The sequence below is a fragment of the Hibiscus syriacus genome, unplaced genomic scaffold (assembly GCF_006381635.1).
Source record: "Hibiscus syriacus cultivar Baekdansim isolate YM2019G1 unplaced genomic scaffold, ASM638163v2 tig00016004_pilon, whole genome shotgun sequence".
Classification (NCBI taxonomy): Eukaryota; Viridiplantae; Streptophyta; class Magnoliopsida; order Malvales; family Malvaceae; genus Hibiscus; species Hibiscus syriacus.
The window spans coordinates 1,052,389-1,187,608 of NW_024062379.1; the positions used below are offsets into that span (position 1 = coordinate 1,052,389).

General features: G+C 33.9%; 7 protein-coding genes and 1 long non-coding RNA gene across 9 annotated transcripts; 5 read left to right on the forward strand and 3 right to left on the reverse strand.

The window, feature by feature from the left end:
• The first annotated feature begins 19,754 nt into the window (after positions 1–19,754).
• On the forward strand, positions 19,755–22,179 carry LOC120208171. Its single transcript, XM_039207511.1, has 5 exons — positions 19,755–20,257; positions 20,414–20,657; positions 20,702–20,818; positions 21,241–21,379; positions 21,461–22,179. Exons 1-5 carry the CDS (start codon positions 19,755–19,757, stop codon positions 22,177–22,179), a joined length of 1,722 nt encoding a protein of 573 aa, XP_039063442.1.
• A 26,477-nt stretch (positions 22,180–48,656) lies between these two features.
• LOC120208191 (glycine-rich protein A3-like) lies at positions 48,657–50,752 on the reverse strand. Its single transcript, XM_039207523.1, has 3 exons — positions 50,724–50,752; positions 49,223–49,544; positions 48,657–49,028 (listed from the first exon to the last, which is right to left on the reverse strand). Exons 2-3 carry the CDS (start codon positions 49,503–49,505, stop codon positions 48,784–48,786), a joined length of 528 nt encoding a protein of 175 aa, XP_039063454.1. The 5' UTR covers positions 49,506–49,544; positions 50,724–50,752; the 3' UTR covers positions 48,657–48,783.
• A 32,202-nt stretch (positions 50,753–82,954) lies between these two features.
• Positions 82,955–85,634, reverse strand: LOC120208192 (tRNA (guanine-N(7)-)-methyltransferase). 2 transcript variants are annotated; one of them, XM_039207525.1, is made up of 8 exons: positions 85,347–85,634; positions 85,214–85,225; positions 84,907–84,982; positions 83,942–84,021; positions 83,790–83,839; positions 83,632–83,716; positions 83,457–83,555; positions 82,955–83,235 (listed from the first exon to the last, which is right to left on the reverse strand). In XM_039207525.1, exons 1-8 carry the CDS (start codon positions 85,575–85,577, stop codon positions 83,002–83,004), a joined length of 867 nt encoding a protein of 288 aa, XP_039063456.1. In that variant the 5' UTR covers positions 85,578–85,634; the 3' UTR covers positions 82,955–83,001. The 2 variants fall into 2 exon arrangements, with proteins under 2 accessions (XP_039063456.1, XP_039063455.1); XM_039207524.1 differs by having other exon boundaries at positions 85,169–85,225.
• A 716-nt stretch (positions 85,635–86,350) lies between these two features.
• Positions 86,351–89,285, reverse strand: LOC120208172 (upstream activation factor subunit UAF30-like). Its single transcript, XM_039207512.1, has 3 exons — positions 89,244–89,285; positions 88,391–88,735; positions 86,351–86,662 (listed from the first exon to the last, which is right to left on the reverse strand). Exons 1-3 carry the CDS (start codon positions 89,283–89,285, stop codon positions 86,537–86,539), a joined length of 513 nt encoding a protein of 170 aa, XP_039063443.1. The 3' UTR covers positions 86,351–86,536.
• Positions 89,286–97,410: 8,125 nt separating this feature from the next.
• Positions 97,411–98,903, forward strand: LOC120208194 (F-box protein At5g07610-like). Its single transcript, XM_039207527.1, has one exon. It carries the CDS (start codon positions 97,477–97,479, stop codon positions 98,668–98,670), a length of 1,194 nt encoding a protein of 397 aa, XP_039063458.1. The 5' UTR covers positions 97,411–97,476; the 3' UTR covers positions 98,671–98,903.
• A 2,547-nt stretch (positions 98,904–101,450) lies between these two features.
• LOC120208196 lies at positions 101,451–101,978 on the forward strand. The gene is made up of 2 exons (XR_005524278.1): positions 101,451–101,821; positions 101,921–101,978. It is a non-coding gene; the product is annotated as an uncharacterized LOC120208196 (long non-coding RNA).
• Positions 101,979–102,012: 34 nt separating this feature from the next.
• Positions 102,013–105,174, forward strand: LOC120208173 (MLO-like protein 1). Its single transcript, XM_039207513.1, has 12 exons — positions 102,013–102,165; positions 102,460–102,576; positions 102,664–102,724; positions 103,062–103,165; positions 103,553–103,627; positions 103,733–103,821; positions 103,917–103,966; positions 104,094–104,134; positions 104,359–104,568; positions 104,662–104,729; positions 104,812–104,872; positions 104,953–105,174. Exons 1-12 carry the CDS (start codon positions 102,013–102,015, stop codon positions 105,172–105,174), a joined length of 1,251 nt encoding a protein of 416 aa, XP_039063444.1.
• A 6,051-nt stretch (positions 105,175–111,225) lies between these two features.
• On the forward strand, positions 111,226–117,432 carry LOC120208193 (UTP--glucose-1-phosphate uridylyltransferase-like). The gene is made up of 19 exons (XM_039207526.1): positions 111,226–111,984; positions 112,738–112,829; positions 112,953–113,043; positions 113,550–113,610; positions 113,688–113,765; positions 113,843–113,893; positions 114,120–114,172; positions 114,697–114,769; positions 114,898–114,955; positions 115,041–115,087; positions 115,160–115,225; positions 115,330–115,362; positions 115,562–115,599; positions 115,677–115,752; positions 115,850–115,933; positions 116,067–116,165; positions 116,256–116,360; positions 117,157–117,228; positions 117,314–117,432. Exons 1-19 carry the CDS (start codon positions 111,341–111,343, stop codon positions 117,338–117,340), a joined length of 1,848 nt encoding a protein of 615 aa, XP_039063457.1. The 5' UTR covers positions 111,226–111,340; the 3' UTR covers positions 117,341–117,432.
• The last annotated feature ends 17,788 nt before the right edge of the window (positions 117,433–135,220 follow it).

The following is a 135,220-nucleotide window of genomic DNA, read 5'->3' on the forward strand; positions in this document are numbered from 1 at the left end:
TGTGTCGTATTTATATGATCTTAGTGTTAAAAATTATTAAATAGAGAAGTCAAGAAAAAACGGAGAGAGCTCCATTGCATGTGCAAGCACGAGGGATATGGGGCCAATACTATGTTCACTTCACAAGAACGTGTGGTAGGTTGTTTGTTGTTGTTGTTGATAACTCTTGAAACAAAACCATAGACTTTCGTTAAGAAAAGGGAAAGAGGGAATTAAAACAATATGAGAATTGCCGATAATCAATTGATCTAATGAGATGCGGTATTAGGTCTCTTAAGTAAGATTAAGAGTTCGAATTATGGTATTTGCAAATAGAGTAAATTGGTTAGGATGGTCACTCTTGCTTCTACAGTATCTGATCCAGATTAATCGATTAATAAATTAGATATCATTATAAAAAAAAACATGAGGAATTAATAGTATTTATTCTCAAAGAGAGAGAAAGGGGAGAATTTGTAATATATTGACGTTTTTGACTTTGACTCAAGATTTTTTGTCCCGTTTCTTGATTTTTAAGATTCCTCTATTAAGAAAATGAAATTATTTTTTTAAAAAGACAAAAAGAAAAATGAAATTATTTTTTTAAAAAGACAAAAAGAAAAATGAAATTATTTCCCAATCCCTACGTCTTATATCTGCCAAGATTGTGGTAGTTGTACTTTCTTTTATGGTTTAATATCTATTTTGTCTCATATATTATAATAAAAAAATTATCTTAATCATCGATCTTAATATTATTTAATCAATTTAATTTTTTTACTTTCATTTTATTATTACATTAATCTTTTATTTTTTTAAGAGTACATGGTGATTATAAATTAATATTTATTTATAATTTTTTTAACAATTGATAACATAAAACATATTTTAAAGACGCAACTGATCGAACTTATAATCTCAAAGAAAAATAATATTCTCTTTAACCATTGTTATAAAGTAATATTTACGATTATAACCTACAATGTTACCCTTGTAATTAAGTTGGACTCAATTTAATTTTTAAAATAACATTTACAGTTACAATCGAAAATATTACCACAACTTATAACATTTTACGCTTCGAACCTAATTTAGAAATTGAGGTAATAATTTAAAAATGTTACATGAATATATAATTTTTCAGATTACAACCGAAACTGTTACCACAACTTATAAGATTTTCCACTCCCAATCTAATTTGTTACCATCGATATTTTGATAGACCCAATTTTCGTTACACGGTAATATTTTTCGGGTGCAATCGAATCTGTTACCACAAAATAACAATTTTCGCTTCTAACCTAATTTGTTACCTTCTATATTAATTTGGATCAAATTTATGCTACAAGGTAACATTTTTAGGTGCAACCAAAATTGTTACCATAAAGTATAACATTTTCCGCTCCCAACTTAATTTGTTACCATCGATATTAAGTTGAACCCAATTTATTAACTCGAATAATATTTTTAACTAAAATCAAATAATTTATAAATATATATAACATTTTAAGTTACAAAGCATAACATTTTGTATTCCAATACCATATGCCTTCTATCCCAATTACTATATACCGAATGATCATCCAATCCTTTCCTTTTGCCCATTGGCTATATTATTATCTTGAAAATTAACTTTCCCCGATCTAAGCTTCCTCACATAATAGTTCGCCATAATAACATTGGTTAATGATGTCCAATAAAAAAATATGATTTCGAATAAATATTTCATACCATTAAAGAAAAATATGATTGGTTAATGTCGACACCGTTTTTCGCCCGACGGGGAAAGAAAAATACTGACTCGGGGTTTTCTCTTTGAAAATCGTTTCGAAATGTGAGGAGTCGCCACCAATCATTTAAGGTGAGATTAGAACACCGTAAAAAACTGGGTGATTTTAATAAAATATTTTATTTTAATAAAATATCGAGTTTTGGGTCTACGAAAATCCAAAAATCAGGTTCGGGAGTCGGATACGCTTGGGGAAGGATTAGCACCCCCACAAGCACCCAAAAATTGGTACCTAGTTGATTACCCTATATTTAAAATCGGAAACTTTGAGTTCGATCTTTATTTAATTTAAAAATCATTAAGGATGCAAAGTTTGAAAAAGGTATTCGTTTATTGAGACCGATAGCATTCGCCCCCGAGCGTAAATGCGGGAGATCAGCTATTGTGCCTAATAACCGAATATTGCCTTATTTTTAAAAAACATGATGTAGTTTTGAAAAAGATGTTGACTTATTCAGGGAATTACCAGTAGTCACCCCCTGAGCACGATCGCGGGAGATATACTATTAATTCCTTAATAAGTGAACATTGCCTTAAGTTTTAAAAACAATACAATCAAGCAAAATTTTATTTAATCGTAATTATACTAAAAATAAATTAAGGCTTTTTCTAACCTACGGTGTCAAATTATGAAAATTAAGGAACCTAGAAACTTAAATCTAAATGTAAGTTCTAATATTAATACTTAATGCTATATATTAAAATAGATTAAATATTCACGTATTAGAAAGTTTCTTTTATAATTTTAAAATGATAGAATAATACCCTTAGTCAATTTATTTAGATTTGAGTCAAGTAATACTCTTGAGGATATCATATAAAAACTAATTAACTAATGTAATTATTTAAATATTAATAAGCACTTAAAAATCCTACAAAGTAAATACTAATCAAAAATTAAATAAATATAGTTTAACTAATATTAACAAATTATATATACATGCGTATTAAAAATAATAATAAAATTTAACTAAAAACATAAACACGAGATTTCAATGTACAAATTTAAAAAAAAAACTGATCATTCTTACTAAAAGGGCTAAATAATAATAAATAGAAATTTACTTCTTTAACTACAAAAATAATAACAATCTATGTAAAAAAAACTAATACGCTTCTTTAAATACTAAAACTAAAATAAAACTATGATTAATATAAAAGACTAAAAATATAATAAACCCAAATATACATAGGACTAAAAAAGACATGCGAAAGTTTAAAGGTTAAATGTCTAAAATAACAAAAATTTAATATAATAACAGTTAGGGACTGAAATTAAATGCACATAAAATAAAGAGACAAAATTATAAACATACAAACATTGATTTATGGACCAAGTTAAAATGCGCATGAGTTATAGGTTCTTATATACAATTTATCCTATTCAAATTAAGTTAAAACAAAATGTAAAATAACTTAAATGGTGCCTGGACATTTGAAACAAAACTGGAAATTTAAACAAATAAGGAACCGTTTTGTAAAAATGGTCATAAATATGGATGGCCTAAGGCTAATTTACCCCTAAAGTTGTAATATATAAGTACTACCTAAAATACTAAACATAACCTAATTTTAAACTACCCATATCAGCCGCACCTTATTTTCTTCTTCACTCCTTCATTCTTTTCACAATCGAGAGTTCTAACACTCTTCCTCTTCATGCTCATGTGGTGCTACCAAGAACCCCCACCGTCCAACACTCACCCAATCGAAACCTTTCACGCATAGCCAGAATTAACAACGACCATGGACACCAAAACCCAACTCAATCGGCTCAAACACCTTATTTATCTCTAAACAAAACTTTAACCCAAACTAAAATTTAAGACCCTCTCACACGCTCAACTCTGGAGATCGAAGACCAACTACTACCTAGCCAAGGAGACCACACATCTAAGGTTGATCGACACTCTCCCTCATTTTTACTGCTTTACTTTTGTTTTCAAAAAAAATGAAAATGGTTGCTGGAAAAATCAAATAGACGATGAAGAAACACCTTTAGTTTTCTGTAATCTGGAAAAAGAAAAAAAAACTCTTGTTCTTATTTGATCGAAAATCCACTACAATTGTTTCCTTCGTTTCTACTTGAAACCCCCCCTTTCATATTTTGATCGGTTTTATATAGACCGATTTCAACATAAAAAAAATACAAATTGATGGGTGATTTTGCGCCAATTTCTGCAGGGAACAAGGATGATGGGAGTAGGTGTGGTGGGTGAACTGTCTTTGACTTCTGATGCTGAAAAATAGTGATTACAGCTGCCCCTCTTTGCTCATTGTTGTGAAACGGGAATGGAGCAAAGATAATAAAGCACCATTTTTCATCTTGGTCTCTTCTTGTCACGCTGTAAACTCTTCACTAGTGAATGTCAATTCTTCTCCTTATGTGAAATCGTCGATTCTTTGCTACAAATGATGCCATCTTTGCTTCGTTCTATTGGTTGAGTCTTCATCTTTAGTTCTTCTGATTATGAGTTCTTCTCATCCTGGTCTTTCCACTAGAAATGTTGATCCCTCTAGAGAGGTGTTGCTGATTCAACTCCATATGTGATGAATCGAGCAAGAAGTTGAAGCTGATCCAACTCCTTCTCCTTCTGTGATGGAATCGAGCTAAAAGTTGGAACTGATCCAAATCCTTCTGTGATGGATTTGAGCGAAAATAAAAATGTCGATCCACCTCCTTCTGTGATGGAATCGAACGATATGTCGATGCTGATCTACCTCCTTCTGTGATAGAATCGAGCAAAAAGTTGACTCTGATCCAACTCCTTCTGCGATGGATTTGAGCGAAAATAAAAATGTCGATCCACCTCCTTTTGTGATGGAAATCGAACGATATGTCGATGCTAATCTACCTCCTTCTGTGATAGAATCGAGCAAAAAGTTGACGCTGATCCAACTCCTTCTCCTTCCGTGATAGAATCGAGCAAAAAGTTGAACAACCTCTTCATTACGAATTATGTATTGGAAATGTTGATTGGTTTATCTTCTCTTTGAAGATTTTAAAACCTGTAAAAGATTATTATGTGTCAGTAATTTGTGTTTGAAGTACCCGAAGGTATTGACCCAAAAGAACTCGAATTTTGCTGAGATCCACATTTTCAATTACTGAAAAGTGGACTAATTCTTTTCTGAAATCTTTTTCTTCACTATCCCAAGTGAAATAAATAAAAAAATATTTCGAGGGAAACTGTCTATAGAGAGATAAAACTTTGTTTCAAGAGAAACTATCTCAACGGAGAAAAAATTCATTTAGAGGGAAATGATCTCAAAGATTTGTGTTTCAAGAAAAATGTCTCAAGTGAGACAAAATTTTCTGTTTCGAGGGAAACTATCTCAAGTGACACAAAATCTTCTGTTTTGAGGGAAACTATCTCAAGCGAGATAAAATCTTCTGTTTCGAGGGAAACTATCTCAAGCGAGATAAAATCTTCTGTTTCGAGGGAAACTATCTCAAGTGAGACAAAATCTTCTGTTTCGAGGGAAACTATCTCAAGCAAGACAAAATCTTCTGTTTCGAGGGAAACTATCTCAAGCGAGACAAAAACTTCTGTTTCGAGGGAAACAATCTCAAGCGAGATAAAATCTTCTGTTTCGAGGGAAATTATCTCAAGCGAGACAAAATCTTCTGTTTCGAGGGAAACTATCTCAAGCGAGATAAAATCTTCTGTTTCGAGGAAAACTATCTCAAGCGAGATAAAATCTTCTGTTTCGAGGGAAACTATCTCAAGTGAGACAAAATCTTATGTTTCAAGGGAAACTATCTCAAGCGAGATAAAATCTTCTTTAAAAAAATCTTAAGTGAAGTGAAATATTTTCTTTCGAGTAAAAATTATCTCAAGCGAGACAAATCTTTTTAAGAAAAACAATCTCAAGTGAGATAAATCCTCTGCATTAAATGAGATTGTCTCAAGCGAGACAAAATTTGTTTCGAAATGTTGAATCTGAAGATGATTGTTCCCTCTTTTGAGAACGTCTCATTGTCTTGTAATCTCATCTTCCCCTGAAAGATTTGTAAAATGTATCTGGATGTAACTATCCTGATGATGGATGTTTGATGCAAAAATGCAAATTCATGTGTGTAATGCATGTTTTTCTTGATTAATAGCAGTGAAAAGGTGCTCATGCAATCTTGGTTCTCTTATTGATCTGTTCGTCTTCATTCTTCTCTCACACCAAGGTGTACCATCACATTTCTTTGTAAACATCTATTTTCTTGGCTCCCTAACATTCAAATTCTTTTCCCCAATTTCTAATTATGAGCTTCTAGGTCTGAAGGACCTCTGTCAATTTCTAGGCTAGACTCTCCATAAAGATTGTCCTGTTTAAAAATGTTTTCGTTCTTTTTATTTTCAAAATATGGAAAGTTTGTTTAAGAAAACGTCATTCTTTTAGGCTCACAATTGAAGCAAATCTCAGAATATGAGTTCAATAAATATCAAGAGAATCAACAGCTCTTTTAATCTTTCAAAGTTATACCTCTTTGCCAAGTATCAAAATTGATGGGTTGGTTTCAAGTTAGCTCTCTTAAGTTTCTAAGGTTTCAGTCATCGAAATGTCCTATCTTCTTCGGTCCTTGTGAACTTTACGAGATGCCCCTCTTCTTTTGCTTGGCATTTTAATCGGATGCGGACAAAATGACGCAACTAGCATAATCAATCACTAGACTTTCTAGAACACTTTTGTTTCAGCTCTCTGAAATCTTTCGTTTGTTCAAGCTTAATAGATTTCCTTTAACAAATATAGTGCAGAGACATCAGTCTAAACATAAAATTCATGCGTGCTTGTGTGAGGTTGACTATAACAAGTGTTCCCTGATTCCCTTAGTCCATTTTCATCGAAACTCATTATTAGATCAATTTGATTTAATTTGCCATTTTTGGCTAGCTTAATTCAGCTTTATTGTATATACCTTATATTTGCCCTTATTGGACTAGCTGAAGGGTTCGTCTCATCACAAGATCTTTGACTTGACAATTACAGTGGAGCAAACACCGAAATGCCGAGTATCCGAATAATGTCATGGTTCGAATGCAATCTATTCATAAAGCCAGGGCTTTTGAGTTACCTCTATAACCAATTGCTTTAGCAGAATAGCTCATCTTTATTATATAATATATATTAATATTTATTAGCCTTTCAAGTATTCAGATTTAGAATTTCTTAAGCTCATCGAGAAGAACCTGTTATAGTCTAGGTGTCCTTGATTGTCAGGAAATATCACATTTAGAGTTCAGTTCCCAAACAACTGACCTAAACTAAATTCATCTACTCCACCATTTCATTTGTTAAGACTAGTATCATCACTGAACGTCTTCAGCAGAAGTATAGTCTAGGTAGTTCTGCAATGTCATACACAAGAGATGCCCCATGTTGTCTGCTCCTATTCATACATGAATGTCAAGCCTTTAGTCGTTTTCTCATGAGAGAAGAAGGCTATAGTGGTCCCTGTAAGAGAAGGGTATGGGGTTCGAGTGTATCATCTGTGGTAAGGTCAAGGGTCTTTGTTTTATCAGTTTTCAATATTGTCAATTTATCAAAGATCTATAACTCTGATTCTTAAAAGAGCTTTTAATCCATTGGATATTTAAATAATTTCGAGTCTCAAAATTATTCTTTGTTCATAACCTCTGAAGGTAGTATTTTACTTAAAATGTTTGATTGTCAAGTGACTTACAAACTTTTTAACGAAAAGAGAAAGAAAATAAATTCAAACAAGACAATATGCGAGTGCATCAAAAGTTCGTAGTGGCTACAGTGATTTTTCTCGGTTTGCGTCAGAATGCTCTATCATCCTTTGAATGTCCATGCCCCTGAATCGATTAAGTGTTGAACCTTGTGCTTCAATGCCCCACAATTCTCAGTAGTATGCCCCGAGCTTCCCATGTGATAGCTATATACTGCATTAGCATCATGCCCCTCAGGAAATGGAGGTTCTTTCGGTTTAGACGTAACTGGAGCACGAGATTCTTCTCAACTAGTACTGGGAGCAGCTCTTCATATGTCATTGGAATTTCACCAATAGGGGTCTTCTCTCGGGTCATTTTATAAGGTTTATCCCTACGATTAACTGAATAAGAACTCACTGTATTGACATCAGCTCCTTTCTTAACGTCGGTATTGTGAGAGCCTCCTATCTTACCATTCCTAATGGCATTCTCGATTAATTCCCCGGAAATGACCAGTTCGGCAAAGTTCTTAGTAGCATTTCTTACCAGATGCCCCAGATATGGAGCCTTCAAGGTATTCACAAAGATAATTGTAGCCTCTTTCTCCAGCAATGGGGGTATTACTTGTGATGCCACATCACGCCATCTTTGGGCGTACTACCTGAAGGTTTCGTTGTGTCTCTTTTCCATGTTTTGCAACGTCCACCTGTCAGGTACCAGGTCAGTGACGTGACGATACTGCTCCAAAAATGCTCGTGCCAAGTCCCTCCATGATTTAATATGGGATCGAGTCAATTGATTGTTCCATTTGACCGCTGATCCAGTCAGACTATCTTGGAAGCAATGTATTAGAAGCTTCTCATTTTCAGTATAACCTGTCATTCTCCTGCAGAACATAGTGAGGTGGGCCGATGGGCAAGTGGTCCCGTTATATTTTTCGAAGTCTGGTGATTTAAACTTCGGGGGAAATATGAGGTCAGGAACCAAACTTAGATCCCTTGCATCACTCCCATAGAATTCATTGACCATCTCCTTGGATTTTACCATCTCTTATATATTTTTCACTCTTTGGACAATCTTTTCCCTTTCAGCTAATTCATTTAGGTCAGAAACCTCCATATTAGTACATCGTTCACATGGCTTCAGCCCAGACGAAGTAGGAAAATCAATGGGGAATGAAGCTCCGACCTGATATTGTGGGTTCTTGACTGTGAAACAGACTGGTGATTTGATTTCTTGTCGCGCAGAGGTGTTCTCTAGAATGTGAACATGTGTGAAACCCGGAGGATGTATGGGGTCTTCCATAGTGGTCTTTCCAGCAGTCAAACGTCCTCTAAACATTTTTTCCACCTTATTCAGTAGATCGAGATGAGAGTTTGTGATACTAGCTTCCATTTGTGTCAACTTGTTTCTCATTTCTTCTTGCATCTCTTTCTGTTCTCTCTCAATTTTGGCTAACTTAACCTCTATTTCTTCAAGCATTTTCTTTTGCATGCAGATGATAAGCGTTCTCACTACTAGTGTAAACCCAGATAACTGCGATCGGAAACCTTATCTTATTATCATTATTTTAATGAATGAACGGTTTAATGCATGGTTCGACAATGTATTGATGAATGCAAATGTCATGCAAAATGAATGTATGCAAAAGATAATGATCCCAAAATAACTGTTCCTAGAACAATTCTTAAAAAACCGACAATGTCTCGGTACACTGGGGAAGTGAAAATCTGATCCATCTGTAAGTTGCCTAGCTCCTGCAAGCATCTGGTATTGCATCGTCTTCAATGCTTCTACCTCACCTCTTTCTTTCAGAAGTCTTTTTTGAGCTGGTTCGTGATATTCAACTATTGGCTTTAGCGATGAACCTTCTTGAATTCAACTTATTACCTCAGTATGTATACGTCCGGCTCTTCTCCTTGGTAGGTAGACTCCATCTAGCTACTCGATCTAACGTGGAGCATCTTCAAAATCCTGTCGATCCCAGAGAAAGACATTGTTGTGGTATTGTTTTTCAAGAACCTTCTAAATGATCAGTTATTTAAGGATCAATACCTTTGAATGATATGTCATGTTCATGCAAAAATGCAATAAGAGTAGACAAAAGGAAACCAATGTTAGTAGAAACAAAAGAATCAAGTTAGTTGAAAAGATTAGTCCAAAGATGTAATCTTAGCAAAAATAAATAAATATGACTCAAAGTTGAGACTGAAAAAACAAACATACAATGAAAATTAATAATCCTAACCGCATGCGTTCTAGTTCTCCTAGGTATCCACATGGCTCTAGAGGGGAAGGCTTACTAAATTCTCTATATGAGGTTGGGTTCTAGCAAAGGTTCCCAAGCTATCTTTACAACCTGCTAAGGTTGCCCCCCGATTCTGGCCCGTTACAGACTTTGCGAATCAGGTTCAGCTCAGGGGATCACACCATTAAAAGCGTACCTCAGATCCGATATCCGGATAGGCAACTTAGGGTGCATTCTAGAGATACTTTATCAGACCCACACAAGGAAGCCCAATGCTCCTCGTGAGGTGTGACGTTTCTCCCTACTTAGGTAAACCAAGTTTGAGCTCGGGTTTAGAGCTATGATATGCAACAATCCTAAATATTCACAAAAATGTAAGCATTAACCAGAGTGAAATCTATTTTTTTTTCCTTTTTGAAATAACATAATGAACAGTAAATTAATACATGGTAACCAACTCGTGGCTCGACTCTCAATTTGTTTTAAAAACAAAAGTCCCCAACAGAGTCGCCAAGCTATCGACACCGTTTTTCGCCCGGGCGGGGAAAGACCGATACCGACTCGGGGGTTTTCTCTTTGAAAATCATTTCGAAATGTGAGGAGTCGCCACCAATCATTTAAGGTGAGATTGGAACACCGTAAAAAACTGGGTGATTTTAATAAAATATTTTATTTTAATAAAATACTGAGTTTTGGGGTCTACGAAAATCCAGAAATCAGGTTCGGGAGTCGGTTACGCGTGGGGAAGGATTAGCACCCCCACAAGCGCCCAAAAATTGGTACCTAGTTGATTACCCTATATTTAAAATAGAAAACTTTGAGTTCGATCTTTATTTAATTTAAAAATCATTAAGGATGCAAAGTTTGAAAAGGGTATTCGTTTATTGAGACCGATATCATTCTCCCCCGAGCGTAAATGCGGGAGATCAACTATTGTGCCTAATAACCGAATATTGCCTTATTTTTAGAAAACATGATGTAGTTTTGAAAAGGACGTTGACTTATTCAGGGAATTACCAGTAGTCACACCCTGAACACGATCGCGGGAGATGTACTATTAATTCCTTAATAAGTGAACATTGCCTTAAGTTTTAAAAACAATGCAATCAAACCAAATTTTATTTAATCCTAATTATACTAAAAATAAATTAAGGCTTTTCTAACCTACGGGGTCAAATTATGAAATTAAGGAACTAGTGACTTAATAGAAAGTTTCTTTTGATAATTTTAAAATGATAGAATAGTACCCTTAGTCAATCTATTTAGATTTGAGTCAAGTAATACTAATGAGGATATCATATAAAAACTAATTAACTAATGTAATTATTTAAATATTAATAAGCACTTAAAAATCCTACAAAGTAAATGCTAATCAAAAATTAAATAAATATAGTTTAACTAATATTAACAAATTATATATACATGCGTATTAAAAATAATAATAAAATTTAACTAAAAACATAAACACGAGATTTCAATGTACAAATTTAAAAAAAACTGATCATTCTTACTAAAAGGGCTAAATTATAATAAATAGAAATTTACTTCTTTAACTACAAAAATAATAACAATCTATGTAAAAAAAAACTAATACGCTTCTTTAAAAACTAAAACTAAAATAAAACTATGATTAATATAAAAGACTAAAAATATAATAAACCCAAATATACATAGAACTAAAAAAGACATGCGAAAGTTTAAAGGTTAAATGTCTAAAATAACAAACATTTAATATAATAACAGTTAGGGACTGAAATTAAATGCACATAAAATAAAGAGACAAAATTATAAACATACAAACATTGATTTATGGACCAAGTTAAAATGCGCATGAGTTATAGTTTCTTATATACAATTTATCCTATTCAAATTAAGTTAAAACAAAATGTAAAATAACTTAAATGGTGCCTGGCCATTTGAAACAAAACTGGAAATTTAAACAAATAAGGAACCGTTTTGTAAAAATGGTCATAAATATGGATGGCCTAAGGCTAATTTACCCCTAAAGTTGTAATATATAAGTACTACCCAAAATACTAAACATAACCTAATTTTAAACTACCCATATCAGCCGCACCTTATTTTCTTCTTCACTCCTTCATTCTTTTCACAACCGAGAGTTCTAACACTCTTCCTCTTCATGCTCATGTGGTGCTACCAAGAACCCCCACCGTCCAACACTCACCCAATCGAAACCTTTCACGCATAGCCAGAATTAACAAGGACCATGGACACCAAAACCCAACTCAATCGGCTCAAACACCTTATTTATCTCTAAACAAAACTTTAACCCAAACTAAAATTTGAGACCCTCTCACACGCTCAACTCTGGAGATCGAAGACCAACTACTACCTAGCCAAGGAGACCACACATCTAAGGTTGATCGACACTCTCCCTCATTTTTACTGCTTTACTTTTGTTTTCAAAAAAAATGAAAATGGTTGCTGGAAAAATCAAATAGACGATGAAGAAACACCTTTAGTTTTCTGTAATCTGGAAAAAGAAAAAAAAACTCTTGTTCTTATTTGATCGAAAATCCACTACAATTGTTTCCTTCGTTTCTGCTTGAAACCCCCTTTCATATTTTGATCGGGTTTATATAGACCGATTTCAACATAAAAAAAATACAAATTGATGGGTGATTTTGCGCCAATTTCTGCAGGGAACAAGGATGATGGGAGTAGGTGTGGTGGGTGAACTGCCTTTGACTTCTGATGCTGAAAAATAGTGATTACAGCACGGAAGGAGAAGGAGTTGGATCAGTGTCAACTTTTAGCTTGATTCTACCACAGAAGGAGGTAGATCATCATCGACATATCGTTCGATTTTATCACAGAAGGAGGTGGATCGACATTTTTATCTTCGCTCAAATCCATCGCAGAAAGAGTTGGATCAGCGTCAACTTTTTACTTGATTCTATCACAGAAGGAGGTTGATCAGCATCGACATATCGTTCGATTTCCATCACAGAAGGTGGTGGATCGACATTTTTATTTCGCTCAAATCCATCGCAGAAGGAGTTGGATCAGCGTCAATTTATTGCTCGATTCTATCACAGAATGAGGTAGATCAGCATCGACATCTCGTTCGATTCCATCAAAAAAGAAGGTGGATCGATATTTTTATTTCGCTCAAGCCATCGCGGAAAGATTTGAATCAGCGTCAATTTTTTGCTCGATTCTATCACAGAAGGAGGTAGATCAGCATCGACATCTCGTTCGATTTCCATCACAGAAGGAGGTGGATCGACATTTTTATTTTAGCTTAAATCCATCGCAGAAGGAGTTGGATTAGCGTTAACTTTTTGCTCGTTTCTATCACAGAATGAGGTAGATCAACACCAACATTTCACTCGATTCCATCACAGAAGGAGGTGGATCGACTTTTTTATTTTTTGCTCAAATCCATCACAGAAGGAGTTGGATCAGCATCAACTTTTTGCTCATTTCTATGACAAAAGGAGATAGATCAGCACCAACATTTCGCTCGATTTCATCACAGAAGGAGGTGGATCGACATTTTTATTTTCACTTAAATCCATCGCAGAAGGAGTTGGATCAGCGTCATTTTCTTGCTCGATTCATCACATATGGAGTTGAATCAGCAACACCTCTCTAGAGGGATCAGCAATTCCAGTGGAAAGACCAGGATGAGAAGACCCCATAATCAGAAGAACTGAAGATGAAGACTCAACCAATAGAACGAAGCAAAGATGACATCATTTGCAGCAAAGAATCGACAATTTCACAGAAGGAGAAGAATTGACATTCCCCAGTGAAGAGTTCACAGCGTGACAAGAAGAGACCAGGATGAAAAATGGTGCTTTATTATCTTTGCTCCATTCCCGTTTCACAATAATGAGCAAAGAGGGGCAGCCGTAATCAGTATTTTTCAGCATCAGAAGTCAAAGGCAGTTCACCCACCACACCTACTCCCATCATCCTTGTTCCCTGCAAAAATTGGCGTAAAATCACCCATCAATTTGTATTTTTTTATGTTGAAACCAGTCTATATAAACCCGATCAAAATATGAAAGAAGGGGGGGTTTCAAGCAGAAACGAAGGAAACAATTGTAGTGGATTTTCGATCAAATATGAACAAGAGTTTTTTTTCTTTTTCCAGATTACAGAAAACTAAAGGTGTTTCTTCATCGTCTATTTGATTTTTCCAGCAACCATTTTCATTTTTTTTTAAAACAAAAGTAAAGCAGTAAAAATAAGGGAGAGCGTCGATCTACCTTAGATGTGTGGTCTCCTCGGCTAGGTAGTAGTCGGTCTTCGATCTCCAGAGTTGAGCGTGTGAGATGGTCTCGAATTTTAGTTTGGGTTAAAGTTTTGTTTAGAGATAAATAAGGTGTTTGAGCCGATTGAGTTGGGTTTTGGTGTCCATGGTCGTTGTTAATTCTGGCTATGCGTGAAAGGTTTTGATTGGGTGAGTGTTGGACGGTGGGGGTTCTTGGTAGCACCACATGAGCATGAAGAGGAAGAGTGTTAGAACTCTCGGTTGTGAAAAGAATGAAGGAGTGAAGAAGAAAATAAGGTGCGGCTGATATGGGTAGTTTAAAATTAGGTTATGTTTATTATTTTAGGTAGTACTTATATATTACAACTTTAGGGGTAAATTAGCCTTAGGCCATCCATATTTATGACCATTTTTTCAAAACAGTTCCTTATTTGTTTAAATTTCTAGTTTTGTTTCAAATGTCCAGGCACCATTTAAGTTATTTTACATTTTGTTTTAACTTAATTTGAATAGGATAAATTGTATATAAGAACCTATAACTCATGCGCATTTTAACTTGGTCCATAAATCAATGTTTGTATGTTTATAATTTTGTCTCTTTATTTTATGTGCATTTAATTTCAGTCCCTAACTGTTATTATATTAAATTTTTGTTATTTTAGACATTTAACCTTTAAACTTTCGCATGTCTTTTTTAGTCCTATGTATATTTGGGTTTATTATATTTTTAGTCTTTTATATTAATCATAGTTTTATTTTAGTTTTAGTATTTAAAGAAGCGTATTAGTTTTTTTTTACATAGATTGTTATTATTTTTGTAGTTAAAGAACTAAATTTCTATTTATTATTATTTAGCCCTTTTAGTAAGAATGATCAGTTTTTTTTAAATTTGACATTGAAATCTCGTGTTTAGTTTTTAGTTAAATTTATTATTATTTTTAATACGCATGATATATAATTTGTTATATTAGTTAAAGAACTAAATTTCTATTTATTATTATTTAGCCCTTTTAGTAAGAATGATCAGTTTTTTTTAAATTTGTACATTGAAATCTCGTGTTTATGTTTTTAGTTAAATTTTATTATTATTTTTAATACGCATGTATATATAATTTGTTAATATTAGTTAAACTATATTTATTTAATTTTTGATTAGTATTAACTTTGTAGGATTTTTAAGTGCTTATTAATATTTAAATAATTACATTATTTAATTAGTTTTTATATGATATCCACATGAGTATTACTTGACTCAAATCTAAATAAATTGATTAAGGGTACTATTCTATCATTTTAAAATTATCAAAAGAAACTTTCTAATACGTGAATATTTAATCTATTTTAATATATAGCATTAAGTATTAATACTAGAACTTACATTTAGATTTAAGTCTCTAGGTTCCTTAATTTTCATAATTTGACACCGTAGGTTAGAAAAAGCCTTAATTTATTTTTAGTATAATTAGGATTAAATAAAATTTTGCTTGATTTCATTGTTTTTAAAACTTAAGGCAATGTTCACTTATTAAGGAATTAATAGTATATCTCCCGCGATCGTGCTCAGGGGGTGACTACTGGTAATTCCCTGATTAAGTCAACATCCTTTTCAAAACTACATCATGTTTTCTAAAAATAAGGCAATATTCAGTTATTAGGCACAATAGCTGATCTCCCGTATTTACGCTCGGGGGCGAATGCTATCGGTCTCAATAAACGAATACCCTTTTCAAACTTTGCATCCTTAATGATTTTTAAATTAAATAAAGATCGAACTCAAAGTTTCCAATTTTAAATATAGGGTAATCAACTAGGTACCAATTTTTGGGCGCTTGTGGGGGTGCTAATCCTTCCCCACGCGTAACCGACTCCTGAACCTAATTTTTGGATTTTCGTAGACCCCAAAACTTGATATTTTATTAAAATAAAATCTTTTATTAAAATCACCCAGTTTTTTACGGTGTTCCAATCTCACCTTAAATGATTGGTGGCGACTCCTCACATTTCGAAACGATTTTCAAAGAGAAAACCCCCGAGTCGATATCAGTCTTTCCCCGCCCGGGCGAAAAACGGTGTCGACAGTTAATAAATGTAAAACTATTATTTCTACTATCTTACTAAATGTGTCCATTATTGATTTTTTTAAAAAAAATTAAAAATTTAAACTTTAACAATGATTATTTTAAATATTTTAAACAAATAAATTTTATAAAATATATATTTAAAAATTACTTGATTTAAATTTTTTAGAATATATTTTTATCAATAAAAAATTTAAATAATAATGAATCAAAGTTAAAAAAATTTGACAAAAAGTCAACAATAGACATATTTAATGGAATAGAGAGAGTATTATTTTTAGGGTAAATTATGCATTCAGTATCTAAACTATTAATTTTGATCCGTTTTAGTACCTAAACTTTCATTTTTTTTCAAAATTATACATAAAGTTTAGTTTTTGTTTCATTTTTAGTACCGAAACTTAAGTGTTGAAAAAACTGAAAGTTTAGATACCAAAACACGTTTAGTACCTAAACATACTTAAGTTTTGATTATTATTTTTTGAAACTTTAGGTACTAAAACATACCAAAACTGATAGTTTAGACACCAAACGCGTTAAGTTTTAACGTCGACATACTAAAATGAAATAAAAATTAAATGTTAGGAACGATTTTGAAAAAATTAAAAGTTTAAATACTAAACGGTTAATTTACCCTTATTTTCATCAAGGAGGGGATGTTTCTCACGTTCAACAATCATCCTAAATGCACAATAAGAAGAATTTGTGAATTCCAATATCTTTATTGAGAATTAAAATATTATTTTCTTTTTCATTTTTATTACAAAACTGAGGTTGTCATTATATTTAAATTTATCTTTAAATTAATTATATCAATAAATACAATCAAACTGGTCGCTATGGTTAAAACTATTATTGAATAATATCGTACTCATGTGACGTGATGAATGTTTATAAGTTCATGTTACAATTAGTTGAGCTTAGCAATGATTTGATATCTAAACCCAACAATTGACTTGCTTTTCTTCACTAGTTTAAACCATACATTTATTTTTGTAATTATGCTGGCATCTTTTGCACAATTTCTTATTAGTGAATCTAAAAAAATATTATAAGTTATCGTAAATGAGGTGAGACATACCACGATGTATTCGAGATAAAGTTGGTCAAATTTCGGTCAATTCTTGAATTGAGTAGATTTGACTCGCGCTCGAACTCAACTCAAATTCTTAACAAGCCGAAACAAACTACTGAATATCCGACTCGAAAAGCTTGCGAGTAACTCGAAAAAAAACAATATATTGAATTTCTAATATTTTATAAATTAAATTATTATTAATATTAACATGTACAAATACTATTAAATTGAGGGATTAAAAAAAGGCAAATGAAGTTTCTCTGGGCGCACGTTAGCTGGACTAATGGGTCCTCAGTTTTTCCTCTTTGCCTCTGATTCTTTCTACGCATGGATTTTCGTAGTTGGTACTTGATTCATCCGTATGGATTCGACGCACTTGAGTCTCGATTGGAGGAATTTATTTGTGGGATCGAAGAATCAATCGCTCGATTTTCCCCCTGAGATCCAGGATGGAGCTGTCACGGTTAAACCTCCACTCGAGGTGATTGAGGAAAGCATTGCTGATTGGAATCATGCCCTAGTGGGACAGTTCATCAGCGCGGCTCCGAGTTTTGTTTCAATACAGCGTATCATTGATTCGATTTGGGGGAATTCTTCGCAGGTGATGGTTAGTTTAGCTGACCCTAACCTTTACATATTTTTATTTTTGGATGATAATCTGAGGGACTGGGTGCTTGAAAACGGCCGCTGGCATGTCCAGAACAAACATCTGGTTCTGAGGAGGTGGGAACCTGGTTTGCAGAAACTCAATTTTGGCCTAGTTTTAATGTCTATTTGGGTACAACTTTACAATATTCCACTCGAGCTTTTCTCTCAAAAGGGGCTAAGTTACATAGCTAGTGCGCTAGGAACCCCCCTTTATATGGATTCCATTATTGCTTCTCGTGAGAGGCTGGAATTTGTTAAACTTTGGGTGGAGATTGAAGTTGGTAGTATTCTTCCCGACTTTATTCATGTAATTCTTAAGGATGGGTCATCTATGAGAATTAAGGTGCATGTGCCATGGATGCCTCAGTCTTGTTCTAAGTGTAAAGTGTTCGGGCATCATGTCAATTAGTATACAGAGGTTAGGAAAACTTCTGTGAAGCCCAAATAAGTCCAAGTCTGGAGGAAGAAATAAGGCATCTATAATGGTGAGTCTGGAAGTAAGGAATCTCTGAATGTTAATGTTGATGCCCCTAATATAAAGATCACTAATGTTGTTGAGTCTCAAGGTTTTGATTCTATTCCTGACAGTTCCTTTGGGGGGACTCATCATTCGGATCTCCAGGTTGGTATTGCCATGGAGTCCTCTATTCATGATCTGCAGGAAACCAGTGAGGTTACCCAGATTGCTAGCCTGGGGACTGGCTCTATGCAAGTTGTTACTGTTGATAAGATCACTGTAAAGGATGATCATAATGTTGACTCTAGTGGACTTGTGAGCAGCTTGGGGGTTGAGGGAATGGGTATTAATGTTGTCAAGCCTAGTGATTTCCCTTCACTTCAGGATTCTCTGAAGAAGAAGACTAGGGGAAAGAAAAAAGAGGCTACTGGATCCTCTAGTAAGTCAGAAAACTTGGTGAATGGTCCTAGGAAGACTAGGGTTGCCTCTATGGCTATAGCCATGTTACTTAATGAGATAAAGGTAAAGAAAGATGGATCACCTGGATAAAGCTAAGTGTAATATGGTAAATTTGGGCACTAGTTATGATGTTCTTATCTCATCTTGATGATAGTGAGCTTTTGGAACGTTAGAGGGATTAATAACCCCCTAAAGCAGTTGAGAGTGTTTAAGAGGTTGGATTCTTGTGAAGTGGATGGTATTTGCCTTATGGAGTTTAGGATTAGAAGGGAAAATTCTGCCAAATTCTCTTCTACTCTTTCTGTTGACTGGAACTTGATTGATAATTATGATTGTGTAGATGGGGGTAGATTGTGAATTCTTTGGAAGAAGAAGCTGTCATTTCCTATTTTGAGAAGATGTGATCAGGTCATTTCAGTTATTGGTACTATTGATGGGTTTAGAATAGGAATAACTGATGTTTATGGAAGTAATAGTGGTGTTACTAGAAGAGGTCTTTCGGAGTATTTGAGGATTATTGAGAATGATCTTGGCTCATCCTCTTGGGTGATTGGTGGGGACTTCAACATTATTGCTAGAGTTGAGGAAAGTTCAGACTTTAAGGTTATAGGAGTTCACAACTCCTCTGACATGAAGGAGTTCTAAGACTGTTTAGAGGAGCTTGATTTAATGGACTATCCTTTCCTTGGGCCTATGTTCACGGTCAAACAGGCAGGAATTATCTTTTTTAGCTCGAAAGCTATATAGGGTTATGGTTAATCCTTAATAGTTGCTAGATTACCCCGAGTCTTTTATAGAATTCAAGGCACAAGGAGTCTCTGATCATTGACTTGGGTTATTATGGACACATAAGGGTGTTATGATCAATAAGCCTAGGCCTTTCAAGTTTTTTAATTTTTGGGCCTCACATGATAAATTCCTAAGTACAGTTAAAGATTCATGGCAATTGCACTGTGAAGGTTCTGACATACAAGTTCTGTTCAGTAAATTGAGAAGGCTTAAGCCTCTCTTAAAGGAGCTTAACAAGGAGTATTTTTCTGATATTACTGGCAGAGTGAATGGGAAAAGATCTGAACTGGAGCAAATTCAAATTTTTAATCTGACTCATGTTGAGTAGAGGAGTGTTGATGATGAGAAAAAGAATTCATGATGAGCTTGTGAACTTGGAAGTAGCTGAATATGAGTTCTATAGACAGAAGGCTAAGATGCATTGGTTAAATGAGGGGGATCTCAATATTAGATTCTTTCACCAGATGGTAGAATCTAATAAGAAAATGAATACCATTAGAGTAATTAAAGGAGAAGATGGTCAATATTATGACACTTTTGAGGGCATGGCTACTGAGTTAATGAGTTTTTTCACTAACCTGATTGGTGTTGAGGACCCTTTTGTCAAGAGCAGTTTTGTTGAGGATCTAAAAGGTATGCTAAACTATTCCCTGCTAGAAGGAGCTGCTGATTTTTTAATTAGAGAGGTAAGTGATATGGAGATTAAGGAGTCCAAGTTTAAGCAAGAAAATTACAAGAGCACAGACCCTGATGGGTATACCTCTGGGTTTTTCAAGGTTGACTGGGACATTATAGGTACTGGTTTTACTTCTGCTGTGAGGTATTTTTTCCATTCCTCTTGTTTACTGTCTGCATTCAATTCCACTTCCATAGTTTTGGTATCTAAATCCCTTAATGCATGCCTAGCTAAAGAATTCAGGCATATCTCTTGTTGTTCAGTAGTTTATAAAACTATCACAAGAATTCTTGTTAATAGACTTGCCCCTTTCTTCCCTGGCATGATATCACTTAGTCAGTTAGCCTTTTTCAAGGGTAGAAACATTGTTGATAACACCTTGCTAGCTCAGGAAATTGTTAAAGGCTACTCTAAGAAGAGCCTTTCACCTAGATGTGCAGTTAAAATTGATTTACAGAAGGCTTTTGACTCTGTTAGTTGGGAATTCTTGTTGAATGTACTTGCTACTATGGGGATCCCTGGTATTTTCTGTAATTGGATTAAGGTCTGCATTACTACTCATATGTTCTCTCTTTCTTTAAATGGTAGCTTGGTGGGTACTTTAAAGGAGCTAGGGGGATTATGCAAGGATATCCTTTATCTCCTAATCGATTTGTCATTGCCATGAATGTTCTGTCCACTCTCTTAGATGTCACTGCAAAACATGTATCTTTAAATTCCACCCTAAGTGTAGAAGAATATGTCTCACTCATCTTTTCTTTACGGATAATTTGCTTGTTTTTTGTCATGGCTCTTTGGATGCTGTGTTGGGAGTGAAAATCACTTTAGATAAGTTTTATGAGTTGTCTGGCCTTAAACTGAATGCTCAGAAGATAGAACTATATGCTTGTGGTTTGAATATGCTTGACCTAGAGCAGATCCGATTGGTTACTGGGTTTAGGTTGGGATAACTCCCTCTGAGGTATCGTAGGGTGCCTCTGGTGACCCGTAAGCTCACAGGTAAAGACTGTGAAGCTCTATTGACAAAGATTAAGGACAAGCTTAGGCATTGGTCTGACAAGAACCTGAGCTATGGTGGTAGCCTCCAATTGGTTAAAACTGTCTTGTTCAGCATCTTTAACTATTAGAGTAGGCAACTGGTTTTACCCAAGGGAATCATCAGGGATATTAAATGCCTTTGTATGTGTTTCTTCTGGAAGGGCAGTGATTCCCTAGCAAAAGGAGCTAGTGTGGGATGGAATCAAATCTGCTCCTTGAAGTCTGAGGGTGGGTTTGGTCTTAGAAGCCTAGTGGTCTGAAATAAAGCTTGTTGTCTGCTACTTGTAAAAAACATATTGGCTAATGAAGGCTCTCTTTGGATTGCCTGGATTATAGAGTATTGTCTCAAAACAACTAGCTTTTGGGATGTAGAGTGCAAAGCCCACTTTAGTTGGATCTTGAGCAAACTTTTGAGTATGCGAGAGGAGGATAGACGGTTATTCTTTCCTTGTGCCAACTGGAGCCTTATTAAAGGTAAATGGATTTGGGACAATATTCGGGATTATAGGGCGAAGGTAAACTGGCACAAGCTGATTTGGTTCCCTGCTCACATCCCCAAATTCTCTCTAATCTCGTGGATAGTCATTCTCGATAGGTTGCTTACCAAAGATAGGCTTGTCCGTTTTGGTTTGGCCATTGATAATGTTTGTGGTTTGTGTGGCCTTGGCATTGAATCTCGAGATCACTTCTTTGTTGAATGCTCTTTTGCAAAGGAAGTGTGGGATATTGTTCTAACTTCCTGTGATGTTTGTTATGACCTGAACAATTGCGATGATCTTTTTAATTGGTTGATTGCAAATTTGAAGAGCAAATCCCGCAGAGTGCGTATCCTAAAACTTGCTTGGACTGGCCTGCTGTATTCTATTTGGGAAGAGCGTAACCATAGGCTCTTTAGGGGCTCGTCTCGCTCGGTTGATGTAATTGTAAATAGTATTAAAGTGGATGTAAGAGTCAAGTTGTGTAGATATGGCATGTTTAGGCTTGATAATGTTAATAGGTGTTTATACTTGAATTGGGGTCTATCTTAGTGAGGTAACTTTGTTGGTTATAGCAGCTAGTCTGCATTCTTGGATGAAATATAACTTACTTATCCAAAAAAATACATGTAAGTTGTGTGTTTTTATATATATATATATATATATATATATATATATATATTATATATATAATATCATGCTTTCATGTACTTAAGATTTGAGTTTGAGTTTGAGCTTCAATCGAGTTAAGCCTGAGAATATTTCAAGTTTAAATTTTTTCAAGCTCGAGTCAAGCTTCAATTTTTTTATTTAGAGTCGAGCTAGAAAATTTTATGCTCACAAGCTTTCGAGTCAAGTTGAGATTCAATTTTTAATTTCAAGTTCGAGTTGAGCTCGACAATTTTAAACTCGTGATTATTCGAGTCGAGTCGAATTCAATTTTATACTTTTCAAATCGAATGGAGTTCAACACTACTCGAACTTAGCTCATTTATAGCCCTAACTAGGAGTGGAGCATAAAACCTATTTTAGGGTATCGGAATTGCATTTTAAGATTTTTGAGAATCAAAATATAATTATATTATCATATTGATTCATATGTTTAAAAAAATTCAAATCAAAAAGAAAATTTTCCATTTTAAGGAATCCAAGATCACAATTAAACATATGAAAATTCAAATAAATATAAAAATATAATTTTAAACTATAAAAAAATATTACTATTAAACATTCAAATATTTAATCGATGAAAAGAGATCTCAATATTTAATTTTATAAATATTTTACTACCAAAAGATCATAACGTATTTAAACATGTATTAGTATTAGATGCATTGATATTGAAAAAAATCAAAAATACTATTAATTTTAACAAAGAAAATTATATTAAGGAAATCATTTTTATAATGAATAGTTACAATATCTAATCTAAACCAATTAATTACTAAATTAAATATACATAGTTATAAAAATAAAAATATAAGTTTAAAACTACACATATTAATAAAAATATATGTCTACCAACAATCAGTTTGTCTAATGGGATGAGATACTATATCCCTCGAGTAAGGTCAGGAGTTGAATTATGAAGTTTGTGAATTGAGCAAATTGGGTTGGGAGGGTGGGTCACCTTCGTCTTTTTAATATCCGACCTGAATTAATCGATTAAGAGATCATATACCCATGGTTATACTAAAAAAAATAAAGATATATGCCTATTTTATTTTCAAAAAGTATAGAAAGGACAACCATGTTGAAACCAATATCAAGGTTGGGAAAATTATAATAAAATAACAAACAACAAATTTTGTCTCAAGTCACCCATGTGACATTTCCCCAACTACCATGTTCACTTGTCCAACAGGAAATTCAATAAACTCAAATACTATCATCAAAAGTGGATAAGGTGAATAACCATAAAATTGTGTAGACATTACACAATAAAGTGGATAAAATGAATTTTTTAATATTAAATTGAAAATCTCAGGTCATTTCTTTAATTTATTTTAGTACTTAATATCACTCTCACAGAAAATATTAATATATTTTGGTTATAATTATTTCCCATATATGTAAAAAAATTTGATAAATTTCATGTATATTATTCAAAAGAAATATAATTCTATTATAAGCAACAAAGAGTCAAAAGGCCCTTAACAATAAATTCTCCGAATATTGTAATGGTGAAGATTAACCATTGCCCCCTTAATCTAATTTGGATCAGTTCTTTAATAACAGAGAACACCAATAGCAACTCGAGCCTGATCTCTAAATTGTCTGTGATTCCTCTCTTTCCTGATGAAATATTTATGAGCATTCTAAGCAAGCTTAAAGATAGTGGCTAGAAGAGACTTTCCTTTAAGATTATGTATTGCCCAAGTCAGCTTCTCCTCCCATCGAAAAAAGGCCTTCTCTAGAGACCACACATTATCTCGATACTACCTCAAACTTTCCTCATAAAGTCATGTTCACACAACAAATGACCTCTAGTCTCCAAAGCATTATTGTAACCCCCTAGACCCGGCCTATGCATTTCGACTAAGTCTAGTGGATCACATACATGATTCTTAAAGACATTTTCTGAAACCGTTATCCAATCAATGTAAAACCACATTATTCATGACATGAAATTATAATAAATTATACTATTAAAACTCAACTCTTAAATATAAAACCAATCAGTAATAAATTAATTTAAAACATATCTTAAAAATCAAAACCACGATAAACTGAATAGTTTTAGCAAAAGTATCATAATTATAAAATCCAATACTTTAAAATAGATCCATGTCACCAGAATAAAGTTAACTTGCAAGTTTAAAATATTACAATCAGATATACTTCAAGAGATATGTTGATCCTCCAAGTGCTCGAACCGAGGTATCTAACCAACAATATCTGAAAGGGGAAAAATATTTTCGAAAGGTGAGCTAGGCTCAGTGTGTCCCAACATTACCATAAAATCACAATAGGTACATTAAACAAATTATAGTCCAGTAAATCTCACAAATTCGTAAAAGAGTTTAACTTTTGAAAATCATAGTTTAAACCCTTTTCTGGTACACCATCAGTAGTTCCCAAAATTATTTTTCATATAGCTTACTTTATGCACATAGCAAAAAGAAAGCCGACTTAAGGATAGGCTATGAAGCTTGTATCCTTAAGCCCAAGTCAATAAGTCCATATAGCTTACCCTAAGCACACAGCAAAGGAAAGCCGACCTAATGAAACATCTTGGGGCCCTCAAGAGTCACATTAGGCCCGTTTATTAGCTTGATCAGAGCTATACAATTTTAGTTCAATCCATCCCAAAATCAATATCCATATACCAGTCATCAAAGTCCATAAATCATCAACAATAAATCGGTGTACCAACATAATAAACCATATATTTCAATGTACCATATTTCAAAACATATAAAACCATTATGTAGTAAACAGGAACACACTTCGATAATGGGTTCAGATAGTAGATCTACTGATTGCTGGTTTCACCACGCTCTGTTACAGTTTTCGAACGGGTGAATACTGGTATACGTGGTTTAACTGATCTAGAAGAGCTGGGTCGAGCTGTCGAACGATCCGAAGAGTCTCTTGTACCTTCAAACAATAATAATTAATCAACTCCAAATCTTACTTAATTGTTCAAAGCTAAAATTCTTAAGTATATAAGCATTTTTTGGGTTTTACTATCATTTTGGGGAATTTCGAGTCTGAATTTGGCCAAACGGATTACGGAATCGGAATCAGGACGTCGAAAAATATAAAGTATAAATTTTCGAAAATTCAGATTCTTGGTCAAAGTCAAAGTCAACCACTTTGACCGTCAATTTGGAGGCCTTCAGGTTCGAATTTGACGAAACAGACTTCAGAAATTGATTCGGGACGTCGAAAACTATCAGAATAGGTATACTCGGAAAAGATTTATGGTCGTTTAAGGGTCGGTTAAAGCCATTTTAAGTTTTGGTCAAAGGAAGTCAACGGTCAACGGTCACGGTCAACGGTCGGGTCGGGTCGGTCGGGTTGGGTCAGACCGGTCAAATCGGTCAAAACTGGTCAAACCGGTTAGAACCGGTTGAAAACCGGTCAAACCGGTTTCCATCCCTCCACTCTCCCTGCGGCGACGCGTGTGGCGCGTGAGGCCTCCTCCGGGGGTCTAAAAATTCCGGAAAATTTTCTAAAAATTATTTTAAGCGGTTTCGAGATACTTACAAAGATCGGTTCAAATTTTTGAACGGCGGAGAGCTCGATTTCAACTCAGCTGAATCTTTGACTGCTCCACCTCCTCACGCGCCGCCGTCGACGGCGAACAAGGTTGACACCGGCGGACTCGAAACGACACAAGGAACACGATGGTGCAGGAGGTGTCGAAAATCGATCAACGATCGAAGATGAATTTAAGATTTTCCCGGCGGTGGTGCTAAAAAACGTTGATACTTTGACTCGAAATTCACAGCGTTTGGCAGCGTTTTACTAAAATTTGTTTATTAGCCTTTGTTCACTAGTCCAAGATGAACACGATGGTGGTTTCAATTTGACGATCGGATGTCGAACGGCGTCGGGATCAGACTTGCAAGAAGGGTGCGAGAGGAGGAATTTTGTTTACAAAAGTTTCTAATTTTAAAATCAGAAACGCAGTGCATGTATAAAACCACATAACCTGCCGACACTCTTTGGCTAAATTCAGGGCTTAGTCCCTGAATTTCCTTTAACTTCTAAAATGGCCTAAAATTTTGAAAACTTCCGATTAAATCCTCAAATTTTGCCAAATTACTTAATTAATAAAAAAATTCCAAATTTTATTCCGGGTTGTTACAATTCTCCCCCTCTACAAGCAATTTTGTCCTCGAAATTTACCTTATGAGAGTAGTTGAGGAAACTGAGCCTCCATTGACTCCAATGTCTCCCAAGTAGCTTCAGAGGGGCCTCGGTTACTCCATTGAACTTTTACCATTAGAATGCGCCTATTCCGAAGAACTCTCTCATCTCTTTCAAAGATCTGAATAGGCTCCTCCTCATATGACAAATCAGGTCTTAGCTCTACATTCTCAACCTGAATGATGTGATCTGGATCTAGACGGTATCGCCTCAACATTGATACATGAAAGACATCATGAATACGATTAAGCTGGGAAGGCAACTCAAGCTGATATGCAACAGGTCCTACCCTCTTCAAGATACTAAATGGTCCAATAAATCTTGGACTCAATTTACCCTTACGCCCGAATCTCAATACTTTCTTCCATGGAGATACCTTGAGAAAAACCTAATCTTGAATGTCAAACTGTATATCCTTCCTCCTTTGATCTGCATAAGATTTCTGCCTATCAAATGCCTCTTTCAGACGGTCACGGATCAATCTGACTGTGTCCTCTGTCTCCCGCACTAACTCATGTCCCAAAGTCTTCCTATCACGCAACTCAGTCCAACAAATCGGGGTGCGACACCTACGACCATAGAGTGCTTCATAGGGTGTAATACGAATGCTAGTCTGGTAACTGTTATTATAAGCGAATTCAGCCAAAGGCAAAAAGTTCTCCCAGCTACCATGAAAATCAATTACACAAACCCGTAAAATATCCTCCAGAATCTGAATTACTCTCTCAGATTGACCATCAGTTTGTGGGTGGAAGGAGGTACTATAATCCAATCTCGTACCCAAAGCCGTATGTAGCGCCTTCCAAAATCTCGAAGTAAATCTCGGATCTCGATCTGAAATGATAGATAACGGAACACCATGCAATCTAACAATCTCTGAAATATACAACCTTGCCAACTTGTCCAATGTATAATTTACCCGTACATGAATGAAGTGAGCTGACTTTGTAAGTCTGTCAACAATCACCCAAATTGAGTCCTTTTTCGAAGGAGTCATAGGTAAACCAGTAACAAAATCCATAGTAATACGCTCCCATTTCCATTCAGGAATCTTGATAGGTTGTAACAAACCTGATGAATGTTGATGTTCCGCCTTAACTTGCTGACAAGTCAAACACCTCGCCACAAAATTCGAGATGTCCTTCTTCATGCCAACCCAATGATACCTCTCTCTCAAATTTCGATACATCTTATCTCCACCGGGGTGCATAACATATGGACTACTATGAGCCTCCATAAGGATAGTCTGCCTCAACTCAGCATCATCCGGCACACAATACCGACCTTTGAAGCAAAAAACTTCATCCTGATCAAGGGCGTAATCTGAGCTTGTCCCTTGCTCTACTTGCTCAAAGATGGAAAGCAAGGAGCTATCAAGGGGCTGCTTAGCTTTGATCTCATCAACCAAGGTTGGCTTAACTTGTAATTCTGCTAACAGAGTGTCATCGTCATATAAATTCATCCTGGCCATTAAAGATCTCAACTCTGTTACTGTCTTTCGACTCAAAGCATCCGCTACAATATTAGCTTTAACAGGGTGATAATCAATCACGCAATCATAATCCTTTAGAAGATCTAGCCAGCATCGCTGTCTCAAATTAAGCTCCTTCTGGGTCAGAAGATACTTTAAACTCTTATGATCCGTGAAAATGTAACACTTTTCTCCATAAAGTTAGTGTCTCCAAATCTTCAAGGCAAAAATCACTACTGCTAACTCCAAATCATGAGTAGGATAATTACACTCATGCGGTCGTAGCTGACGGGATGCATAAGCCACCACCTTACCTTCCTGCATTAGAACACAGCCGAATCTTGAGTGTAACGCATCACTATACACTGTAAAATCCTTCCCGGACTCTGGTTGAATCAATACTGGTGCTTGAGTCAATATTGCCTTTAATTTCTCAAAGCTCTCCTATTGTGCCTCACCCCAGTCAAACGGCACATTCTTCCTTAACAACTTTGTCAAAGGAGAAGCAATGATCGAGAAGCCCTCAACAAAACGTCGATAATAACCAGCCAAGCCCAAGAAATTGCGGATTTCAGAGATATTCTTGGGTCGTTTCCAATTCACAATAGCCTCGATCTTGCTTGGATCGACCTGAATACCTCGCACAGAAATAATATGCCCCAGAAACGACACTTCTTGAAGCCAAAATTCACACTTGCTTAGTTTGGCATATAGACGATGCTCTCTCAAAGTCTGTAGAACGATTTTCAAATGCTTGTCATGCTCTGCCTCAGTACGAGAATAGATCATAATATCATCAATATAGACCACCACAAATTGATCCAAATATGGTCGAAACACCCGATTCATCAAATCCATGAAAGCTGCAGGAGCATTCATCAAACCAAAAGGCATCACTAAGAATTCATAGTGACCATATCTAGTGCGAATGGCCGTCTTGACAACATCAGATCCTTTAACTTTCAATTGATAATAACCCGAACGAAGATCAATCTTAGAGAATACAGTAGCTCCTGATGTCTCCCTGAACCAGGTCTTAAAACTTCTGACGTCTCTGAGCTAAGTAACGCTCTCCCAGAAAACGACTCCGAAAGCGATCCTTAAAGAAATTCCAGGTCAAACAATCGGTAGGAACACTACTGGTCACTGACTCCCACCAAGTATAGGCATTGCCATCTAACATCGCCACAGCACCCTGATATCTCTTAGTTGAGTCTAAACCCAACTGATCCATGCGTCTCTCTGTATCCTGGAGCCAATCCTCAGCTTCAGTAGGAGCTCCACCAATCTGTCCCCCAAAAGTTCTAACTCCATTGGCAATCAAAGTCTGCGAAATAGGAACCTCTTATACAACACCAGTAGCTCTGACTGCTCCCTGTATCAATTGCAGAAATTGTCTACCAAAATTCTCATCCAAAGCAACTCCGGTAGACTCTGACTCAATATCGGTCGCTCCTATGATCGGTGTAGTCATGCCAATACCAGCGGCAGGAGGCAGATTCGTTGGGGTCGTAGGAGCAGGATCACCTATCGGAGGTGGGGGATCTACCCGTATCTCATCAATCGGATCTGCAAATCTAGCCACTCGACCTCGTCCACGGCTAGTTCGACGACCACGTCTAGCACTCATTTTGATGGATCTCAAGTTTACTACAGAAGATAAAACTTAGGGTTAGATAAGCACTTGGAGTCTCGAACACAATTTAAAAATCTTAATAATTTTGTGACATGGCCTTTGTAACTTGTTTTGTAAAATATTTCAAAATCGTATTTTCAATATGGACTCGTACACGGTCCGATGGTTAAAAACCAAAAGCTCTGATACCAATAAATGTAACCCCCTAGACCCGGCCTATGCGTTTCGACTAAGTCTAGTGGATCACATACATGATTCTTAAAGACATTTTTTGAAACCGTTATCCAATCAATGTAAAACCACATTATTCATGACATGAAATTATAATAAATTATACTATTAAAACTCAACTCTTAAATATAAAACCAATCAGTAATAAATTAATTTAAAACATATCTTAAAAATCAAAACCACGATAAACTGAATAGCTTTAGAAAAAGTATCATAATTATAAAATCCAATACTTTAAAATAGATCCATGTCACCAGAATAAAGTCAACTTGCAAGTTTAAAATATTACAATCAGATATACTTCAAGAGATATGTTGATCCTCCAAGTTCTCGAACCGAGGTATCTAACCAACAGTATCTGAAAGGGGAAAAATATTTTCGAAAGGTGAGCTAGGCTCAGTGTGTCCCACCATTACCATAAAATCACAATAGGTACATTAAACAAATTATAGTCCAGTAAATCTCACAAATTCATAAAAGAGTTTAACTTTTGAAAATCATAGTTTAAACCCTTTTCTGGTACACCATTAGTAGTTCCAAAAATTATTTTCCATATAGTTTACTTTATGCACATAGCAAAAAGAAAGCCGACTTAAGGATAGGCTATGAAGCTTGTATCCTTAAGCCCAAGTCAATAAGTCCATATAGCTTACCCTAAGCACACAGCAAAGAAAAGCCGACCTAATGAAACATCTTGGGGCCCTCAAGAGTCACATTAGGCCCGTTTATTAGCTTGATCAGAGCTATACAATTGTAGTTCAATCCATCCCAAAATCAATATCCATATACCAGTCATCAAAGTCCATAAATTATCAACAATAAATCGGTGTACCAACAATAATAAACCATATATTTCAATGTACCATATTTCAAAACATATAAAACCATTATGTAGTAAACAGGAACACACCTCGATAATGGGTTCAGATAGTAGATCTACTGATTGCTGGTTTCACCACGCTCTGTTACAGTTTTCGAACGGGTGAATACTGGTATACGTGGTTTAACTGATCTAGAAGAGTTGGTTCGAGCTGTCGAATGATTTGGAGAGTCTCTTGTACCTTCAAACAATAATAATTAATCAACCCCAAATCTTACTAAATTGTTCAAAGCTAAAATTCTTAAGTATATAAGCATATTTTGGTTTTTACTATCATTTTGGGGTATTTCGAGTCTGAATTTGGCCAAACGGATTGCGGAATCGCAATTAGGACGTCAAAAAACATAAAGTATGAATTTTCAAAAATTCAGATTCTTGGTCAAAGTCAAAGTCAACCACTTTGACCATCAATTTGGAGGCCTTCGGGTTCGAATTTGACAAAACGGACTCCAGAAACGGATTTGGGACGTCGAAAACTATCAGAATATGTATACTCGGAAAAGATTTACGGCCATTTAAGGGTCGGTCAAAGTCATTTTAAGTTTTGGTCAAAGGTAGTCAACGGTCAACGGTCACGGTCAACGGTCAATGGTCGGGTCGGGTCGGGTCAGACCGGTCAAACCGGTTCAGACCGGTCAAACCGGTTTCCAGTCCTCCACTCTCCCTAGGGCAGCGCGTGCGGCGCGTGAGGCCTCCTCCGGGGGTCTAAAAATTCCGGAAAAATTTCTAAAAATTATTTTAAGCGATTTCGAGATACTTACAAAGATCGGTTCAAATTTTTGAACAGCGGAGAGCTCGATTTCAACTTGGTCGAATCTTTGACTGCTCCACCTCCTCACGCGCCGCCGTCGACGGCGAACAAGGTTGACACCGGCGGACTCGAAACGACACAAGGAACACGATGGTGCAGGAGGTGTCGAAAACCGATCAACGATCAGAGATGAATTTAAGATTTTCCCGGCGGTGGTGCTAAAAAACGTCGATACTTTGACTCGAAATTCACGGCGTTTGGCAGCGTTTCACTAAAATTGGTTTATTGGGCTTTGTTCACGAGTCGAAGATGAACACGATGGTGGTTTCAATTTGACGATCGGATGTCGAACGGCGTCGGGATCAGACTTGCAAGAAGGGTGCGAGAGGAGGAATTTTGTTTACAAAAGTTTCTGATTTTACAGTGCATGTATAAAACCACATAACCTGCCGACACTCTTTGGCTAAATTCAGAGCTTAGTCCCTGAATTTCCTTTAACTTCTAAAATGGCCTAAAATTTTGAAAACTTCTGATTAAATCCTCAAATTTTGCCAAATTACTTAATTAATAATTTTTTTTTCCAAATTTTATTCCGAGTTGTTACAATTATCACAAGGAACGCATCTATCATATAAGCCTATTTTTGTTGGGAAGCCTCTCCCATCCATATAATAATACCATGCTTAGGAATATAGTCAGAGAACCAGATAAGTTTATCTCAAGCCACATTAACCCTCTTAACTCCCAACTCCTATATACAATTAATCTTTTGCAGATATAAACTATCTCAAATTGACTATTTTAAAAAATAATAATATTTTATCAATAATTCACATGGTTTTTGACTCTTCAACTTTTATATGAAGAGTTAATAATGTTAAGTTTTTTTTAAAGCATTGTATAGCCTATAAATTGGATGATAAGTATTTAGTGGAAAAGATAAAGGGGAAGTGGGTGCGAGTCCAAGGGGTAAAAAGCCCTTAAGATGCCTAAGAGCCCATCCACAAGTCGTCTATTGCTAGCAAATAAAAAGTGATACACCCCGCACCAGAGCTTAAGTAGTGTTGGAACAAATTATTTTTTTAATAAAAATATTTTAAATAAATATGTATTCAATCTATTTATTGTCATAACCATTTTTATATAAAACAATTAAATATTATTTTAAAAACAATTATGACTTTTATTTGGAAAATTTGATCTTTTTTAATCGATTTGAATAAAATGGAAAAGAGTCGTCATCGACCTTTGGGTTAGGTAGGTTGAATACCTAAAAACGTCTTTTAATTTTTTTTAATAAAAATCAATTTTAAGACAAAAATAGTCTGCTTTTACCAGAAATTCGATTTGATGGGTACAAGAGTCGGTTACGCGTGGGGAAGGATTAACACCCTCACAATGCCCAAAATTGGTAATGTGTATCTTACACCTTGTCGTAAATGGTGGAAATCATGAATCAAATATAAAGTTAAAAATATGATCGATTTATTGAACATGGATTAATTTGCTTTGAATTAAATATTAGGGAAAATTCTTTAACTTGAAAAGAAATATCGAGATTAACAATCCTCCATCAGGAAATCTATTTCGACTATTTCTTATCCATAAAGAATATTCCCTCTTTGATAAAACATGAATCGAATATAAATTGAAAATCGTCATTTGCGTAAAATGAAATAAATTGATTTTTAGAAACATGCATTGCATTGTTCAACTTAAAATAAAAAGAATTAATTAGCAAAATAAAATTAATTTTATTTCAAGTTCACATTTGTTCGGATTACACCACTTCATCAAGCGATGCTTTCCACGCCCATTCTACAAATTGTTGTTCTTGAAAATATTCAAATAAAATTTAGTAGATAAAAATACAATAGAAATAAATGAAATCGAAAATATATGAAATAAAATATTTATAGTAAATAGAACTAATAATATTTATTTAATACAATACCAATAACCACAATATGTAAAAAAACCCATTCATACTTAAAGGACTAAAATAAAAAACAAACAAACATTACCAACCAAAATAAAATACCAAAAATAAGCATTTAAGGGACCCAAATAAAATTAACAGAAACATAAAGGATCGGAATAAAATTACAAACAAACCAAAGTCATAAACACAAATATTAAACAAATAAGGTACTGGAAATGAAAATAACTCATAAATAATATAAAAGGACTAAAATCAAATAAACAAAAACATAAAGGAGCAAACAATGATTAAACCAAATGCCTAAATAGTGACTAAAATAAAAGATTTACAAATGTCATGGCCAAATTTGAACATCAAGGAAAATATCATAACACACTAAATCAGTGACCTAAATAAAAATAATAAAGATTAAAGGAAAAATTCGAAACAAACAAATAATATAAGAAGTGACTAGAATAAAATAAAACAAAACATGCAGGCTTAAATCAAAACTAGCAAATAAAATAAATCTAGTGACCTAAATGTAAAATACGCTAAACATACAGGGACTAAACTGAAAATAACCCTAAAAATATATAACATACATAAAAAATGAGAAAATCACAAAAACAGTCCCTACAGGTGACTAACATGCAAAAACATGCTAAACATAGGGGGGGCCTAAGTACAATTTCCCCCTAAAGTTTGTTATAAATGTCAACATTTTCTTCTTCTTTTTTCATTATTTCATTTTTAAATAAGTTTTAGAGAGAGAGAGGGGATACCCTCTCTCTAGGAATTTGGTGAGCAGTCGATGGGTACCTTCGCCGGTCGTCGTGTCGGTCGTCGACGTCACCACTGGTGGCCGATGGCCACCAAATTTTATCAAGAGATCCGTCTCGGCCTCCTCATCTTCGATATGGGGTCCATTTTACGAGAGGAGGTGTCGTTTGTCGTGAAATAGTCGAAGACCGTTCGGTTTTCTTCTCTCCGATCCGCCATCGCCCGCCGTTCGATTGTCGTGAATCTTCAGTATATTGGTCTCCTCCTCCAAGTTCACATCCTCACCATTTGAATCGTGGAGAAAAGGCCCCGAGCACCTCAAATGTCATCGGCCAAAGGTAGTATTCCTTTCACTCTTTTGTTTTTATTTTTTTTATTTGTGATTTGTTACGTAAGAAAGAAAAGGGAAAATATTTTCTCAAATGTTTTTTATTGATGATAATTAGTTGTTACATTGCTTGAAATCATGGGGAAAACCCCTGTTACAAACCATATTTCGAACCAAAAACCCTTACATTGTTTGGAAAACCCGAGAGCCCTTGTTTCCAGAGACCCTCCCTCTGTTTTTTTTCGGTTCGATTTCCCTCTCATTTCTAGTTCCCTCTCCCTTTCTTTTCAATATCTCTCCTTCCTCTTTATTGATGCATGTTCCTGTCTCATAAATCCCCTCGGGATTTTGTGTGGTTCTTTGATTTGTTTGTTGATGGACTGATTGATTCAGTCACTGTGTTGGTGCAGCAGGCGGGAACAATTCGACGGCAGAAGCATGATATCCCTAGCGTTAAGTTTCAGAAACCTAGGGGGTCGGGTCAGATCCTGGGTCGGGTCTGGATCCGGGTCGGGCTTGAATCAGGCCATTTGGGTTTGTTGGGTTGATGTAATCTGGACTGTAATCGGGTTGTTGGATTGGGCCAGTTGGTTTGGGCTTCGGGTCATTGTTTGGGCCGGCTGTTTTGGGCCTCGGTTGGTCTGCACAAAATGTGTAAACAGAATAATTAATAATAATAATAATAACAATTATAATAATAATAATTAATAATAATATTAATATATTTGTAGACCCGGACAAAAACGAGTTTCTACATTTATGTTTATGATTAAATTTATTTATAGACTCATTTATTAGTTCATTTCTATTCACAAACAACTTTGTTTACCCCAATAAAACTAGTTATGTTTATTTCATTTATTTATAATTATTAATTTTATTTGATTATCTTATATCCAAAAAAGTAAGAAATAAATTCATTTATAGTTTTTTTTTGTTTATCAATGAATAAATTTTTAACTGTTTATAAATATGTTAATTATATGTTTGTAAACATGTTGAATGAATATATTCATGAAAATGTTTCTATTCTTTCTCATTTTGATGCTTTTCTTTTTTTCTTTACCACATGCTTTCACTTGTTTCTTGCTATGGCAGTTGGACCTCTTAGTTTTTGTTTTTAAGACTTAATATAAAACTAGGTGGTTAAACTATATGTTAAGTTAATTTTAGGTGTTTAAAGAGTTTTCGTTAAAAATAAGTGTCTAATTTTCGTTAAAATTATGCGTCTAACTTTTTCTCTTTTATACTTTTAAATGCCTACACAATAATTACCGTTAAAAACGTTAAATGGCACGTGTTACTTTTATAAAATTCCAAATTTTTTATCTAAATTTAAATCTTAAAGATATATATTTAAAAAAAACCCAAATTTTATAAATTTACAAAAAAAAAAACTTAAAATCTCTAAAATCCCCAATTCCAATCCTCTTACCCTTGCCGACCTCTAGAAAGTCGTCCGTTGGACCAATTTTCTAGTCAAATACGTCTTCCCCAACGTTGCTGTCAAAATCTTAACACTCAAATTCTTAAATTTTAAAACCCTAAACTCCAAAATTCCAATTGGATTGAGAAATATGCTCACCAATGTTGATACACGGAGGTGGGTTTTCATATACGGGGGTTGAGATGACCCCAAATTGCTGAACCAAGAAAGGGAGATTTAAGGGCTAACGACATAGGGCTTGGGGAGGAGAAGGCACGCAGGGGAAGGAGTTGGGAAATTAGGATTTTTATATTTTTTTCTAAAAAGTGTTTTTTAAAAGATTTTATTTTTTTATTTTTTTCAAAAATAGAAATTTTAAAAAATTGTAATCGCGACACATGTCACTAAATGATTTTTTAACGGTTGTTACTGCGTAGGCATCTAGAAGTATAACAGAAAAAAAGTTAGACATATATTTTTAACGAACAATTCTGTGGACACCTAAAATTAACTTGAGATATAATTTGTACATTTATTTTTACATTAAGCCTTATAATAAACTTCTTATTTTGATCATAAAAATAAAAACAAAAAATCTCTGTTGAGAGACTCACTCACCAAAGTCAGGTATGCGACGCAAGTCGATCTGGATTAGTCAAGGTGAAGTCTTGAAACCGGAAGGGCAACAAAAAAATCTTATTAATCTAAGGGTTTTTTCCTTAAAAAATATGATAAAAAAATAAATATACATGCAAATAAAATAATTTAATTGATTTTCATTATATAGTACATTATAAATATTTTTAAATTTGGATTCTTTAATAATTTTTAATTTTATAATTTTTAATATTGCTAATTTTTTATTTTTTATTTGAAAAAAATAATAGGTTATATATATATATATATATATATATATATTACCAACAACAAGTTGGTTTAGTGGGATAAGCCACTAGGTAGGGGTATTCATTTTTCGATTTTAACCGAATTAACCGACTGAACCGAATTAGTTTGGTTAATTAGGTCGGCCATCGAATTAGTTCGGTTCGGGAATTGTAACACCCCAATTTAGGGGTTAAATTTTAGAAATTATAAAGTATTGGATTTAATTGGTATTTTGGAAGAAATTGAGGATTAAATTGTAAAATCGTAAAGTTGGTAGATCGTTTTAAGAAGTGCAGGAAATTCAGTGACTAAACTCATGGTTTACCTATTTTTATGGGATGAATTATAAACCCTTTCCCGATTGTTTCTATGCATTTTTCCCAGTTTTCCCTCCCCCGTCAACCCCTCTTTGAACTCCGATCTACTCACCGTCCGACCTCCAATCGACGAACCGAAACCACTATCGTGTTCGTTGTCGACCGATGAACAAAACCCCTTAAACCTTTCATCGTGAATCGTCTTCGTTCGTCGTTAATTTCAGTCGGAAGTATCGTTGGAATTAACTCGATTTCAGTTGGTTTTTCGTCGATTCACGACGATCCGACCATCCGTTTTCGACACCTCCCACACTATCGTGTTTCTTACATCGTTCTGACTCCATCGATGTCCTTTGTCTCTCCGTCGTCACCGGCGCGTGGAGGGGTGAGAAAATCAAAGTTTTCGATGTTTCGGAATCGAGCTATCCGCCGTTAAAAATTGTGAACCGAGCTCGGTAAGTGTCTCAAAATGACTTAAAATAATTATTAGGAATTTTTCCGAGAATTTTCCGACACCGTATCACTGTTCACGCGCTGCATGCGTTGTCACTGCACGTAGAGGGTGTTAGTTTTGTAATTAATTTCTGTTAGGGTGATAACAGTCGACTGTTGACCGTTGACCTACGTTGACCATTGATCGGGCGTTGAACGACCTTTGACCGGGTATACCTATCCTGACATTTTTCCACGTTCTGAGTTCGATTCCGCAGCCCGTTTTTTAAAATTCGGATCTGAATGCCTCGAAATTGCCAAACAAACCCGTTGACTTTGACTTTGACTGAAAATTCAAAAAAATTGAAAAGTCTTATTTTATGTTTTTGACGTCCCGAATCTGTTTTTGGGGTCTGTTTCGCCAAACTCAAACCCGGTAAGCTGTTTTTTACTGATTTATCACCCGATTTGATTTGTTTTTCGGAATTAAGCTCCGTTTTTTATGTAATTTCTATTGATATGGATCCGAGGAAATATGGGAAGTTGAATTAAAGATCAAAGGAGTTCGAATGTAATTTATATGGTCGATCAGTATGGAACAGAAATCGAGGTAATACTTTACTACCTCTTTATGTTTTATGGAACATGTGAATATTGGTAAATGCATGATTAAGATAATATTGGTCTCATTTGTGTAGTCAATTAATTTCTACACTCAATCTGAATACGGTAAAAAGGTTCAGTAATTTATTATGGTTCAAATGACTTTTATAAGAAATTGAAAGATTGTTAGAATTAAATTACAAGTTATGTGCTCAGTGATAAAGAAATCAACCTGGATCTGTAACTTATAACTTATTTCATCAAAGATTAAATGTTAAAGGTACTTGGATGAGAAATTATGAGAATACTCCGGTAGGGTAAAATTACGAAAATACCCTTATGTTATAAAAAGACAAGATTTGACTATAGAAGTTGGATAAGAGGTTTTTAAAGACAGATTTGATGAAACTACTGATGTGCATAAGAAATGCTAGTTTTGCTTAGAAAATATAGATAATCGATTTTAACCCAAGAGGGTTTGTGCAATAATATAGGAGTCTGTTAAGGGAATCATTTCAAGATCAGAGAATGTTCGGGAAAGCAATTAATCATAGGATCTCTAAATTATATTATTTGGTTAAGAGTTAATACCGAAATTATTTGGTTAAGAAATTACAAAAATGCCCTTGAAAGGTAAAAATAGTCCGAGTTGACTCTGAATGGGAAAGTAACCTAAGAATTTGTACTTAAACCGATAAATTACTGATTTGATTGTTTATATCCTACTTTTGTATGAAAAATTCCTGATAATTCGTTAGTAACATCTAAAAAGACTTTTAACCTGGAAATCTCCGATTTAAGAATAAATTATCAAGAGTGCTCTTTTGTCAGAACTATTCAAAAGGACTGGAAAACATGACACTTTTGAATTAAATAATAAGATCAGATGAATGGAAATGATCGAAATACATCGGATCTGTCAGAATAGTTCGATGGGACTGACATAAATGATAAGTTTGAATTTAATAATAAGATCGGACGGAATGAATTATTAGATTACAATGGATCTATAAAATGACCAGAATACCCTTAAAATACAAATGACCAAGAATATCACCAAGCTCAGGAATGATTGGATATCCTCGAGCTCTGAAATGAATGGAATAAAGCTGAACACCAAAATAACCAAAATACCCTTATGGCCTATACTAAGTAAATGACTTGGATTAATTAAGGAATCCAAATAAGCATAGGTGTTGGACTACCTTTAAAAGTTATGGAACACAGCTTAAGTGAGTCGATCAACCTTAATGATATGTCAGTACCTAAACGACATAGATATTACTTGAATGCGTGTTCGTCTTCTCAAGTTTGACTCGATGATAATTTTGGAAGTATACAGCTAAACTCTAGATTCAGTACTAAGAATTGGATATTTGTTCGACAAATCAACCACGAGACCGAACTGAACGAAAGTATAATATGTATCTAAAATTCAGGAACATCTGAATTACTCTAGAAAACCCCAAAGTAAATAGAATGGACTTGACTGCTAAATGAGCTAAGTAACCACAATGACGGAGTATTAAGTAAGTGATTTGGATAAGTCTGGAAACTCTGATGAGTTTATAAGATGTATTGTCCTTATGGGTCATGAACTACAAATTAAGCACGTCGGTATTTCATGATATCGTGGAAGCGTGGAAATGAAATAAAGACCATTGGAAGACCTATTCAGTGATGATTCTGAAGATGATTTATGGACAATAATTTTTTGTATTAAAGAGTGAATACCTGAAGGACAAAGAATGACCCGATCAACATGAATTAGTTATGGGAGTTGTTCAGCTTGAGTTATTTCAATAATCTGATAGATCGACACAGACTGTAAATGTCTCGAACCTTCATTTCTTCCTTATCAGCTCAAGTCTCATTCTGAATAATTGATGATTCCGTCAGTTATTGAACTTATCCAATAATGATTTTAAATTCTAACATTCTATCGGTATATTGAAGATCCGTGTTTCTCTACATGCTAAGATTATCCAGTACCTCTGAATAATATATGTAAACTCTAGTGTGTTCCCTAACCACATGAATATTCTATCTGATTTCTGATTTGAATTCTTTATGATACTTGACATGGATTCTGATTTGATACTTGACTTGGATTCTGGTCTGATACTTGACATGGATTTTGACATGATACTTGACCTGAATTATGTTTTGATTTTTTATATATCCGTTTACGGACGGAACATGTTTTATTTGGAGTGTTTGGTTGGACTGATTACTATGGTTTTTGATAAATATTTTATGGGAGGGTGTTGTTGGAGGAAGTTACTATTACTGTTACTGTAGACTACTCTGCTTTGTGCTCAGGGCCTTACTTGGAGTGTTGGTGGGTGTATGGTTCTGGGGAACCTACACATTATAGAGTGTTCGGTTGGAGGGATTAATATGGTTTTTAAATAAAGATATGTTTTAAATTGCCATTGTTTTAAAAGAAAAGATCTGAATATTTTCATTGGTTTTGCGGGAACACACTAGACAATCTGTTATGATCTCCTAAACCCAGTCATCCGAAATATTTCCCTTCGAACGAAAATATTATTGTCTGTTACTACCTGAGATATCAATGGGACCTCAGCTCAGCCTAAAAATATGTATATGTCTGAATCAATAAGGAAATATACGTTTATGTGTATCTGCACGTTCTTCAGCATCATCTGGTAGTTTTGTATTACTGAGCTTTCAAAAGCTCACTCTGTTACTCACCTTTTCAGGTTAAAAGAATTGAACTAGTGCATCTATCGATATCAGTAAACAAGTTATTTCGGCGTTGTTTGCAGAGTATGGTACATGTGATTAGGGAGCATGTAATTGTATTTTGTTTTATATACGAGTCTGAAAATCTGTTTTATTTCTGCATACTATTAAATCATTTTTTTAAGTTACATGTTTTAATAAAAAATTTAAATTTTCCGCTATTTTTACAGTGGGTCGCTCAGGTGGCCCTAATGTGACACTCCAGATCGGATCGGGTTACCCGCATCGGTCCGATCCGATCTGAGGGGGTTACATGAACAATTAACATTTTTTCAATATTCTGTTAATGGTTAATTCGATTCAAAATTTGTTAATTAACTGAATTAACCAAATTAACTGAAATTATTAAATATGAAATATATTATATATATTATATACATATTTTAAGCTCAAACTCATTAAGAATTAAGGCTCAATTATTTTTTAACCACACTAAACTCATTAAAATATCAATACCTAATTAAAATTTTAATCCAAATAAAAAATATTATTATTATATTCAAATTAATCTAATTAAATAAATTATAAAAAAAATCGGTTAACCGGCCGAAATAACCGAACTTTGTTCGGTTCGGTTAATATTTTCAAAAAAAGTTTGATTCGATTAACGGTTAAAGAAAAATGTTCAATTAATGGAAATTTGGTTCGGTCAGTGGCTGAATTAATCATTTGAACACCCCTAGCACTAGGTCCTTTAAGCAAGGTCAAGGGTTCGAATCCTGGCGTTTGCGAATGGAGCAAACTAGGTTGGGATGGTCGCCCTCGCCTCTGCACTACCTGATCTGGATTAGTCGGTCAATAGATCGGATACCAGTGATTAATTCAAAAAAATATGTTTATATTTTTAATAATTATCAGTATTTATTTTTAAATATTTTAAAATTTCAATAATTTTTAAAGATTGAATAAAACCTCAATTTTTTTAGTAAAGATAGGGACGTTAAATTAGGTAATGGTTCATGTTTTAGGTTAGGTTATGTCAGGTTAGGTCAAATCGAGGATGAATCATTTGAGATTAATTCAATGATTTGACTCGAGTCAAGCGGGATCCAGAACGACTAGGATTCAAGTCACTTTTAAGTTGATTTCAAATCATATTTAGTTTGAGTATAGGTAGGATTAATTTTAGGTCAGGTCAATATCAATCAAAACCAAAATAATTTAGGTCTGAATCAGTTAAATATCATATTAATTGAGGTTTGGATGGATTTTAGGTCGAGCATAATTTAAATAGAGTCATGTCATTAACGAATAAAATTCAGGTAGACTAATATCAATTTTGGGTAAAATTGACGGATAAGATTCTTCCTTTGCAAGGTAAATAATATGATTTACTTTATATTTATTATGTTTATTTAATTAATATTTGAAATTATTTATTAATAATTCTATTTTGCTTTTATAGGGTATCTTTACAACAAGCATATTTAAAATGGTTTGTGAAAGACTTTGTTTTGATTCTTCCCGTTAAATGTAAAAAATTTTATTATTTTTATATTTATTTCATTAATATTTGAAATGATTTATTAATGATTCTGTTTTTACTTTTGTAAGGCATCTTTACAATAAGCATATTTAAAAAGGTTGGTAAATGACTCTATTTTGATTCTTCAATTTAAAAGTAAATAATATTTTTTTATATTTATTATATTTATTTCAATAATATTTAAAAATGATTTATAATGATTATGTTATCGCTTTTGTATAATAACAAAATTATCTTTCAATGTTTGTACAAATGGTTATTTTGCCTCAATTTTTTTAGGAGCATTTTAGCCCTAACGTTTTATTTTGGAATAAAATGCCTCTTGTTGGATGGAATTTACTAGTTGACTAACAGTCAATACTTCTTATTGACATGACAGGTCCATGTTGATTCCACGTCATCAATAAAATATATTTTTATAAGTGTATGTATAATTAATTACAATTATAATTTACTCTAAAAATATTTTTTTTGCAGGTGTGGTATCACACATGGACTTGCCATGTCCACATGAAACATTAACCGTTAATCAACCAACGATTTTCATCCAATCAGGGGATATTGATTCAATTGAATGGATGAAATAGCCAAGAGGGGTGAATTGGCAAATAAAATTTTCGGTGGAAGCTTGAAGAGAAAATATAAAAATTGAACACGAGAATTTAGAGTGGTTCTACTTTATAAACCAAAGTCTACATCCACTATCTTAGCTATCCACACTAAGGATTTTCACATATTCATTAATTTGTAACTACATTTGAGGATAAGGTGTAACCTTACAACTCCCTAAAAAATTATACCCCAAATTCTTTAGACTCTCTCTCAAAGAGAAAATTACAAATTGCAAACTTATAAAAACCACACTAGGAATGTGTTTGTACAATTCAAGAATAAATAAGAAAACTTGAGAAATAAATACAAATGAGTACAAAAGTGTTCTTTGAAAGCAAAAGAAATGTTGAAGAATGTTGACTTGATTTTGGCTCAAATTTGTTATTTTTTTGATTTCTCTTTGATCTTTTATCTTTACATATGACTTGGAATCTTTTTTATACTCCCTCTATTAATTCTAACAGTTTGGGTTGTTGTGGGAGTGAATAGAGCCGTCGGAAGGTAGTTTCACACAATAAATGTTGTCCAGAAGCTTGTAGTATTGATACTCGGGCTTTGAGTAACAATAGTCCCTGCATTAAATACAAAATATAATCGTTGGAGAAAGGTAGTATCGATATTGGTACAAGGGGAGTCGGTACTACTATAATAAGTAGTATCGATACTAAGACTAGTATTGGTACCAAATGAGTATACTAGAATTTGACAATTTCAAAAACAAAAGGGTTGTATCGATACTATCATGTGGGGTATCGATACTACTATGAAAAGTAATATCAGTACTGAAATAGTATCGGTACCAAAATAGCATTATGTTTTGTCAGACCTATAGACAGTATCGGTACTGCAACTGTATCGATACTACTGTGTAATTTTGGGCTTCAGCATTGTTAGTTGTATCGATACATCATGAACAATATCGATATTGCTCTTGTAGTATCAGTACTACTATACTTAATGATACATCATTAATAGGTTTATAAGAAGTTCTTTTGTGTTTGCCTTTAGCACATGTTCACAAATTTTACCAAGATCAGTTTTTATCTTAGGCAAGGCTCTTATTAGATTGCTTTGAACATGTTTTTGTAAAACACTTATGCTAGCATGTCCAAGTTTCCTATTCCACAACCAACAATCATGCTCATCTTTAACAATCAAACATACATTAGAAATGTCAACATTATCTAGATGCACCATATAAATATTTCCTATCCTATGACCAACGAACATAATCATATTAGATGCAATGTCAACAATTTTACAACCATTAGACTCAAAATAAGACATTATATCCCTTATAACATAATTGACTAATACTAAAAAGATTATGCTTTAACTCATTCACATATAAAACATTTTCAATAAGAATGGAAGAGTTGTTACTAATAGAATCAATTCCTTCAATATGACCTTTTGAGTTGTCACCAAAGGTTACTACTCCTTCACTTTTAACTTTAAGCTCCAATAACAGACTCTTATCACTTGTTACGTGTCTTGAGCATCCATTATCAAGGTACCATGAGTTTGAACTTTTGTATTGTGCCTTGTAGAAATGCTCTTCCACTTACAACATAGATCAAGCTTTGATTTTTGGTACCTAAATTCTTTTGGTCCATAGGCATTAGTTCCCAACAATCTAGTCTCCTTAGGTATATACTTTTCTAGGATATCATTGTCCTTAGTAGTAATGAGTCCTTTGGGGACCTATATACTTCTGAAAACTTTCTCATTTGAGGTTCTTTGCGGACCTCTATGATTGTCTGGTCTAAAGCTATTTCTAACATAGTTGGATTTAGAAGTTTGTCCTTTTTCAAAATGATTTGTTCCAACTTTGTTAAAAGAAGCCCTATGATCATCAAGTTTCTTTTGATAATCATCATGAACCTTTGAAAGTAGGTTGTACAAGTCTTAATTTTTCTTTTCAAACTCATCAAGTTTGACTTGCATATCCTTGACCCTATTTTCAAGTTCATTGTTGGTCTTGGATAAGAGATCATTTTCATTTTTCAATTTTGAAATATTTTTCTTATGTTTTGAAAACATGATCTCAATTTCCGAGGCCAAGTTATCATAAGTCTCTTGCAGCTCATCAAAAGAATATTCACTTAATGTGGATGAGTCAGAGGTTACCTTAGTTTCTCTCTCAATGGCAATGAGACACAAGTTGGCTACCTCTTCATCCTCTTCATTGGATTACTTATCATCACTCCATGTAGCTACATGTGCCATGTGTTTCTTCTTAGATGATTCATTCTTCTTCAATTGTGAGCATTCAAATTTGACATGCCCAGGCTTTTTTGAACTCATAGCAAATTAGTGTTAGAACAAGATGATATTCTCCCATATTCATTTGGGCCAAGTGCACAAACTAGGATGTGCATTGCCTTTGCATTGAGTTGGAACAATTTCTTTTCTTCTTCACTTCACTTCTTCATTTCTCTAGTTGGAGTAGAGTGACATTTCATCATAATGCTCAATGCTCCCAAATCATTTGCTTGAATAAAGAGTTTCATCATATTCTTCTAATAGGCATAGTTAGCTCTATTGAAGTATGGAGGCTTGTTCATGGGTTGAGAATTATTAACAATGTCAAAACTTAATGTAGAGGCAATTAATGACTTGAATGATGATTGAACTCGTCTAAGATCTTCTCAAAAGGTGGTTAAACCTTCCAATGAGTCTAGCTCTGATACCAATTATTGAGTCAATCAAATAGATGAAATAGTCAAGAGGGGTGAATTGGTAAATAAAAATTGAACACAAGAATTTAGAGTGGTTCGACTTTATAAGCCAAAGTCTACATCCACTACCTTAGCTATCCACCCTAAGGATTTTCACAAATTCCCTAATTTGTAACTACCTTTGAGGATAAGGTAACCTTACAACTCCCTCAAGAATTATACACCAAATTCTTTAGACACTCTCTCAAAGAGAAAATTACAATTTGCAAACTTATAAAAATCTCACTAGGAATGTGTTTGCACAGTTCAAGAACAAATAAGAATGCTTGAGAAATAAATACAAATGAGTACAAAAGTGTTCTTTTAAATAAAAAGGAATGTTAAAGAATGTTGACTTGATTTTGGCTCAAATTTGTTGCTTTTTGGCTTTTGTTTTGATCTCTTATCTTCACATATGACTTTAAATCTTGTTTTTATATTCCTTCTATTATTTATAATTGTTTGGGTTATTGTGGGAGTGAATAGAGTCATTGGGAGGCAGTTTCCCGCAATAAATATTATCCTGAAGCTTGTAGTATCGATACTCAAACTTTGAGTATCGATACTCCCTGTATTAAATACAAAATATAGTCATTGGGGAAATGTATTATTGATACTGGTACAAGGGGTATCAGTACTACTATAATAAGTAGTATCGATACTAAGACTAGTACCGATACCAAATGAGTATACAAGAATTTGACAATTTCAAAAACAAAATGGTAGTATCGGTACTACCATGTATGAAAAGTAGTATCGGTATTAAAATAGTGTCAGTACCAAAATAACATTATGTTTTGTCAAACCTATAGACAATATCGGTATTACTGTGTAATTTTGGGCTTCAACATCGATAGTTGTATCGATACTTCATGAACAATATTGATATTGTTCCTGTAGTATCGATACTACTATACTTAAAAAGGATTTTTAACTTGATTGAATTTCGAATTCCTTAGTAAAAATTATTTCAAATAGATTTCTAGTATAAGACTCAATTTTTCAATAGAGTGGGGAGTTAAAAAAATAGAGTTTTTAACCTTAAAAATAATTTATATATTTGATTGACCGAATCGAATATAATCTTAAAATTTGTTAAAATTATTTAACATTTTTGGTATATCAAAATATTAAAGTGTGTTCAACAGGGGACATTTTGCTCCAAAATGAAACCTTAAGGGATAAAATGCTCCATAAAAAAGGATAAGGGCAAAGTGATTGTGTGTGCAAATGTTAGAGAATTATTTTTTTCATTATACATTTTATATTTGTAGGGCACCTTTGCAGTAAGTGTATTTAAAATGATTATGAATGATTTTGTTTTGATTTGGTACTAGAGGCTATAATAGTTTGGTAAAGTCGAAAATATTTAACACTATTGAATATTTCATCTCCTTTGGCTTATCACTTACTTGACTAGACTGAAATAATTGGATTGGTTTGCCTGTTGATTGATTCCTACCACCTTGTAAATTGTGACGTTGGTTTGATTGGACTAAATTATTGTAAATTTTTATCTAAGTAGTTACTCGTGGTTAAATTATGTTGGTAGCATTTTGACTTTCAAAGCTAAAAAGTTGTTTGTAATTTAATAGCATTAATAACATTTATATCTTTTGTGATAAATAGAAACTCGATGAAGAAATTTTTAGTAACAACGTTGGGATTTTAGGTTCTACACTTGTAAAGCTTTTACTATAAGATCCAAGAAGTTAATTTTTTACATAAATTTATTTAGTTGATTCAATTGTAATTTTAATTTATTAAATTGTAATAAATTTGATTTGTAAAATTTATAAATTATGTAAGTTTCGATATTTATAAATTTAATAAAATTTTCCATCACAAGTAAAATCATGTCTAAATTGATTTATTAATTATAATAATGATTTAAACTTATTTATATTTTAAAACTATTTTATATAATTTAATTTATAGTCTAATAAAATTAATATAAATAAAAGAATTAATAGTTTAAAGTAATTATTATTAATAGTTTTAACAATACAAATAATTAATTGATTATAATTATTTACATATATAGAAAGTAAGTTTATTAATCTAATGATCATTATTAAACTTACTAATTTAATTATCATATCTAATAATCTGCCTTAATGATGAAAAATTATTTATTAATATATTTTTATCACTTACAAACTATTGATTTAATTAAACTTTGAACTATATTTATAAATTACAATTATATATATATATATATATATATATATATATATATAATAAACTTATTAATCTAATTATTATAATTAATCTAATTATTATAATTAATCGTGCACTTTAAATAGTTAAATAAATATCAAATTTGATCAATATCATATATTGAATTATTTCAAGTTGAGATCGTTTCAAATCGAGTTATATAAGTTATTTACTAAGTTAATCTCGTGCTCGTGTTCATATCAAGTCAAATACAAGTCAGGTTCAATTATCACATTATCGAATTCAATTCAGATTCATGTCATTTTAAGATCGGATGCAGATCGAGTTAAGATTTGAAATAATCAAATCCAATTCGAGTTCAAGTCAATACCATTTCGAATTCGAATCAACTTCAGGTGGTAAGTCAAACAATTCTGACTCAAGTCGGGTTTCTATTAGTTTTTCAGGTCGCGGATAAGTTTCTTACATACTGACAACACAGTAAGTCGGTAATACAATTAATTTAAGCATTAATTTTATATCATGTCATGATTTTATTAAGCTATTTTCTATTAAAGTGATCATCTCTTACTCTTCATTTCATATCCTATGAGAACCCTTCAAAGTTCAAACATACAAAAAAAATCATAAAAAAAATTACTCATATCAGACATGTTACACCTAATGCAAAACCTGAGTTTCTGAGTAAAATGGATCACAAAGCAACACTCTCTTTCCAATGAATCAAATTCATTCATATATATAAAAAAAACAAATTCATATGTTTATTGGAGGGGCAATCAAGTCTAAACTGTTAAAAGCGCATGCTAGTATGATAAGATTCGTATTCGAACACACACCGGGAGTTTACTTCCACTTCCTGCCAAAGAACTTGCCCTTATGTCTGCCAAACATGCCATGCTTCCAGCGCTTCCCAAATTTCCCATGCTTAAATTTCCCATGTTTGAATTTTCCATGACCATGGCCGTAGAAACCCCCGTGTGCAAGATGATGAGCTCCATGTGACAAATGGTGAGCCCCGTAAACAGCAGCCGCTGCCGCAGCACCTCCGGCTAGTAATCCTCCCACACCATGTCCATGTGAACTGTGCCCTGTAAATTTCACAATTCAGGTTAAGTCATGGTATATTGATGCAAATGAAACTACAATGTATGTATGTAAATTAGTGAACCTCATTCAAGAAAACTGAGACTTTTTTAGTATCAAAGAAGATGAATGTATACTTCAATCCAGTCAACAATAAAAAACAACAGCAATAGTAACAACAAAGGGTGATGGAACATACCCCCATGATAACCGGCTGGTGGATATCCACCATGAGATGAATAAGGGTATCCTCCTAGAGGAGGATATCCCCCTGGTGGAGGATATCCAGCTGGTGGGTATCCCTGAGGAGGGTAGCCTTGTGGTGGATATCCATGTGGAGGGTAGCCTTGTGGTGGTGGATATCCTTGTGGAGGGTAGCCTTGCGGTGGATATCCATGTGTAGGATAATGCCCAGTAGCATAGCCAGCAAGATGAGAAAACAGCCCTTTGTCACTAGATTCGCCTTCATTACCACCTCCCATTTTTCTTCAGCTTACTATTAGCGAGTCCAGCAAACTATAGGACATTCAAGTTGGTTCAAAAAGAAACAGAACAATGTTAGCTGAAACACACTCCCAACAAATATATTGAAAAGAAAATACTACAAAAAGAAAAATTAACAAAAATAATCAAGACTTGGGTGGGTAGTTTAATAAAGTTGGTTCACAACTTAGGAGGTACATATATACATATATGAAGAAAAAAAATCAGTATTATCTTCATGTCCATATATGGAGTGCAGAAAACAGTAAAAGATCAAGAAGTTTCAGCGGCATTAAAGTTCCATAATCTACATAAGTCCCACTCATGAGACAGATGCAATCATACAAGCTTTCCAATACCATTAACAATGCATTAATGATCACAACTGTGCTACTGTGGTGATATTAGCTAAGATTGTTAATTTGATTAGATTTATACAGTAAATGAAAAAAAAGTATCAAAGCAGATCATAGTGTAAGATCAAGAACAATTCCGCAAACGAACAAAGAAATTTGACACGAAATGATAACACTACATTAACATAAGTTGATAATTTCAAAATCGCATTACTAGACTAAAAGAGAAAAGGATGGAAACTTTTTTTAACGCATTGATGGATGTCCATACGAGGGATTCAATTACTACTACTTTTACACGATTCGCCTAACCTAATTTAGCAATATAATTGCACAATCACTTACCACTCATATATTTTAGGATGAGTCAGACTTATAAAATTCAAAGGGATGCAACATATTATTAATAAAAAAATAAAAAAATATATCTAAAATATACGATAATTTAAAATTTTCAGGCCGACCTCTCCGCCTATATACTTGATACATCGTTGTTCCCACTAATTTTACAGAATTCGCCTAACCTAATTTACCAATATGAGGGTAAAAGGTTCTTATACACGATAAATAATGAAATATTTTAAAATTCGAAACGATCTGTACAATTAACAAAACTTGAAAATAGAGTACTAACAATAGAAAAAAAATCAAGTGATTAAACCCCACATGCACAATAATTAAAAGGAAACAAACCCAAAGATAATACAGGATCAAAGATTTCATTAATTAAAGTCGAAAAATATCGAAGCGATGGATTAAACAAACGCGATAAACAAGCTTATATGAAGGAATCAAGAATTTTGGATCAAAGGAGAGATGAAATTCTTGAACACGAAAGAAAAGACGTGAGAGAGAAATTACCTTGCTGTAGCAGATTCTTCACCAAGAGATTTTATTGAGCGGAGATGTTTGAGGATGAACTTCCAATAAAAAATTTTAACTACTATTTATAGGAAATGAAAAGAAAGAAAGATGTGATTAAAGGATAAACTATAGATTTAGTATCTAAATTATTATTTTTATTCCGTTTTCATACTGAAATTTTATTTTTTTAATCATATCTAACGTTTTGTTTAAATTTTATTTTGGTATCCACCGTTAAAAAATTAATAAAATTGATAACGTGATATTTTTCAGTAATTAGGTGTCATTATCTTATGGTGAAACTTAAACATCACCATTAAGCTTTTAATGACAAGATACTAAAATGAAACTTAAACTAAAAATTAAGCATGATTTAAAAAATAAAGTTTAAGTACTAAAACAAAACAAAAATAATAATTTAAGTGCTAAATGTATAGTTTACCCTAATTTAAATTGGTTTTGTTGGTGGTGACGTGTTTTTGGCTCTGCGTTTCTTCAACGAGACTGCTTTTATGTGAACAACATAAATAAAAAAAGAGAAAATAACCTCAGTGACCGAAAATGTCTTATAATATACGATTTTGACCAATTTTTTTTCGATTTGCCAAAATGACCAACAAAATCGTAATGCGATCTCTAAATCGCAACGCGATCTCCAGTATCGCAAATCCGTTTCCAGATTCGCAAAGCGATTTTGACTATCGCAATGCGAATATGTAAATCGCAACGCGATTCTGACTATCGCAATGTGATTTTCAAAGCGTCATTAGTATCGCAATGCGTATTTTATTTTCAAATTCCAAACACGAATATTAATATATCCCGTAATCGCAACTCATAACCTAAAACCCTAAATCACAACTCAGTCCCATCTCCATCTCTCACTCTCTAAAGCGACATTCGTCCCCATCTCTGACGAAATCCATCCCCATCTCCGGCGAAATCCATCTATCTCCATCTCTCAGAGCCACCCTCACAATCATTCACGGTCAGAAATGGAAAATCAACCAAATCAACCACCGAGGGTTAGTTTTTTTAATTATTTTTATTTTGAAATTTTTGCATTATTATTAGGTTTTTCATATTGAAATTGATGATAAGTTTACTGGTAATTTCAATAATAGATTAACCATTTCACTTAGATTGCTTATTAAATTCATTCGATTGCTGCAATACTGCTAAACTGTTTAGTCTTTAACCCTGTGAAGTTAGTATTTGTCTTTGTTTTGTCTTTTGGTTGAAGTAATGCAATTCATTCAAGTTTCAATTTTAGACAATGACTATTTGAAACCGAGAATCACAACGTGAAATGAAAATCGCAACGACAAAATCGCAACGCGATTTTAGTTTCGCGTTGCGATTTTCTCGTTGCGATAGTCAAATTCGCGTTACGATAGTCATTTTCGTGTTGCGAATTTCATTTTCGTGTTGCGATTTTAAGTTTCATAAACTATTCTTCTTCTGCAAATTGAAACTTGAATGAATTGCATTACTCCAACCAAAAAACAAAGACAAATACGAAATTCACAGTGTTGCAAATTTAAGTTTGAAGAATAAACTACTACTACTCTTTATGTTTACTATTGTTTTTGGTTTATCTTCACAGTGTAGTTTTTGATATATCTAACTTGGTATGTTTATTGTTTTTGTAGAACTTTTTTTCGGCTCAATTGACCTTAAGGAATAAAATAAGCTTAGTCACTACAATTGCGTCGAAGCTTTCACCTGTACAAAGAAAATTGTTTGAGGATACTTGCTTCGGGCCATGGCTGAAAGTACAACATCCGGGTGGAGATGCTATGTTGACCCATTTGTGGCTTCAGTCCATGACTAGCGATCTACCCGAGAGTATAAAACGTGGTAATGAAGAGATATGGTTTCATTTTCCACCGGCGTATACGTGTTTTGGGCGGGAGGAGTTTTGCTTAATCACTGGTCTACGCTTCGGACACGATGATGTAGGTCGATACACTAGTCATATTACCCGCCCATCATGGTTATCCTGGGTTTTTCATGAGCTGTCAATGGAGAAGCCGAATTTAAATGTCGACGACTTGACGAGATTATTTAATAAGAAAGATGGTTTTACTCGGATGGATGACGTCGATGTTGTCCGAGTATGCCTTTTAGTACTTTTGCATGCCGGCTTTTTAGGCAGAGAGGCCAGACAACCTATTCCTAAGGACCTAGTATTATTGGTAGAGGACCTAAATGCATGGAACTTGTTTCCGTGGGGTTCGTATATATGGAAAGCTACCTGGAATAAGTTGTCGTCTGCCTTTGATGACCGAAAAAGTTTGTGTGGCGATGGTTCCAAATACATTTTGTCAGGCTTTATTTGGGCCTTTAAGGTAAGAATTTCTATATAATGTTTCCAAAATTATAATTAATTATTTAACAATTACTAATATTTGTGTATTATATTGTCTATAGATTTGGATATTTGAGGCTTTTCCCGGCATGCAAACATATGCATTAAAAACTTCAAATGATATTCCTAGGGCTATTTCCTGGAAGAGGAAACGGCGGCTGTTGGATTGGGAAGAGTTACTACGGTATACAACAATAAATGATGTAAGTTAACACAAATACTACCATATATAAACAAGTTATTACTAGTACACGTTTAACTTTGTTTGAGCTTTTATATTGTTAGGAGGCCAACACTCCATTACAGAGGCTGACACCCACGGAGGCTGAGCTTGCCACTGATTGGTGGCAAGCTAGTAAGCGTTTTTTTGATGGCACGGATGATGAGCAACCTCCACTTCGAGAGCCATCACCTGATCGACCACACTATACACCTCTACAACGAGAGCCATCACTTATTCCCTCACATCATCGAGCCTCTTCTCCACCATCACCTCATGATAGGCAACCGGCAAAGATGCCACGACATTTATCTCCATGTTCTCCACCTCCACCTCCACGGGATGAGTTAGGGGAGTTACGTGATGAGGTCAATGCCTTGCATGAGGAGGTCGGTACTTTACGCGATGACAATGGTGCATGGCGTGATGAGGTATCTACTTTACGTGGTGAGGTAGCCGCTCTACGTGAGATGGTAGCATCATTACAGAATGAGGTTTATACTCTACGTAACGAGGTAAGTTTAAGATTTTTCATATTTAACTTGATTTACTCGTAATTTCACTTAGATTAACCATTTCACTTAGATTGCTTAGTAAATTCATTCGGTTGCTACCAATACTGCTAAACAGTTCTAAAATAACCCTGTGAAGTTAGTATTTATCTTTGTTTTGTCTTTTGGTTGAAATAATGCAATCCATTCAAGTTTCAATTTACAGAAGAAGAATAGTCACAACTCGAAACTTAAAATCGCAACGCGAAAATGACTATCGCAACGTGGAAATGACTATTGCAACGCGAATTTGACTATCGCAACGGGATAATCGCAATGCGAAATAAAAATCACAACGTGAAAATCGCAATGCGAAAATAAAAATCGCAATGCAAATTTAGTTTCGCGTTGCGATTTTTATTTCGCATTGCGATTATCTTGTTGCGATAGTCAAATTCACGTTGCGATAGTCATTTCTGCGTTGCGATTTTAAGTTTCATGTTGCGATTTTAAGTTTCAGAAACTGTTCTTCTTCTGTAAATTGAAACTTGAATGGATTGCATTACTTCAACCAAAAGACAAAGACAAATACTAACTTCACAGTGTTGCAAATTTAAGTTTCAAGAATAAACTACTACTCTTTATGTTGTCCTTGAACATGCACTAAACCTATATGTTGTCCTTTTAAATGTTTATATAAGTGCTTACTTCTGGAATGTTATCTGATGCATTTATGAACTATGATAGAATAATGACTTGGGTGAATGCCGTGCAAGTTTGAAACATATTTGTCTTTTTTTTCACTGTTTAATATCATGTTTGTTTATTTACTAATTTATGTATTAATTTACTTTTAGCGGCTCGATAAGGTGGATGCTTTACGTCGAGTTTTTCTTGTACGACGGGGTTTATGCATCAGACGGCGTGCACGTGCCATTACGTCTTCGTTCACCCCAATAGTGCAAAGACTCCATAAGAAGAAGCCCGACTCACCTGTCATCGTTCAAGAGGCCTCTCCTATTGTTCAAGAGGCCTCTATCATCCCTCAAGAGTCCCCTCCCACCGTTCAAGAGGCCTCTGTCATCGTTGAAGAGGTCCCTCCCACCATTCAAGAGCCCGATTCACACGGCGTAATATGTCGAATTATTGAGAAACCCTCTCACGTGTCGAACATGATGGATGAGTGTTGGCTTTTGTATGAGTTACCGACCAGTACCATTCCGGCAGATGAAGTGGATAGGAGAAAACTACCGGAAACAATTTTGGATAATACCCTTTGGGCTAAAACCGCATTTGATTTTTATCTACATGAGCGGAGCCAGGGGTGTTACACTGATATATACAAACTCAACGATGATATGCATTTGTTGCTTGATCGGTCTTTGTGGGGTGTGTTATTAGGGGTTGAAGACAATGGCTATTTCGATGGGGGGTAAGTCTTATATTTTTCTTATATTTCATTTTGATTAATTTTTTTTTAAATTTATGTAATTCACTAATATATGTCTTTTTTTTTTGTAAAACAGCATATTGATGCATGGGTGTCACGTCTTCTAATAATAAGGAAAATAAGGAAAAAAAAAATAAGCGATATACAATTATGCCGACGTCTTTTCACGTAGTTCACTTGAAGAATCAACGAGATGAATCATATGTGTTGGGTAATGGACAAGCTAAACTTTATCCTGCATGGTGGGAGGTCGATAAGGTTAGTATTTATTTTTTAAATATTTTAAAGGTGTTCATAAATAAGTGCGTAATTGAATTATTACTTATGATTGCAGGTGTTTATCCCTGTTTTGGAACATAATCATTGGTTTCTCGTCGAGCTTCAACTCCCATCCCTGAAGACAATAGTATATGACAGCATGATAAATTACATATCATTGTATGATTTGAGAAATTCTTGGATGTGATTAATTATTGGACATATTCTGGAAACAAGAAGCCAAAGAAGTTCAATGTTACAGTTATCAGAGACGAGACCGCGCCACAACAAACGCAGCGAGCCAAGGGGATTGTGGTCCTCTCGTATGCATGTTCTTGGAGCGTTTGACGACAAGAAGTATACAGTTTCTACCTCCCACCGATAGAGATAGAGGTGCAGTAGGCTTGTGGTTTCGGTATTTTATGGCTAGAGCGATATATGCGAGACGCTGCCTACCTGCATCCGCGTTATGAAAGTGTCCATAAACAATTGGTAAGTCAAATACAAGTGTTGTTAAGTACCTAAAATTCAATAATTTGTTGTTTGTTGGTTTTAGATGTGTAGAAAGTGTTGTTTGAGCAAATGTTTGGTTTCTGCAGGTTAATCCTGAAGTGAGCTGCGTGAAATTGATGTATGGGTGCATAAACAACTGTCTAGGGTACACTTTTTTTGATTGTTTAATTGATTCTTAAAAGTTGATTTGTTTAATTGATGAGGAAAATAATAATTATTATTATTTTTTGCTTGTTTAATTGATTTGTAAAAGTTGATTTGTTTAATTAATGTGTAAATAATTCTTATTTGTGCTTGTTTAATTGATTGAAATGTAAAAGTTAATTTGTTGATTTCAATCTGCATCATATTGAAGGCAAAAGACCTGTTGAAGGTACACTTTCGCAACGCTAAACTCAAAATCGTAATACGAAAGTCAAAATCGCAATGCGAAAGCCAAAATCGCAATGCGAAAGCCAAAATCGCAACGCAAAAGTCAATTCGCGTTGCGATAGTCTAATACGCTTTGTGATTTTCTCGTTGCGATAGTTAAATTCCCGTTGCGATAATCAAATTCACGTTGCGATAGTCAAATTCGCGTTGCGATAGTCAAATTCGCGTTGCGATATTCAAATAAACGTGTAATAAGTGATAAAAACTGAACAGATCATAGCAATGTTCAAACTCAAGTTACTAATACATGTCTAACTGAAAATGTTAAAAGTTTACACATAAAATACACATAAAATGAATCTTTTCTCTGATAAGATAGCCTAAATACACTTAGAGGCTCTAAATTCATTTTATTTGCAACACGTAACATTATAGTTTCATAAGTTAACTTTTTTAATGACAGTTTTAGTAGAAGATTCATGAGTAAAGGAATATATTGTAAAACACCATAAACATTCTCCCATGACCCTCCAAAACACAAATCTATCCAAACATGATCAACATTAGATGATTTCATTATTGTAAATTAATTTACTAAACAAACGAGCTGCGAAACTAAAACATGTTGCCGGATGGGGAATGATGTTGTTGGATATAGGATGTCGTTGGATATAGGAACGGATGTCGCCGGAGAGAGTGATAGATGGAGATGGAATGAGTTGCAATTTAGGGATTTAGGTTATGAGTTGCTGATGCTGCGTAGTTATATACCCAAAACATTTGTGTTGTGAAACTAAAACCTGTTGCGAATTTGAAATTCAGCGTTGCGATAGTCAGAATCGCGTTGCGATTTTGTATTATCGCGTTGCGATAGTCAGAATCGCATTGCGATTTACATATTCGCATTGAGATTTTCTAAAATCGCAACTCGAATTTGGAAAATCGCAATGCGATAGTCAAAATCGCGTTGTGAATCTGGAAACTGATTTGCGATACTGGAGATCGCGTTGCGATTTAGAGATCGCATTACGATTTTGTTGGTCATTTTGGCAAATCAAAAAAAAGTTTATCAAAATCGTATATTATAAGGCATTTTCGGTCACTGAGGTTATTTTCTTATAAAAAAAAATAAACACGGCCGCTTTGTTTCCATGATATCTCTTTATTTTTGGTTAAAATATGTATCGAGTCCCTACACTTTTTATTCCCTTTATATTTAGTTCCTTATTTTATTTTTTGGAATTCAGACATTTTACTTTTTAAATGTAAAGATTATTGTATATTTTTTTATTACTTTGGGGTGAATACAATGTAGTATATGTTAGAGATGACTATCCAGCTCAGTTGGTAGAGCACAAGTTCTTAACCTTGAGGTCGAGGGATCGAGTCCCACGGAGGGCATTTCATAATTCGAAGGTCTTCTACGGAAGCTGCTCTCAACCTGGTGTTGGGGGCAGCCTACTATCTTACCTCCCCCTTACCCCATTACATATGGGAACAAGGGACAACCATTTTACAATGTAGTGTATGTAATTAAAATAATTTTCGATCATTTGATAATGAATGTTCATACACTCTTGCATACATGGTGCTCAAACCCGAGACTTAAAAAAATAATCTCTTAACTATTGAGGTCTCTTGGTTGGTGCAATTAAACTACAATTGTTAAAATTGTTAAAACTCTTTTATTAAATTTAAGCTCGTTATAGTGTCATATTTTATTTTAAATTACCACATGCTAAATTAATTTTTTAATTTTAAAATATCATATGAAAATATTTATAAAAAACTAAATTGTATTAAAAAATTAAACTTAAATTTTAAATTTGAAAAAATTAAAAAAAGTTAGATGTATGAAAACAAGAACAATATGTTTAAAATTTTAATGGAATAATGTCAAAATTAGTTCCCAACATTTATTAAAATGATTATTTTAGTTTTTACTATTTTATAGGATCATTTTGATCCTAACGTTTAATTTTAGAACAAAAATGTTCATTATGTTTGATTGAATAGACCTTAAATCATTATTCCTTTTTAGAGTATTTTGACTTTCAATATTTTATTTTAATATAAAAAGATTCATATTTAGAGCGTTAACTATTTGTTAAATAATAATTATCATCTATAAAATATTCTTTTTACTTCAAAATAAAACGTGGAAAGATACTATTAAAATACAAAACCACAAACAACGAACATAAATGAAAAGCAAAAGGAATTAAAATAGATTTGTGGAGCTTCCAATAATTGCGAATATATCCTCAACTATTATATATTTAGCAGTGAAAGGACAAAAGGTGTGGAGTACTATTTATTTTCCTCTTGAGGAATGTACTATTTTTATTTTTAACTAAAACTTAATTAATTAATTAAATAAATACATAATTAATTATACTTATTTTTTACTTGAAATTTATCTTGAGCTTAAGAATATTAAAAACTATTTCTTTACAACAGAGGTAGCTGATGTAGTAATAAGAGAGTTGTCTTTCCCATGGGAAGACATGGGTTTGAGAATTCTTAGTCCCCAAACCTCTTCTTTTTCTTTTTCTTTTTCCTTTTAGGGTAAACTACACATTTAATATCTAAATTATTATTTTTGTTTCATTTTGATATATAAATTATTAAATTTTATTATTTTTTTAAAATCATATCTAACATTTAATTTAAGTTTCATTTTGGTACCATGTCGTTAAACTTAACAGAACTGTTGACCTGACATTTTTTATTTTATTTTCGATGATGACATAGTTTTACCTTATGGTGCAACGTCAACAGATCTGTTAAGTTTTTAATTGTGAGTACAAAAAAAAATTAAACTAAATGTTATGTATGATTTTGAAAGAAAGAAAATAAAGTTCAGGTACCAAAACAGAACAAAATTAATAGTTTAGGTACTAAACTTATAGTTTACATAACTTTTAAAGCTTACAACAATTGAGGAAAATTGCAGTACGCATCTGTATAGAATCCTAGTGTTCACAGAATGAACTCCAACGTTTCACCAGTTCGATATGATTCTTAATTTCCACAGAATCTTCCAATTGAGCCACCAAATTTAGATTTCATTTAATTTAGTCCCCTAAGTTTCAGGCTTTAATTCAATTAGATCCTTAAATTTCACATATTTTCAGATTAATCTCAATTTTAAATTAAATTCAACATTCAATAACCCTAAGGTTCAATTAACTTAGACAAAACTTTTAGATAGGATTTCGAGACATTACATGTTCAATTATACTTAACTCGAAATGATTGATGATAAATCTATTTTCAAAACATACTCACTTTTTGAAAAATTTATCGTCGAGCTAGAACGGTTTTGAAACATGCAATACGATTATAGGAATAACTAAAAGTTGATAAATCTTTGTTTCTAATAAACAATACGAATAAGAAATTTTGGTTATAAACTTTCAAATTATTTGTGAATTTAGTTTAATTTTAGATAGATTTTTTAAAAAAAATAAAATTTTAAATATTTTTATATTGATTATGATAAGCTCATCATCCACTTGACTATTTAAAATACCTAAAACCATAAAACAAAATAGTAATATTTAAGTAGTTTAAATCTTTAACTTTTTTATTAGTCTGGAGCGTCTATAAAGTATTATCTATTTAAAATATTCTTAGCAATTGTCACGGGTGCACACTCTAATGACGCAATGCTTGAATTTAGGAGCTCTAGAGAAAATAATACTCTTTTTACCACTTAAATCACTTAATGAATTAAAATATTTAATTATCTTTTGATTTAGTTGTAATGTAATTAATTTTAACTCCAAATTAACCTAATTGTTATACACAATTAACGTAATTAATTTAAATTTCAGCTTAACCTAAAACTTTTTTCTTACAATTTTACTTAAATAAATGTATTCTCAACTATGTAATGAATGCAACAATTGGACATAGTGGTAAGTAATTAGATAACCTAAACATGATAGACACATAAATATTTATTCTTATAAATTTGTGATATACATATTTAAGGTTAATTTTTAATATTAATCCGTGCAATATGTATAGATTACAAATTTAATTTCTATATTCTAATTTGATATTTTTTTACCTGTGCTTTTAAATTTTAAAATTCCACTCATAATTTTAAAATTAAATTTTAAATCATTTTTTATTAATTAATGTATTATATACAAATTATAGAATTAGTTGCGTTTACTTTTTAAATTAATTAATGTATTAATTTTAAATTTTAAAATTCCACTCATGTTTAAATTATTTTTTATTAATATAAACATTTGACCCATATTTAGATAATGAGATTATTCACATAAATAGATATTATAAAAAAGAAGTTGCGTTTACTTTTTTGGGGTCATGATAGTGGGTACAATGCCTTTTTCCTTAGATTTGTTTCAATAAATAAATTTATAATTGAAGATTCCAAAAGTTCCCCAAATAATGATGGTTATGGGCAGCGCCAAGTGATTCGTTAATACCCCAATCACAAATGCTTCCGAATATGTTGCATTGCAAAATTATATCAAACATTTTATTCTAAAACAAAGTTCTTTTAACAAGTCAAGTTGAGAATCCATCTAGTAACATTGATGATTAAAAGAAATGTTATTTTTTTAGAAGTCACAATTGCATCTGCATGATGTATGTACGTTATTAATAATAGAGAATTTTTTTTTCTAGTTTAGACTAAGAGTTCAAAGTGTACCACCATCATTTCGTATGCCTAACATTGATTTTCTTTTTCATTATTAATTAAACATATATTTTTGTAACACCCCCTATATGTACCCAATTTGGATACGAATCTGAGGTGTCACATTGACTTTCCAAAACTTTGACTCTTTGAAATTCATTAAAAATTTAAACTTAATGGTGAAATCCTCATACAAAAATAAATGTCGAAATTCATAATTCACAATGAAAATAAATACTTAATATATTTTCATTAAACTTAAAATAGTATTGTTACAAAACTGATCAGAGCATTCCAATTTAAAACTTTATGATACATGCCAACAAAATTTCAAAATAACAAAAATAAACACCTACAATTCAAATTGTTCTGATCTAATCGTCTTCAAATGTATGTTGTCCTTTCCTAGCTTCACTCCTCGGATCTTTTTGAACCTACGTGTGAAAACACTCACACGCTAAGTCGTGGATTTAGTGAGGCATAATGAGTAAAAAAATAAAGCATTTGCTTAACATTTTCAAGAAACATTATCTATAAAAACCAATATACTTTTCATATACATACTTATAATCTTATACACTATTTAGTTCATATCAATTTGTTTAAAGAGCCCAACGCATATTATTGAGAACTCAAGGTATGTGAGTACATTGAGGTTGTGCATTATAATTGCAGTTCAAACTAACGCGTAGAATTTGCACCGAAGTGCCACGTAGAATATGCATCAAAGTTCCACATAGAATTTGTATAGAAGGACCACGTAGAATTTTTCCCAAAGGACCACATAGAATTTTCCCAAAGGATCACGTAGAACCCTCGACTCTTGGCATGTCAATTATACCTCTAATTTTCATACATATACTTTGGGCTTTAACCATATAATTATTTTTCATTACATTATTCAAAGTATCTCTTATCCACGTATAACACATTCTCATAGAACATTTTTCATATAGAACACATTCACATACACAAAAAATCAAAACAGTACGTCGGAAAATAAAATTTATATAAAACATCAAGAAGACATTACATAAAATAAATAAAATTGTTTTCGATCGAAAACCTTTTAGGTTGGCTTATCGCAAGCCGTCCTTATATATACTATAAAATAATAAATTGCACTCACCTCTGCCTCAAGTAAGTCCTAAACGAAATCCTTTTAACTTTCGGTAAATCTCTTTTCTACGTCGATTCGTTCGGTACGCTTTCGATCCATATCTACACATCAACATATACAATATGAATACTGAATTCCAATTAATGACTAACCAATTTGCATTTACATAAATGAAATAAAACACCTAATTTAGTATTTCTGACTGAATAGTATTGGTACTCTATCCACAGTACCGATACTTCTTTTCTATGGTACCGATACATACTTCAGTATCGATACCATTTTGGCATTCTGGAATTTCATCTTTAATTACAATATCAATACCTTACCGTTGGTATTGATACCTCCACATCAGTATCGATACTAATTCAATCAGTATCGATATTGTTCATTTGATTCATACATTTTCCTTCAATTTAACCTTGTAGTATCGATATTGTTCTTCCAGTACCGATACCGTTCATCTGATTCATACATTTTTCCTTCAATTTAACCTTATAGTATCGGTATTGTTCTTCCAGTACCGATACCCTTACCCATAATTCACTTATTTTAAATTCAAACTTTACCCAAAATCCACTTAAATCTTTTACCCTTAACTCTATTCATGCCCTCAAACTCATTATCACTTATCCCAACAAACTTACATCCATAAATCCCCTTTTAACATCCAAATTTCACCATAGAACACTTAAAATTAAAAATCATACCCAACCTTAAAACATGTTTCCAATCCTTTCTAATACTTCTAATTTCTTATTCAAACCTTTGACAAGTCAAATATGGCTTTAAAATCTAACTACTAACCAAAATTCATGAATTCATTTAAAACCCCATTTTACTAATTCACCATTAAATCCTCAATCTCTTAGTTTCTATTCATTTTTAAGCTTTTCTTAAGCTTTTATATCAACCAAAGATTCAAAACCAACCAAAAAATGAAAGAAATAACCACTTTAAAAGAACTCACCTTGGCAATGGAGGTTTAATGTGGGAGATAAGAAGAAGTGAAGATAACCAAAGTTCCATACTTTTCCTTTCCTTATCTCTATTTCCTACATGATAAATATCCTAAAAATAAATATTAAATTTATTTCCTTCTAAAAGACCATAATGCCCTTCCATTCTCCATGCTTTAATAATAAGTCCTAAACATAAATTTCCAAAATCATTTCTTGAAATTTTTAAATTATCAAATTTAACCGCTAAATTTTAAATCCTTACATTTTAGTCACTAACCTGATGTTTAGGGTATTAGAATTCCCCCTTAAGAAAATTCTTCCTCAAATTTTCACTGTAAAAAGAGATGAGGAAATTGTCGTCTCATATCCTTTTCACGCTCCCATGTCACCTCTTTTACTTTGTGATTTCTACAAAGATCTTTAACTAATGGAATCGTCTTGTTCCTTAGTTGTTTATCTTCTTGTGCTAAAATATGCACTGGTTCTTCCTCATAGGTCAGGTCAGATTGAACTTCTATTTCTTCCGGTGCTATAATGTGAGAAGGATCTAATCGATATCTCATGAGCATCGAAACATGAAAGACATTGTGGATCTTTTCCATTTATGGTATCAATGCTAACTGATATGCCACTGGTCCAACTCTTTTTATAATTTCATATGGTCCAATGAATCTAAGACTGAGCTTTCCTTTAAAACCAAAACAAATAACTATATTCCAATGAGAGACTTTCAAAAATATTTTATCTCCTACCTGATACTCAATCTCCTTTCTTTTTAAATCCGCGTAGGACTTTTGTTTGTCTGCTACAACTTTAATATTATGTTGGATCATCTGGACTTTTTATTCTACTTCCTTAATTAAATCAGGGCCCATTACATTCCTATATTTTAATTTAAATCGATTTAATGGTGTTCGATACTTTCGTCCATATAAAGCTTAATAGGGCACAATCTTGATAACTATTATTGTAAGCAAACTCTGCAAGCGAGAGATACTTCTCCGACGATCCATGGAAATCAATCACACATGCCCTTAACATATCTTCTAGAACTTGAATCGTCCGCTTCGATTGACCATCTGTTTGTGGGTGAAAAGTCATGCTAAAGTTTAATCGGGTACCTAAGGCTCTATGTAAAGACTTGTAAAACCTCATAGTGAACCTTGGATCTCTGTTAGATACTATTGAAACTGGCACTCCATGTAGTCAAACTATCTACTTAATGTATAGTTCAGCATACTTATCCATTTAATAATCAGTTCGAACATGAATGAAATGCGCGATCTTTGTTAATCTGTCGATAATTACCCAAATTGAATCCTTTTTATTCGATCTCAATTGTAACCCCATTACGAAATCCATCGTAACTCTTTCTCATTTCCATTGAGGAGTAAAGATTGGTTGTAAAAGTCCTAAAGTCACTTGATGTTCAACTTTCACTTGTTGGCAAGTTAGACATTTTGCAACAAACTCTGTAATTGCTTTTTTTCATGTCTGGCCATCAATATCACCCTTTTAAGTCTTGATACATCTTGTTTCCTCCTGGATGCATAGTCAACGGACTACAATGTGCTTCAGAAAGTATATCTCTCTTCAACTCTTCATCATTTGGAGCACAAACTCGGTCTCTGTAGTATAAACATCCATCAGACTTTACTTCAAAGTATTTGAATTCACCTTTTTCTACTTATATCAATCATGTTAAACACTTATCATCTCTCATTTGGGACTCATTTATTCATTCCAAAAATAAAGGTCTTAGATTTAATTCAGTCATCAGAGCACCATTGTCCTTTAATGAAAATCGGGCATCTAACATGCATAAAGATGCAAAAGTCTTTCGACTAAGTGCATCATCTACAATGTTAACTTTCTCGGGGTAATAATCTATGATTGCATCATAGTCTTTAAGTAGCTCGATCTATCCCCTTTGTCTCAGGTTTAGTTTCTTTTGATTTAGCAAGTACTTTAAACTTTTATGACCCGTGTAAATATAACAACGCTCACCATATAAATAGTGGCATCAAATCTTTAGTGCAAACACCACCGTTGCTAACACAATATCATGCGTCGGATAATTCTTCTCATGAGGCTTAAGTTGTCTCAAAGCATAGGCTACTACTTTTCCATTTTGCATCAAAACACATCCCAGACCATTATGGGAAGCGTCACTATAAATTGTATAGTTCTTGCCTGATTCTGGTTGCACTAGTACTTGAGCTTCCATTAGCACATTCTTTAAAGATTCAAAACTCTCTTGGTATTTATCCGTCCAAATGAATGGTACATGTTTCCTTAATAGTTTTGTCAATGGGGAGGTAATCATCGAAAAGTCCTTTACAAACCTTCGATAATATCTAGTCAATCCCAAGAAACTTCGTACTTCATAAACATTTCTTGGAACTTCCCAATCCATAATAGTCTTAATCTTTTGAGGATCCACCCAAATCCCCTCTACAGATATCACATGTCCAAGGAATGTCATTTCAGGTAACCATAACTCACACTTAGACAACTTAGCATAAAGTTTTTTATCTCGAAGTGTTTGAAGAATCGCTTGAAGGTAAGTGTCATGCTCCACATTTGTCTTTGAATAAACAAAGATATCATCAATGAATACTAACAAAAACTGATTGAGGTACGATTGGAATACCCTATTCATGAGATCCATAAACGTTGCAGGTGCATTGCTCAATCAAAATGACATTACCACAAACTTATAATGGCCATAATAGGTTCTAAAAGTCATTTTTGAAATATCATTTTCTTGTATCTTCAATTGATGATAGCCAGAGCACAAATCAATCTTGGAGAACACTGAAGCTCCTTTGAGTTGATCAAGTAAATTGTTGATTCTTGTGAGATGATACTTATTCTTTATAGTCACTTTGTTGAGCTGTCGATAATCAATATAGAGTCGCATCAAACCATCTTTCTTCTTTATAAATAGCACTGGTGCACCCCAAGGAGGCACATTGGATCTGATGAATCCTTTATTCAATACCTATTCCAACTGAGCCTTTAACTTACTTAGTTCCTTTGGGGCCATTCGATAAGGAACCATCGAAATTGGTGTCGTTTAAGGCATAACGTCAATTTGAAATTCAATCTCTCTATCTAGAGGTAATCTCGGTAACTCGTTTGGAAACACGTCTGGGAATTCTCGAACTGTCAGGATGTCCTTCAATCTCGTCTCATTGGCTCGAGTATCGATCAAATTTGCAATGAAAGCTTGGCATCCTTGCAACATCAACTTCTTAGCTGACATTACCGATATCATATTAGCTAAAGGATTAAACTCTCGTTGACCAAAAATACTTCTGATCCATCAGAACATCTCAAAACTACTCATTTCAATCGACAGTCAACATTGGCATGGTAACGATACAACTAATCTATTCCCAAAATAACCTCAAAATCGTCAAAGGGTAATTTCATCAAATTAGCAGGGAATTCAATTCCCTGAATCCTTATGGGACACCCTCGAAATAATTGATTCACTCGAATTAGCGGGTTTGTCACAATCACATCATTACTTATAGCTTATAATTGGATTTTCAAATCTCTCACCAATTTACTACTAATATAAGAATAAGATGATCTCGGGTTAATCAAAACCAAAATAGGTTTATCAACTAACTGGAAAGTACCTGCAATGATCTCCGAATCATCACGGTCTTCAATAATCTCAAGGTTGTAGACCCGAGCAGTCGAGCGCATTTCAGGTTGAGTGGATGACATAAACTGATTCCTTCCTCTGCCTCTTCATCTTCCTCTCTGAGGTATAGTAGCAGATCTCTCAGACTGTGTGGGCTCTCTGGTATCCCTACACCTGAAACATGCTCCAAATACCATTCGACATACGCCACTATGATGTTTTCCATAATGCTGACATTGACTTGGCCTTCCAGTTCCTAATTCATTTGATTGTGTCTGCTTAGCTCTCATTGGGTTTGATCCTCTACCTGATGATGCAGTTGATTCGGATCTAGATTGAGGTCAAAAACTCAAACTTTGACTTTTCTTTTATTGTGATGCACTCGATGAGGTACCCACTCTCTTGGTCAACTAGGTCTTCTGCTCCCCATATCTTTCATTCTGAGCTCGCTCCAAAGCTTTAGCTCGATTTAGTACCTCTTGGAATGTAGAAAGGTTCAGTGCTATCAGCAGTTTCTTCTGTCTAGGGCGTAAACCCTCCACAAACCAATCACATGAGTCTGTTTTCGTCAGGACCAATTCATCTGCTAATCTGCTCAACTTGTTAAACTCGCACTCGTAATCATACACAGTACGATCCTCTTTATTCAAATTCATGAATTACTACTTCATTTGTCTGATGAACTGATCACCGATATATTTATTCTTGAACTCTTCCAGAACGAACGTCCATGTCACTTGGTCCCTAGAAGCTCTCATTATCACGTTAGTCCATCATATATGTGCTTGTCCTCGTAGAAATAACACTACTCCATTCAACTTCTCTATTTCAGAACAATGGAAATCATCAAGCATAATCATCACGTCGTTTAGCCAAAGGTCCGTAGAAACAAGACCTTCCTCAGTTTGTCCCCTAAACTCAAGTGCTCCTAAACTCTTTATCTTTTTAGCCACATTCATCTTCGGAGCTGGGAAAGCAGACAGTTGGAAACGCATCAGAATCGCATCCAACGTCATGAAAAAAAACTTTGTGATCTTGCACAGGCACTCCCTGAGGTGCTTGTTCTTCACCTTGCCTAATTGGGGCAGATGAATTAATACTTCCCACATTTCCATCTCCCGCTTCACTTCGGGAGCCCTCATAGTCTTCCATCTATTAAGATATAATCACTAGCTCTATTAGCAAGGATAACATACTAATTACCCTATCATATCAGAATTTTTTTTAACATTTCGTTAGCATGTCCACTTTTTAAAACACAATTTGCTTTATTTTGAACTTAAAATCAATTAAACCATATGTATTATACCAATAAATGTAACACCCCTAGTCATACCCTACCCGGATACGAATCTGAGGTGTCACATTGACTTTCTAAAACTTTGACTCTTTGAAAATTTGTTAAAAATTTAAACTTAGTGGTGAAATCCTCATACAAAAGTAAATGTCGAAATTCATAATTCAGAATAAAAATAAATACTTAATATATTTTCATTAAACTTAAAATAGTATGGTTACAAAACTGAATAGACATTACAATTTAAAACTTTATGATACATGACAACAAATTTTCAAAATGACAAAACTAAACACCTACAATTCAAAATGTTCTCATCTAATTGTCTTCAAATGTATGATGTCATTTCGTAGCTTTACTCCTCGGATCTTTTTGAACCTACGTGTGAAAACACTCACACGCTTAAGTCGTTGACTTAGTGAGGCATAATGAGTAAAAAAATAAAGCATTTGTTTAACATTTTCAAGAAACATTATCTATGAAAACCAATATATTTTTCATACACATACTTATAATCTTATACACTATTCAGTTCATATCAATTTGTTTAAAGAGCCCAATGCATATTATTGAGAACTCAAGGTATGTGAGTACATTGAGGTTGTGCACTATAATTGCAGTCGAAACTGCCGCGTAGAATTTGCACCAAAGTGCCACGTAGAATATCCACCGAAGTGCCACATAGAATTTTTCCCGAAGGATCGCGTAGAATTTGTCCCGAAGGACCACATAGAATTTTCCCGAATGACCACGTAGAACCCTCGACTCTTGGCACGCCAACTATACCTCTAATTCTCATACATATACTTTGGGCTTTAACTATATAATTATTTTTCATTACATTATTCAAATTATATCTTATCCACGTAGAACACTTTCTCATAGAACATTTTTCACATAGAACACATTCACATACACAAAAAAATCAAAACAGTACTTCAAAAAATACAATTTATATAAAACATCAAGAAAACATTACATAAAATAAATAAAATTGTTTTCGATCGAAAACCTTTGAGGTTGGCTTATCGCAACCTGTCATCATATCTACTATAAAATAATAAATTGCACTCACCTTTGCCTCACGTAAGTCCTAAACAAAATCCTTTTAACTTTCGTTCAATCTCTTTACTACGTCAGTTCATTCGGTACGCTTTCGATCAAAATCAATACATCAACATATCCAATATGAATACTGAATTCCAATTAATGGTTAACCAATTTGCATTTACATAAAGGGAAAAACACCTAATTTAGCATTTCTGACTGAATAGTATCGGCACTCTATCCACAGTGCTGATACTTCTCTTCATGGTATCGATACCTACTTCAGTATCGATACCTACTTCAGTATCGATACCATTTTTGCATTCTGAAATTTCATCTTTAATTACAGTATCGATACCTTACCTTTGGTATGAATACCTCCACATCAATATCGATACTAATTCAATCAGTATCGATATTGTTCATCTGATTCATACATTTTTCCTTCAATTTAACCTTATAGAATCGATAATGTTCTTCCAGTACCGATACCCTTACCTAGAATTCACTTATTTTAAATTTCTAACTTTACCCAAAATTCACTTAAATCTTTTACGCTTAACTCTATTCATACCCTCAAACACATTATCACTTATCCCAAATAACTTACATCCATAAATCCCCTTTTAACATCCAAATTTCTCCATAGAACACTTAAAACTAAAAATCATACCTAATCTTCAAACATGTTTCCAATCATTTCTAATACTTCTAATTTCTTATTCAAACCTTTGACAAGCCAAATATGCCTTTATAATCTAATTACTAACCAAATTTCATCAATTATTTTAAAACCCCATTTTACTAATTCACCATTAAATCCTCAATCTCTTAGTTTCTATTTATCCTTAAGTTTTCCTTAAGCTTCTATACCAACCAAAGATTCAAAACCAACCCAAAAAGGAAAGAAATAACCACTTTAAAAGAACTCACATTGGCAATAGAGGTTTACGGTGGGAGAGTATAAGAAAAAGAAGATAAAATAAAAAAAGTTACATATTTTTCCTTTCCTTATCTCTATTTTCCACAAGATAAATATCCTTAAAAATGAATATTAAATTCATTTCCTGCTAAACGACCATAATACCTTCCATTCTCCAAGCTTTAATAATAAGTCCTAGACACAAATTTCCAAAATCAATCCTTGTACTTTTCAATTTATTAAATTTAACTGCTAAATTTTAAATCCTTACACTTCAATCAGTGACCCGATGTTTGGGGTATTATAATTCTCATAATTTATAAAAGAAATTAAAAAAATAGGTTTTTACCAATAATCAATTGGTTTAGTGGGATGATGGTTTAGAATTTAAAGTTTAAGATTTAAGGTTTAAGATTTAGTATTTAGGTTTTAGGGTATATAGTATAGGATTTTGGGTTAAAGGTTTAGTGGTAAGATTTAAGGGTTAATGGTTTAGGGTTAGAGATCATGGTTAAGATTTAAGGTTTATGGATTAAGATTAAGTGTTTTAGATTTAAGATTTAGGATTAAGGGTTAAGAGTTTAAGGTTAAAAGTTTATAATCTCCTAGACCCGGCCTAGACGTTACAACCAAATCTAAATGGTCACCTATTGTATTCAGGAGTTCTTTTCATATTTAAAACAGAGTTGAAATTCATATAACAAAATAATACGAAATTAACTATCAGTAAGGTTCATACAAAAAATACATATATATATATATATTGGAAAAATCGTATAAAACATATATAGAACAAAATATTGGTAATACAGATATATCAAAACTTAGGAGGTATATATATATATATATGAAAAAAATCAGTATTATCTTCATGTCCATATTTGGAGTACAAAAAACAATGAAAGATCAAAAAGTTTCAGAGACATTAAAGTTCCATAATCTACATAAGTCCCACTTATGAGACAGATGCGATCATACAAGCTTTACAATACCATTAACAATGCATTAATGATCAAAACTATGCTATTGTGGTGATATTAGCTAAGATTGTTAATTTGATTAGATTATATACAGTAAATACAAAAAAAAATTATCAAAGAAGATCATAGTGTAAGATTAAGAACATATAAATCGGAAAATATAATAAAACGTAGCAAAAACAAGTGTCACCAAAACATAACAAAAATGACATAACTACTAGTCTATTGTCTACTACTATCTGAAAAGGTTAAAAATTTATAGAGTGAGCTAAAAATCCCAATGTTCTCCTTGTGGTGTATAAAAACATACATATAAAATACTTTGGTAAAAATAGTTCATCAAACATGTTATGAAAACATGAACACTACCCCCATTTGATCACCAGAATATGTAGGTTCCCTTGAACCATCCCCCACATGTACACCCAGTAAGTACCTTATATGTATAGATAAGGACATGAGGTAAGGACTTACCTTGTGCACAAAGCATAGAGCCTACGGTAAGGTCTTACAAGTCATAGACTAGGCCTAAGATACTTCCTCCAATAATAGCCCCATGACATTAATAAGAATGTATGTGTCTGAGTGAAAATGGTAGTTTAATTCATTAAAACATGAAAATATTCCATATTCAAAAATCAGATACATAAATACTATAATCAGAGATCGTATCAGAAATATATGTTCAATCTGATATCAAATCAAGGGTATTCAGAAAATCAGATATCGTGTCGTAAAAATATTCAATATCATCAAAATTCTAAAATAGTTCAGATAGATCATTCAAAACGATAATGTAACACGATCAGGAAATACACATATATCAGTCTAAGTAGTATGATCGGGAAGCCTACTATTGAGTCTACCTATCACGACTAACGACAGAGTAGGATCCTATAAATCGGGAAAACTATATCAAAATCCTAATATGAATAATAATAATCTTTATTTAAATAGTTTACGAAAACCTACAAGTAACTCTCGAAGTATGCGGATCGTGCAGATCTATCGAACGAAAAGCACAAGATCTAGTCGACCCTCAATCGGAAGAAACATGAGTACCTTCACAAAATTATATTCTTGAATCAATTCCATAATCAAATATTAAATAAATAAGCAAAAATGCTAAAATACTAAGCATTTTTGGGTTAATGGGATCAATTCAGGGCCTTTGGGTCAGAATTTGACAAAAAGGACCACAAAATCAGACTCAAGATATCGAAAAACGTCAAGAGGGAGGTTTTCAAAAAACGTCAATGCCGGTCAATGGTCAACGATTAGTTCGGTTCGAATTGGACCGATTAAGTTCGGTTCAGACTAGACTAGTTCTATTGGGTCGGTTTGATTGGTTGGACGGGTACACGGGTCAAACCGGTCAGATATAGGTATGTCGGGTCGAGTTAGCCAGGTTCTAGAAGCCCACCAGGTGGTGGACAACGAGTGAGGGCTCTTTGGGGCTCGAAAAAATTACAAAAAAATCTATACGCTCATTTTAAGGGGTTTTAAGCACTTACTAAGCTCAGTTTACAATAGTGAATAGAGAAGAGCTCGATTTCGCAACGTCAATAACTTTTTCTTCATCACCCCTTCACACGTCGGTGGCAACGGAGAAAAAGTGGACACTGGTGGACTTGGGATGGAACAAGAAACATGATGGTACGTGAGGTGTAGTAAATAGAGCTACAATCGACGACAAAAAACCGTTTGAAGTTTGATAGCTAAAAGATAAAACTTTAAAGAGAAAGAAGAGTTTTCAAATAAGAAAACTTTCTAGATTTAGGGTTATATAATCCCTTAAAGAGGAAAATGGTATAATTATGTCATACATCCTCAAGTTTTAGGTACTTTCTGAATTTGAATCCAAATTTAATTAAAAATTCACTTTGGTCCCTAAATTTAATTAAAATTTTAATTTAATCCTCAAAATTAATTTTAAGAAAAAATTAGGCCCTAAATTAAGGTATAACAAAGTTAATAGTTTATAGATAGAGTTTAGGGTTTAGGATTTAATATCAATGGTTAGAGATTTGGTGTTTAATATTTAGGGTTGAGGGTATAGAGTTTAAGGTTAAGGGTTAATGGTTAAGGTATAAGGTTTGGATACTTTCTGAATTTGAATCCAATTTTAATTAAAATTTCATTTTGGTCCCTAATTTAATTAAATTTTCAATTTAATCCTCAAAATTAATTTTAAGAAAAAATTAGGCCCTAAATTATGGTATGACAAAGTTAATAGTTTGTCGTTAAAGTTTAAGCTTTAAGATTTAATATTAGTGGTTAAAGATTTGGTGTTTAATGTTTAGGGTTAATAGTATAAAGTTTAGGTTTAAGGGTTAATGGTTAAGGTATATGTTTATATTTAAAGGTTTATGGTTAGGGTTTATGATTTAATGTTTAGGTTTTAGGGTTAAATATTAAGGATTTAGGTTTAAGGTTAAGGATTTTAGGTTTAGGGTTAAGGATTTTAGGTTTAAGGTTTAAGGATTTAAGGTTTAGGGTTTAGGATTTTATATTGATGTTTAAAGATTTAAGGTTTAAGGTTTATATGATAGAATAAATGGTTAATAGTTTAAGGTTTAAGATTAAGGATTTAAGATTAATGGTTAAAGTTTAAGGGTTTAGGATTAATTTATTTATAATTTGTGGTTTATGATTAAAGGATTAGGGTAAGTGTTAAGGTTTAAGGGTTTAGGATCTAGGTTTTAAGGTTAAAAGTTTAGGTTTTTGGATTTAGGATTTAATGTTTAGGATTTATGGTTAGTGGGTTCAGGATTTGAGTTTAGGGTTAAGGTTTAAAGGTTTAAGGTTTAGGATTTATAGTTAAGGGTTTAGGGTATAAGGTTAAAGGTTAAGTGATAAGGGTTTAGGGTATAAGGTTAAAGGTTAAGTGATTAGGATTTAGTGTTTAATGTTATGATTTAGAGTTAAGAGTTAAATGTTAAGTGTTTATGGTTAAGGGCTTAATGTTTATAGTTTAGGGTTTTAGGTTAATAGTTTAAGATTTAGGTTTTTGGGTTTAGGGTTTAAGGTTTTAGGTTTAAGGTTTTGGGTTTAGGATTTATGGTTAATGATTTAGGTTTAGGATTTAATGTTTGAAGTTAAGAGTTTAGGATGTAAGGTATAGGATTTATGTTTTAGGGTTAAATGTTTATGATTAAGGGTATAAGGTTTAAGATTAAGGGTTAAAAATTTAGGGTTTATAATTTAAGGTTAAAGATTAAGAGTTTACGGTTTAGTGTTAAGGGTTTTGAGTTTAAGATTTATGACATAGGGTTTTGGGTTTAAGACTTAAGGTCTCAAGTTAAGAGTTTTTTTATTTAAGATATCGTGCAAACCTTCTAGGTTAAACACAATTTGACAATTCTATAACTTAAACAACTTGAAAGAAAGTCTTTTCCTCATTTAATTTTCAGTATAAGTGCAAAAAATGATATAGTTCGTGATCTTTGCAGTTGTGTTACTATAGTTTATCATCTAGATTTTATATCCTGAGAGATAGACGACCGATAATCTTAAGCACTAAGGAGTGGTCGAAAATATGTCTTATGAAAATTATACAACTACAAACCTCAACTTGTTTTCAATTATTTATTCTATCTAAAGTTAAGTATTTATTTTTATACTCTTTTTCTTTATATTATTTTAATAAGATTTTTAATTGTCTAGAATTGTTATATTTATAACAATATACACACCTTGTAAAGACAACTGTTTAAACCTGTGAAAAAAATCATTCATTTTTACCGCTAATGTTATCATGTAGGTTAAGCAACTTTTTTTATTTTTAAGATTGCATGATACCATAAATACAAAGCGATGTAACATCTACCTTCCAAAATATCTCATACTATAATCTTCTTCTAACTCTCTTCTTTCTCTTCTTTTCTCTTGCCTATTATACTATCTTAAATTTCAAATCTTCATGTTATTTGTCTCAAATGAAATGTTTGTTGGATCCTAAAAGGTATTTACCTCACGAAATACCTTTAGGGTGCGTTTGGTTCACGGAATATAAGATTACCAGTGGGAATAGGATTACCGGAATGTAACATTACCTAACATATTACTGGGAATGTTATATTACTGTGTTTGGTTTGTTTGGCAGTAATGTAAGATTACAGTGTTTGGTTGAAGGAATAAAAGATTACTGGAATGTATATTTTACCAAATTGACCTTGTTCTATATTTTTTAACAAGTGAAATTTTAAATATTTAAATAAAAATTTATCGATAATATATTTAAATAAAAATTATTTATATAAAAAATCATCGATAATATATTATTTTATTATTTAAATATATCATGTATTATTTTAATTTTAATTAATATTAAATTTTACATAATTTATCTACAAATATATTAAAATTTTACTTCAACATTTAACTAAATGTTCAATATTTTAGGGATTTTTAACTTTCACTATGATATTGAATCGACCATTACAATGATTCCGTTGGATAATGTTTTCCACACAAAATAGCTATAACCATTAAAAATAAGTTTTTCATTCTTGTTGTCGAGGATTTATTAGATGAATTATTAGGGGTTAAATATTTTTCAAAAATTGATTTAAGCTAATATTACCCCACTAATATTCATAATCTGTTATAAGCGGAGATAACAAATATATATTGAGCCTGGGTTTATTCTTTTCCTTTTTTCTTTTCTGCTTCTTGTCGTGCAGAGAATCTAAATTATGGGAAAGCAGTGCATGACTATTCAAAAGATAGAAACCAAGTTTTGGCTATGTATGCAAGTTGTGGTTGCATGGATATGGCTCGGCAATTGTTTGGTCACGTGAAACTGTTGTAACGGTTTAGGGGTGTTCGATGCACACTGGTTGAGAATGCTTGACACCTTTGTAATGGTAACGTGATCGAAGTCAAGAATTTTTTTGATCGATTGGGCCGAACGCTCTAGGAAGGAAACCTGATCAAGTAAAATACTGAGTGATATACCAGTTTATGTGCATCTTTTTGTATTAGATAACCAAATAGATACATGTATGTATTGATATGAACGGTTTTGGAGGAGCTTTGCCTATTGATAGTGCGGATTGATATGTGTTCTAAATGTGGGAGGTTAGAAAGAGCAAGAGGAGTTTTTGAGAAAATGACAAGAAGAAATGTAATATCTTAGATTATTATGGTCAATAAAAACAGAGAGCCATAATAGTGTAGGGGGAAACTACTCTTGCATTTGGGACAACAAACAGAAAAGACAAGGTTTTTACTACATAACAAAAACTATCAAAAGTAATTAACATATTCGAAAACTAGCACATTACTTGCAAGTCATATACAACATAACAAAAAGAAGTATAACATTAACCATCAAAAGCTTGTACAATGTTCAGACTTACAAAAGATAATAGCCATGACATTCTAAACTTAATCATATACGTTGGCTATATTATATACACAAAAAATTTTGCAAGTTAAAACATTGACATATATCTGGCTAAGCCACACAAAAAAGTTGGGACCATATACTAAAGTCATAATCAAAAAGAGGTCGACATAATTGTAGAAGGACCACAGTCAAAATGATGGTCTAAATTGACGACATTCAACTAATTTCTTAATCACATAATCTTGCTTGAATTCTTTTGGCAAAGAAAAGAAGAAATCTACCTTATGTGCATCTTTGCTAATATATTCTCCTGCAGTAAGCATTTCATCAGTGGACAGTCCTTCAATTTTCATGATTTCAGTGAAAATCAATATTCTTCGGTCATTTCCTTCTGCCTCCTTTTTCAATAAAGTAGTAATATCCTTAATTTCTTTGGCAGTTTCTCGGTATGCAGCACCGAACTTACTTATCTCTTGTACAAGCTCGGTTAACCCATCATCACTTCGAGACCTTTTCTTGCTAGCTACTTTTTTCGTTGTAGGGGTAGAGGTCGTAGCATCAGATGTTTGGCAAGTTGAAGCACCAATATCCTCTCTTGATTCAGAATATCTTACTCCCTCTTCTTCAAGTAATGCATCTATAAATGCATTGTCTTCAACATCAATATGTTTGACTGCATCAGCTGTTGTCTCAACTGTTGTTCCTGTAGCTCTTTCTTTTCCAAATATATGAACAAAGTCATCAAAGAATGGAAATGACTTGTTTCTCAATCCAGCAGCAGTTGGATGACTCTACAATATAATAAAATCGTATATTTAATAAATCTTACAATTACCTATGTAGATAACAAAGAGTACATGAAGAATATAAATTCAATTAAAATACTTACTCTAACCCAATCATCAAACACATCCTTTGGTGCAGTTAAACATTTTTCTTCTTCATTCCATCCGAATCCACTTCCAATATTCAACATTTCAGATAAAGCATTGTATTGTCTTTTGAGTAGCTTCACTCTAGATTCAATATGTGGATGGGTCCTAATTTGTGATGTCGGAAGCTTGATTTCTAACATCTTTTCAAGATGAGATAGATAACCCGATCTAAATGTTCCATTATCAGCTTTCCAATATGGGTCTTCATCCAAAATGTGTAAGCATTCAACAAGTGCAACATCCTCCTCTTTAGTCCAAGTCCTTTTAGTTACTAAATACTTAACCTTTCCATATGTCTGTTTCCCCCCCCCCCCCACCTTTGAGATTCAATATTTGATGTTGACATATTGCTCTTTGAAACAATCTAAGAAGATGTATATAAAATATGTATAACATAACATAAAACATGTCATCATCGTCAATAATAATCATTAGATAAAATAAAACATGAAAGCCATACATAAATAATGAATGTCCATAACAAATAAAATTCGAATTTTATATAAGAGAGATACATAAAATTTAATAAAGTTTATGCCATAAAATATAAAGATGTCAAATACATTAAAGTAATTACCACTAGCATTAGATAAAATGGAAGGTGAAAGTACATACATAACATAAAATAACATCTATCCTAAAGTACGTGACGCCAACCAACTAGTAAACATATCTTCTGCTAATTTGTCTCTCCACTCAGTCCAAGCACTGCTTGGCTCACAATGTCTGATCATTTCTACCTCATTAATCTCCTCAACATGCCTACTATCTTCAGTATAGTTAGATTCAATAGGATCAATTGGCATCTCAGATCTTATGAAATTATGGAGAAGACAACAAGCAAAAATGAGTCTACATTATGTTTTCACTGGATAAAATGATTTTTCCCTTAAAATTGCCCATCTCGCTTTCAATATGCCAAAACATCTCTCAATGCAATTCCTAACTTGAGAATGTTTCATGTTGAAATATTCTTTAGGGGTGGTAGGTTGATGTCCTTCTCTCCAATCATTCAAGTGGTATCTTTGACCTCTATATGGTGCAAGAAATCCCTCTCCATTCGTATATCCAGCATCACATAAGTAGTAACACCCTATATTATTTTAATTTAAAAAGTGAATTAATAACCAAACACTTGTAAGAATTTTACATTATATATATATATATATATATATATATATATATATATACCTAATAATTTACCTTGTGGAACATTTAAACCATTTCTTCTACTAATGGCATCTCTGAGTATTTTACCATCAGCTGCAGAACCTTCCCACCCAGGTAAAACATAAATGAATTGCATGTTTGGTGTGCAAACACCAAGTACATTTGTCGTAATTTCATTTTTTCTTGTTCTGTATCTAGGTTTATCGATTGAAGCTACATTGACCTTAATATACGTTCCATCTAGAGCACCCAAACATCCCTATATTCATCAAATAAAGTTAAGTTACATTATTACTATCCATTTCTGTATTAAGTATTACTAATTAACTTAAAAGAAATTTCAGAATTATGATACAATACCTTAAACCATTTACATCTATCGTCTGTTGAATTATCTTGTATCGGTTCTGGTTTTCTAAAAAGACTCGGATGCAGTTTCAAGACTGAAGCTAACACTGCATGGAGAACTCTACTAATTGTTTCACCATATCTTATTGTTTGACGTTTTAGAACTCTAATCTTAATATGGTGGGATATAATATGAAGGAAAATAATAACCATTTCTTCTATAGACATAGACCGACTCTCTTTTAACCCACCTTGACTTTGTAATAGGTGACACAATTTGAGAAATGCTCTCCTATCCATTCGACAATTATCAACACTTTGTCTATCGCTTTCAAATACAATTTTATGTAAATTAAGTGATCTAATATTGTGTCTATGAAGTATTTCATGTGAATAACTTATTTTAGGTCTATTTTTATATTTTCTAAGAATAACTGAAATAACCATAAGTATATGACACACAATTTCCATCATTTGCAGTTGTAAAATAAGAATTGTGGCGATATGCATCTTCTTTCGCATCGGTAAACGAGCCATAACTGTTATTATGAACAAACATTTTAATATTAGAACATAATAATATTGAATAAGAACAATTGTGTGTCATCACATTAAAAATAAATGAAAACTAATTTAACATGAGATTAGAAAAGATAAAAGCGAATGCGATCAAGCAAAAACCAGTAATGTAACCACCAAATTTCTATTTCAAGCATCAAGAATTCAAGCATGTAAAGAAAAAAGTGATTCTTATTTGCAGAAAACTCGTGAAAAGTAAGATCATTCGATAACCAAAGATAAGCTAACTCTCAAGCCTATAAAATTGTAATAAAATTTATATTATACAATTTCTAGAAACTGGAAATTTATATTTATCTTTATTGCATTCTTCTGCAAAAAGAATGAGCTTCTTTTAGGTTTCTATAAGATGGTTACTTCTGATTATTAAAATACTGCATTCCTGTTAACCTACCGTTACGAAAAAGATCTATGCAGCAGTCTTTGAATGGAGAAAAAATAATTAGGTGGAACGATGTCCCATCCAGTACAAACTAAAATGTTGCTAGGGTCTAAAGTGAAGTTTATTATCTTAGTGAACTTATGAGGTTTAAAACTATTCTTATATTAGACAAACAATATCCTAAAAACATAATGCTATTCTTAGCTTGCAAGTATGTAAACGTGACAAAAATAACTCATGCTTGAATAACATCAAAGATAAATGAGAGAAACTCAGTGATTTATCATGCATATTCCACAAATAATGCATTGCAGCATGTTGTGCCCAGTTGATTTTGAAAATGCTAGGGGTTCTGAAATCGAAGGTCTGGTTTCAAAACCGAGGCCTTGGTTCCAAAACCAAAAAGCTTTCTGGAAAATGAATTTCAATACTGGCTTGAAATTTTGAAATTGGGGTAAAAATTGACTTGTTTTTGTATTTTTGACACTAAGAAAATATTTTAAGATCATGGATTAAATCAAAACACTTGAAACTCAATTTTGAATATATATAACTTAGTAAAACCATTTTAAAAACTTCATATGGCAAATCTCATTTTTTTACAATTTAATCACTTAATAAAACTTGTTATATCAAAATCAAATATTAGTTCAACATAAAAGAAGTTGGTGAAATTTTGAAATTCAAACAGGACACTAACAACAACTCTGGAGAAACTAAACACAACCAAACCTTACGTTCTTGTTTAGCACCAAATGCATCCTACGAAAGTGATTTTGCACAGCAATGTAAGGAATATATTACAAGAACTGAACCATGTGTTCAAGTAAACTCGGCCAAACAAAGTCGGGTACATAACTTCTGCTTCAGCCTCGGGTTTGTTTCTTTGACATTAACCTTCATTTTTGTATAGGTTCTTTTCAAGGACTTTGGATGAAGAAACCAAAGAAAAGGATGTCTTTGTAAGTTACTGAACCATTGAATGTTGTTCTAGCGGTACTCATATAAATTTCATGTTTCTATATTCATTTTTATGATAATTGGGAGTTAGCCAAAAGAGAAGGGAAGAGGGGGTTGATGAACTAATATGGAGGGGCAATGTTACATGTCTTTCGGACCAGATCGCCTTAAATTTTGATGTCAGAGAGATTTGAAGCAGTCCAGAAGTATTTATGCACTCTCTAAACGACACTTTGCTCATTTGGATTAAGACTATAGTTTAAGCTATAGCTTGTGCAGACCTTAAATCCTAGGCTTGCACTTGCACTTCTCTTTGTATCTTTATTTCTTTTTCACCTTGTTTCTGATTTGTCATTATTATTGTTAGCAAGGGATCATGTATGAACTATGAACAATGAACTTTTAGCAAGACTGTTTTTCTTTTATTTCAAAATAAAAGATAAAATAAATTATAACAGAAAATTTCATAAAAGATATTTCAGTAGACGGATCCATAAAAACACCCATCAAAACCATCAATTATAACTAAGTTCAAGCAAATTAACAACAAGCTTCAAGCATGAAACAAAACCCAGACCAACAAATCAACTAAGGATGAAGATAAACAAGTCAAAAGAAAAATCCAGAGAGCAAAACAATTGATCATCAATAAGGGGGAAACCCATGAACAAGACTGAATGATAATCAGAAAATGAACAGAAATTGGGGAAGATGAAACATAGAAGAAACATCAAAGAAATTGAAGATTAAACAAAGGAAAAGTATATATGTAAACTCACATCCTTGCTTGATTGTTTTCTGTTTTCCACATAATCTGCTTTCAGGAAGAGGAGCGTCCGCGGGAATTTCACATAATCAAGCAAAACAAAGGAAGAAGGTTATTTTAGACAACTGGGACGGGAATGATAAAATACCTAAGAAAGATAGGGGATATACATTCCTTGGAAAACAGGAAAAAAAAATTACTGTTGGTATTGGTTTTTAACTGGCACTTGGTAATGTGCTCCCATCCAAACGTGAGTATATCTATTTGGGAAAAAAACATTCCTCCCAAGAATGCATTATACCGTGAACCAAACGGGCTGTTAAGGGTTGTTTGGTTCAGGGAATGTGGGATTCCCATAGGAATGAAATCCACATTCCCCCGTTCGGTTGGCCGGGAATGTCATTCCCGATAATATTTTATTATCAATAGTGGGTTTTTTTTTATATTATCGCGAATGTTATTACCCCTTCCCTTAGGTATTGTTGGATTATCGACGTTTTAGACTAAAATGCCCTTAAAATATTTTTTTTTCAAAAATATTTTTTTTTCAAAAATATACTTCTGTCATTGAATAATAAAAATTCTACGAAGGTTAAATTACAAATTTATCCTTAAACTATTTTAGATTTACAAACAAAAATTTATAATTAAAATTTATCCTTAAATTTTTTTATATTTTTAATTTTGTAAAAAAAATTATATAAATTTTATGAATTTAAATTTTTTAAAGAAAATATATAAATATTTTTCAGCTTGTTAAAAAAACAAATATATGATAAAGACAATTTGGTCAAATATACATTCCAATAATCTTTTATTCCTTTAACCAAACATGGTAATCTTACATTCATGCTAATCCAACCAAACACAAAATACAACATTCTCAGTAATCATATTCCCTATTAATCTTTTATTCTCACTGGTAATCTTACATTCTGTGAATCAAGCGCACCCTTAAATATTGTGTTTTATGCACGCCTCAAGTTCTATATTTAATCCTTGTCTCAATTCAACCCCATATTTTGTATAAACATGAAGGTATTTTACCAGACACCTCTGCAAATCAAAATTATTACACGACCTCTACTGATGATCCTCAATTGTTATCAATGGACGATTAATTTAAGTGGTAAACAACTTGATATCGTTTGAGTAGATTTTAAGTTCGAGTTATTGCATATGAAGAAAATCTCTGTTGAGAGACTCACCCACTACAATCAGGTGTGCGATGCGAGCCAATTCATATTATCAAGAGCAACCATCAAAACAGAGGTTGGTTCAAGTGGTACGCATAACATCAAGTCAACTAAAGAGAGCTTGGTAAAATCGATCACTCGTTATGTTGCACACTTCCCACAATGCACACTCTATTCTTCTTTTCTTCTTTTGCTTCTTAAGTTGCATCTACTGTGGCATGTATAATATGACATCCATATGGCCTCAATCTAGTACCCTTTTTTTCTGGTACAACCTCCTGTAAATTTTCGCGCCTTCAAATTCCGCATGGATTTCTCTTTCGGTCCTGATACCCATTGGATTGTTCAGTAACCATCCCTTGTCGTCGCATAACACACTTGAATCAACCATGTCAATGGGTTGAAGTACATCAGACTCTACATCCAACTGCTTTCTCATGTCTTCAGCGACTTCAAGCACATCAGATTGTATAAAAACCTGTCCAAATACAATGATAAATCTTATACTAAAAGATTTCAGAGCTTGAATATATAGATGATTTTAGCCCTGTTTAGGCAAGGGACTCCTGAGATCAGATTCATAAGATCCAACATGATACGGGAAACTTCGAGAAATAGTTTTAAAAGGGTCTGTGACAGGTTATGGTATTCACATGCCAGTGCTACCTAATAAACCGATAATCGGACGGAAGGGCATACCTTTCCTTCGGGCATCAAACTAGTTAAGATGGAATCTACTAAAGGCTTCTGTACAACCCTTCTTTTATGATGCCTTTTCTTGAAATGAGGATCCGGGCACTGCATACAGCATATAAGTATTGGCATTTAACCTACTAAATCAAAAGGAATGATCCAGGGGCACAAGCGCACACACCAATATTGAAACTAGCGACAAAGGTCCGGGGTAAGCAGATACTAACTGTCTGAACGAAACGGAAGCATTTGCGAAAATGAAACGACTGCAATAACAGAAAATATGATCAAATCCCCAACAACACTGTTCTTCATAAAATGTGAGTTTTGAAAGCTTACATGTTACTAAGAGCCAGCTTCTTTACCCAAAACTCAGCACGTTTAACTAGCTGCTGGACAAGCAAAAATATATGACCAGGTAAATGTAAATGTACTTGGAAAGTACAATTGTTGAGTAAAACAGTAAAAGTCCGAGGAGTCCGATCTCATACTTTTTCTCTTATTTCCAGTCCCAAATAATTTTGTGAATCGGGATTTTGTTTCGCAAGCCATAAGAGAAACCTGCCACTTCCTGAGGAATGTTTTATCGTTGTTAAATTTATCAGTACTTGTCCATGCTTTATCTGGTAGCAGTTCTAAATACTTACCACAAACAAAAGAAACAAAAAGAAAGATACTTGAGACAACAATGTTAATAACTAAGTTCTGAAGCAAATCTTGACAGACATTGTGAATTATGTGAACAAAGTTTTTAACCATTGATATCGTATCAAAGATGATTAGGTAAATTATATAGAAAATGGAAGTCGACTGTTCAAAGTGTTGACCGAGCCATATTAAAGCTAAAAAAAGGCCAGCTAGAAAACGATAAATAGCTGAAGAAACATAGCACCACTAGGTCCACTATGGTATTCTGCTGCCTCAACATTAACCTACCTGCTCAAAATCATAATGGTATACATTATTGGATAGTATAAACAATTTACAGGTTCAGATTCTAATGGAAATGAAACCAGGAACCAAAAGGGAACAGCCACCTGCTTTCCCAAATTCTACATAGATCACAGGAAACCGCTTTCCGGCGACAGGATTCTTAGAGTGCTCCGTTCGTGCAAAAGGGGGAGTACAATCTATGTTGCTCCTACTCTTTATTTTTCTCAAAGAACCCAGGTCAGATGCATATCCAGACAGGGATATGGGGATATAATCCTGAAAGGACCCTCAAACATCATCCAGTAGCTAACATGTATTCATTTTTCTATCACTAATTGGAGAATAAATCGAGCATCTTCTCATGAATGAAAAAGGTGAAATTGCAAACATCATCAGGTAGCTAACATGTCTTAATTTGCCTATCACTAGCAATCACCTCTGAATGAGTTAAAAGAATTATCAAATGGATAGCATAGCAGCAGTTAGTTGATAATTTTGAATGGAGAGAGAGGTAACCACTTACCACTTCCAATATCCACCATAAGTGGCAATGCAGGATCCTTGAAGACTTCACCCCAATCAGGTACAGGCGCTGCCACCTACTCAGAGGACAATAATATAAGACTTCATTTAAGTAAAGCTCTTGATAGCAAGCCAAGAAGCATGAAAACCAGAAGCGAATGAGACAAAAGACATCACTTCTATTATCTACCACAAGAAATAACTTGTTCACTACTGCAATGCAAGAGAGAAATAAGAAGAAAAAAACCACAGAGATAACTCACAGAGAAAGATGAACTGAGAGGGTTGACATGTTGCCTGATTCTTACATGACCCAACTCCTGCAACCAAATAAAGGAGGGAAAAGGTTATCAATGTAAAATTATAATCAAAAGAGGAAAACTTGATGACCCATTATCAGGAAAAGATAAAGCTTGATAGTGGAGATAAATGAAAGGGCACCTGAGAAATCTTGTCAGTGAGGTTAAGGTCGGCATACTCGAGAGCCACTAGATCAGTACTCCTAAGCTCCTTTTTATCAGAAATGGAAACCGAAACAGAAGCAGAAGCTCTGGAAATGCAATATTTGTGTGGACGAAAAGAAGGGAGTTTGTGGAGCTTTATTGCCGATGAAAGAGTTTGTTTTGCAGCCCTTGGGACTGCACAACTGTTTAAGCAAAGGGAAGAAATCATTTTTGCTCTATAATTTTACAGGCTCATAATTAGTTCATATTATTCCTTCTTCCATCTTCCTCTGGCAATCTTCGTTTGCCTATTATGTCTATCTGTCTGGTTTCAAGACTAGAAAAATCTGCCAAAACCAGCCCATCTTCCAAGGTGCGTTTGGGTATTGGTTTATGTTTAAGGCAAACAACAAAATACGTCTGCTATTTAGAAAGGCCTGTAGAAGCCCATAAAACGAACACTTATGTTTTATCAATCCAGAATCCTTGGTGGATATGGTGCCAAGTTTCAGTTGATACCTCAAAAAGAACACGTTTTTAAAGGATGTGACGCAACTGCTCGAATCAAAATTCAAACTTGGAAGTATGAAATATATGGTTTTACAGATGTGGTTCCTTCAAGTTGATTCACATAAACCATACACGTTAAATAGTTGCTTAATAAACAAACTTTGAATAAGGAAGGGATTAATGACTAAAAATTGCAGTCTGGGTTATTGTTCCTAATAAATTGGGACAATCATAAAACGTAAAGCAATAGTTTTTGTTCTATAATGCATTTTCATATGCAGGTATCTTAGGGTAGCTCGGCTCCTTAATGACTCATTGCGCTGGAAGGAAGTCAGACGACAACCGATACCGCTTGCCATAAACAAGGCTGATCATTGAAATTCAATATCAACAGTGGCTTGCTCATGATAGAATAATTAAACCAATAATTGTTCAAAGATCCAGTTACATAAATAAGTTAAAATCAGGATCAAAATTAAATTACTTTTTCACTCCCTGGTCCCTACTGAATTTTTACACAAGTCCAACTTGGACCTTTTTCTTAGTTGCAAGGCTACCCCCAGACAGCTCAGCTCTCAAAACATGAATATACATGAAAAGAGTTCAGTTAAGAATGACAGAAGAGCTATATAGCTCAATGTTGGTTGGGCAACCAATGGCCAAATATGAAAAAAGGGGTCAGACAGACTTCACAAAGTGGCGTGATAGCATTTTCCCAATCTCCAGGAAACCGACCTTTTCTTTTCCATTGAAAATGGTCTTAAGCTTCTCATCACAAAAGATCTCCCTCTTGTTATCAGGATTCTGCAGGCAAATATTTCCATACGTTTCAGTGCATGTTACAAGAGAGTATCCTCATACAAAAATGTCAGTCGCTCAAAATATGGTATCTAAGCAAAATCTACTAAACACAAAGTAGTATAAATCAGCAACTTTGACATCACAACATGCAGCATATACGGCAATAATGACAGTAACCGCTTACATTATATATTCCACATAAATTTCTGTTTCTCAACAGAATCGCCATTTCTGCCTTAGGTGAACACAAATATAAAACACATAAATTTATGTTACTCAACTTCAACAGACAAAATATGAAACATATGAGGTTAGGAGGATCCATAAACACTGTAGAGAGAATCTCAACTATTATCCCATACTTATAGTCATTGTTCATTCATCATCACTTTTATACCAACAATAGCTACTCCATATTAAGGAACCGATCGAAATCCCTAAAAAGTTCAATTTCTCAACTGAGTGCGCAGAATATACATTGTGTGAAAGATATGTGAAAAATGTTCACCAATGGAAACTCTTAAGCAAACATTAGAGAAGATAAAGAAAGCAGAGGGTGAAAATGTTGCCTCGGAGGTAGAAATCTTAAAAGAGAGACATATCAAACACCAAATACAACCTGCATTTGGAAAACTCAAATGCCGAGCCAGCCCAGCATATTAATTGAAACTGTGAAAAAGGTAAATGATGTATAAATGAATACAAAATTTGTCACAAGAAACAGGAAAAATCCATTACAGTGTTCCAGTCTCAATTTTTTCTCTCCAAAATCCAAGCAAGAACTTATCTTGTGGAAAATCAGGAGATGCAATAAGAAGGGCTATGGTGGGATAGCCTATGACTTAATTAAAGCAAAGAACCCAAAGTTCTTAAATCACTTTTGGAATACTCCATTCTTTCCGTTCACCTTTACCCCACTTTCTTACAAGAAGAAACTGATATGCCTTCTACTCACATCACTTCTCTGAGTTATAACAAGTTTTCTCCTATAATTGTAACTTCAAAAACACAACAGGGAAAAATCCTTTCACAATAGCAATCCAAGCATAAATTTCAATACCATTAAAAAGAACTATAGTTAGATTCATGAACAATAAGAATCCAATCTCCCTCAATGGGACCAACATTAACATTCAGTGGCGGATATAAGTGACTAAGTGCTGTTCAGAGTGGACAAGTGTCCTCCCTAAAATATAAATTTCTTTATATTAGTTGTTAATTTTACTGATGGCGCCCACTAATACGAAAAATTTTTGTTACTAATATATATGTGCCCACCCTAAAAAGAATATTTCTGGATCCGCATCATTAACGGTTGAAGATTCACAAAACTAATCCTACTATAGTGCCAGCTTAACTTCTCTTCAACAATAAACACCAAAAAGGTGCAAAACTCATCATTATAAACAACATAGAGAGGGGAGAGAGGAAAAAAAACAATGAAAATGGTACAGAAACCTCAGAACGCCAGCAAGCAAGCAACATGGGGCGAAGAATCATCAATAAACCAAACTTATAAAACACCAAAGTTGAAAGCATTTCCTCAAGCCCACATTCATTTACATTTTGCATCATTCCGGAGATACTAAAATAAAGCAATTCCAATAAAAATAATAAACAAGAAAATAGTAAAGGAAAAGAAAGCAAAGACAACCCAGAAAAAAAAAACAAACCAAATAAATAATAACTTTATAAATGAAGTAAAAGAAACACTACAGAGATAGAGAAGACCTGGAGGTTGTGGGATTTGATATAGTTCCAGATCTGCTTAACAGCGTCCGTACGGGAAGCTTGTTGAGCTCCAAGGAATCGACCCAAAGCAGGGGAAACAGGGGCGATTTTAAAAATCCCGGACGGTCGAGTCGTGGTTCGGGGCGTAGCTGGTTTTTCAACCTTGGGTGAAGTGGTCGACTTTTTCGGAGTTTTATGAGCCGCTTTTGAAGTAGCTGATTTGGCAGCGGTAGTGGTCGAAGATGAAGAAGAAAACTTGGCTGCTGCAGCTGACGCTGCCGACGTAGACGCCGGGGAAGTTAACGGCGCCTTGAAACTGATGAAAACCCTAGAGATTGTTGATTGCTAGAGGGAGAGAGATAGGCTCGCCTTGAACATTGTTGCCGGGTGAAGTGCAGAATCTATATTTCGAGCTCGATCTTTTTGGAAAGGTCGTCGTGTAATTTGTGATCTTAAAATAAAACTCATTCATCTAAAAATAATTTTTAATTATCCGTTCTTTGTTCCCTTATAAATAAAAAGTTGAAAATTATAAGATTCATTCATCTAAAAATAATTTGTAAAATAATATACTCAAGCAAGTCATTGAACTCATATACCAAAACAAAGCATATCAACATATAAACTGAGTATAAATGTCGTACTTTATGCATGATGCGGAGTACGAATAATGAGTCCCAACTGCCTAACGACAACACAACATATCAAAGGGTGGATTTGGCATTCGAATCAGGGGAACCACAACAGAGGGCATATTTATCAACCCTAAAGGTGAATCGCAAAATTTCTTCCTCACAATCCTAAAACCCCAGTGTATACGTGTCATGTTATGTCAAAGGAGGTAATAACTTACCAAAGTTTCATCAATTTGGAAGCATCGTAATGCAGAGGTCATACATATGAAATCATATTCAGAATAATGTCTTATACGGAACATGCATATTATGTTATTGCATAAGCGAATAATCAGAAATTATAATCATTGATATTACATATTCAAGACGCAGTCACGCACTAAGACAATCCCAAAAAAAATCTATCATTAACAAGAAATTATAAAACATAGAACTCGACCAAAAAGGGAGAAAGAATGTAAGATTAAATCATCGGCACACATGTCTAAAACACATTGAATAAACTTTCAAACAGAACTCAAGTTTATACCAAGTTATACGGGGGAAGACACCCAATGTCTCTTAAAAGGCACAATTTGTGAACATTAGAACAAGTATCATTTCTCTAACCCGAACTACGCTAAGTCTAATACTTATATCGAAAGAAAGGATAAATTATTCAGAACTCATTTTGGGCACCAACTTAGAATCACCTCATTGAAATTGTTGAAATAAATACAACTTACCTGAATCGATGAAGCTAGCCTTCTAAATTTGATATTTGAAGTCAAAATTAACCTTAGAAAGATTAGAAACATAGATTGTATCAATAACAAAAAAAAATGGACTGAAATCAGATAAATGGTTCAAATTGAGAAGTTAAACGCAGAAAAATAGCTTACATGGGCAAAGTCTACAAAAAATCAACGGTTAAATCGAAAAGTCAATGTTATCAAAAAGTCAATGGAAGAAGTCAACATGCATGGGTCAACATTCGAGACAAGTCAGTCAAAATGTGTCAAATATTCAAGTCAAGTAGTTTTGGTCAACCTAGGTCAAAATGGGTTGGGTCAAAGTCAATCGAGTTAGATCGGGATAAAGATCAAATCAAATGGGTTAGATTAAATTAGTCAGATCAATTTGATTCAATCGAGTTGGATCTGAAGTCTTGGGTTGAACCATGACAAGTGACTCTAGGTACAGGCTTGGATCGACTCAGTCCATCAAGTTAGAATGGCTTTGGGTCTAGGTTATGGCAAGTTGAGCTTGTCAGACCTCTAGGCTTAGACAATATAAGCTCCAATATACGAGTTTAGATGATTGGGTCTTGGGCTTAAACAATTGAAGTCCAACCACATGTGATGGGTCATACTAAATAGGCTCGTTAGGCTCAATGGTTAGGTTTAGATCCAAAAGGAGTTGGTTAGACGAGCCGAAGTTGAATTGGGCTGGATGGACTCTAAAACCAACAAATTTTGATGGTTCAGTCAGCATCTTCTAGAAGACAAGCGGAATTATCTTGATATTTAATTAAAATTTATCTTGCATAAAGTTATCTGGAAGATGAAGTAGAATTCAATTAGAATTACAAGACTTAAATATTTATTTTTAATTTTTTTTGAGAAACCTATTAAATTTAGGGTTTTTAGGTTGATATTTTTTTATTATTTTATTTAAGAATTGATTATTTTATTAGAAGACTCGATAGGATTTTTAGTTTGATTACATCATTATCTTTTATTTAGGAATTAGTTATTTTATTTACTTAGAACTCTCTAGTTATAAATACCCCTTAGGTTCAACCTTTGAACTCAGATTGGAATTTATATTTTCTTGGCTATTTATTGAAGTTCTACTTTTCTTTCATCTTATTATTTTCTTTTCATTATGGTTAATATGATCCGATCCATACTTAGCTAAACTCCACTTAGCCTAAAGCTTTGTGGATAGGGAAGAGGTGTTGGATTAATGAACGTTACTCTTGTTGAAGAATCAAACCTAGAAAGCTCTAGACTCGATGAAGAATAAAGAATGATGAATAGTAGAAGGTGGCTCCCTTATGAAGGTGAACGGTAAAGATGATGATGGTGACGATGGATTTGTGGAAAATAGATGGATAAGTGTCCTATCGAACCCTCCTAGTCGCAATGAAAAGGCAAACTCGATAATATGGCTCTAAGTGTCATGTCGAACCCTCCTAGTCGCAATGAAAAGGCAAACTTGATAATATGACTCTAACCAACCTTCCTAGTCGCGATGAAAAGACAAATTGGAGTGTGAAGATTAATCTCCCTCACAAGAACTTGAAAGAACTCCATGAGAAGAAGCTTCGAAGGCACAAGACAATCAACACTTGCAAAAACGAACTCTCATTGTATTATTAAGCAAAGAAATATGTTTTACAAAGTTGAATGAAGCCTCATTTATATAGGAGCAGAGTTCCAAATGTCCTAAATAACTAATGAATAAAATAATAATAAACGTCTTAACTCTATTTCCTAATAAAATAATAATAACTAAAAACAATGTTTTTAACTCAACCTTAATTCTTAATAAAATAATAAATATAATCCTAAAAGATAATGCATCATCCTATATTAAATTATATTACAAATAATCAATATAAATATTGAAAATTCGTAATATTTACAAAAATCATGTATTAATCTCGTATAGGAATTTCTGCATGTGTTGTCTTCACTAAAATGGACGTATCTTGAGTTCACGATATCAGATTGACACGATTCAAGAACCTTTGGAAAGATAAGAGATATAAGGTTGTATATCTAGAAGACATGTCGACCAAATAAGATCAGGATCCCATTCAAAAAGTCACCGTAAGTCTGCTACTGTTCTGATCTTCTTTTCCAAGGCTTGGACGAGTGGATCATTTGGAATAGTTATTAATTCTTCCTTTGATGTGAGACTTGCGATGCATGTGTCATCCTCCCTTTCTTCAAAAATATTCGACCTCGAATATGAAACATTAAAGGGAGCAACATTATAATCGTTTAATAATTCATTCACATTATGCTTACCGAATATATATGCTTTGAATCTTCGAGACTTTGTTCTTCTAATAGGTTCGAGTAGAAACATTAGTCCAAAGAAGCATGTATTATGGACTATGGTGCATGTATCATTCCCCCACTCCTCAAAAGGATTCATCCTCGAATCTAAAAATCCAAGAGAAAATAAATTAGATATTTTGAAAGGAAAACTTGTGAAACATTTACCATGATCAATGTGATGTGTCTTTATGCGTTTTAGTCGAGGTTTCTTCTTTGTAGGAATTGCTTTCTTGTAGTCTTGAAATCCTCTTTTGGATACAAGTCTTGTAATCTGATGTTTAGGTTGAGAAAGAGTGTTTAAAAACCATGTCAACTGGTTTGTTAAAGTAATCCCTTAAGTTTCCTAAGTGTGGTTCATGAATTAAGAATTCTTAGGAGGAGATTTGTGGATTGTATAACCTTCGTGGTAGTGCATTGTCTACCGTGTTTTGCTTACCTCGGTCTTTAGACTCTCGTAAATCATGACTCTTCATTGATATGACATAGTGATTAGGGCTTTCAGGTTGTAACCGGTCATGAGGGTCACCTAGCACTATTCGACAACTCTTGGCGATGGAAGATGGTGTGAGCTAGTCCTGTGTTGCTTTTACTTTTTCATCATTTACATGGATTCCCTTTGCACAAACTATAAAGCCTGTGGAGTTGTTCAAATCCTGTTTTTTCATTAAGATGACGTCACGACTAAGGCTTTCTTGGATGTAACCTTTTTGTAACAAATCTAACTCTTTGGTTTCTTCAAAATTGTATGTTTGACGAGGTATGATAGAACCTTGAATTAGATTGGTTTGGTGTTGGTTTCCTCTTTCTAGTGGTAATCCGTCAGGTGGATCACCTAACACTTCTCAAAAATCATGTAACAAAGATGAAAACACACTAGACAAATCCTTGTTAATGTTAGAAATTGAAACAATTGATTCCCTAAAGCAAACAAGGATGCAAGGTTATTTGTAAAGAAGGTTCTATCTCAATTCTTTTGTGCTCATGCATAAATTTTGAGTCACTCTTTTCTTCTCACAATTAGGTTCACTCACCTCTCATGGGTCATTATTCATTTGGCTTTTGTAACTAGTGACCTCTTTTGCTTTTGCCTCTTTCTCATCTTTTTATTTTTTTTTTACTTTCCCTACCTCCTCATAAATTCTCATTTGATCTTTAGGGGATGAAAGTGTTTCATTCTTTGTTGGTCGTTGTTTCTTCTTGTCCGATTTGTCATCCCTCAACTTTTTTTGAGAATATGGAGCAGAAGATGAAGAATGATTTGAAGGATTACCTTGGTAAGAGGATAAAGTACCTTGGTAATATTCTCTGAATCGGAATCTCCTTTGGATTTGTTCTTCGATTGTTATTGTCTTCTTTAGTGTATCTTCAAGGTTTTCGTACTCATGGAGGTCAATAAGATTAGTGATGTTTGAGTTCAAGCTGAGAACGAATCTTGACAAGGAGTCCTCATCTTTTTCAATTATGTTAGCCCTACTAAGTAAGGAATGCATCTCCTTGTAATAGTCTTCAATTGAACTTCTACCTTGTCGAAGTTGGTATAGTCGTAGTTTAAATTCTCGTGTATAATGTATCGGTAGGAGTCAGTTTCTCATGGTTTGTTTGAGGTCGGTCCAAGAAGTGATTGCTTGAATTTGGAAGTTCTCGATCTTTATCCTTGTTTGCATCCACCAAGTGTGGGCATATCCTTCGAATTTCATGGTGATGAGGGGAACTTGTTCAGCTTGGGGGCAGTCATGGTATACTAACATGAGATCAACTTTTCCTTCCCAATCGATGTACTTGTCTGGATCGTTGTCTCATTTGAAAGTCGGGATCGTGAACTTTGGTTTTGCAAAGAGTTTGGGTGCTTGGAAACGTGGTTGTTCGTCTGGGTCCCAAATGTTTATCATTGTTTGGTCTTGGATTCTGGTTTGGTAGATTTATTTGTGGTTCTTATAATTCTCTCACGATATTGTTAAGTTTATCAAATCTTTTAATTTGAGTCGTGAGTCGTGAAAGTGCGGCTAAGATAGTCGTAAGTGTGTTGTTGTTATTGTTGCCCATCCTAAAATCATAACACTCAAAAGAAAATTTTAAAGTAAAATAAAAAAGAAAAGAAAATTCAACAAAACAAGAAAGCTCACAAGTCACTCCAAGAAAGTAACACCGTGAGAGGCAAGTAAGACGATCTTGTACTATTTAAAACTCACTTTACCAAGTAGTCTTCCACAGTTCGTATCAGAGTCTGATTACTAGCAAAGGCGATAAGGAAACCTAAAAGCTCTAAGAGGCCAAACAAGGTTTAGACTCCAAGATAACGAGAATGCAAAGAATGAAGAAGTATGCAAACTCTTTAGTCCTACTAACACAAGAAAGATAATGTGTTAGATAATGCAAAAGAACAATAAAAAGGAAAACAAAAGAACCTAAAGCACTAAGAGTCAAAGAAAAAAAGCCAAACCAGAAACCTAGAAAACACTGGGTCAAATTGAGAAACGTTTTTGAGGGGGTTACCAGTGTCTAAAAATTTTGGAAAATTTCTTGAATGTCTTTCGATGAGTCTAGAAACCACCTGTAAAATTTTAGAACCAAATATCTTCAGTAGTATCCAATAGACTATGTTGAACGATGGGTCCTCAAACAATCTTTTTTTTGTGATCTCTTTGTTCGAAGCTGTTTTTATCTCTAAAAATTCAGATTTTTTTGTGAATGATCTTCAATATATTTAGTTTCAATCTGGAAATTTTTACCACAAAATTCCTCATGTAGAATTTTCAAGAAATTCGACAAGATTCTAGACCGAATATGCCAATGAAACTTGAATGATGTATTTGAAGGGTCTAATGAACTCCGATTGGGGTGAATTTTGGATTAGAGATTACTCTTAGGATTAATATGAGATCTAGAGAAAATAAGCCCTAAATTCTTTTGTTTGCATTTTTTGAATTTTTGCAATTTTTTCAACTCTTTTTTTTTAAAAAAATAACAGGAAGGATTTGATTCTAAATTAAAATTAAATAAAAAAACCTAAAACGATGAATCTTTTGCGAACTAGATCCGTTGGGATACCTTGATGGTTTTGTGTGAAAGAACAAGAAAGATTGCTTGCTTCTTTCCAAGAATCAACCCAAATATGATACCAATTGATAGGGAAGAGGTGGCGGATTAATGAACGTTGCTCATGTTGAAGAATCAAACCTGGAAAACTCTAGACTCATTGAAGAATAAAGGAGGATGAATAGTAGAAGGTGGCTCCCTTATGAAGATGAACGGTAAAGATGATGATGGTGAGAATGGATTTGTGGAAAATAGATGGATAAGTGTCCTATCTAATCCTCCTAGTCGCAAAAGGCAAACTCGATAATATGACTCTAACCAACCCTTCTAGTCGTTATGAAAAGGTAAATTGTAGTGTGAAGATTAATCTCCTTCATAAGAACTTGAAAGAACTCCAGGAGAAGAAGTTTCGAAGGCACAAGGCAATTAGTACTTGCAAAAACGAACTCTCGTTGTATTATTAAGCAAAGAAATCTTTTTTAAAAAGTTGAATGAAGCCTCCTTTATATAGGGGTTGGGTTCTAAATGCCCTAAATAACTAATGAATAAAATAATAATAAACTAAACATGTCTTAACTCTATTTCCTAATAAAATAATAATAATAACTAAAAATAATGTTTTAACTCAACCTTAATTCTTAATAAAATAATAAATATAATCCTAAAAGATAATGAATCATCCTATATTAAATTATATTACAAATAATCAATATAAATATTGAAAATTAGTAATATTTACAAAAATCACGTATTAATCTCGTATAGGAATTTATGTATGTGATGTCTTCACTAAAATGAACGTATCTTGAGTTCCCGATATCGGATTGACACGATTTAAGACTGTTGGAAATATAAGAGACAGACGGTTGTATATACATAAGACATGTTGACCAAATAAGATCAGGATCCCATTCAAAAAGTCATCGTAAGTCTACTACTGTTATGATCTTCTTTTCCAAGGCTTAGACAGGTGGATCATTTGGAAGAGTTATTACTTCTTCCTTTGATGTGAGCCTTGTGATGCATGTATCATCCTCCCTTTCTTCAAAAAGATTCGACCTCGAATCTGAAACATTAAAGGGAGCAACATTAGAATCGTTTAATAATCCATTCACATCATGCTTACCAAATATATATATGCTTTGAATCTTCGAGACTTTGTTCTTCTAATTGGTTCGATTAGAAACATTAGTCCAAAGAAGCATGTATTATGGACTCTGGTGCATGTATCATTTGCGAAGCTCAATTCTAAATCGTGAGAATTGAGTCTTGTTCTTCATAACTTCGGATAGCATTTTTCGGTTCTTTGGAAATTAAGAGTGGCAATTGATCATTCCTTTAAAGTTACTACATATTCAATCCAAAAAGACGTCGTTGGCTTGAAAGTTGTTTTGGCTTACAGTTGAGAAGATGGATCAGTTGGTTGTAATTTAGCTTCCTGTGAACAAACTTAGCGACGGTCTGTTAAGGGAAATCAAGATCCCAGCAAGGATAAGATTTTAGAGATAGACTTGGAAATTTCGGTTAACTCAAGAGAATAGTTAGTTGCGGAGGTTGAGCTTCATTAACTGTAACCGACATGCATCAAGGAGAGAAAATATATTTCGATGATCGATCAAAATTGATGTTAAACAAAGTCTAAGGCTATATCATCTCAATTAAATTCTTCTATATTATTTACTTATTTACTTTCTCATTATTTATTTATTATTTATTTTTATTATTTTATTATTTTCATTATTTCTAAATCCTCCATATTTATTTTTGCAGTTTAAACCAAATGATCAAAATAAGTAAATTTTTCAGACTTCTTTAATCCCTATGGATCGACTTCTACTTCTTTATACTACTTACATTATTTATTTGATATTAGAGTATTTATTTATTTGACAAATTCAACGCTTGTGAAAGGGCTCTAACAGATGTAGGAAGCTACAACAATGGCGTATGCGATAGCCAACGTGAGTATTGTTCTCCGATAAAATAAGAAAACGACAACTAGGACCATGACCGTGGACTAGTCAAAATGACTTTAAAGACCTGAGGGTTTTAAATCAAGTCGTAACGTCGTCGAAGGATTTAAAGCTACGTCATAATACCGTTTAACCATTGAGTGAAAAAAAATCTAATATATAAAATTTAATCTATAAATTAAAATAAATAAAAGTACAATAAGTTAAATAGGGGTGAGAATAAATTTCAATAAATAAATTTATAATTTACCCTAAATAATAATTTTTATAAAACCGACTAAATTGATAAGATCTAAGATGAAGCTCCAATTGAATAGATCGATCAAGCTGTTAGAGTGGCGGACTACAAAATTCCCAAATCTCCAAATCTCGAAGAATTAGGGTTTGCGAGCATGAAGAAACCCCAACCCTCGTCCTCAATTTATTCTTCTTCGGCAGAAACCATAGCCCACAATCAGGACCTCCTCACCGAAATCCTCATAAGAATCCCTTCAAAACATCTCCTCAAACTTAAACTCATCTCAAAACAATGGTGTTCCCTCATCTCCAGCCTCCAATTCTCTCATTACCACTCCCTTCACCACCAAAACCGAGGCTTTCTGACCCCAACAGCTCTCTTCCTAGGCATCGGAAACTATTACCGACCACCCTTTGAATTACCCGCCCTTCCCTTAAACCCTGAAACCAGAGTTCCCCTCTTGGATTTCATTGCCGACCCACACTTCAAGATCCTCCAATCATGCAATGGCTTGCTCTTGGGTCATTTCTATTACAATATCAATGAAGGGTTGAGGTATTTCATCTGTAATCCTACTACCCGTAAGTTCAAAATGATATCTTTGCCTGTTTCACAATTGGGTTCTTTGCGTGCCGTTAATTTAGCATTTGATCCTGTTAAATCACCTTATTATAAGATCATTTGCGTGAGGAAATTGCTTTCTACAAATAAAAGGTTTGGTCTGTATATATATTCATCCAAGTCTGATGAATGGGATTCTTCTTGGATTAGCTTTCGAGCCAACGAGTACATAAGGTTTGACCATGGAGTTTTCTTTAATGGGATATTTCATTGGAATAGTAATGGTCGGAATTCTTTGCGGTTTGATTTGGAGAATAAAGTGTTAAAGAAAATGCCAATGTTGGCTCCTATGTTTCAAGCTCCCGAATCATCAGAGGACGAAGATAGTCGATATTTCGGGGAGTCTCGGGGCCATTTGCATCTTGGAGTTACATATATGCCACTTTGTTTTAAATTTAACATCTTTGAGATGGCGGCTGATTATTCCCATTGGTTCCATAAATACTGTCTGAACCTGGATGATACAATGAAAGCTTTCCCTGACTTGAGGTTTCCTGTTGTGGATATCTATTATGGATTCCATGTTTTATCTGTTATCCGATCCGAAGGTGAAGAGTCTAAAGTTGTGATTCTTGTGGATTATAAAGCAATTTGTTATGACCTAAAGGATGGAATTTTGTTAAATGTACATGAGCTGAAGCAGTGTGCTGAGACTCTCAATCGTTGTCCATTGAACTATATTGGGATTCAAGTCTATCAATATTTTGAGACCCTCTCTTGTGTTTGAGGGTCCTAACACTCTTTAACTTAAACTAGAAATCTGGCTTGATCGGATGGGAACCACATTTCTCAGGTCTTATTTAGTAAATAATCTACTTATTATGTTGTATGCTTACCATTGTGCCTGCATAAACTTTTCTGCAGTTATAGGAGTTTGGGCTATAGCATGCTCATAACCGAGGAATTTTTACCTGTATCAAGTGAAATTAGCAATCTAGTTTGCCTGTTCATTTTTACTAATTTCAATGGTCTTTGCTTCTCTTAAACAATACATACTGTATTCCTTCCGCACCTCTTGTTTATCTGGTTAATGTTTTTTCATATATGGTTCAGAATTTCTTGTTTGACTTCTAAGATCTTTAAGCATAGTCAATTAATCATCGGATCATCTTTCAACTTGTGGAAGAAACAGAAAGACATTGAGATTTAAGTTTGTTGAAATGGTAGATAAGGTAGAGTTGTGGCGATGATGATGTCCCTGTATAAACCTAGGAATTTATCTCATGCTAAGCATGAGTTTCTGTATGAAATCATTTCTCAACTGAAACTTGTGCGCCCCTTGAATTACCACTGTTATGATTCAGATCAGTACCAAAGCCTTTTTTTCTAGCATTCATTTACTCAATCGAACTAATGCTGGGCAAAAGCCTGCATCAACATGACCTTATCCTCTAAACCCGACTCGGGGTTAAGGTGATTTCACCCGACTCAAAACTTGACTTGCCTTTTGAGATAAAATTTGAACCTGATTTGACCAATGCAAATATATTTATAAAAATTCTTAATTTTATTCGATAAAATAAGGTTTTAATTGAAAAAATATATATAGAGATGAGTATTATTACAATTATCTCTAAATATATAAGGTATAATTACATTATATTTTAGGTCGGGTTAAGTCAAATATATTTCACCTTAAATTCGAACTCGTTTGAACTTCCAAATTCAAACATTTTTAAAAGATCCGACTCAATAAAATTGGATTAGATTCGAATCAGTTATTCTAGTAGGATGAGATACTAGATTCCTTAAGCAATATTATGGGTTCGAACCTAGTGTTTACAGATGGAGCAAATTGGGTTGGGATGATCGTCTTCCCCTCTACAATACTCAATTTGGATTAATCGATCAATAGATCGTATATCAGTAATTAATTCAAAAAAATCAATAAAAAAATTTTAAAAAATTAAAAAATAGTTCTTTTATTTAAATATCGAGTTTTTAAGATTTTTTATCTTTTGGAATTTTCAATATTTTTGTTTCCGTTTTACACGTGGCCAAAATATGATTGGGTTACATCACATTTTCAATAGAAAAATGTCGAACAGCCAACGTGTGTGGAGTATGGACGAAATGAAGGTTAAAGGGGTTAAATTGATTGAAAAAATAATAACAAAAAGCTAAAGTAAAATTTTCAGTAAAGTTGAGGGGTATTGTAAGTATTAAGCCTTTATAAAAGTAACATAAATTCTAGGATCCCTTGCTATAGCCAAAGTTGAAGTCAGGTATGGTCCTTTTAAAATGATGAGATTATACTTGAGTTCCTCTAAAACTTTTAGAATTATAATTTATATGGTAAAATTGTATCTTGATCTTTGTTAAAATAATAAAATTTTGATTTAATCCTTCTAAAAAATATAAAATTAAAAGTCAATAAAATAATAGAATTATATTTTAACTCTTTTAAAAAATTATAATTCAAATTTAATCATAATTTTTTATTGTACCTTTTAGGAAGAGTCTACAACGTACAAGACACATCGTAACACACCACTAATAAAATTGTCTTTATTATGTAAATATTAAAAAGTATAATAATTTATTTAAAATTAATCATTTATTAAAATATAATTTTAATTTTAATAGAATTATAATTAAATTATGATTTTTATTAAAAATAATAATTAATTTAATTGATTTAAAATTAAAATATTTAACTTATATAAATTTAGGGTTCACCATTCACTGTCGGTGATTATCTTGTCTCGTCGAAAAATCGTTTTATGCTTGGTTTAGAATCGCGACTCACCTGCCGCTTCTCCCAACTTATATAAATTCTATCGCGAGTCATCTAAAAAATCCCTGATAATTAAGTTGTTTACTTATCAACCATCTTTTTCTAATGATCAAATTCGGTTACTAGTCCTCATACTATTAGAAAATTATACATTTAATTCTTATACTCTTATTTAATCTATTTTAGTCCATATACTTTTTAAATGTTCAATTCTGAGTCAAATAATTCAAGGACAATATAATTGAATTATTGGGGCTGATTAAAATAATGTACTTGGAGAACTTGAACTAAATCTATAATTTACATGTAATATCAGACTAACAACATGATTTAATTTAACATATTTCATAGTTACTGTTTGAATACGCACCAAAGTTTTAAAATTTGATCAAACTATAATAGAAGGACCAAATCATCAACTTTTGTATGGTACAATAACTGATAGAATAATTTGGTTTTTTTAATCATTTATTTGAAGTTCCACAATATATATATATATATATATATATATGTATAAGTATAATTAAATGGTGTAAATTGATCCGTAGTACTAACTAAATTATAACTAATTTTGACAGAATATAGTTTCAGTAAAGGAAAGGCAGCACCTTTTTTTAGCTTTTCTTGCCTCCTTCCTATTTTCAAGTTCAGTACGACTAACAAACTTCCTGCTGAAACTTCAATTCTCATTCATACAAATATGTTCATACATTATAGTTACATAATTTAACAATCCCATAAAACAAATCTTCCATTATTTTTTGTTTTCTCGTGAAACGAACAAATCAAAACAGAAAAAAAAAACAATATTTTTGTTGTAATGCATGTTTAAAAAGGCTGGTAGGTAATTGAAAGTGAAGCAGAAGATTGGGTTGGCCTTTGGGTATCCTTTTACTGAGAACCAAAGCCATAGGAGAGTGATAAAGGAAGAAACTTTTCGAGAGAGAAACAATGGGAGGAGGAGGGGGAGGAGAAGACGAAGCATCGTTGGAGTACACTCCAACATGGGTTATAGCAGTAGTTTGTTTTGTGATTATTGCAATTTCTTTTGCTATGGAACGTTTGCTTCATCATTTAGGGGATGTTTTGAAGGAGAAACAACAGAAACCACTCTACGAGGCTCTTTTGAAAGTCTAGGAAGGTAACCCTTTTTTTTAATGTGTTTCCATTGGGAAATTCTTTTGTTGTTTCCAAAATTGTAACATTGAAGCGTTGGATTTTGGGGTTTTTTTGTTGGCAGAGTTGATGCTCTTGGGGTTTATATCACTGTTGTTGACAGCATTTCAGAGTGCAATTTCTAAAATTTGCATGTCAAAGGATCTACGTAAAGACATGCTTCCTTGTAAAGTTAACCACCATGATGATGATGATGATGATGATGAGGCCGGCCATAACGGTTCCAAATTGGAAATCTATTTTGCTTCTGGCACTCGACACCTACTGAGCGCAGATTCATCAAATGCGGCCGGATACTTCAGTTCCCAGGTAATATATAATCAAACATAACCAAATAAAATGGCCTTTTTACTGTTATTCATGCTTGATATTGCCTAGGGTTGTTTCTTTACTTGCTGAAACGAGGAAAAACAATTCTTTTGTCATAGGTTACATAGGAATTCATGGTTAAAGTATTAGTATGGTTTAGGATCAAATGTATGACCTTTCTTATTTAATACATTACTGCAGTTTCTGGCTCCTTTTTTTCATTGAAAAGCCAGAAACTTTGATTGATGTACTCTTAATCTCTCTTACCATTTCCATATATTTTTTGTTCTTTAGAATAAAGTACCATTGATGTCGATTCCGGCTCTTCATCATCTACATATTTTTATCTTCGTCCTGGCCATTGCCCATGTCACGTTCTGTGTTCTCACAGTTTCTTTTGGAGGGCTTAAGGTAATCTATCTAATATATATACATGTATTTATAATTTGCTTAATTTTCAACTTTTGGAGGGCTAAAGGATGTTGTTTGTTGATGTAGATACAAAAATGGAAACAATGGGAAGATGATATTGCAAAAGAGCATTATGATTTAGAGAGACGTAAGGATTAATACTAATCTAAATGCTTCCTGTTTTGTCCATGATATCTTTTCATTATTCAATGCACATTAGGACCTGCACATCTGGAATGCTGGTCACTACTTATCTATGTTGGTCCAACTTTTTTTATTCTCTTGAAGTACCCATTTCCAACACATTCCCAAACATGGATATCGATCTACTGTGTTAAGACTCGTGTTAGTGTACGATGTTCACATCCATGTGTCTCGACTCTCGAGTAATATAGCTTATGACAGACTATGCAACATATGTCTGCTGTAAAGTGATCTGCTGGTTCGTTTTCTTTTTCTTTGGTGCTTCTGATTTGTACATTGTGTAATTGCAGAGTTGGAGAAAAAGTTCATTCATGTCCAGCAGCATGATTTTATCAAACATCGTTTTCAGGGTTTCGGTAAACGTTCAGTTCCTCTAGGGTTGTTGGTAAGCTTCTATTTAATCCATGATACATTCTTTTTACCATTAACAACTATAACAACTGAACCTAATATGAAAGAGGTAGACCTTGGAATTCCTTCTATGTTACTTAAGACTCGGGTGTGTTCAATTTTCCCCAAGTTTTTCCATGTCTTTGGAGGGTCTTTGAAAGACCATATTCAATACCCCTGTCCGAAAATATGAACATATTCGTGTCCGGCACTCAAATCCCGAGAAACATAGAAGAGAACTGCAATACAGTAAGAAGTGATGCTGTGCCTCGTGAAGTTTCTAGTTCTGATCTGGTCTTACTTTTCCTTTATTTTTTAAAAATACAATTGAAACACAAGTTCTGTATGCTTTTTCTAACAATGACTCTAATCTTCTTCCTAGTCATCGTTTTTCAAGCAATTCCATGCATCTGTTACCAAAGCCGATTACGAGGCACTAAGGCTAGGTTTCATCATGGTAAGCTATCTGTGGAAAACTGGTTTCTCTCGAACGACTCTCTTACGGTTGTGTTGTCATTCCTTGACATAGTCAGTCATCAATACTTGTCATTTATATTTGCAGACCCATTGCAAAGGGAATCCCAAGTTTAATTTTCACAAATACATGATACGAGCCTTGGAAGATGATTTTAAGGAAGTTGTTGGTATAAGGCAAGTCATATTTGAGAGTATATTTCTGAAGATTTATGTCTCGTGGCCTCATTTTTTACTTCAAATCGTGCTTAGTTTCTTTTGCTTTTCTGCAGTTGGTATCTCTGGGCGTTCGTGATCATCTTCTTGTTGCTGAATGTTAATGGTATGGAATATCGATTGCTGTGGATCGTTCTGTTTTGCTTCAATGGCATGTAATAGATGTTATTTTTTCAGATTACCAAGCATTAAAGCTCCATAATGATGGACTGTGTATCGATTTTCTTCTGCAGGATGGTATACATATTTCTGGATAGCTTTCATTCCTTTCATTGTGAGTAGTTACAATACAGTTTCTTAAACACACATGCACCAAAGTAAACACATCCATTTACAGAAAAACAGGACTGAATGTTTTAAATCAATTTCAAATTGAAGAAACTAAAAGTCGCTCGAAAGGATCGATTCATATTCTTGTAAATCTTCCTATATCTGACACATATCCGGATTTGGATATGAGATATGATCCTTATTTTCTCTACATTTTTGTTTTGCTAGCTTCTTCTTGCTGTGGGGACCAAGATGGAGCATGTGATTACCAGTTTGGCTCATGATGTTGCTGAGAAACATGTAGCCATTGAAGGGGAATTAGTGGTAAGACCATCAGATGAGCTCTTTTGGTTCGACAATCCTCGTCTGGTTCTCAAGTTGATCCATTTTATCCTCTTCCAAAATGCTTTCGAGATTGCGTTTTTCTTTTGGATTTGGGTAAGCTTAAACTTTTGGGTCACAATTCTGCAATATGAAGTACAGTGTAAGTAATCCGGATGAACATAATGAAATTTTCTTCATCATCTGTAGGTTCAATTCGGGTTCGAATCGTGCCTAATGGGTAAACTTTATTATATCATTCCAAAGCTTACCATAGGGTAAAAATCAATGACCATTTCCTTTAATTTGTGCATTTTTTCCCCGAGTTCCCAACCTTTGATCTTATAATGATTCCTACAGGATGTTCATTCAAGTCGTCTGTAGTTACAGTACCCTGCCACTTTATGCCATCGTCGCACAGGTTAGTCGAGTTTCTCGCATGTTTATTTGAGTTTTCATAATCCGAACTCCGATTTACTTGCTTTTTTTACTGAATTGAAGATGGCAAGCTCATTCAACAAGGCAATATTTGATGACCATGTGCAAGCGAGTCTTCTTGGTTGGGCAAAGAAGGTGAAGAAAAAGCAGGCCCTAAAGCTTGCGACTCAAGCAAAGCCCTCGGAAAGCCCTTTCATGTCAATGCAGATAGTGGAGGATGCTAAATCCGATGCTTCTTCCGCGAAGGAGGATGATCCTGAAAAGGGTTCCAATGATGCGAAATGAGTGTTGCCGACGGGGTAATAAAACCGTGCCTCACCGCGACCGGGTGCTGGTTTTAAGGAACCATTTATCATGTAAATGGCATTGCTTATGTGTTTACCAAGAAAAAGAAAATTCAGTTACTGTTAGTTCTTATTGTTTTGTTTATCTTTTAGATTTAAACTTTTTATTTTAATTATCCAATCGATCTTCTCAAATGCATTTTAAAAAGTTCATTGTTCCCAAAGAAAAGACCAGAAACCTTGCTATGAAAACAAATGCAAGCTGTATAAGATTTAAGAGTAAAGTACACAAATGATCCTTAGATTATAGGGTGTTGTTTTATTGAGTCCTTTGAGTATTAAAAGTTATAAAATAGTCTCATACTATAAAATGTTGTTTTGTTGAGTCTCCAACTGTTAAAAGTTATAAAATGGTCACACAACTATTCATATATTCTAAAATAGTCATTTTCTATTAAAAAATTGATGTCTATCTGAGCTGGACATTAATCTGCTGACTAAAATATGGTAAAATTATATTTAAATGATGTCTACTGGAACTATCGTTGTTTTCAAGCACTGACTTGTCATCATAATGTTTCAAGCACTAGCTCAATGATATAGTGTAAATAGAGATTTAATCCATAAAATACAACTAAAACGATTTTGTGATCATAATTTATCATATCTCAGTGAACAAGTTAACATCCATCTCAGACGGCCACCTTTAATAGAAAAGGATGAATTTAGAACAAATGAATAGTCGGGTGACCATTTTGTAACTTTTAATTGTTCGAAAGACTCAACAAAGTAATATCCTATAATAGAGGAACTATTTTATAATATTTAATAGTCAAGGGACTTAACAAAGTAACACCCTATAGTCAGTTAAATTAAAGGTACATAAAATCATGAGCCAAATAAGGGTACTTAAACTTTTTTTGGGATAAATTATAGCGTTCATCGATTTTATTTCTCTATTTTAATCAATCAAATTATATTTAAATGTAAAATCATAGTTGATATTATGTTTTTTAAATTTTGTTATTACTATTAAAAACTTAACAATAATGTTAATAATGTTGATGTAATTTTTTTTAAAGCTGTTCAATAAAATAGTTGGACAAAAAAAGTACATTAAAATTTGGACAAAACTAATATCTAACTTAAATTCTATACGACCTTAAAAATAGCAAAATTACTACCAAGAAGAATCGAACACAAAACACATTACAAAGGGACCTTATGCTTAACCACTAAGCTAAGTGAAAAATATGCATTTAAGTTAAACTAAAAGAAAAGTATTCATAGTTATTCTTCAATTTTAATCATAGTTTAAATTAAATATATGTTTGGTTAAAATTTTAACAATTATAATTAGCAGAGTTGGTTCAAGTGATAAACAACTTCTCGCTTAAGGATATCTCGAATTCGAGGCTTTGTGTATGCAGAAAATACCAATTGAGAGACTCACTCATCAAAATCAAGTGTGTGACACAAGCCGATCTGGATTAGTCAGAACAAAAGTCTAAAAATCCGAAAAGGCAACAAAAAAAATTTATCAATAATATAATTTGGTTCAATAGTGAAACATTAGTCTTTCTTCACCGGTATCCCACTTTGATTCCTTTTATTATCTATTTTACATAATTTGTAATCACTAATGTTTTAGTTAAGTTTTTATTTTTATGAATAAAATTTGAAAAGTTATATTATAATCATTAATTGAGTTAATTGTATCATATGTCCCTAAATTATAATCTTCATTTTAAATTGGTTCTTAAATTTTTGAATATTTCAATTTCATCCCCAATCTATGAATCTCATTCTAAATTTGTCTTTAAACTTTTAAATATTCTAATTTTATCCCTAAACTATGACCATCTTTCTAAATTGTTTCCCGAATTTTTGAATGTTCCAATTTCATCCCCAAATTCATCAAAATATATAATTAGTTTCAACCATAGTTCAACCTAAATTTTGTTTATTTCAAACATATATTAATATAACTTGGCCTAACGATTTTATTAACAAGGGGTGTGACTAGCATATACATATAGTTTGGGAAAAAATTGAAATGTTCAAAAAGTTTGGGAATGAGATTGAAATGTTCAAAAGTTTGGGGGACCAATTTAGAAAGAGGGTCATAATTTGAGGATACAATTGAAATATTTAAAAGTTTAAGGACCAATTTAAAATGAGTATAATTCTTTGAGGACATATAATGCAATTAAATCTCATTACTACGGAGTATCAATTTATCTCAAAATGTCATTGTGTCATTAACTCCTAAATTAATGGCATAGCTTGTTAATAAAAGGATTAATATCTAATTTGAGTCCTACACTATTTAATTTTATCATTTAACAATTTTTTAAACTACATTTCTTTAGATTTTTTTTTTAAAAAAAAGCTGAATTAAATTAATTGTTTGTATTATTAAAACAATGAAATGAATTAAATAAAAATATTTCTTCCATCGCAAACTCATGAAACATGTACAAATTTCTTGCGAGGGTCCTTGCTAAGCTCCTTTCGTTGTGCATTGACGAAGTCATTGGCGATTCTCAATTCGCATTCACTCCTGGCAAAGAAAATCTGGATTGCGCTCTTATTGCTAATGAAGTGGTTGACATGGTTATTATTTTTAAAGTCGATTTTGAAAAGCCTATGACACTTCTTGATTGATCCTTCGTGATCTTTATGATGAGAAGAATGGGTTTTGGCTCTAAATGGATCAAATGGATGAGAGTTTGTTTCTCTACAGCCTCAATTTCAGTTCTGGTCAACATTCTCTCTCGGCCTTTTTCCGCCTTAAAAGGGGCTTAAGACAAGGCTGTCCATTGTTGCCTCTCTTTTTTAACATTGTTGTCGAAGGCCTTAATTTGGCTTTGAAGAAGGCAGTAAATATTGGCCTCTTTAATGGTATTTCTCTTGGTGGGGGCTTTCGATATCACACCCTCAATTTGCCGATGACTTAATCATCTTTGCAAAGGCTGATGTGCCCCAAGTTAAAAATATCAAGAGAGTCCTTAGATCATTCGAGCTGATTGCGGGGTTGAAACTTAATTAAAAGAAGATGAACTTGTTTGGAGTTAATATCTCTGAGGAGATGTTGAATTCGTTATCAACTTCTATTGGTTGCTGCAAGGGGTCTTTTCCATCGAGTTATTTGGGTATTCCATTAGGAGCAGTTGCAAATAACACCTCAATTTAGAGGCCGGTTGTTGACAAGTTTAAGAACATGCTTACTAGTTGGAAGGATCAAACATTGTCTTCTGGGGTAAGCTGATGTGTTGAATAATCTCTCTATCTACTACCTATCTTTATTTCAAATGCCTTCTTCCATCAGCTCTTCTTTAAACAAGATGACTGCAAAATTCATTTGGGTTAAGGTTGATGAAAGAACAATTTATTAGGTAAAGTGCGAGGATATGTGCAAACCATTAGCGGGGGGAGGTTTAGGCCTTGTTGACATAAGGACTAAGAATCGTGCTCTCTTGAATAAATGGATATAGCGACTGTCTTTGGAAGAAAGTCATTTGTGCTAGAAATAATCAATCTACAAACTCGTTGTTGCCAAAAGCCACTGTGAATAGACAATCCTCTTGGGTGTGGAAATCAATTGTCAAACCAATATTATCGAATTATTCAGTATTTGTCAATAATCTTCGTCCTGTGTTGGGTGATGGAAAACTTTTAGATTTCTGGACTGATTCATGGACTGGTGAGTCTCCTCTTAAAGATCTCTTTCCCCAAATTTTCTATTTGGCTACAAAGAAGAATGGGAAAGTCTGTATCAAATGACTCTTGGAAATGGTTGATTCCTTTAAAGAGGCGTCTTTTTTATTGGGATAATTTCCTTGGTCTATTGAATAGTTTTTCGGTCAAGAGCTCTGGTCCGGACACCTAAAGACGGCAGGTAAATTCGAAAGAGATATATAATTGGAAGCAGTTTTGTGATATTTCTGCTTCCCCTGCCTTGTTTGAGGATAAAGTTTGGGAAGCTGTTTGGGTTAAGTTTATCCCCCCTAAAGTCTAGTTCTTTTCTTGGAGATTGCTTCTAGGTAGATTGCCTTCAAAGTCAGAACTCTGCCCCCTTTGCAAAGCTGTTGAAGAAACTGTCGCTCACTTGTTCTGTCACCGCTCGGTGTCGTGGAGGCTTTGGCTTCGCTGCTGTAAATTTTGGAATGTTCGTTTAGTTATGCCTAAGGACCTGAAATCTTTTGTGCACTCGTGGTTAAACTGCCATGTTTGTTCCGCTTCTTTTCCAGTATGGTTGGTGGCGCTCCACGGGTTAGCCTGGTCGATTAGGTTGTATCCTAAGGAGGTGGTCTTTAACGGTGAACCTGTCCATGAAAAACAAATTTTTGATATCTTCGTTGCCAGGATTGCCTGGTGGCGTAAGAGTAATTGGCCCGATTAGATTATATCCGTGAACAATTTTATTAAAGATCCTACGATGATTTCGATTGATAATGCCTTTAAAAAGAAATTCTCACGAGGACTCTCTTTTTTGGTTCATATTGCTCTGGTTTCTAGGATTCTTTTGTGCTCAGATCAGTTTGTCCTGCGTGTTGGAGCATAGGGAGAGCGGTTTCTTGGGGTTCATGAATTTGGTTGCTGCCTTGGGCAATTGGGTGCTTTATGTTGTCTTGTTGTGCAGGATCGTGGCTGTTTCATTCCCATTGGGTATGTTTCGACTTAGTTTATGTATTTCTCGATTTGGGATGTTGCTACCTGGGTTGTTTTGCTGCCATTTTTCGGCTTAGTCTCTGCATTCTTTCATTTCAAGTGGGGTTCTGCTTTATTCTATTATGGTCTGATTTGAGGTCCACAATGGGGTCTTGGTTGTTCGTGGATGCTCCCTTCAATCCGAGGTTGTTTCATTGTTGTAGTGAGTGTTTTTTTTATTTGATTGTTAGGGTTGGGTTGATGCAGTAAATTGGATAGTTCACTGTAGCTCCCTAATTTTAATGCTATGTGTGGTTTTGAAAAATTTAGGTGCTGACTGGTTTATACAACCAAATTTTTAGTTTTATTAATTTTAGCACTAACATCTATTTTTAAGTGCGATTATATTTCTTCGTTGTTAATGATTTAACGAGACGATAATATGACAGCTACAGACCGTGACGTTAATGATATGGTTGTCTCATCAAAACGACGTCGTTTTGACGAGATTATTTTAATGTTCAAAAAGTCCAAAAGACATCATTTTGTTAGAGTTACTTTATGAAAAAAATGATTTCGTAAGACTCTAACCAAAAGGCCATTAGGAACTAAGGCTAAACACCCAATCACCAAACTAACTCAATAACTTGTTATATTCCTAACAAAATTAATATATATATTAAATATCAGTTTGGATTAATATCATTTATTTAATATCACTTTTATAATTATATTATTTTATAAATACGTGTTAGATTATCGAAGTGACTTTAAAAATTATAAGCACTCATCCCTATTTATTATGTAAGAAATTATTCGATTTCGAACTTCAAATTTTAAGCTTTATTCAATAACGATTAAGTTGAATATAAATTTTAGGATAAATTATGTGTTTAGTACTTAAACCATCAATTATGATATGTTTTAGTACATAAACTTTCAATTTTTTTAAAATCATATTTAACGTTTTGGTTTTGTTTCATTTTAGTACCCACTGTTAAAAATTTAACGCGTTTAGTACCTAAACTATTAATTTTTATCCGTTTTAGTACCTAAACTTTTTAAAAAATCAAAACATAACGTTACGTTTTTAACGAGTACTAAAGTGAAACAAAAACTAAATGTTAGGTATGATTTTAAAAAATTGAAATATTAGGTATTAAAACGAACAAAAACTGATTGTTTAGGTATTAAACGAGTAGTTTAACCTAAATTTTATTAAACAAATTAACAACACTGACTTAAAAAGCAAAATTTGAAAGTTTTGTGGCTTAGATTGAAATTATTATAATCAGATGAGCAAAATAAAAGGGTCGATTCAACTGAACCCGAACCCATCCAAGTATCACCATAAACACATCTTGTTCGTATATAAGAGTTTCTCAAATCTGCAAAACCACATTAAACCCTAAATCCTGAAATGCTTCACTAAAGTTAAAAGCTTTTGGAGTAGATTCAATCAACTCATTAAACCTTAGCTTCTTCCCACTTCGAATCTTTTCTTTTGAATAAAAATGACCATCCATTCGGTTGTAATCCAAAAACTCTTAACAACAAATGCTCACATCGGCCGTCAAGTTGCTACCCACCATTTCAAACAATTTACCTACGGCTTCCGAAACAGACAAGCCATTATCGATTCCGACAAGACCCTGATCTGTCTCCGCAATGCTCTCAACTTCCTCTCCTACCTCTCGCGTGATCCGTCTTCCTCTTTCCTCTTCATCAACACTAACCCACTTTTCCAACCCATTATCGACGAGATGACGACCAGAGTCTCGAGCTTAAGCCCCGAGAGGGCTAGCAGTCTCTGGAGATTGCGTGGGTTTTTGACCAACAGTTTTAGTCCAAAGAAGTTTCGGTCTAGGAACAAGAAACTGGTTTTTGCGCCTACCAAGATGCCGGATTGTGTTGTGATTTTCGATACCGAGAGGAAAAGTTCGGTCTTTTTGGAAGCGGAAAGGTTGGGGATTCCGATAGTTGCCTTGGTTGATTCAAGTATGCCGTGGGAGTATTATAAGAAGGTTACTTATCCGATACCGGCTAATGATTCTGTCCAGTTCGTTTATTTGGTGTGTAATATGATCACTAAGTGTCTTATGTTGGAGGAGAAGAAGAAAGATGGGGCAAAGGGGATTCGGACGAAGGCTACCAACGAGTATGTTTTTCTTGGTTTGAAATTTTAATGTTTTGAGCTTTGATAGCAATTTGAATGCTTTGACTAGGTGGAACTCTTTATTTTGGGATAGAATGTGGTTGATTGGATTTTGTCTTTCCGGGCTTTCTGATTAGGTGGAACATCGGTTTGGATGGAAATGTTTTGTGCTTTAGAGTTTGGCTACTGAAATGTGGATTCTACAGAAATGAGAATCACGTATGTTGAGATTTGAATCCTCTGTTTTTTTTTTATAGAAGATGGATATGGAGCTTGAGTGAGTTTTATCTCTGATCTGTGTACTCTGTAACCAAAATCGATTATATAAAGCATAGGCTTAAGATGTGGATTGGATGCTGATATTATTGATTTAACTAGAGAAGAAGTAAGAAACCAACTAAGTTTTTTGGTGGTTATTGTTATAAGTTAGGATGTGCATGATTGATGATTTAAGAGATTTGGGGTTGTGATGAGTTTCTCAATATGTTGAAGGCATAATTTTGAGTTATTACTATGTAGTTCCTTCCTTAAGTAGCTTGGTTGAGGATTTTCTTTCAGAGAGAATATAGATTTTTGGTTTGATTGGTTTATTTCTTATTTTCTGCTGTCTGTTTCAAATTCTTACTGAGAAGTTTGTCTATTTGATATGAGTTGAGTGTTCATGGTTTGCCTTTGCGCTGTTTCATCTGCTCTTTGGTTCTATATTGGTATTATTTCCAATTTTTTGGTTAACATGAAATCTAATATTTATTAAAGGGACAAAGTAGAGAGCATAGGTGAGAGCGAGGGAACTGCAAGTGATGAAGTGCTTGTTGTTCCTTATGACAACTTAGCACCTCTTTCTGATGGTAATGTTTTCTCTTTATATATTGTGAATTTATATAGCAACAACAACAAAATTATAGCATTAAATTGGAGTCCAGCTTGTATAACTTGTGTAATTTGTTTGTATACTTTATGCCCTGATGCAGATATTGCTGAATCTAAGCAGCTTTTGGATAAGCTTGTTGTGGTGAAGTTTAATGAAGCTTCTGGAAAACATATGGGTTTCAATGGTCCCAAGTAAGCAATATTCTAACCTCTAGGAAGTTGATGCTATTTTTATTTCCAGGAAAAGAGAGCATTTCTTGAGGAGGCCATATTTATATATTAAAGCTATGCTTCTACTTATTAAATATAGTTTCTGTGATATGTGTATTTTTTTTTGTTCCATGAAGACGGTTTGAATAGAATCTTGTTTGAGATAAATGGTTAAATCTTTTTGTAATATTATGATGGCATGCTTACTTCAGAATATCGTACTACTACCAGCCTTGTGGATGAGTTGTTTTTGTTATTATATTTGGCATTCACGCACCATACATGCTTATTCTGTATAAATAAATGATTCTTTACTACTAGTCTCCTTAGTGGTCTTAATATTTGAGAACAATTTAAGACCTGTCTAGTTTTTATTTGAGGGATCGATGTGCTTTGTCACTTTAGTCTTTGATGTATGAGTCATTCTTATCATAGAAACATTTTTGGCATTTAGTTGAATTTGTGCAATTTCTTTTTCCTTTGTGCAGGTCTTTGATGGAAGTTAAAAATGGGTCAACACATCTTGACTTAATTGTTAGCCAAATTCAGGTTGGTTACGGGCTTTTGTTATATGTAATTTTGTTCTATATCATTGGAGCTCACTAGTTTAATACTTTCAATTGTAGTCACTGAATTCCAAGTATGGATGCAACATTCCTCTGTTTTTGATGAACTCAAAGAGAACACACAATGATACCTTAAAGGTGATTTATTTTTTCCACACATTCTATTTGTATCCTTGTATTTCAGCAAAGGTACTGAGCCAAATCATCATGTGTAGGTTTTGGAGAAGTATTCCAGCTCAGACATCGATATACATCCTTTTGAACTGGTTTGAGAATCTAGCTTTTCTTGTTTTATTGCTTCTGGATTTTTTTGCAGTCCTTTACCTCGTGACTTACTCTTGATAAATTTCCGAACCTAGCTAGATATACATCCTTTTGAACAGTTTTGAGAACCCAACTAGTATTTTCTTATTGCATAACTGGCTCTTGAATTCTTTTCTACAGTCCATAAATTTGTGATTTCCTCTTGATAAAATAATTGGATTAATGTAGGGCGAACAAACTCTAGATGAATCAATTTTCAGTGAGGGTGGCGAGGATGAATGGTATGCCCAATTTTGCATCCTTTTTCACAGCTTCATTATTTTTTTTTTTTTCATTTTTTTGGTTAGTATAAGATTTTATGGTATGAATAAACTATGATAATAATATTTAGCAACTTCTGCAAGTTTTGGTAAATTTCATAGTAGAACTCAGCCATAAATTTGAATGCAAATAAAGGTAACTCAACAGCTATTACACTGTGAATTTATTCTTCATATTTTCTTTTTCTTTCCTCATTGTTCTTATGAAATACCAGTCCTTTAGATTGTTCTATTTTGGATGTATATTTTCCTGATTTCAGAATTTTAAGTACCTTTCATTTTGATGAACAGAAAAATGCCTAATCTAGTGTCAGTATCCTCTTTTTCTCTTGAAAACAATAGTTTGATCTTCAATTGAACACCATAGACATAGAGCTTGTAGCGTCCTTTTTCTTTTTGCTTATTATTATTTGGTATGCGATTAAATTGTGAGTATCAATTTGCTGAAAGCTCTTCTCAATGCTTCAATTTTCATTTTTGCAAAGGCAATCTTCTAATCATGGCGCTCAATTCCTTTCCCTCATGAATGGTGGAACTCTTGATGTATTACTTTCCCAGGTATTTGTGATATGGAAAATGTTTCTTTTTGTTTCTCACATCTATAAGAGAAAATATTCATGAGAACGAAAATGCAAACGAATGCCAGGAGGAATCCTGATGCAAACTGTTAATCTCATTGTTTCCAGGGTAAGGAGTATGCCCTTGTGGTTAACCCAGACAACGTGGGCAGTGTTGTGGACCCCAGTATCCTTGCATTGGTTTTGATACTTAATTTTCTGGTGTCTAATGACCTTCATTCTGTAGTTGTTCCCCTTGATTTGGTATTCAGAAATCTTGAACCATTTGTCCCAAAACAGTATTGAATATTGTTCGGAGGTATGCAAGGATGGTTTCCATTTATTATATTACTTTGGCTAAATTTTTTTTGTAAGTCTTTACTATTTTCAGGTGATGCCAACCACCTCAATTGGTTTAATCAATGTTATGGCTAGTTCACTCCAAGGAAAGTTCAAGGCAAGTGATCTCATGAAATGTGCTGGTGTCTGATAAACTCATTTGATATCTATGTATATTTCAAAACATCGTTAATTAACTTTGTTGCTTTCATCATGATATAGCTTGAAGATTTTACTTCAGAAAATACACAAAAGGTAAGTTGCTTATAATACTTATCCAAAAAAGAAAAAGACATGAAAATGTGTAAATGTGCACTTTTTGTCCAAAATTTCTATGTCAAAATGTACAGAACAATAGTGCAAATGTGCAATTGCATAATTTCTTTCAGATATTGTTTGGTTGATCTAACTGTTTGTTCCGTCTTCCTTTCTGTTTTGTCATGGTCATAACAAGTTTGTGAAAGGGTTCAAATTCATTGATACAAGAAACCTGTAAGTGAGCTGCTATGCCTCGTGAATTTGTTCTAACAAGACGCAAAAAGGCTAAATTATTGTTTCATTTTTCTCAGGTGGCTAAATTTGAAAGCCATTAAAAGGCTTGTAGGAACGAGTGCACTGGGTTTGGATAGCCTTTCTAATTCAAAGGTGCTTTATAATTGAAATTTTTGCAGACAGGTTTACACGATACATCAAGCAAGAAACTGATGGATTTTTTGTTGTTGTTGCTTTGTCATTGAGGCAGTTATTTAAAAAATCAGTTGGCATTTCCATTCCACAGTCTCGTTTCCTTCCATTGAATTCTACATCAGACTTACTTCTTCTCCAGGTGATTCTCTTCATAAACTATCCTATCAAAAAAAAAAAATTTCTCTTCATAAACTATACTTTTATGCTACATCTCAATGAAATTATTATTTCATCTGACTTTAGATTCTAAGCATCAATTTTGTGTTCTACAGTCGGACCTTTACTCATTTAAGGAAGGCATTTTAGTTCGAAATGGTGATAGGGTCAGTCCTAGTAACCCTCACATTGCTTTAGGACCTAAATTCAAAAAGGTGAGGGTTGCGGACTCACAATGGCATTATCTTTATTGTGGCTGCATTTATTTTCTTGAATATGTTATTAAACTCTGTTTTCCTCGTCAGCTAATCGATTTCAAAAGTCGATTTACAACCATTCCTAGCATTGTCAAGCTGGATAGCTTGGAAGTGGAGGGTGATGTTTGGTTTGGAGCTGATGTAACACTCAAGGTATCCATATTATTGCCCCTGCATCATATCTTGTTTACATTTAAACTTGATACTATCATATTTTCAGTACTGAAGTTGCAGACGAGTGTTGCTTGTTAGTATTTTCAAATCACTATAATTTGATAATTTGTTAATTATTGATTGATGTCTAGCAATAGGGAATATGTCCAATGGAAGTTTCTGTAAATTGTTATCAAAATAAAATTTCCTTTTCCCACAAAATGAAAAAGTGCCATCAGTTCTATACTTTCTTTGGGAACTTCAACTATTCTATTTGATTCCTATCGAAATTTCTCTTTTTGTTTTTTTTGGGTTGAAATTAATATTTACTATCTGCAATGTTTGGTATGGATTGTTTACTTGGTTTTTGAAACAAATCAAGAGTACAGCCAATACTGATATCGTGTTATGTGTATTGAAATACTCTTGTTACTCGGACTCGATTGTGAGTTTTGGACTTATGTATGTGTATGACAAGAGTATGTTCAATATTTTTCAAGATTTTCATGTATTTGGGATTGTCCATGGAAGATCATGTCCCCCTACATCCTATATCCAGAAAAGTGGACATTGGTACTTGAGAAAAATGAGAAGTCAGGGCAAGAAATATGCTTTGCATGTAGGTTTTCAGGGCACCACCGTGCACATACATGCACATATATTTGGAGAATGTACGGATTGGGTAAAAATGAATGGGTTTGCTTTCTTTGAGGTTTCTAAGTCTACTGTTTTTGTACTGCCAGTGAGTCTGGAACTTTGTCGTTTAACTCATTTTGATGGTTTGTATTCTTAAAAGGGGAAAGTTATAATCGATGTGGACCCTGGGCAACCTTTGCGAATTCCCGATGGAGCTGTGCTCGAGGATAAGGTAACTCTTACATATATCTCGGCACTGCTTGAAGATTGTGGACACTCAGACCTGTTTCGTTTGTTTTGCCTTTTGTGTTGTTCAGGAGATTGACAGTCCTGCAGACATTTGAGGAGAGAAATGGTTTCTACCATTTTGGTGGATGAACAAATAAAGACATTGTAAGATCATGTTATTCAGATTATGTTTTATTGAAACAGGAAATAATAGTTAGAGCTTTGAGCACAACAATTACAACCAGCTTAATGGGAGGTTTGATTTTTTATATTATTATTATTTTGATTTTGATTGAATTTTTATATCTATTTAATTTACAACTTGAAATGAAAAACTTTTGGGAGGTTTGATTTCAATTCATTGGGGGAGAATATTACGTTAGGTTTTATTATTTATCTTTTAGATTTAGGTTTTTTTTAAAGTTTTTATTATTTTTATTTTATAATTTTAAATATTTTTAGAAAGCTAATGACATTATCATTGTATGCCAATACTTTTTAAAAGTTAATATCTTTATTATTTTTATATACTAATTTAGAAAAGTATACTATATCCAAGTATAAAATGTATTTTGAACCTATTGAATTCGAGATATAATAGTGTATTAATTAATTATTTATATTAATATCAATTTAATGGGCTCAACTAGTGCTTCTTGTGATAAAATTTTAATGGGTAAATGTTGAATTATATATTTTAATATAACAATTAAGGTGAAATGTTTTTGGACTTGAATTGAATTCATTCAAAGTTTTTAAAAACAATTCAAAGTCTATTCAACTTGGAATTGAGCATAAAATAATTTTCTGGATTAGAAATATCGATATTGTTTTTACATTGTCGATATCTCATGAACAATACTGATACTATTCATATGGTATCGATACCAAAGGTAAGGGAGGTATCGATACTACCATCATTGCTCAAATTTCAGAATACAAAAATGGTATTGATACCCTTTTGGGTATCGATACTACTTTGTATAGTTGTATCGATACCATAGACATAGTATCGATACCATCAAGCTCCAATGGCTAGTAATGGCTAGTTGATTAAAAAATAACAAAGTATCGATACTCCACATAAGAGTACTGATACCCTCTGTTCTGGGAAACTTTATTTTACAGAGAAAAACATCCTTAACGGCTCTAAAAGACTTCCAACGGCTAGAAACAGCCACAACTTCATTCCAACATATAAATACAAGTTCAAGACACTTGAAGAAGGGTTAAAACACATATCCAAGTATTCAAACACAAGAGAAGAGTTTTTCATTCCTATTTTACTTTCTCTTGTAAATATTTTGTTCTTGTGAGCTTTAATTTGTAAACACCCTACCTTTAAGATGTTTTATTTGTTTACTTCTTTTTTCCTTTTGTAAAGGGGATTGGTTCTAATTTAGCCAAGTGAAAAACTAGAGAGTTTGTAAAAGTTACTCTTGATACTTGAAAAAGAAATAACAAATTAGTGAATTTGTTGGAAAATCCTTAGTGAGAAGCTAAGGTAGTGGATGTAGACTTAGTTGAGAAGTCGAACCACTATAAATCGCTATGCAAAAGTTTTTATCTTTTCATTCTCCTTACTCCCTAAACCGTTATTGCCAATTCACCCCTATTGCAACTTTTTCGGTTGTTGTTTTGAGCCTATTCGATTCTAACAATTGATATCAGAACTTGACTCATTAAAAGGTTTAACAACCTTGAGACGATCCTCGAAGAAGCTCTACCGATTTCTAACGCAACCGACAAGAGATGGCTTCAACCTCCAGTGCCTATTACATTAAAGATTCACAACCGGTCAACAAACCACCCTACTTCAATGGAGCCAATTATGCCTATTGGAAGAATATGATTATGCTCTTCATTCAAACAAATGATTTAGGAAGTTGGAACTCTATCATGAAATGATACACCATTCAAACCGGCGAGATGGACGATTGGAGTAATGGAGAGAATAAGAAGTTTCAACTCAATGCTAAGGCTATGCACATTCTCTTTTGTGCATTAGGCCCAGAAGAATATGGAAGACTCTCATCTTGTTCCAATGCCAAGGAGATATGGGATAAGCTCCAAGTTACTCATGAAGGAACCGATGATGTGAGGGAAACCAAGATAAGTCTTCTCAACCATAGCTATGAGAATTTCAAGATGAAACCGGATGAAGATATCAAAGCTATGACGGATATATTTTCTGTGATTGTCAACAGTCTAAAGGGATTTGGAGAAGTAGTCCCTAATGAGAAGCTTGTGAGGAAGATGATATACTCTCTTCCAAAGTCTTGGCAATCGAAGAAGACGACAATCATTGGGGCTAAGAATCTAAAGTCTCTCACTCTTGATGAGATGATTGGTTCTCTTTTCTCTCATGAGTTGATGGTGAAGAAAGAGGAAAAAGATGAAGATAAGCAAAACAAGAAGAAGGAGGAGGTAAACATTGCCTTCAAATCCACCAATGAGAGCAATCAAGATTCAAATAAAGACGTGGATGAAGACGACGATGATGATGAATAGATGGCCAAGCTCTTCAAAAGGTTCAAAAAATTCATGACTTCCAAGGTAGTGAAGCATGAATCAAGCAAGAAGAAGACTCCCCCGGTGTGCTTCAATTGTCAAAGAACGGGGCATGTCAAGTATGAATGTCTCCTCCTAAAGAAGAAGAGATCAAGCAAGAAAAAGACACTTGTAGTAGCTTGGAGTGATGAAGATGACTTCAATGATGAAGATGAAGTAGCCAACCTATGCCTCATGGCCATCAGAAAAGATTCAATGGTAACTTATAACTCAAATGAATTCTATTCTTATTCGTTTGATGAGTTACAAGTTGCTTATAATGAGCTTATTTGGAATTTGAGACCATGAATTCCAAATATAAGAAATTAATTTTAAAACTTAAAGTTGAAAATGAATTGGTTTTGAAAGCAAAAGTTGACTTTGAAAAACAAAATGAAAGTTTGAAAAATTATTTAGAGCTTTCAAAAGTCAAAATAAATTATTTAGAAAAAGAAAATTTTGATTTGAAAGTTAAGCTTAAAAACTTAACAAAAGAAAAAGAATTAATTTCTAAAAACAACTCATTATGTTTAAAAATGGCAAAATGGTCATATTGCCATTTTCGTGGTCATATGGAGCATGTTTGTCCTATAAAGAATAGATTTTTTTTAAAAATTAGACAAATATGAGTTCCTAAGGGAACAAGGGGCATTGAAACTAACGTCCAAGGATCCAAAGAATTTTGGATATCAAAATATACTTAAATGTCTCTTGTAGGTGTGTGGGAGCAATGGTGATGAAAATGAAGATGTTCAAATGCTCTAGCCATACTTGAAAAAGGAATGGGTAACCTCTAAGCTTAAAAGTTTTTTTATTTTGCATAATTGGTTGTTCATTTAGGTTTATGCATGTATGTGTTTTGATTTTAAATGATTTTATGTTTTCTATCTTATGTATATTAAAAAGGTGTTGTGATGAACATTTTAAAGTTTTAATGATTTTTCATATATTTTTGTTCATCATAATGAATTTTGGTCAAAATTGGGTTTAAAATGCAAATGATATATCTCTAACAATTGAAATCAATTTTCCAAATGTTTTGATTTTAAAATTTTAATTTTTTTAACCTAAATTTAAATGTTTATGCATGTGATTTAAAATGTAAATGATATCTATCTAACAATTGATATCAATTTTTCAAATGCATAACATTTTTGAAAGCTTTATGCATATGCACTTAATTTCAACATTTAGTATTGCATAAAGTATTTTAGGCTTGGATATATTGAATTTCATGTGCTACTAACATGTTTGTTATTATTTGTTGAAATTCAATTTTGTTTACGTATCAATCTTTTAAAGTCATTTTTTGTTTGGAATGGACTTTTTGAGGGGGAACTTTGATTTTTCAAATGTTTTTAATGTCAAGTTTATCACTTACTTTCCAATGTTATTTTAGAACTTTAAAGTTGAATTATTTTTTGATACAACAAAAAGGGAGAACTATGGTTTGAAAAAAAAATCAATTTCTTAATGAAAAAGGGGGAACTAAACATTTTTATACTTTTTCCAACAATTGGTATTTTTTTTCATTAAATATTTCATTAAGGGGGAGTTTTGTCAAAAATAAATTTTCAAATGTTTTATTATATCAAAAAGGGGAGATTATTGAACTATATTTTTGATATAACAATTAAGGCAAAATGTTTTTGGACTTGAATTAATTTATTCAAAGTTTTCAAAAATAATTCAAAGTCCATTTAACTTGGAATTGAGCACAAAATATTTTTCTGGACTAGAAGTACCGATATTGTTTTTACAGTATCGATACCTCATGAACAGTACCGATACTGTTCATATGGTATCGATACCAAAGGTAAGGTAAGTATCGATACTCACTAGGTAGTATCGATACTACCAGTGTTGCTCAAATTCTAGAATGAAAAAATGGTACCAATACCCAAGGGAGTACCGATACTTCTTTGTATAGTAGTATCGATACCATAGGCATAGTATCGATACATCGATACCATCAGGCCCCAATGGCTAGTAACGACTAGTTGATTTAAAAATAACAAAGGTAGTACCGATACTCTATATAGGAGTACCGGTACCCTCTGTTTTTTGGCAGTTTTATTTTGCAGAGACAAACATCTCCAACGGCTCTAAAAGACTCCCAACGACTAGAAACGACCACAAATCCAACATATAAATACAAGTTCAAAACACTTGAAGAAAGGTTAGAACACCTATCCAAGCATTCAAACACAAGAGAAGAGTTTTTCATTCCTATTTTACTTTCTTTTGTAAATATTTTGTTCTTGTGAGCTTTAATTTGTAAACACCCTACCTTTAAGAGGTTTTATTTGTTTACTTCTTTTTACCTTTTGTAAAGGGGATTGGTTATAGCTTAGCTAAGTGAAAAATTAGGGAGTTTGTAAAGGTTACTCTTAATCCTTGAAAAAGAAAGAATAAATTAGTGAATTAGTTGGAAAATCCTTAGTGAGGAGTTAAGGTAGCGGAGGTAGACTTAGTTGAGAAGTCAAACCACTATAAATCGTTGTGCAAAAGTTTTTATCTTTTCATTCTCCTTACTCCCTAAACCATTTTTTCCGATTCACCCCTATTGCAGCTTTTTTGGTTGTTCTATTGAGCCTATTCTATTTCAACAATAAATTATATACATGATTATTCATGTTCGAGTAAGTTTCTTTTATTTTACATTAATGCTTTAAAAACTAATGATTTGATTACTAATGTTATCAACTTATAACAAATCAATCACTCGAAGTTCATAATTGTTATTAGAGATGACAAAATATTGATGTGGTACGTTAGCGGATTAACTTGGCACAATGGTCGATTTCCTCTTTCTCTTTGAAAATTTGAATAAATTCAATTCAAGTCCAAAAACATTTTGCCATAAATTGTTATATCAAAACATAGTTCAACAATCTCTCATTTTTTGATATAACAAAACATTTGAAAAATTGTTTTTGGCAAAACTTCCCCTTAATAAAATGTTTAATGAAAAAGATACCATTTGTTACAAAAGGATATCAATTGTTACCAATTGTTGGAAAATATATAAAAATGTTAAGCTCCCCCTTTTTATTAAGAAACTAAAATTTTCAAACCATACTTCTCCCCCTTTTTGTTATATAAAAAATAATTCAATCTTTGAAGTTCTAAAATAACATTGGAGAGTAAGTGATAAATTTGACATTTAAAATTTATTTGAAAAATCAAAAGCTCCCCCTCAATAATAGCATTCCAAAAAAAATTAGTTTTGAGAGCTTGACACTTAAACAAAATTGAATTTCAACAAAGAATAACAAACATGTTAGAAGCATATGAAATTCAATATATCGAAGTCTAAAATACTTTATGCCGTATCAATTGTTGAAATTAAGTGCATATGCAAAAAGCTTTTCAAAAATGTTATGCATTTGAAAAAAAATTGATATCAATTGTTAGAGAGATATCTTATACAATTTTAAGTTCATGCATAAACATTTAAATTTAGGTCAAAAATTTAAAATTTGTAAAATAAAAGTATTTAAAAGTTGATATCAATTGTTAGAGAGATATTGTTCGCGTGTTGTGAGTACTATAAATTATACGCAAATAATGTGCAAGTATACACAATCGCTCAAGTAATATAATGATGAGTGAGTATCATCTCCACATGGATTGGGTGAAATTACAAAAGTCTAACCAAAGCAATGCACTATTCTATCTAAGTATAGTTAGTCTTGATATATACAAATGTCACGACAATGTAAATGTGTATGCTGGTGGATATGGAGTGATGGTCTGATGGTGTAGCAAATGGAAATGCAATGGCAATGATGGATGTTTAATGTTGAGTATGGTGAAATGTCAAGGCAATGAAAAATGGTAAAACCAATAAATAAAAAGAAAATAGAATGAAAAGAAAATAATCCTCACGTGATAAGCTTCCAAGAGAATGAATGGTAGGGATTGATCTACGGATACTAAACTTATTTCTCAAGTATATTTAAGCTAACTGGTCTTTACTTACTCGACAGAGCTTTCCTAAAGTGTTCTAAAGAACCTAACAGAATAGGATGCCAAGGTATCTGCTCTCACTCAACGATGTTGGATAGCCTACCCTATTGATAAAGACACCCTTTTTAGTCGTTGAAATCCTATCCTAGTCTCTTCCGAGATCTAAGGGATTAGATTATAATACTCCTAGGTCGGTTCAAAGCCCCTTGAAAATACTATAACCCATTGCTTATGAGGATCTTATCTTGCGTTTCTTCCGAATACTTACAAGTATTTTTAGCTTAGGATTCTTCCGAATACCTAACCTTCATCTAAGAAATGGACATTTCCATACCTCTTACAAGCCTAGATAGTGAAGCATTCATAAGCAAAGAAAATAAAGAACCAAAATAAACTTAAATATACCATTAAAAATAAAGTTCAAGCAACCATTAAATCAACCACCACCAAATAAGTTAGTTCATGGTGGGGTTCAAAATATCCAAACACAAAGTCATGAAAATATTTGTTCCAACAACCCACAAATAAATATAAAATAGCAGTAAAAAGGGAAGTTGAGAAGAAGCCTTCGACGCGCCACCGGAGGTCTCCTCTCGACCACCGTGAACCACCTAGCTCCCTAACTCCTTTCGGCTCCTAGCTCGCCACTCTTTGGAGCTTTATCAATGGAGGAATATCCCAAGGAAGAAGAAGGGAAAAAGAAAAATAAAAATCTGATTTTTGCTACAGTGTTCGTCCTCATCCCTCTCCTTTTTTTCTCCCCCATGAGGTGTCATATATAATAAAAAATATCTAGGGGTAATGATGAGGTTGTTGGGTGCAAAATACCCCTCATACCCCTAGAATCACATGTTGGGTGTGAACCTTATCCTTCAAGTGGCAGTGGTCCTTTGGCAGTTCTGGCAGGCGGTTACAACAGTCCTTCACGTGCAGAGACAACTGTCCAGTGCCAACTGTCCTTATGCAGAAATATTTTTTTGTCTTTTTCTGGGTCGAAAATGCCAAGTCATTTCAATCTGCTTTAGCAACGTGTAATGTCGCGACATTACTTCCCAAAGAATCCTTTTTTCTTGCTATTCCCTGCACACCACAAACAAACTGCACCTTTCCCTCAAATAGCACCATTAAGAAATAAAATAGCACAACCACCACAAATGCACTATATGCAACTACATGATCCTAAAATGTCTAAAATGAGCTTTTAAAAAAACAATAACTTAAGTGAAAAAGGCCTTAAAAGTAGCCTTTTTAGGAAGTTAACACACCCCCAAACTTAAGCTATTGCTTGTCTTCAAGCAATGGATAGCAGTTACATAAGCAAAATGTCATGGCAATTTTCTACAGTAGGGGCGTAGGACAAAATTGAATTTCAACCCTCAGAAAAAAAAATAATCTTCAACATGCTAGACTTATCAAGAATTCAAGTACTTTTCCTTAGGCCAAAATCCCTTGTGGTAGTGTGTGTGCGTGATTGTATCCAATCTATATTTAGCAAACATAGACTATTTCTAATCAAGCCCCCTAGTTTTTGCCAAGACATTTACTTATTCATCAATCACATTTTTACTCCTTTTTCTTTGATTTTTTTAATGCTGTTACGAAGGGAGTCAGCTCATCACACCTACTCTCCCACACTCTAGATGAAAGGGAGCATACCTTCCACCCCCGAGCTAGTTAAGTAGAGTCATCCCGTGACTACTTTCATTCACTCATATGCAGAAGGCTGCCATTTATTAAAGAAAGTTCTAGGCAATGCCATGGCAAAGAGGAGTGTCCCTCTACAGCTATGCCTAAGCATTTATTCACAGTTTCATTTTTAAGGGAGTTTGTTTTTTATTTTTCTTTTAAGCACAAAACTATATTTCAATGCCAAAACTAACTAGTGTTCTTTCATAAAAATTTTCTAAATTTTCTAAGTATAGATAACATACAAATCGTGTAAAAGTTTTTCACAAAGAATCAAGCCCTAGAGTGAGTTCTATCATTCTCAACAGTCATTTACATTCAGATTCTAGCCTAACATTATCATTATCGGGTATCCTAAAAAAATTTCATCTAACTGTCCTACCATTTTCTGATGCCATGGCATAAACCTATGCTAATGCTATCATGCATATGACCTACCAAGAACCATACCTCCCCCAAACTTAAGGGAAGCATTGTCCTCAATGCTGAAAGAGAATTATAATAAATATAAACTATATGCCATGCAATGAAATACAACTAAATGAGAATGGATGTAAGAGATGTACCTCAATGAGTCTGTGGTGTTGCCTTGGAGGTGCTAGTAGCTCCTCGTCGGGTGCGCTTGCGTATAGGTGCTGGGCTGGACTCGGACAAAGTGGAGTAATAATGCGCAATATTGGAGCGTCTAGCCGTGGTTTTGATGCATTTGCCTCGACGTGGTGCAGGAGAAGGTTTGGGTGATGGGACAGGGTTGGGTGTTTCTTCGACAGGGACAGTGACCGGATACTCAGGAGTTTCGGAACGGTGCAGAGTAGGACTCGGATCATCAGCGGAAGGATCGGCTGCATCTTGTTCGGGCTCTGGAGATGCCTCGGCATTAAATGCCGGCATAATTTCATCTGGGAAGCCAGAGAAATTCCGTTGACCGTGGGGAATAATTTCTTGAAACATTGATTCCACCTCAACATCTCTATGCTTCACGTATCCAAAGAAGTTACGGATGTCACTGTGTAAAGCATGCAGGTGTGTCTGAGTCTGCATCACAGCTTCCTCGAGAGCAAGTAACCTTGCCTCGGCATTTGATTGTGTAGTACCGTCGTGTTGTGAGAAGTCGGCATGAGTTTATGCTTAAGGAAGTGATTCCATAACTTGGCGCGCAGCTGAAGACGTTCTCGGTTGACCGAGTATCGACTCGTTTGACGCCCATTCCACTCAGTGTTTTCAAAACAAAGGTCCTCCAAGACCCCATCGTATGTGTTACTATCAGCCTCCTCTTCGAACTTGGCATGGTTATCCACAACATCCTGCAAATGAAAATAACGATTAATAGCAGAAGGTGTAACACGGATCTGCTTACCGCGAATGAAGATGGAGTGTTGGTTGGGCTTGGAAATATTCGCGTAGAACTCCTTAACCACCGAGGCATTCACCGAACCAGGATGACGGGTAAATTTCTTCCACTTGAGCGGTGTCACGATGTCCATAACATCGGGTCCAAAACCACCATCAGTTTCCTCGGTAAAAATAAATCCTAACTCAAAAAAGAGTTTTCGGTTCTTGAAGTTTTGGAACCGAGCCTTAGCCTCGTCATCTTCGAACTGTTGCCAAGCGGTAGTGTCGGTTGGAGCCAGTCTTGAACACATCATTTTCGTGTGTATATGAAGTAAGAAAAATAATAAAGGAAGAAACTTTTGAAAGCTTTAAAAACTTGGATGTATTTTGGCTATGGAGAGAATAACAAAAGAAGAAGATGAATAAAGGAAAGAGAAAAAGTAAAAGTTAAAATGAAAGAGAAAAAATTAATAAAGAAAGAGAAAAGAAAAAATTAAAAATTTAAGAGGGAAAATGTGTGATAGGATGGTTAAGAGAGGAGTGAGTGGGTGGGGGTTTGTGCGTGCATGGGGAATGAAAAAAAACTGCCAAAAAGTAATGATGGTGATAGGACAAGTCTGTGGAAAGAGAAAAAGAAATGTCATAAATTAAATTAAATAAAAAGAAACAAATCAAAAGAATATCTCTCCAATTAATGCATTGTCCTTTCCTCCCTTTGGTAACCGCTCCTTGCACGGTTTGCAGCACTGTGATCCCTCCAAATCATATCAAAAATTAATTACAAAATAAAAATAAAAATAAAGAAAAACTTAAATTTTAAATTTTTATTTATGCACAGACACAAATTCCATGCCCTGGCATCAAATTTTGGTTCTTCTCTGGGCACGCTTCAGTATCGTGCAGACGTAACACGTCCTTGTTGTGTGGTGGTGGAACTCCATTGTAGGCTTGCAGACGCTGGCCATTGACCTTGAAGATCGTCACATTGTCTATTCTCTTGATGTCAACAGCTCCATGGGGATAGACATAATACACCTCAAATGGTCCTGACCATCGAGATTTAAGTTTCCCAGGAAAGAGTTTGAGTATGGTGTTGTAAAGCAAGACTTGTTGCCCCTCATGAAAATGTTGTGGCATCAGTTTCTGGTCATGCCACTTCTTGGTTTTCTCCTTGTATATCCGAGCATTCTTATATGCTTGTGCTCTAAACTCTTCAATTTCGTTAAGTTCAAGTAATCTCTGCTCCCCAACTAGTTGAGCATCGAAATTCAATCGCTTGATGGCCCAATAAGCTTTGTGTTCAAGCTCAACCGAGAGATGACAAGCTTTACCATACACCAACTTGAAGGGTGACATCCCCAAAGGAGTCTTGAATGCAGTTCTATACGCCCAAAGTGCTTCATCCAACTTTGGCGACCAATCCTTACGCCTTGGGTTCACCACTTTCTCTAAAATCTGCTTGATCTCTCGATTAGATATCTCTGCTTGGCCATTTGTCTGCGGATGATATGCCGTGGCAATCATATGTCGAACTCCATATCTTTTCAATGCCTTGGCAATCAACTTGTTATCAAAGTGGGTTCCCTCATCACTAATGATAGCACGAGGTACTCCAAACCGAGTGAAAATATACTTGTGCAAAAACTTGAGTACGGTCTTGGAGTCATTCCTTGATGTTGCTATTGCTTCCACCTATTTTGACACATAATCCACAGCAAGCAATATATATAATTTTCCTTCAGAATATGGGAATGGTCCCATGAAATCGATGCCCCACACATCAAACAGCTCTATCTCCAAAATATTTTGCAGCGGCATTTCATGTCGTCTGGAGATGTTTCCAGTCCGTTGGCATCGATCACATCCTTTGTAAAATACTTGGGCATCTTTAAACAGAGTTGGCCAATAAAAGCCTAATTGCAGGACCTTAGCAGCAGTCCTTGCTCCACCAAAATGGCCCCCACTTGGGGCCGAATGACAATGGTACAAAATATCACTTTGCTCCTCTTCAGGTATACATCGTCTAATGAGCTGATCGACACAATGCTTGAATAAATATGGCTCGTCCCAAAAATAGTGCCTTGCATCGTGCTTGAACTTCTTTTTAGCCTGACTATTCAAATCAGAAGGCACAATTCCACTAACAAGAAAATTAACAAGGTCAGCGTACCACGGGATTGCCGTGGCATATAAAATTTTCTCATCAGGAAATTCCTCTTGGATATCTACAGTGTCATGGCATTTAGAATTGTTCTCTAGCCTAGATAAGTGATCAGCAACTTGATTCTCAGTCCCTTTTCTATCTACCACCTCTAAGTCAAATTCTTGCAAAAGTAATATCCACCTAATAAGTCTAGGTTTGGCATCCTTTTTGTTCACTAAGTATTTTATAGCCGAATGATCAGTGTGAATAATAACTTTAGTGCCTATTAGGTAGGGTCTAAATTTATCAAAAGCAAATACCACGACAAGTAATTTTTTCTCAGTGGTGGTGTAGTTCAATTGTGCTTCATTTAAAGTGCGGCTAGAGTAATAAATAACATGAAACATTTTACCTCGACGTTGCCCCAAAATAGCTCCTACGGCATAATCGCTTGCATCACACATCAACTCAAATGGTGATGTCCAATCGGGAGGGACTACAATGGGTGCCGAGATCAGTTGTCATTTCAGCTCAGTAAATGCGCCGAGGCATAATTCGTCAAACACAAAGGGTTGGTTTTGTTGAAGCAATGTGCACAAGGGCTTAGAAATCCTGGAGAAGTCTTTGATAAACCTTCTATAGATTCCAGCATGTCCAAGAAAACTTCTTATGCCCTTACCGAAGTTGGTGGTGGCAACTTTTCAATCACCTCAATCTTCGCCTTATCAACCTCAATACCCTTGTGATAAATTTTGTAGCCTAATACAATTCCTTCAGTCACCATGAAGTGACATTTTTCCCAATTTAAGACCAACTCAGCCTCCTCGCATCTCTTGAGAACTTTTGCTAAATTGCCGAGGCATCGTTCAAAATCGTCCCCACAAACAGAAAAGTCATCCATGAAAATCTCCAGAAAATCCTCAACCATGTCTGAAAATATGGCTTGCATATAACGCTGAAATGTTGCCGGGGCATTATAGAGTCCAAAAGGCATCATGCTAAAGGAAAAAGTGCCATAGGGACAAGTAAATGTAGTCTTCTCCTGGTCCTCTGGTGCGATGGCAATTTGATTGTACCCCGAGTACCCATCCAAAAAGCAATAGAATGCTTTGCTGGCTAATCGATCCAACATTTGGTCGATGAAAGGTAGAGGAAAATGGTCTTTCTTTGTAGCTTTGTTGAGTTTTCTATAGTCCATGCATATCCTCAATTCGGTCACAGTGCGAGTGGGTAATAGCTCATTATCCTCATTAGTAACCACCGTCGTGCCTCCTTTATTCGGAAAACATTGGACAGGGCTCACCCATGAGCTATTTGAGATAGGGTAGATCACTCCAGCATCAAGTCATTTCAGAATTTCTTTCATCACCACTTGCTTCATAACAGGGTTGAGTCTTCTTTGTGGTTCTATTGAATTATCGTGGAAATCTTCAAGTAGAATCTTGTGCATGCAGATCATGGGACTTATGCCTTTCAAATCGGCCATAGTCCAACAATTGCTTTTTTATGCTGCATCAACACACTTAACAAACTTTGCTCTTGATTAGCAGTAAGGTTAGCGGAAATAATCACCGGTAAAGTCTCATTGCTACCTAAGTAAATATATTTAAGGTGCCCTGGCAAAGTCTTAAGCTCTAGAGTGGGTGCATGCATTAATGAAGGCTTAGGAGGAATAAATTCATCAAAATTTAGAGGTTCAAAATTCATACCTGATCTAGCTTGAAGTAAGCTAGATTGTTCCTCCAACATTGGAAAGTTGTCGGACTCCACTAAGCTTTCATCATCCACCCAATATTCATTTTCTGCTAGCTGAATAAAATTGTTCTGGCAAAGATGTTCAGTCTCTTCTTCAATCACTGAGTTCAATTCAGAAATGCCTTGGCATTCTTTAGTGTCATCAACATATTTGAACGTTCGAAAAACATTGACAGTCACACACTGATCAGCCACTCTCATGGTGAGTTCACCTTTTTCACAGTCTATCAAGATACGTCCAGTGGCTAGGAAAGGTCTTCCCAGAATGATTGGTGCCTTGGCATCAACTTCGCAGTCCAGAATTAAGAAGTCGACTGGAAACACAAACTTATCCACCCTTACTATGACATCCTCGACTCTCCCTTCAGGTTTCACATGGGATCTGTTGGCAAGTTGTAAAATAACTGAGGTGGGTCTTGCATCTCCTATGCCAAGCTTCAAGAATATCGATTTCGGCATTAAGTTGACACTTGAACCAAGATCGCACAGAGCCTTTCCAACGAAATTAGCTCCAATTGAACAAGGAATAATGAAGTTGCCCGGATCATTTTTCTTTAGCGGCAACTTACTCAATGAAGAACAAAATTCTGTTGCCGTGGCAACAGTCTCTACTTTTCTCTTCTTGGTACAAATTTCCTTCAGAAATTTGGCATACATCGGCATCTGTTCAACAGCTTCCAAGAGAGGTATGTTGATATGGAGGTGATCAAGAATATCCATGAACTTCTTGAACTGAACTTCATCATTATGCTTCTTCAATCTTTGCGGGAAGGGTGGGGTATCTTAGCAGAATCCTCCTCCTTGTCCTTCTCAGTAACTCTATCATCATGTAATTCAACTTCAGTAGTGGGATTAGAATCATCATGTTGTGGCCCACTATCCTTGACTTGTCGATTGATTTGTGTTCCACTCCTAAGAGTTAATACATTGCAGTGCTCTTTTCCAGGTGCTCTAGTGACTTCAGTATCACTTGGAAAATGTCCTTGCTGACGCTCTTGCAATGCCGTAGCAATATGACCAACTTGACCTTCCAAAGCTCTCAGAGACGAGCTATGGCTTTGAAGTAAGGCGCATTGACTATGAAGTAAAGCTCCTTGATTCTTAATTGAAGTAGAATGGTCTTGCAGCATTGTCTTCGTAGTGGATATGAACTCTTGAATTGTAGCTTCCAATGAATTGTACCTACTCATGCTTGCTGAAGATGAAGCTCCTTTGTTGGAATTATTCCATGGCATAACATTTTGGTAACCTTGAGGCTCATTGTGATTCTGCTGCCGAGTAGGTTGATTAACATTGTGGGCTCCTTGATTTCCCCATGAAAAATTGGAATGCTAACGCCATCCATCATTATAAGTGTTAGAATAAGGATTGTTGTTGCCTCGATTGTAATTACCTACAAAGTTGATGGACTCATGGTTGGTTGGGCATTCGCTCTCGTGATGATTGTCTTGGCATAACAGACATGCCAGGCTAGTTGCTTTCACTTCCTTCACATCAGTGAAACGTTGTGAGTTCTTCAACATATTAGTGATGGTTGAGAGTTGAGCGGACACCGAATCCTTGGTATCTAACTCAAATGCTCCAGGTGTTCTCCTTTCACTCCCAAGCCTTGAGGAAGGAAACTGATAATCATTATTAGCAATTCTGTCCAATATAGCAAACGCCTCAGTAGGTGATTTATCCAACAATGTCCCATTTGCCGACGCATCCAGTAACATCCTCGTGGGTGCATTGACTCCATTATAGAACATGACTACTTGAGTCCAATCATGAAAACCATGATTTGAACACTTTCGAAGCAAACTCTTGTAACGATCCCAACACTCTTACATGGATTCGTCGTCACCATGGTGAAAAGAAGATATTTCATTCCTTAGCTGCGTATTCATGTTTGGTGGGTTGTACCTTAATAAGAAACTCATGCAAAGATCGGCCCATGATTCTATAGAACCGGCTGGTACACCACTCAACCAAGCCCTTGCTCGGTCACGCAATGAATACGGAAAAAGCTTTAATTTCAGAAAATCCTCATACACTCCTTCTTGGCGAAAAGAATCACAAACTTCCAAAAAATTGCGAATGTGCTGCCTGGCATCTTCAGTCGACATACCCCTAAACTGCCCAATAGAATTAAACATGTTGAACATGACTGGTTTTAGCTCGAAATGTGCAGCTTGAATTTCAGGTGCCACAATCCCAGGATTCAGATCATCCAGCATCGAATTTAAGTGATCGCGAATAACGCGCGGCCTAACAGCAGGATCAGCATTGTCTAATGCCACGGCATTATGATTTCCATCATCCTGACCAATGCCTTGGTTTCCAATCTGATACATATTTCTTTGAGCACGTCTTCTTCTTCTAAAGAGTCTTTCAATCTCAGGTTCTATTGGTTCCAAAGGCTCTTCAAAATTTCTTCTAAGCATACACTAGATAAACCTGAAAATAAAAAAAAAATATCAAGTAAACTATACACAAATAAAAATGAAAAACAAAATAAAATGCTTTGGCAAAACTAAATAACTTCAGGATGCCAATCCCCGGCAACGGCGCCAAAAACTTGTTCGCGTGTTGTGAGTACTATAAATTATACGCAAATAATGTGCAAGTATACACAATCGCTCAAGTAATATAATGATGAGTGAGTATCATCTCCACATGGATTGGGTGAAATTACAAAAGTCTAACCAAAGCAATGCACTAATCTATCTAAGTATAGTTAGTCTTGATATATACAAATGTCACGGTAATGTAAATGTGTATGCTGGTGGATATGGAGTGATGGTCTGATGGTGTAGCAAATGGAAATGCAATGGCAATGATGGATGTTTAATGTTGAGTATGGTGAAATGTCAAGGCAATGAAAAATGGTAAAAACAATAAATAAAAAGAAAATAGAATGAAAAGAAAATAATCCTCATGTGACAAGCTTCCAAGAGAATGAATGGTAGGGATTGATCTACGGATGCTAAACTTATTTCTCAAGTATATTTAAGCTAACTGGTCTTTACTTACTCGACAGGGCTTTCCTAAAGTGTTCTAAAGAACCTAACAGAATAGGATGCCAAGGTATCTGCTCTCACTCAACGATGTTGGACAGCCTACCCTATTGATAAAGACACCCTTTTTAGTCGTTGAAATCCTATCCTAGTCTCTTCCGAGATCTAAGGGATTAGATTATAATACTCCTAGGCCGGTTCAAAGCCCCGTGAAAATACTATAATCCATTGCTTATGAGGATCTTATCTTGCGTTTCTTCCGAATACTTACAAGTATTTTTAGCTTAGGATTCTTCTGAATACCTAACCTTCATCTAAGAAATGGACATTTCCATGCCTCTTACAAGCCTAAATGGTGAAGCATTCATAAGCAAAGCAAATAAAGAACCAAAATAAACTTAAATATACCATTAAAAATAAAGTTCAAGCAACCATTAAATCAACCACCACCAAATAAGTTAGTTCATGGTCGGGTTCAAAATATCCAAACACAAAGTCATGAAAATATTTGTTCCAACAACCCACAAATAAATATAAAATAGCAGCAAAAAGGGAAGTTGAGAAGAAGCCTTCGACGCGCCACCGGAGGTCTTCTCTCGGCCACCGTGAACCACCTAGCTCGCTAACTCCTTTCAGCTCCTAGCTCACCACTCCTTGGAGCTTTATCAATGGAGGAATATCCCAAGGAAGAAGAAGGGAAAAGGAAAAATAAAAATCTAATTTTTGCTACAGTGTGCGTCCTCCTCCCTCTCATTTTTTTTCTCCCCCATGAGGTGTCATATATAATAAAAAATATCTAGGGGTAATGATGAGGTTGTTGGGTGCAAAATACCCCTCATACCCCTAGAATCACATGTTGGGTGTGAACCTTATCCTCCAAGTGGCAGTGGTCCTTTGGCAGCTCTGGCAGGCGGTTACAGCAGTCCTTCACGTGCAGAGACAGCTGTCCAATGCCAGCTGTCCTTATGCAGAAATATTTTTTTGTCTTTTTCTGCGCCAGAAATGCCAAGTCATTTCAATCTGCTTTAGCAACGTGTGATGCCGCGGCATTACTTCCCAAAGAATCCTTTTTTCTTGCTATTCCCTGCACACTACAAACAAACTGCACCTTTCCCTCAAACAACACCATTAAGAAATAAAATAGCACAACCACCACAAATGCACTATATGCAACTACATGATCCTAAAATGTCTAAAATGAGCTTTTAAACAAACAATAACTTAAGTGAAAAAGGCCTTAAAAGTAGCCTTTTTAGGAAGTTAACATATATCATTTGCATTGAAAACCAATTTTGAGCAAAATTTTATTATGATGAACTAAAAATTCTGAAAAATCATTAACACTTTAAAATATTCATCATAAAACCTTTTTAACATACGCGAGATTAAATCAATAATGCATAATCATTTAAAACAAAGCTCATGCATGATTAAAATCAAATGAGCAACCAAATAACCAAAATTAAAAGCATTAAGCTTAGAGGTTACCCAATCCTTTTTCATGTATGGCTAGAGCATCTTGAATATCATCACTTTTATCACCATTGCTCCCACACACC

Coding starts and splice junctions, on each gene's coding strand:
- LOC120208194 (XM_039207527.1), top strand. CDS start 97,477: ATGAAGAAACCCCAACCCTCGTCCTCAATTTATTCTTCTTCGGCAGAA.
- LOC120208191 (XM_039207523.1), bottom strand. CDS start 49,505: ATGGGAGGTGGTAATGAAGGCGAATCTAGTGACAAAGGGCTGTTTTCT. Junction 49,029..49,222: donor ACCAGCCGGTTATCATGGGG/GTATGTTCCATC, acceptor TGAAATTTACAG/GGCACAGTTCACATGGACAT.
- LOC120208193 (XM_039207526.1), top strand. CDS start 111,341: ATGACCATCCATTCGGTTGTAATCCAAAAACTCTTAACAACAAATGCT. Junction 113,611..113,687: donor TAATTGTTAGCCAAATTCAG/GTTGGTTACGGG, acceptor TTTCAATTGTAG/TCACTGAATTCCAAGTATGG. Junction 116,166..116,255: donor TAGGACCTAAATTCAAAAAG/GTGAGGGTTGCG, acceptor TTTCCTCGTCAG/CTAATCGATTTCAAAAGTCG.
- LOC120208172 (XM_039207512.1), bottom strand. CDS start 89,285: ATGACCTCTGCATTACGATGCTTCCAAATTGATGAAACTTTG. Junction 88,736..89,243: donor TCCAAATTGATGAAACTTTG/GTAAGTTATTAC, acceptor CTCTCCCTCTAG/CAATCAACAATCTCTAGGGT. Junction 86,663..88,390: donor TCAAATCCCACAACCTCCAG/GTCTTCTCTATC, acceptor ATTTGCCTGCAG/AATCCTGATAACAAGAGGGA.
- LOC120208192 (XM_039207524.1), bottom strand. CDS start 85,577: ATGATTTCTTCCCTTTGCTTAAACAGTTGTGCAGTCCCAAGGGCTGCA. Junction 84,983..85,168: donor CTCTCAGTTCATCTTTCTCT/GTGAGTTATCTC, acceptor TCCTCTGAGTAG/GTGGCAGCGCCTGTACCTGA. Junction 83,840..83,941: donor GACTGGAAATAAGAGAAAAA/GTATGAGATCGG, acceptor CTTGTCCAGCAG/CTAGTTAAACGTGCTGAGTT.
- LOC120208171 (XM_039207511.1), top strand. CDS start 19,755: ATGTTGAGTAGAGGAGTGTTGATGATGAGAAAAAGAATTCATGATGAG. Junction 20,258..20,413: donor GGTTTTACTTCTGCTGTGAG/GTATTTTTTCCA, acceptor TCTTGTTAATAG/ACTTGCCCCTTTCTTCCCTG. Junction 21,380..21,460: donor CTGCTCCTTGAAGTCTGAGG/GTGGGTTTGGTC, acceptor TGGCTAATGAAG/GCTCTCTTTGGATTGCCTGG.
- LOC120208173 (XM_039207513.1), top strand. CDS start 102,013: ATGCTTCCTTGTAAAGTTAACCACCATGATGATGATGATGATGATGAT. Junction 103,166..103,552: donor CAGTTCCTCTAGGGTTGTTG/GTAAGCTTCTAT, acceptor TCTTCTTCCTAG/TCATCGTTTTTCAAGCAATT. Junction 103,967..104,093: donor CTTGTTGCTGAATGTTAATG/GTATGGAATATC, acceptor TTTCTTCTGCAG/GATGGTATACATATTTCTGG.